Source organism: Bubalus kerabau, chromosome 18 (assembly GCF_029407905.1).
Source record: "Bubalus kerabau isolate K-KA32 ecotype Philippines breed swamp buffalo chromosome 18, PCC_UOA_SB_1v2, whole genome shotgun sequence".
NCBI classification, from domain to species: Eukaryota; Metazoa; Chordata; class Mammalia; order Artiodactyla; family Bovidae; genus Bubalus; species Bubalus kerabau.
In genome coordinates this window covers 69,666,088-69,809,501 of record NC_073641.1, presented here as the reverse complement: position 1 = coordinate 69,809,501, position 143,414 = coordinate 69,666,088, and the positions used below count along the sequence as shown (strand labels likewise).

The following is a 143,414-nucleotide window of genomic DNA, read 5'->3' as shown; positions in this document are numbered from 1 at the left end:
CTATTTAAAATGGATAACCAACAAGGGCCTATTGTACAACACAGGGAACTCTGCTCAGTACTCTGTAATAACCTAAATGGGAAAAAAATTTTAAAAAGAATTGTTGTTGTTGCTCAGTCGCTCAGTCGTGTCTGACTCCTTCCAACCCCATGGACTGCAGCATGCCAGACTTCCCTGTCCTTGACCATATTCCGAAGCTTGCTCAAACTCATGTCCATCAAGTCGGTGATGCCATCCATCCATCTAGTCCTCTGTCATCCCCTTCTCCTCCTGCCTTCAATCTTTCCCAGCATCAGGGTCTTTTCTAATGAGTCAGCTCTTCGCATCAGGTGGCCAAAGTAGTGGAGCCTCAGCTTCAGCATCAGTCCTTCCAGTGAATATTCAGGACTGATTTCCTTTAGGATGGACTGGTTGGATCTCCTTGCAGTCCAAGGGACTCTCAAGAGCCTTCTCCAACACCACAGTTCAAAGCTTCAGTTCTTCAGCCCTCAGCTTTCCTTATGGTCCACCTCTCACATCCATACATGACTACTGGAAAAAGCCATAGTTTTGACTAGATGGACCTTTGTTGGCAAAGTAATATCAGATACATGTATATGTATAAGTGAATCACTTTGCTGTACACCAGAAACTAACATAACATTGTTAATCAACTATATTCCAATAAAAAATTAAAATTTAAAAAATGAAGTTATTAGAAAATAATGGCTATATTTCCCTCTGCTGTACAACATATCTTTATTGGTTCTTTTTTTAATTTGTTATTGCAAGATATTGCCTTACCGGATCGTGTTAGTTTCTGCCATACACCAACATGAGTCGGCACAGGTACACACACGTCCCCTCCCTCTACGCATAGTGGTTTGTACATCTTAACCCCCCACCCATTAGCTCCTTCCCCCACCCCCCACTGGTAAACGCTGGCTTGTTCTCTCACAGCTTCTAATTTCTGACCTCAACTTTAGTCTTTGCTCCTCAGGCCTTGCAAAGCCTTTTCTGACATCTGCATCCAAGTTCCAAGGTTGAGCAAACCCCTTCAAATTAGATAAGTCCAGTTTCATGTAACTTTGAATAAACAAACAACAAGAAAAAGAAGACAGAAAATGAGAAGGTCCCTAAATTTACCAAAAGGCACAGAAGTTTACAGGGAGAGATAGAAGTGAATTAAAACCTGGCTGCTTGAGCAACTGACATTCTGCTGGAAATGAAAGCTTGGAAAGGAGCTGGAGCCCAGCGGCTGTCACTCTGCAGTGAACACAGAACCACCCAAGGGCTTGTTAACACACCCAGAGCTCGGACTTGGCAGGTCTGCGTGGGGCCTGACGGCGTTTCTCTTATTCCCAGCTGACGCCGATGCTGCTGGCCAGGGGCCCCCCTGCGGGAACGGCTGTTGTGATGCCTTTAACCTCGCCACAGGGCAATGGCACCGCTCCCCTCAACTCCCTCCCGCGCTGCCATGGGGGAGCAGAAGCAGGCACGTAGGAGTGGCTGAAGTAGTCATGATGTAACAGGGAAGAGCCAGTTTTGACTCTTCCCTGCTAGATCTGTGCCTTTGGCTGCTTTTGTTATTATAATCACACAGAATGGTTTGCTTCAGAGCACCCTGCCCCTCTGCCTGACTGTTGTGTCCTTGTTCAGAAGTCTGTCCTCCTGTGGATGGCAGGAAGGAAGAAATTAATGCATTCCCCTGCCTGAGGCTCGCCATCCTAGGAGGTACTTGCAGGACTGAATGGCCTTTTCACTGTGTCTCCTCACCTCCCGGATCTCTGATCCATAAGAGAGCCTGGCATCCAGATCCCAGACAGTCATTTTGAGAGGTTAGTCTGCCATCTTCTTGGTCAGCCAGCTCTCAGAACGAAGTTGAAATCCTTGCCTCAACACCTCGTTCGTCTCTGATTCACTGGCCTTGCCTGTGGCGAGCAGAGCAAGCTTGGACTCGGTAACAGGGAGGAGCTCAGGGCTTCTCAGATGTTCGCTGATCCCATTTTCGTCCACTTAAAACTGAAGATCCCTGAAATCTTGGGGTCTAAGACACTGGATAGCTTAATTCTCTCTCTTACATTCAGGGCTTAAGTTCTTAGCTGTGGTTTCCTTCCAAATGATTTCAGCTAGTATTGGGCAGAATTACATCCTCTAAGTCACTCTTGAAGGCCTTGTGGTATTTAAAGTATCTTTTGTTTCCAACATCCTGGAATACTTAAGTAACCCTTTTCCAGATCGAATAATGTCCCCTGTGTTTTGGTTTATTTACAGTTTTTCTGAGGCTGCAGGAGAGCCAAGCCTTATTCTTGGCACGCGGCTGGGCTGTTTTCACCCTCTGCTACCTGGAGGTTAATCGAAAGAAACACCCTGGAAAAGATAAAATCGCTGAGCAGGAGGCAGAAAAGCGATGCCCTCAGGCCCAGCCTGTCGCCACCCTGCTGAACTCACACAGCAAATCCCGAGGCTGCGGCAGGCCCGGGGTGTCTGGGTGGCTCACTGCCGCGGCAGAGCCGGGCTTTCTTCCTGGGGGTAGATTGCACCACTTTTTCTGTTGTTATTGGGAAATCATTTTGAAATTAGAGAAAACGTTTTAAAAATTGAACCAGAAGACTTGTGTGCCCTTTCCTCAGAATCAAATTTTATTTCCATTTTCCCCCATCTGCTTTTGCATGTGTTCTCTCTCTGTCTACATATGCGTATACATATTAATATAGTATTCTCTGAACCATCTGAGACTAGCTTCTTACGCCTAATAATGGGTGTGCTTTTGCGTAACTGTAGTACAATTATCAACTGCGGTGAATTTAACATTGATGCAATTGTTTCATCTAGCCCACTATCTATATTTTAATTTTGACAATTAATCCAATACAGTAAGTCCCCTACATACTAATGAGTTCCATTCTGATAGTACTTTTGTTTGTAAGTCCAATAAACTTGGCCTAGGTACAAAATAACACAAGGCCATATAGTATTGTACTGTAATAGGTCTATAATATTTTTCACATAAATAGTACATTAAAACAAACACAAAAATAAAGCCAGCATTTTACTCTTCCACACGGTGCCTTGAAAAGTGCAGCAGTGGGTACAGCAGCTGGCACACGGGGGCGCGCTCGCGTCTTTGAAAGTTTGCAACTTGAAGATCGTATGCTGGGGCCTTACTGTAATGTCCTTTATGGCATTTCCCCCCTCCAGTAAAGGAGTCAGTTCTAGGACCATTTCCTGCGTCCGGGTATCCCATCTTGCAATCCCCTTTCACCTGAGACAGTTCAGAATCCTACCCGTCTTGCTTGAATGGGCTGTTCGCCAATGATTGCTCACGTAGAGCTGGGCCATTCCTCTTGAGAGGGACACTGAATATCATGCATCACACCCAGAGCACGGGGTGTGGTCTGCCCTCGACGCCGAGGCAGAGTTTGCTCAGCCAGTGATCGTGTGGTCCAATTTCTCACTCCGTAGTTACTAGCTTTTCCCTGATTTTGAACAAGGTAACTGAGAAGGCACATTAAGACATGCCAACATCCCGCTCCTCATCCAAATCCATCCCCGCCCCTGAGATCTGAGCATCACTGATGCCCTTGCCTGAGCTGCTCTGTGCAGTGATGGCCACGGAGTGAAGACCTTTCAATCCAGCTCTCCCTCTACTTTATCAGCTGAATGCTCATGCCACAGTAGTTGAGAGCTCATCCTTCCCCTCTACTTATTTTGTGTATCGATTTATTGTTGGGTGTTTCCCTGGTAGCTCAGTGGTAAAGAATCTACCTGCCAAGAAGGAAACATAGGTTTGATTCCTGGATCGGGAAGATGCCCCTGGAGAAGGACATAGCCCTGTAGTATTCTTGTCTGGAGAATTCCATGGAGAGAGGAGCCTGGCATGCTACAGTCCATGGGGTTTCAAAGAGTCAGACAAGGCTTAGAAACTAAACAACAACTATTATTATTGACATGGACACAGGGATTTTTGCAAAAACTCATTTCCATCCTCAATGATGTTAGAGTGAAAACTGACCCAGACGTTTCTGCTGAGACCACCTTCCTGTGGCATCTGCTCTGTGTCCTTGTACCAAGGATCCATCTCATTTTATCACCATTTTTTCTTGTTTTCTGACATAATAATATGTCCCAAGTTCATCTTATATTTTCTCTGCCCCAAGCCTGGGATCTGCCACTTTTATACCTAAAACAAGGAAGTTGACTTCTGTTGGGTTTATTTCCATGCTATGAAGAGAGTTCTCTTTAATGAGTACTTAGAGTCTAGAATTGAAATCTCTTAGTTAAATAGAACTCCTTTGGTGGCAAGAAACACCACCAAATTTGAATGATTGTAAGCATCAATTAATTGATCAATGGAATCCAAGCAAGAGTCTAACAGTCAACCTCTGAAAGTGGTGTGGTGATTCTGAACCCCAGAGGGCATTAATCCCCAGATATAAATGCTGCCCCGCTTCCTCAGTTTCAGGACCTCATCCTTGCTCTCTCACTGGGCCACTGCGAGCCCAGCCTGCTCCTCCGAAGGGCAGGAAACCTGGCACCCAGAGTGCCCTTGGCTCCTGTGGTTCAGCCTCCAACCTGGGGAATTCCTGCTCAGAAACCCTCAGGAAAGACTCAGCATTTCCTAGATGACCAGGTTTCCACCTCTGGGCTAACCTAGAGAGCCATGCAGATGCACTCGGAAAAGAACAGGGCAGCTTCTGAGCTGACAGACTGGGGAGACAATGGAGGGGGCCCCGGGAGCATTGAGCAGATCCTCCCGCACACATCTGCTCAGACACAAGAGTGTTTGGCTAATCGCCTGTTCACTGTGCTCAGGTGCTGCAAATGAGTTGTTCTTTTCTTCTAAGGGACCCTGGAATGTAAAGTTTCCAACAACCACAAAACCGTGCCCCAGCCCCAGCCGAGACTGATGCAGGGCAGCTGTGAAGTGTGCAGAGGAGCAGCCAGCAGGGCCCTTGCATCAGGCTCACCTGCCTGCACTGTGGCAACAAAAGAAACAACAGGGGCAGTTCCCTGGTTGTCCAGTGGCTGAGACTCTGCCCTCCCAGTGCAGGGGGCCCGGGGTCAGTCCCTGGTTGGGGAACTAGATTCCACGTGCCACAGCTAAATATCCCGCATGCCAAAATTAAAAAAATAAGATAAAAAAAAGAACCAGAGTGCCACAAGTAAAACCAGGTGGGGCCAAATAAATAAATATTTTTTAAAAGTAGGAAAAAGGCTGCTTGAAAGGAAGGGATCTTGGAGACAGATCCCATTCTCTGTGACCTTGGGCAACTGGTTGACCACGTGAATCCTAGTCTAGCTTGAAAGTCAGTTTCTGCTCTGACACCCCACGTCTATGTGGTCTGTGTTCAAGTAGAGATGTTATTTGACAGCTCTGGCCTTGCCTCCACACCGACCTCTGCCAACCATGACTGTTGGTGACCACAGATGGACAGAGAGTCCAGTCCTGGACTAGCCCCTTCCCCTCCCTATTACCTAATCCCCAACTCCCTTCTGGCACACCCTGGACATTCTTCGGGTTTGGACCCAGTCTCCAGGTCCTGTTTCACCCATCAAATTCCATATCAGGTGTGTCTAGTGCCATCACAAGCTGTGGCCAGACAGAGGCCAGCATGCCAGGCTCCTCTGCCCCAAAGTGGCAGGCACTACCCATCATCCCAAGAATAGCTCCCTGCACTCAGCCAAGCTTGAGTCCCCAGACCTCATCATCACTGGTTACCATGGTTACAAGGCAGCCACTCCCGCCACCTATAAGGGTCTTTTCAATGAGTCCAGGGCCCCCACCAGGGTTACAGAACCTTCAGGAAGACATTTGGAAGTGGGTGCTGGGTTACAGGGCTAGTTGACTAGTGTTTGGGCTTGATTGTGAATGCGTCATGTTTCTAGGATGGTGAGCATGCCTGGAAAATGGATATGAGCCTAAACTATGGGCTCCACCATAAGGGGTGGGATTAGTGGTTCCGGGGCCCTGCCAGAAGCCCAGCTGTATAGACAAGCCACGGTGACCTACTCTCCCAAACTATGAGCCGGCTCTCTCCAGCTGCAACGGGGGAGTGCTAGCCTGAGAGTGTGGAGCTGGCCTAAGTGCAGGGGAGAGGGATGTGAGTGTTTGTGGGTGTGGGAGGGGAGAGGGAGAGGACTGGGTGGAAGAGAAAGAGGAAAATCACAGGGAGAGGCCGAGTGAGCAGATGCAAGTGGTCCTGTACTTGGGGAGGAAAGCAGACACGAGATGAAAAGAAGCCAGTGCCCTTGGGGGGTGGGGGACAAAAATCAGCAGAGGAAGGGATGGATCGCTTCTGTCCAGAAGAATGAGTCATGTTTCTGTCTCAGAAGAAGAGCCTAATAAAAGGAAATGGTTGGGAAAATCAGTGCGTTTTAAAATACTTGGTTATTTTCAAGAAGGGATTAATGAGATGCCGAGTTCCTCATCTTGACAAGGTTTTCTCTGGGATAAGTGTGCTCACATCTCTCCACCATGTGATGGCTTGAGACTCAACGATGTGGCATCCCGTGGGGATTCCTTCCATCCCCTTAGCTGAGGTCTGCCAAGCACCTACTATGTGCTACTCTCTGTAGCAGATGCAAGGGCACCCAGAGACGGAAGCTTCACAGCTCAGCCCAGAGGAGAAGCAGAGATGCGAGCAGTGAGCACAGAGAATGGGCCACATGCTGCATTGCAGCACGCGGGTGAGAGCGGACTGGGTCTGGGCCCTCGGGCATCACCAGGGTGAGGACGTCCAGGAGCTGTTTGCTGTTTGCTGTGTGCTCCGTCGTCAGTCATGTCTGACTCTTTGTGACTCATGGACTGCAGCCCTCCAGGCTCCTCCGTCCATGGGATTCTCCGGGAAAGAATATTAGAGTGGGTTGTCATTTCATTCTCCAGGGGATCTTCCCGACCGAGGCATGGAACCTGCATTCTCTTGCATCTCCTGCATCGGAAGGCAGGTTCTTTAACCCGTTGCCACCTGGGCAGCCTGAGGATGCCTAGGACAGAAGCAGCTAAATATCCCTGGGACCCTGGAGACCATGTGGGACCACAGTATCACTGAAGCAGGTACACGATGGTGGCATGTGGGACTGGAGGACTGGCCAGGATCCCTCAGGCTGACTCCTGAGCGGATGCTGACAGACATCAGGGTGTGTGCACAGTGGACACAGACACAATGAGCGCTCTTCGCCCGCCTCGGATACCCACCTCACCCCCTCCGCCTCTTCATTCCTTCATTTCTCAGCCATCAGCTCAAACACACCCCTCCTAGGCAGGCACCTGACCTCAACCAGCTCACCCAAGGCTTCTCCAAAGTCCCAAGGTTTTAAATATAATCTCCCAAAGTAACTGAATTCTTTTTTGACACTCAAGTGAATAAACTCTTATTTTATGTTTCTGTCATAGCAAACTGAGTCCTAATGAAAATTTCCTCACCTTTAAAAATGGCAGGGCCATCTCAGTTCATTCAAAAGCGAGTAATTTACATTCCTGCCACAAATTGAAATGAACCCACATGTTCGGCAAGAAAGAATACTGTGTTTTCACCGAGGAAACCAGAATTGAAAGAGACACGTGTACTCCAATGTTCATCGCAGCACTGTTTACAATAGCCAGGACATGGAAGCAACCTAGATGTCCGTCGGCAGACAAATGGATAAGAAAGCTGTGGTACATATACACAATGGAATATTACTCAGCTATTAAAAAGAATGCATTTGAATCAGTTCTAATGAGGTGGATGAAACTGGAGCCCATTATACAGAGTGAAGTAAGTCAGAAAAAAAAACACTAATATAGTATATTAACACATATACATGGAATTTAGAAAGATGGTAACGATGACCCTATATGTGAGACAGCAAAAGAGACACAGATGTAAAGTTTGTTCTTTAACAGACTTTTGGACTGTATGGGAGAAGGCGAGGGTAAGGATGATTTGAGAGAATAGCACTGAAACATGTATATTACCATAAGTGAAACAGATCATCAGTCCAGGTTCAATGCATGAGACAGGGTGCTTGGGGCTGGTGCACTGGGATGACCCTGAGGGATGGGATGGGGAGGGAGGCGGGAGGGGGGTTCAGGATGGGGACACGTGTACACCCGTGGCTGATTCATGCCAGTGTATGGCAAAACCCACCACAGTGTTGTAAAGCAATTAGCCTCCAATTAAATCAATAAATTAATTTTTTAAAAATACTGTGTTTTCTTATGCCCACCAGTTTGCTAGCAATAAATAGCATTTTCCAAAGAAAGAATTTCAAAGCAATAACAAGTCTGTATTCCAAAAGAATGCTAGATGCAGGCGTCTGCGGTTCACCTTGTGAGAACGCAGGTAAAGCGGAGGTGGGTGGTACGAGGCAGTGAGGGGGGCACTTTGACGCAGGGCATAGGTGCCCCGTCCTTCCCACAGAGACATGGGGAAGGGCTGCTGCCCAGTGACCGTCCAGTGAAGTCACTAATACATCTGGGGACAGGAGTCCCACCAGTGGGGCTGGTGCGACGGGTGATAACATCATTGAGAAAGACGCCAAGCGCGTCCATCCCAGGGAGTCTGTCCCAGAGAAACCTGTTCGAGCACCTGAGCGTCCTGTCCCACCGTGCTCCTGTCCCCTTGTCACTTTGGTGCCGACTCACACATCTGCTTCCGTGAGACGCAGAGCCGAGTTTCTGCTTCGCACTTGTTCCGAGGCAGGGATGCAGGCACTTAGGCCCCTCGTGCTGCAGTGGACAGTCGTCCACGCAAGAGGCCGGGGGTTACTCAGACGTGTTTCCTGGCTTCCAGATTCATCAAATTTGAAATAAAATAGAAACCAGTCACCTCTGCTGTCAGTTTTCAGTTTCTCAGTAAAGGGAATGGTTTTCCTGGTTAAATATGAGAAATCAGAAAAACCTAAGCATTTTTAACGAACCCAAGGGGGGAAAACCCAGAGAGCTGGGCTAAGAGCTCTCTGACCCTGAGATGGCAGGAGCTGATGGCAACCCCAGTTGGAAATAAGATGATTTCAGTCTAAGTGAATTCTCCCAAGCAGGAAGAACCGGTTTGGGAAGAGACTTGCAAGCCTTCCACAGACTGCCGAGATGTATTCCAGTGGCTTCCACTGGTTTTGCTGCATGATAATGGGCCTCGTGGGGTTTCCCAGGTGGCTCAGTGGTAAAGAATCTGCCTGCAATGCAGGAGACCCAGGTTCAATCCCTGGGTTGGAAAGATCCCCCGGAGAAAGAAATGGCAACCTACTCCAGCATTCTTGCCTGGAGAATCCCGTAGACAGAAGAGCCTGGCAGGCTATGCTCTATGGGGTCAAAAAGAGTCAGAGACGACTGAGAGACTAACACACACGCACACACACACACACACACACACACAAAGTGCCTCATAGGTGAACTTTTACGAAACAAAAAGGCAGACTTGAAGAAATAAGACTGCTTGTCCAGAGTGAGGTCAAATCTGAAACTGGATTCCGTCCAATTGGTACTGTTAATTTAAAAGACCCACTGGACTTGGGGGCTGGAATGGCAAGGGCTCCTCTCTCTCCATCCCCTTCTCTCCCACACCACAGTTCAGGGTCTTAAGAGGAAGCCAAATTCAATAGGGACAGACATTTAAGAGGAAAAACCAATTTTATTTAAAACTTCATTTTATTAAACTCCAGGAATTTGTCTCTAGGTTTAAAGAGAGTTGATCCGATGACTCAAAGTTTTCGCGTTGACCTCCTCGGAGGGTTGGGGAGGCCTCCCAGGCCTGCAGAGGGTGCAGCTGACAAAACAGACAGCTGCTAAGTCCACATCAATGGGCACTTTCAGTCGATGCAGATGGCTTAGAAATCGCCCCCCCTTGGCATGGAATTCTCTGGTGCAGAAAACAGGAGAGACATCAGGCTCACCCACAAAGCCAGGCAGCACGTCCTGCCTTTCCATCACCTCTGCCTGTGACTGCTTCTAAATTTGAGAAAGTTGTCCAGCTGCCCAGGTGGACAGATCTCTCGCCACACCTTCCTGCAGTGTCAAGTCTGCATGGATGACAGTAACGGATGTCACAGTGGACAGAACAGATCACACACATGGACAGGATGTCGCACATGGATACATAGATCACCGGCAGAGTACAGCCTCCGCAAGAGGTGAAGCCATACACAAAAAGGCAGCCCCCAGACTCTTGAGAGTCCCTCGGATTGCAAGATCAAACCAGTCAATCCTAAAGGAAATCAACCCTGAATATCCATTGGAAGGACTGAGGCTGAAGCTGAAGCTCCAATACTTTGGCCACCTGATGTGAAGAACTAACTCACTGGGAAAGACCCTGATGATGGGAAAGACTGAGGGCAGAAAGATGAGATGGCTGGATAACATCACCAGCTCAAGGGACATGAGTCTGAGCAAACTCCAGAAGATAGTGCGGGACAGGTAAGCCTGGCGTGCTGCAGTCCATGGGATCGCAGAGTCGGACACAACTTTAGCGACTGAGCAACCATCTGCCCCAGCTATGGTTCACACAGTGCCCCCCACCCTCACAGTCCCAGGCTTAAGCTTCGGTGGGAAGCTTTGTCTGGCAGCTGTGTTTGTGATCACCAGGAGAAACACACTCCTCGCAGCAAACGCTGAGAGCTGCTGCATATCTGTGGAGAGATGAAGTGCAGATGTCGACTGCTGTACAATGAATTCAATTGTTGGAATTTTTGTCATCCTTGATCCCACAAACCATCCTCAAAGAGCACTCTTTTCAACCCAGAAAACGCTGAGTGATGCCTGGGTTAGAGGTGTAGTTGAGACCATTTGCCTCTGTGCAGTGGGGAAAAGAAAATGTCTTTCTCCCTAAAATGACCCCGTAAGAGTGACTAGAGGTCATTTTCTTAGAAAGTTTAGTGTGAAACAAAACAAAATCTATTTGCTCAACACACAGACACACACACACACACACGTATATGCATCCCATGCAAATATCTGTCTTTTAATTACCATAAGTAATTAGGAGAATAGATTTTACTCCCAAGAGGTTAGTTGAGACACTTATTTGTGAGGAGCATTTTCCCCTCTATGGAGCTAGAAATATCACAGTAAATGTGGTGATTAACAATGTCTCTATCTCCAGCTCAGGAAGTGTTGACACAGATGTTTGGCTAATCATTGATAGCAAATAGCTATTCCCATAAAGGCGAAGATTAGTCGGAATTGGCATGCATTTTGTTCTTCTGTGAGCCTCATTTGATTATAGATGATGTTTTGTTAGAGTGTATCCATGCAACCTCATAATGATGTAAAACCAAGAAAACAGGGACTCTGTGCCAAAACCAAATTAAATACGCTTCGAAAAATGCAAGCTTGATTCGAGTTCAGGTACCACGAAGCTTGCCTTCTTGTCTATTGTTGCTAAATCCTTCAGGGAAACTATAAAAAGCAACCCTGACATTAATATCAATTTAAAGTTGGTGTCACTGCCAACATTTCCTCCCCACGAAGCCCAGCTGCCGTATCGTCTCCAGCCCAACACGGAGTGGCAGCAGAGCCGCTCCCACAGGGCTGGGAAAGCTGCCCACAGACTGGGCAAGGAGAAGCCCTCTGCTCTGCACAAGCCTGCTCACTGCCCTGGTTTCCCTGTGGGCAGCACAGACCCCTCTGGGAGCTGGGTACAGAGCCTGTTCTCCGGGAGACCAGCTTCAGTGTCTCTGAGCTGTCATGCCCCTTCCTCCTTCTTCAGCAGCTTCCAAGAAGCACCTACATTCAGATGGCTCCCACCCGCTTGCCACCCCACTCACATGTGTGCTGGGCTGTTTCCGTCTTGTCCGACTCTTTGCCACTCCATGGACTACAGCGCACCAGGCTTCCCTGTCCTTCACTATCTCCCAGAGCTTGCTCAGACTCGTGTCCATACAATCGGTGATGCCATCCAATCATCTCATCCTCTGTCCCCCACTTCTCCTCTCTACCAAACACAGCTTAGCCTAGCCTACCTTAAATGTGAGCAGATCATGTATGTTAAAAGATGGTTGTGAAAAATCATCTAATGCAAAGGCTAGTTTGTAATAAAGTGTGGACTGTCTCAGGTAATTATTGAGTGCTGGAAGTTATCTGGGCACAGGATGGCTGTCAGTGTATCAATTGTTGAGCGTCATGATTTTGAGGCCAACTGGCAGCTATGATTCACAGCCACTGACCAGCATCACAAGAGAGTGCTGCGATACAGATCACCAGCAGGGAAGACATCCAAGTGCAAAGTATGGTTCCTATTGAACATAGAGACATTTTGTGCCATCACACAGTCAAAAAAATCATAGATCAAACCATCCATCGTAAGTCAGGAACCATCTGAATGCGTTGATCTCGCCAAAGAACGAAAGCATCCTGCTCTTTGCCTTTAAGGAAGTGGGGAGAGGACGAGAGGCAGCAGACATAGAAGTCAGGGCTTTGCACGCCCTCCTGAGGTCCTCACTGTTTCCATTTGCTTCCAGGACACTCGGTAGTGTCAGCCCCTTGTTTCCACACTCAGTCTTACCCGACAGCTCCTGCTCATTCTTGAAAACTTGGCTCAGAGTCAGCAAGGGCGGGATCTCTGTGACCCTTGTGTCCTCAGGATTTGGGCACAGCTCAAGTCCTCAGCACCTGTGCCAACATCTCTCAGGGATAATTAGATGGCATCCACCCATCTGTCCTTCCCTGGTAGACTCTGAACTTCTTGAAGAGGAATTCTCTTCTTCCTCTTACAAGGACACTAATCCCATCACAGGGGCCCCACCCTCATGACCTCGTCTCTACATAATCATCTCAAAATACCATCCCAGTGGGTTAGGACTTCAACATGTGAATGGTGGGAGCGGGTGGTGCAGGGAGGAACAAAACCGTTTAGTCCAGAATAGGCAACCACTAGCCACATGTGACTACAGAGTGTCTGAAATGTGCAAAGTGTGGTGGAGGAACTGAATATTTACCTGTGTGTGTGTATGTGTGTGTGTGTGTGTGTGTGTGTGTGTGTTTGTCGCTCAGTCCTGTCTGACTCCTTGTGACCCCCATGGACTGTCGCCCGCCAGGCTCTTCTGTCCATGGGATTCTCCAGACAAGAATACTGGAGTGTGTTGCCTTTTACTTCTCCAGGGAATCTTCCCAACCCAGAGATCAAACCCAGGTCTCCTCCTGCATTGCAGGCAGATTCTTTACCATCTGAGCCACCAGAGAAGCCCAAGAAGATGAGTGGAAATTGTATTTTATGTTAATTGATTTAAGTTTATGTTTCAATAGCCAAACGTGGCCAGTGGCAACCACACTTGACAACACAGCTCCAGGATCTCTTGCGTGCATGGGTACTGGGGAATGAAAACTTACCTGAGTTCAGGCTTGAGTGGTTAAACTTCCTGACTGTATCAGGGAAGTGAAAAGCCTTCCCAGGTGGTGCTAGTGCTAAAGACTCTGCCTGCCAATGAAGAACACACGTGTTTGGTCCTTGGGTCGGGAAGATCCCCTGGAGGAGGGCATGGCAACCCACTCCAGTGTTGTTGCCTGGAGAATCCCATGGGCAGAGGAGCCTGGGGGGATACGGTCCATGGGGTCTCAAAGAGTTGGACATGACTGAGCAAGCACAGACACACACATCAGGGAACTTACTTACCATTTTCTCACCAAACCTCTGCAGGACCACCTGTACCAGACTAGATGCCGCCTTCCCTGGGGGCCCCTGTAGGCTCCCCCCCACACACACAGTCAGTGGTGGGAAGGAGCCTCCCTGGAGAGGAAACACTTGAACAGACACCTGCGTCCTCGGGGTGATCTGGAGGAAGTAGCTTCAGGTGGGGGGATGGGACCTGGAAACGTCCGCAGGTGGGATGGGACCCACACCAGCCTGTGAACAGAAAGGGAACCTGTGCTCTCAGCAGGCAGGAGTAGGAAGATATAAGCGCCCAAGCACGCAGGCCCACCCTCCATCGGAATATTTAAGTTTCCTTTCAAGCATCATGGGGAGCCATTGCAGGCCTATGAGCAGGGGCGTAACATGATATTATTTAAGTTTCAAGCTTCCTCCGTGGACACCTGTGAGGACACCAGGTCTCAGAGGGCAAGAAGGACAGCAGAGATTCTGGGGTTTCGGGGGCGGGGAGGAGAAGCAGCCTGGTCAGAAGAAGAGACAAAAGAGGGGGAGCCGAGAGGCCGTCCTGTCATTGGCCCTGAGGACACAAGTGACCCACGGACACCTCCTGGGGTGAGGTCTGCGGCGAGGGGAGCTGCCGGCCGAGAGGGCAAGGTTCCAGCTGTGCTCGGGCTGCCTGGATGAGATGCCCCCGGGATACCCACATGGGCAGCTGAAGAGTAAACAAGCAGGGAAGAGCCAGCGGTGACTGACTGCTGAGCCAGTACCCTCTCCTCTGGAATAAGAAGTCTGTGGACGGAACAAGACACCGCATCACAGGTGGTCCAGGAACACTTCTGCTTTCTCGGTCAGCGAAGACTGGGCAAGTCCTACAGGCCACTCAGCACAGACTCCAACAGCCTGTCCCGCGGCTGGAACATTTCTTTAGCAGCAAGGGGATGGCTGAAGCCCCTTAAACCACCCCCACACTCTGCTTCCCATGTTTCAAACTGCTAGATGAAGTTGTTGAGAAATCCTGGAATGCCCCCCAGGTTTCCCTAAACTGTATTTCTCACGGTGGACTCTCAGCAACGAGATAAATTTAGATTCCCCCATTAAGCAAGCCCAGCACCAGGGCGATTGTATAGGCTGATGTTTTCAATTCCACTTTTATTATCTTTCATTTCTCTTCCAGGCTTAGAATCCCTCTTTCTCATCACCCTGCAGTTCTTCCCTGTCTGTATTCCTTTCTCCTCCTCATAAGATGATTGTGAAACAGCTTCGGTCACCAGTAAATGGCGTAAAGAATGAATGAGCTTGGCTTTCAACACTCCTAAACAGACAGTTGGGAGGTGGTGGAAAATTAAAACCAGGCAGCTCCATGACATTAGTGAGTCCTGCTTGAGCGGAAGAGCCCGACCCCAGTCTCCAGTCTCGTCGTACCAATGACATCAGAGCGGAGGGGCTGGCCAGGATGGGGAGCCCTGGAGCAGAGGACACCATGAAGCTGGGCTTGTCTCATCTGCCCCACAGGAGCCCAGCTTGTCTCATGCTGAGGTGGGAAACGGCAGCTTCCTCCAGCTGACGAGGAAGCTGACGGTTCCTGAAGAGAGGAGCTTGGTGTGAAGGCGAAGGGAGCAGGGACAGTGCTGTAGCATCCTCGGGGGTCAGCACTCTCCCCACTACCCTGGCTGAAAGTGGGGAGCTCCTTCCAGCCGATCACCAACCCCATGGAGCCTGGTTTGACTAAAAGCTTTCACTCGCTAGATTTTGTGAAAACTTTACCAAGTGACTTTCACAAACTTGAGGTCCAGAACTCAAAAGAGGAGATCAGGTTATAGCCTGGGGAGAAAAGCAGGTTGGAGCATGGGATGCTTCTCAGGTTAGCAAGTCTCTGGTTGGGGGATTGGGGTGGGTGCTTTCTTTCCAAGCGTCACTGAGGGCAGACAAAACGTGAATTGCATCAGCACCGCGTAAAGGACATCAGTGCCATGGCTGGTAATTATTTCATCAGCCTCAATATATTAAGCATGTTCATCAGCCACAAATAACAGTGAAGCTTAAAATAGACTGTGATTAAAGCGTTCAGAGAAAAGGCAACCTCGGGGCCCCCACACAGATTCTTTCCATCCCCAGAACAACAGGGCCAAACAGCTGTGGGGAACGCGACCTTGCCAGACACGGGCAGAACCCTGCCAGGTTGTCAGCATCAGCCTCTTGGGCGGCTCTCTGGGTTTCCTGTGCATTCTACTACCCCTAGCCAAGAGCAAAGGCTTTCCATGTGGCTCAGTGGTAAAGAATCTTTCTGCCAGTGCTGGGGCCGTGGACTCGATCCCTGGGTTGGGAAGATCCCCTAGAGGAGGGCATGACAACTACCTCTAGTATTCTTGCCTGGAGAATCCCATGGACAGAGGAGCCTGGTGGGATACAATCCTTGGGGTCACATAGAGTAGGGCACAGCTCAGCACACACACAGGCACCCAAGTCTCTCCTGACTCATTTTTATCTTCCCGGTCACACACGGGACATCTCAGCAGCACAGAAAGTGTCTAAAGCCAGTGCAATCCAGGTGTGTGCATGCTCAGTTGTGTCTGGCTCTTTGTGACCCCAGAGACTGTAGCCGAGGGCTTCTCTGTCCATGGGATTTCCCAGGCAAGAACACTAGAGTAGGTTGCCATTTCTTTCTCCAGGGATCTTCCTGACCCAGGGAGCAAGCCCATGTCTTCGCCGTCTCCTGCACCAGCAGGTAGATTCTTTACCACTGAGCCACCTGGGAAGCCCAAAGTCTTGGTACCCCCAATAAAAGCCAATGAGCATGGAGGTAGCTCTGAAACAGCCCCAGGTTCCCACCACAGCTCCCCAACCCTGTGGTGGACACATATAGGCTCCCAGTTACTCGAACAGTAACCTAGGTACTGCTGTGATTGGATCTTGTTGATGAGATTCAGGTCAAAATAAATTGACTTCAAGATCTGGAGATTATCCAGGGTGAGAATGACCTAATCAGGTGAGCCCATACAAGGGATAAGGTTCTTCCTGAAGAAAGAGATTGGAAGCATCAGGGGGACTCACACGAGGGGGTCCCTCTGCTGCTGGCTTTGAAGATGGAAGGGCATTTCAGATGGCAGGGAATATGGATGGCTTCTGGGACCCAGAGTCCTCAGTCCTACAGCCGTAAGGAAACGAATTCCACCAACAGCCTGCATAACTTGGAATCATAATCTTCCCTGAGTCTCTGGAGAGGAAGGAAGCCTAGCCAACAGCCCAGTTTCCCCAGGTGGGACCCTGAGCAGAGAATGGCCCTCTGACCTGCAAAATTATGAGCTAAGACAGTAAAGAATCTGCCTGCAATGCAGGAGATCCAGGTTCAATCCCTGGGTCGGGAAGATCCCCTGGAATAGGAAATGGCAACCCACTCTGGTATTCTCACCTGGAGAATCCCATGGACAGAGGAGCCTGGTGGGCTACAGTCCATGAGGTTGCAGAGTTGGACACGACTGAGTGACTACATTTTCACTTTCTTTCCAGCAGCTTTTGGTGACTTTACACAGCAAAGGAAAACTGACGGACTCTGCTGGGTAATGTTCAGATGCCGACTCCTGAGCAGGCCCCCACCGCACAGCTGCAGGATGTCAACGACCTCAGCAGAGAAGGACGACAGCTCCTGCCCTCCGGCCCCCTTGGGGGAGAGTGGGGGCCGCCCAGAGAATGCACAGAGCTTGCTCAGAGACTGGAAGCTGCCTCCAAGATAAAGCGGATCCTGTTGCCTTCTTGTCAATGAGCATCGTTAATTACACTTGTTTTCATTTTCACTCTTGGAGATATCATTTCATTTTTTTTTTTACAGTTTTGTTTGAAAAATTATGGTATCGGGAGACTAGCTTTGCCTGGGCTGCTGAGCTTAGATAGCTGGTGTTCACAGGCGTGCTGATGGTTGTTGCTTGGAGAAGGTGCCAACGCTGCTGACCATCATGCTCTCGGAGAGTCACAGGATGTTCGCAGATTAAAAGCCCTGAGAAGTCTGGCTATGAAGGAATTCGCTCGACGTGATTTATTTAACCAGGCATCTTCCAACCCTTCTGCTCCAGAAAGCCCTTTCCTCCAGCCACTCTGATAAATTAGGGGGAGGAGCCCAGTGTGAAAAAAAACTGGTTCAGAGATTAGTAAAGGCAAATAAGTAATAGACAAAGATGCACAGACTCTGTGTTGTGTGCAATCTGATCGTGCTGTGTGTGATTATGGATGTGTGAGGGTCTACACCTTCCTTTGCCCAGGGGCCTTCATTTGGCCAGATTTTGGACATCCCCCATGATCTTAAAACTTGGTGGCTCAGGCAATAAAGAACCTGCCTGCAATTCAGGAGATCTGTGTTCGATCCCTGGGTTGAGAAGATCCTCTGGAGGAGGGCATAGCAACCCACTCCAGTATCCTTGCCTGGAAAATTTCATGGATGGAGGAGTCTGGCCAGGCTACATTTCATAAGGTTGCAAAGAGCCAGACATGACTGAGTGATTGATCACACCATGACCTTGAACCTAAACATTCTTAGACAATAAGGCATAGGGAAGGGAGCTTTGGTAACAATATTTAAGACAGGGTTCATTGCCTTATATTGCACAGGAAGAAATTTCACTAAGTGAAAATATCTTTTTAATAGGAAAATAGCTTGATAAGAAAATGAAAAATCACTGTCCTTAGAAAAAAACTAAAGAATGCTCTTTTACTTACCTAAATCCTATACAAGTAGACACTCTATCATTTGCAAATAAATGTTTTGATATTTAAAATGAGAGCTACTCTGCCAGATAAAGAAGTCTATTATATATTAACAGTGATTTACGTTTTATGGTCTGGGGCCAAGACACAGGCAGATCTAGAGACCAGAACAGACAGTCCAGAAACAGGCCCTCCTGTACCGGGCCTTCACATATGAGCAATAGGACTTAAAAAATAAACTGTTACAGTTTCCAGAGTCAAGAATGGGACAGCAGAGGATGAGATGGTTAGATGGCATTATGGACTCGATGGACATGAGTTTGAGTGAACTCCAGGAGTTGGTGATGGACAGGGAGGCCTGGTGTGCTGCAGTCCATGAGGTCGCAAAGAGTCAGACACAACTGAGTGACTGAACTGAACTGAAGTCAAGAAATCTGGCTAACTCCTTGGGGAAGAAATCTTATATCTCCAACTCTCATCCTATTTTAAAATGAACTGTAAGTAGAATACAAATTTAAATATAAAACAGTAACTGCTAGATGTTTTGAAAGAAAGCACAGATAAATACAGCTGTCCAGCTACGCCCTTTGGTTACTGGTTCCAGGACACCCCCCATCCCACGCAAATCCTTCCGAGGGTAATTGTGAGAATACCTATGATGATACTTACGACAGGCCTTATGAAACGGAGTCAGATGAGCCATGATCTTATTCTTGGGCTATTTTTTCTTGCTAGTAAACTTCACTGATGTTCAAGTCTTTATATGAAATCAGCACAGTATTTGTATTTAAATTGGCACAGTATTTGTATATAACCTAGGCACACCCCCCGGTGGCTCAGAAGGTAAAGAATGTGCCTACAATGCAGGAGACCCTGGGTGGGGAAGATCCCCTGGAGAAGGGAAATGCAACCCACTCCAGTATTCTTGCCTGGAGAATTCCATGGACAGGGGAGTCTGGCAGGGTACAGTTCATGGGGTTGCAAAGAGTCAAACACGACTGAGAGACTAACACGTTCTCTCTCAGGCGTATACACCCCTGTACTTTAAATCATTTCTAGGTTACTTGTGTTACTTAATGCAATGTAAAGTCTATGAAAATCGTTGCAAATACAACCAAATGCTATGTGAAGTGTTGCAGTGCATGTGTGGCAAATTCAAGTTTTGCTTTCAGGAGCTTTCTGGACTATTTGTCCCAAATATTTTTGATCCACTGTTGGTTGAATCCAGACACAGAGCCAGTGGGTACTAAGGATAACTGTATTTTATCCACGTTTAAGAAAGGCTGTTTCAACATAATCCCAGAGTTCAATCATAAGAAAGATACTAATCAATCCACTTATACACACATCTCTTTATAATTTTTTTTTCTTTATTTTTGTCTGTGCAGGTCTTGGCTTCTGCCAGGGCTTTTCTCTAGTTGCATGGAGCAGGGGCTACTCTCTCGTTGCAGGGTGTGGGCTTCCACTGCAGGGGAGCACAGACTCCAGGGCGCACGGGCTTCAGCAGCCACAGCTCCCTGCTCTGGAGACAGGCTCAGAGTCGCATCACACAGGATTAGTTGCTCTGAGGCCTGTGGGATCTTCCTGGATCAGAGATCGAACTTGCGTCTCCTTCACTGGCAGGCGGATTCTTTACCACTGAACCACCAGGGAAGCCCCTACAGACATTTCCGCAATAAAGAAAAACTAAACAAAAAGGCAAAGGAACATTTAGAAACATATCTCTAACATTTAAAAGAGACACATAACTGATGGATTGCTAATGAATGAGAAAAAGTTGACTCCTCTAAAAGGAGAATGGACAAAGGACCACCTGAACAGACAAATAAATTAGATCATGAACGTCCAGTACGTGAAACTATTTGGCCTCAAAGGCAGTGAAATAATGGGGGGAAAAGTAACGAGATATTCATGATCGAATATAGTAAAAAAAAAAGATTGAGAACCTACCCGTTCATGCTGGGTATGGTTATGGGAGCTGGGTCAACTGAGATGAGAGCACGCTGTACAAAACTGCAGGAAGGCAATGTCAGGGGAAGAACAGTCAGAATCAGAAATGGCCAGTAGCCAGGTAGGACCCACCTGATTCACTAGGAGTAAGTACCTTTGGTTTGCCTACTATTACCTGTAGACTGGGGCGTCCCCTGTGGCTCAGTGGTGAAGAATCCACCTGCAATGCCGCAGAAGACACAGGTTCTATCCCCAGGTGGGGAAGATGCCCTGGAGGAGGAAATGGCAATGCACTCCAGTATTCTTTTTTTTTTTTTTTTTTTTTGGTGAAAGTTTTCTTTTTCTTTTTTTATTTTTATTTTTTAATATTGTATTGGTTTTGCCATACATTAACATGCATCCGCCTCAGGTGTACATGTGTTCCCCATCCTGAACCCCCCTCCCACCTCCATCCCCATACCATCCCTCTGGGTCATCCCAGTGCACCAGCCCCAAGCTTCCTGTATCCTGCATCGAACCTGGACTGGCGATTCATTTCTTATATGATACTATACATGTTTTAATGCCATTCTCCCAAATCATCCCCCCCTCCTTCTCCCACAGCAAAAGAGACACAGATGTATAGAACAGTCTTTTGCACTCCAGTATTCTTGCCTGGAGAATCCCATGGACAGAGGAGCCTGGAGGGCTGCAGTCCCGAGGGTCGCAAAGAGTAGGACTCGACTAAACTGACCTAGCACGCAAGAATCTGATGCTTATAGTATTTCACAGCCTTGGAAGAGTCCGCATCCACACAAAGCAATGAATGATGCTGGTAGCCTTGGAAAGGATTACAGCCCAAGGTTAGAGCTCACTTGTGTGCGTGATTGAATAATGTCCCTCTCCATCGTTTTTGCAATGCTTTGGGGCACCGTTTCTTCACTTCCTTCTGAACCAGCCTCCCCAGCCTGCTGGTTGTCTCACTAAATGAGACAAAGAAATCTCTGACACAGGTTCACTGTGCGTTTGTCTGAGAGTTGTGTTTTTAACTTTAAAAAAAAAAATGATACTTTGACAGAAATTTGGCAAAAAGATATTAAAGTTCTCAGATGGATGTTTCTGCTCTGAGACAGTAATTTAGCATTGAGGAATTTACCCTCTGGATAGAATTGGATAGAGATGGAAAGACAGCTACAAGGAAGTTCAGGCAACTTTGTGTAATGAGAGCTGGGGGAAAAAAAAATACATACATCACTGGTTCTCTGTCCAGGGTGATTCTGCCTCTAACAGATTTTGGGCCATGTCTGGAGACAGTTTTAATTGCCACAACTCAAAGGGCTGCTACTGGCATCTAGTGGCCTGAGACCAGAGATCTGCTCAGTGTCCCACCACACCCAAGACAGTCCCACCGCAGAGAACGACCCAGCCCCAAATGCCAGCAGTGGCAAGCCTGAGAAACCCTAACCAAACTGTGCAACTGCAGGGACGAGGCTGAATCAAGGTGCAGAACTTTGCAAGCATCGGGAAAAACTATGATATTGCAGGTCTAGATTCATATTTATATTTAGAACTCGTTGCTAAGTGAAAAAAATATTTATAAAAATATACTTGAATCATCATATGGTTAGGAAATATAAATGTATTAATAAGATATTTATGTATTTATAGACTACTGTCTCTCATGTTTCCCACGGACAGAATAGATTCACTATATGGGTCTATAGAAAGTAGCATATAGTGAATATGTGAGTGCAGGTGTGTGTGCATAGTTGTGTCTGACTCTTTGTAACCCCGTGGACTGTAGCCCGTCAGGCGCCTCTGTCCATGCAATTCTCCAGGCAAGGATACTGGAGTGGGTAGCCACTCCCTTCTCCAGGGGATCTTCCTGACTCAGGGATTGAACCCGGGTCTCCTGTGGCTCCTGCCCTGGCAAACGGATTCTTTGCCACTAAGCCACCTGGGAAGCCATGTGTACATATTATAGTATTTTTTATTCTGTATCTTTTGTCAGTTGACTTCTATATCGATTGGCTTCCTCTGTGGTGTGATGATGCCTGAGAGTCCTTCACTAAGGAGTCCCGTCTCTAAGACAGTTCAAGCTGTTATTATGCATGTGTCTGGACAGATAGCACATTGACACTTATAAGCCATGAACCCTGCCTAGGAAGCTCTTGATTAAATCGGGTGGCCTGCCTGTCACTCAGCTGAGGAGCAGACAGCTAGGGTGCTGAGCTGCAAGACTGCTCCTTAGAAAGGTGGACCTCTGAGCAGCCCAGGGAAAGGAAGCAGATGGAGCGGACAAGGGTCCTGTCACTTTCCCTTAGGCCAGCCTCGTCCATCCACTCACTGAACCAGCCTGAGAGCCTCAGGCCCAGCGAGATGGGGGCATGCAGGACTGTCCGTCCCAAACCTGGCCGCCAGCCCTGGCTCTGTCGCTGACTCCGGGTTCCTCGTCTGTGAAATTAGTGTGCTAACCAGCAGCCTCCCGCAGTTTTCCAGGGCTCTGGTCCTCTGGATTCCCCATCACACATCTGTCCCTGCGATTTCGCAACGAATGGTGTCCACCCTGAACACTGACGTGCCTGTTGAAATTGTTCCCTTGTCTTGACAACTTTCTTCTGTTACTTTTGGAATGATCACAGACCTCAGGGAGGAGAGTTTAGGTAAACCTCTTTCCAAGTTCTGGGCCCCAAAAATGCCCCCAGAATTTCCTCCTTCTGAAGCCTTCTCAAGGTCCTGTGACCGTGGAGATCTGGAGGGTCGGCCAGCCCTGCTGCTCCCTGGGGAGGAGGCTGGCCGTGTCCTGCGTTCTCCAATTTTTTGTGGGTTGCGAACCTTCACTTGATAACGTAATTTTCCCTTTTTTTCTTGAAGCCCAATAAATCTTCTTCCACCCTCCAGCACTTTATTCTGGGAGTATACAATTTCTGCCTGATCTGTGAGTGCATTCGACTATCTCCCTGAGATTGTCATGTGACTTAAAGAATGCTGAATTCTGCAAATGCACTGAAACCAGGTGGCTTTCACTCCTTACTTCTACTGGGCAGAGCTGTGCAGTATGGTTGAGAGAGAAAGGGACACCTTTGAAAAGAAACAAAACCCTGATTCAGGTGAGTCGTTAACCAGCAAGTGATGACTGGTACAGGCAGCTTCCTCTCCTTTGTGAATATATGAACCAAATAACCTTTGTAAGAGGTTTATAAAGAAAGCTGAGTGCAAAGAATTGATGCTTTTGAACTGTGGTGTTGAGACTCTTGAGAGTTCCTTGGACTGCAAGGAGATCCAACCAATCCATCCTAAAAGAAATCAGTCCTGAATATTCATTGGAAGGACTGATGCTTAAGCTGAAACTCCAATTCTTTGGCCACCTGATAAGAAGAGCTGACTCATTTGAAAAGACCATGATGAAAAGAAAGATTGAAAAGAAAAATAAAAAGAAAGACTGAAGGCAGGAGGAGAAGGGGACGACAGAGGATGAAATGGCTGGATGGCATCACCGACTCGATGGACATGAGTTTGAGCAAACTCCGGCAGTTGGTGATGGACAGGAAAGCCTGGCGTGCTGCAGTCCATGGGATCGCAAAGAGTCGGACACGACTGAGTGACTGAACTGAACTGAAGAGGCTTATTATCTCCATCAGAGTTTTCCTAAAATAAAAGTAATATGCAGGGCAACTTGTAGCTGGTGAAGTCAGCTACCTGTCAGTGCTTCCTATCATCACTGATGTTTGGAATGAAGTGATCAGCTAAAATGCGAAGCTAATGAACTTCAATGTCATCAAATATCAAAGAATCAGCCAATAAATTATATCCACATAGTATATATGTGCTGTGTGTGCTCTGCTCAGTAGCTCAGTCATGTCCGACTCTTTGTGACCACATGGACTGTAGCCCGCCTGGCTCCTCTGTCCATAGGGATTCTCTAGGCAAGAATACAGGAGTGGGTGGCCATATCCTCCTCCAGGGGATCTTCCCAACCCAGTCATCCGACTCTGTGAGGCCCCATGAACTGCAGCCCACCAGGCTCCTCTGTGCATGAGATTCTCATGCAAGAATACTAGAGTAGGTTGCCATGCCCTCCTTTAGGGAATCTTCCCTAACCAGGGATCAAACCTGCTTCTCTGACGTGTCCCTGCGTCTCCCACATTGCAGGCGGATTCTTCACCGTCTGAGCCATGGGGGAAGCCCTTAGTATATATACTGTACATTATACGTATATTATAATTACTCTGGCATCCGGTCCTATCACTTCGTGGGAAATAGATGGGGAAACAGTAGAAACAGTGTCAGACTTTATTTTTCTGGGCTCCAAAATCACTGCAGATGGTGACTGCAGCCATGAAATTAAAAGACGCTTACTCCTTGTAAGGAAAGTTATGTCCAACCTAGATAGCATATTCAAAAGCAGGGACATTACTTTGCCAACAAAGGTCCATCTAGTCAAGGCTATGGTTTTTCCTGTGGTCATGTATGGATGTGAGATGTGGATGTATTGGACTGTGAAGAAAGCTGAGCACCGAAGAATTGATGCTTTTGAACTGTGGTGTTGGAGAAGACTCTTGAGAGTCCGTTGGACTGCAAGGAGATCCAATCAGTCCATTCTGAAGGAGATCAGCCCTGGGATTTCTTTGGAAGGAATGATGCTAAAGCTGAAACTCCAGTACTTTGGCCACCTCATGCGAAGAGTTGACTCATTGGAGAAGACTCTGATGCTGGGAGGGGTTGGGGGCAGGAGGAAAAGGGGACGACAGAGGGTGAGATGGCTGGATGGCATCACTGACTCGATGGATGTGAGTCTGAGTGAACTCCGGGAGTTGGTGATGGACAGGGAGGCCTGGCCTGCTGCGATTCATGGGTTTGCAAAGAGTCGGACACGACTGAGTGACTGAACTGAACTGAACTGATTGCATAAAGTAGGACTTCCCAGGAGGCACTAGTGGTAAAGAACCCACCTGCCAACGCAGGGACACGTCAGAGAAGCAGGTTTGATCCCTGGTTAGGGAAGATTCCCTAAAGGAGGGCATGGCAACTTACTCTAGTATTCTTGCATGAGAATCTCATGCACAGAGGAGCCTGGTGGGCTGCAGTTCACAGGGCCTCACAGAGTCGGATGACTGAAGTGACTCAGCATGCATGCATGCACTATGTAAAACAGGAAATTGTACAGTGTATTTTGGAAAGATTTGGGCTGTAAAAGGAGGAAAGGTAGAGGATTGTTATCATGATCGCCACTTGCCCAAGCATTTTAGTATGTCAGGAACGTGGTGTCCTACACAGAAACTGTTCGTGGATTTTGGACCTCGGCTCCATCCATCATTTCCCACCTAAATACTCTGCAGTGGCGACAACCAGCTGTGCCTAAATCTTCAGGCAAGAGGACCTTCTGTGGTTGCTTTGGGATGTTCCCTGTTCACACATTCCAGGGATTCCCCGGGCCCCTGCCCCTGGGCCAGCACTCCTGGGCCACAAGGGACACCCTTGCTCCCCACTGCCAAGTCCGCGCTGCCCCTCCGCTGTCTCGGCATCAGTCATCCCCCCCGCCCCCCACCCCCCGCTCCAGCTCCTCACACTGTCCGCAAGCCCTCCCTCCCTGGCCTGGTCAGCCAGTGATGGGTGAGACTCCGGCTGTCTCCAGCTCTGGTCTCCTGCTGTCCCAGTCCAGCTCACTCAGTGTTCCGTGTCTCTGTTGTTGACCGCTGTGCTTGGGGGAGGCTCAGAACTACTCACCATCAGAAGAAAAGTGGTACCCAGGGAAGGAGCCTGTCTTGCCTGGGAAGATAAGGGCCGCACCCCTTCCCAGAGGCACGTCTTGGGGGGTGGGTGGCCACCCAGCCCAGGGCCGCCTGTAGTATTGACGAAAGACGTTCCCAGTGACTCCAAAGCATGCGTTCAGTAAAGATTTTAAAATGCTGGTTGTTCCTACAATGGTGGGAAGTTTCTCTCTTACTGAGTAGGAGAGGAGATGGGTCTTTTTACAGCACCATAGGGAAATAGAATTCTGGAAGCCTGCTTTGGAGAATGTCTTTTTTTAATTAAACAATTTCAGTAATTAGCACAATGTACTCAAGCCTAGAAAAATTTAGATCTTCAGAAAATTTATCAAATTTTTCTAAAACTAAAAAAAAAATTATAGGATCAAAATCAGATTGTATATAAATGACTCATTAGAGAGGATTTTGTGAAGAATTTTCTCAAGAAAGGAGAACTTTGTGATAGAAAAAATATAGCTATAAAATCCCATGATTCCATGCATCCTCAGAGATCATTTATAACTGCTGCTATGTTTGAGATACATTTGAGGAACCAGGTGATATGTGGAGGAGGGTGTCAAGCACGGAAAATGTGAGCTAAAGCTTCGGGATTGGCCCAGCAGAGTCTTGTGAATGGCCACTGTCGTCAGACTGATGGCCAGTCAAGGCTAAGGTCCTATTTGGGGAAAGGCCTGCGGCGCTCATGGCATGGGGACAGAAGAGGGAGACCGCCTTCATGGCTGACTCCAGGAAGTCACGCTGCCTTCATTCTGCCTGCGTTCCCCTCACCAGCAAACCTCCCTCTTATAAGAATACCTGAGGTTACTAGGGCCCTCCTGGGTAATCGAGGAAAATCTTCTCGCCCCAAATCCTTAACCTTATCACATCTGCAAAGTCTGTTTTGCCATGCGAAGTAACAAGGATGGGAGATGGATAACTCTAGGAGCCGTTATTCAGCACTCCACACCAACACAATAGCCAAGGACCGGGAGCTTCGTAAAGGATGACGATGCTGGTGAGCAGTGCAGTCAGGACAGGATGCAATAACCATGTTTACAGCCCCTAGTGGTCCTCGGAGACACACGTCTTCAACATAGAGCCCGGAGCAGCGAGGCTACCAGATGGAGCTGGGCACTGGAGCATCCGTGCAGTTGAACCCCCGCTCCTTGAAAGTCCCGCCAGTGCAGGCTCTTGGCAGAGCAAGGCTCAGTTTGTGGCTTACCAAAGAGCAGGAGGACTCTACTTATGTAACTGGAAATGGGGTCCAGCTGATCGCAGTTCACAAGCCAACAAGGCAGTAAGTTATTGGAAAGGAAAATTTGCTTTATTCTGGATGCTGGCAGGTGGGGGCGGGGGGCAGGGAAGAGCAGACGTAGTCCAAAGCCCGACAGAATGAAGGCAGCGTGGCTTCTGGAAGTCAGCCGTGAAGGCAGTCTCCCTCTTCTGTCCCCACACCAGTGAGGATCGCAGGACTTTCCTCAAATAGGACTTTAGCCTTGACTGGCCAGCAGTCTGAAGACAGTGGCCCTTTGCAAGATTCTACTGGGTCAACCCCAAAGCTTTAGCTCACATTTTCTGTGCCTGATATCCTCTTCCGCATATCACCTGGCTTCTCAAATCTGTCTCAGACATGATAATAGTTGTAAATGATATCTAAGAAGTAGGCTAGAGCTTTTGTAGATGCAGGGAGGGGGCTGCCTGCAGAAACAGCAGTCAGCTCTGACGGTCATCTTGAAGTTGGTCATCAGTGGTCTGACCAGCATCATCTTGATTGTTTTGGGTACAGTTTACCTTCAGTTCCAGAGTTGGTTTGCTTCAATTTCTCTGGGGCCGGTTCTCAGAACTGTGGCAACTCCTATCATGGCTGCAGCGTGGTCATCATGCAGTAATTTCTCCACTTGGTGGGGGTTTCAGTATCTGTAAGACAGCTCACAGGATGTGGCCCAGAATAATTTTCTGGAATTACAAGTCTTTGACTTTGCTTAATGAGTAAGCGATTGCTATTTGGTCTCCTTTGACTGTGTTCCTCTGTTTCTGCACTTTTGCCAGAAGCAGAATTTTAATAAAGCTTTCGGACAGTAATTCAAAGTAGAGGATTTATTTGGCAAAAACAGAACTATGTTCAGCAACATGGAACTGAACATTATTTTTCATACAAAGTTAAAAGCACATTGTGTCTCCTTCCTGACCACTTGCCCAGTCCCCATCTCTTCAAGAGAGATAAGGTTCATCTAAATTATTTCATCTGATTGACGATTGTCATTTATAACTTTATTGCCACTTCTGTCTCAGGTATTCCTTTGGAAAAGGTGTATGAATTCTTTATTCTAATGTATTGTCTATTCTAATGTATTGTCTATAGATTGTAAGATAAAATCAAGCATGTATCTGCTGATGCTTTTTAAGTTGATCTGTCTTTATACTTGGAAATGTCTCTTAATCGTAGGCTTCTCTGGTGGCTCAGATGGTAAAGAATCTGCCTGCAATGCAGGAGAGCCGTGCTGGATCCCTGGGTGGGGAGGAGTCCCTAGAGAAGGGAAGTTACCCACTCCAGTGTTCTTGCCTGGAGAATCCCATGGACAGAGGAGCCTGCTGGGCTACATGGGCTACACGGAGTCGAAAAGAGTCAGCTACGACTAACTGACTCACTCACATTACAGTTGCTCTTTGCCTGAAGTTTTCCCACGGACAAAGGGCAGGCAGGGGACATGGGGGTGGGAAGGACCATGGGGCGCTTCTCCGTTTCACTGTGAAGGCCTTGGACTTGTCTTGGAGGCAGGTGGGGCAAAGCTGGGACATTTATGAGATTTCTGGTGTCTGGGTTAAGGCTGGTCTTTCAAAGCAGAGTGGAGTGGGATTGGGATGGCTTAAAGTTCATGATAAAATATCTTGGGAGAAGCAGATTCAGCAAGTCTTGAGGACATATACACTACTAGCCATTCCAGATTGGATACATGAATGTTCATTTAAATTAATATTGCATAAATTCCTGAGATTGGTAGTCAAATTATTTGCAAGCTTACTCCTATCTGGAGAGAAGAAGTCAGGTTGATGGAGACCATGGGGTGGTAATCTGATACAATGTAAACAGTCAGTTCTGTGGGTATGCATTCCCACACTCAGTTCAGTTTCCCAACACTCGGCCCACCACAAATTCCTAAATGAACCAGAGTCAAGCAGAGCATGCTTTTGAGGAGCCCCCACAAGATAGAAAACCCAGAAGGCACCCCTCGACACAGTCAGACCAGTGGTGAGGACAGGAGGCAGTCCCCTGGGTCATTGGCAGCAAGGCCAGTGGTCAGAGAAGAACATTCTCTCTGCATAAGTTCCAAAACCCGCAGCCAGATGGCTTCCAAGGGTGCATGAAGATGACAGAAAGTGTGGATATGGGCATGACAAGGGGAAGAATTCCTTATGTGACAGCCGCACGCGTTGAAAGTGATGAGCACAGAGCTGAACGCCCTGCCGGGTGCCTTTCTGCTCTGAGGAGTGAACAGGTCAGCCCAACACCGGGGTGAATTCCAGATGAAGGCAAAGTGGGAGGCTTTTTTGCAAAATTCGAATAAAACAAGGAGTTTTATTTTTTTGTTGTTAACAAAACAAGCATTTTGTTAACCAGGTAGATCTGCTCCCAAGCAGAGCTCAGCTGTGTGGCAGAGGAGTAGAGAGAAATTACCAAGTTCTGGACCTGTGAACACGAGATCTCCATGTTATAGCATCTACCACATACTAAGCATCCACTTGTAGGTCAGGTCTTAGGCATGCTCCTACATCATGGACAAAAGGGAAGTCTCATTGCCCCAGCTTAGAGAAGCATGAAGAAAGGTCCTCTCTTAGAGCTCAAGCTGCCACCCAAGGCATCTCAGTGAGGGGCCACGTCCTAAGGCTGCGAGTCTGCATGACCCCATGCTGCCCCCGGCATTCCTCAGAAGCTGCTGTAGGGGTCGCTGTTGACTCTGCAGGGTTTTGCGCACGGCGTGCAGCTGATGTGTGCTGAGGCCCCTGTGCAGCTCGGCATCAAGCATCCGTGATGCTGTGCGTGCTTTTGTCTGTCCTGCAGAGGAGAGAAGAAATCCACCTGAGAAGTTCCTCCTTTCCCAGTCCAGCAAGTTAGACAAAACCCTTCTCCTCCCTGACTCTTGACAACACACAATATCCTTGGGGCCCAGACCGGTTTTTGGTAACTTAAGCATCCCACCACCCACCTCTTGTTCCGTCTTCCTTCACTTGGCCCTACCCGCCTTCCCTCCAGCCACGTGCTATTACTCATCTCTGCTCAGAAAGCCGATACTTTCATACCCAGTGACTTGGCCAAAGCTGTTTCCTCCCCTGGAGATGCGCTGGCCCTAATGGTTCTGTTCTTGGTAAAATCCTTTTTTAAAGTCCATCCCTGAATTCTAAGCTCATCTTCTCCATGCAGGTTCCTGAATATCTAGTAAAAATCCTTGCCCCACCCCCCAACACTGCTCCTCCCTGTTCTGCTCCTGAGGTGCGGGGGACAGAGCATCCCAGTGCACAGCGCGCTCACCTGGCCAGGTGTGCCCCCCAGCCACCCCCACACCCCAGAGCCGGGCCCAGCCTAGAGCAGACATGCTCAGTCCATGGTTGATCAGCAGACCAAAGTGGGGCAAACGTGCTGTTTCCAACATGGACCCTCACTTTCCTGGGGAGATGTTTAGACAAGGAAATCATGCAATCTGGTCCTGTAAAAAATGGGAGTTTCATCAAACCTAGTGTGAAAAAGGAATTCCCCTCAAAAAGAATGAGAGAGACTTTTGGATAAGGGAGTTGAAAACATATACGCTGGCAACAATAAGGATTCTTTTTTTTTTTTTCTTTGCCAAATTAGCACCACTTGGTTCAAAGACAATGGATCATATTTGTCAAGTTTAAAATTTGTTGGAGCACTTTTACTTTTCTCAAATTTCAGATCTGTGACTTAAACACACTTCATAAAGTAAATGACACCATTCTTTTCATGTTGCTACTTAGCAGTGAGAAACAAGGTACTTCACAAATAACACTGCATTTTGCAGGATTCCTGTTAAGTGAGTCCATATACATGCCTCCATTTGGGGGCAGAAAACCTAAAACACACACTGAAAAAAAAAGGTTTTAAGCACACACGCAATGCATACCTGGGTTGCTATTAGAACATAAAGCATTTAACACCACCCTCCAAGTTTGATGGCAGGAGTCACGGTTCCCCATCCATTATCTTCAAGTGTTGAGGTCAGTTAAGCCATTATGGATTCGAGCCCGTCTTATGAATGGATTGTGATGCGCTTTGTGGAAGGTGGTGATAGAATGGACTTCTAAGCAGGAGGAGCCTCCTGTTAGAGGGTAGAGAGACCCAGCATAAAACAACCGCAGCACAGCGCACTGCGGGTGGGCCATGGCCCAGCCGCACTCTAAGTCCTGAGGGAGTCACGGGACAGAGCCATTCCCCTGAGATAGATAAAATAGGAATTCCTCGTGGAAGAGGTGGGCTTGGCCGGGAGATCAAAGGCAGTGGCATTTGGGTGGATGAAGTTATGGGCGGGCGGCACTCCCGTGAAGGAATTGTGTGGCATGCGGGTACAAAGCGTGGCTGGGAGACCCGGCGGGGATTAAACGTACCAACTGGTAATAAAGCTTCAAGGAGGTGAGGGAAATGTGTGAGGAGGGGGAGGGAGCAGGCTTGAATCCCATTCTATGACACCTAGACTTTGTCTTGTAGGTGACCTTAGCGACAGAGTTCTTAGGGAAAGAGAATAATTTGATTTAAAAAAAAAAAAAAACGCTTTAAGAGAACAAAAGCGTCAGTGCTGTTAAAGACGAGTGGAAGGAGACGTCTGAGGCTGTGTCAGTCGGCAGTAATCTGGGTGTGGATGTGTGATGATGGAGCCTGCTGGAGCCAGGCGGTGAGAAGGCAGTGAGGAGGAGTGGAACAAGAGGGAGGGAACTGCAAGCCGGTGGAGGGGACAAGGGATCTTTGAGGAAAATAAGAAAGATGGCTGAGAACCCAGCTCAGGAATTAGGAGTCTAGGTGCCATTTGCATTTCTGCCTCCAAAGTCAACCCTCATGCTAACAAACCAGACACCAGAACCACTCGGTATTTCTTTTAAATATATTTATTTTTATTTATTTATATGGTTTCGACTTCCCAGGTGGCTCAGGGGTAAAGAATCCACCTGCCAATGCAGGAGACACAAGTTCCATCCCTGAGTCAAGAAGATCCCCTGGAGGAGGAAAAGGTACGCCGCTCCAGTATTCTTGCCTGGGAAATCCCATGGACAGAGGAGCCTGAAGGGCTATATAGTCCATGGGGTCACAGAGAATCAGACATGACTTAGCAACTGAGAACCACGTATATGGTTGCGCTGGATCTTAGCTGAAGCCCATGGGATGTCATTGCAGCATGCGGGATCTATTTCCTTGCATGCATGATAAACGCGTGCATGCTCAGTCACTCAGTTGTATCTGACTCTTTGTGATCCTGTGGACTGTAGCCTACCAGGCTCTTCTGTCCTGGGATTTCTCAGGCAGAAGTACTGGAGTAAATTGTTCTTTTCTCCTCCAGGGGATCTTCCCAACCCAAGGATCACACCTGCATCTCTTGCCTTGCAGGTGGATTTTTACCTGCTGAGCCACCAGGGAAGATCTATATCCCTGACCAAGGACTAAACCCCGGCCCCCTGCATTGGGAGTGTGGAGTCTTAGCCACTGGACCATCAGGAAGTCCCCAAGAATCACTAGGTATTTTAAATGAAAAGGGATTTAGTGCAACGGATCGTGTGCTTCCAGTAGGGTCAAAAGGAGAAGGAGTCTGTTCACCAACTGGGCTTGGGGAATAACTCGAAGTCCTTTCTGGCTTGCACTTCTGCTACAAAGAGGACTGGGGGCATCACGATGGAATCGGTGACTTCAGGAACCTGTGGCCTTCTCTGTGTTCCAGGCACCAGAAGACTCACCCTGCAGGTGCAGGAAGTGAGCGTCTAGACAGTGGACCAAGGCTACAGAAGCCAGCGTCTTGGTCCCGAGTGTCAGCTGACGTGGCCACGGCGATAGCAAGGCAAGCTCTCTGCCCTTCTGCCTGGCAGTGGTCCTGGGAAGACAGCTGCTTCTCAGAAGCCAGTTTCATGCAGACTGTAACTGGAGAGGACGCAGAGAAACGCTGTCCCAACCTCGGCCCTCTAGGAAGGCACAGCTGGGGTTCAGGATGGACGTTGAGAGCGGCACCCCGAAACATGCCATAGCAACCCGTTCCGGCAGCCCCGGACCTGTGCCCACCACCCACAAGAAATCTTCTCAGCCACTGGAAGGACAAGAAAGCTCCCTCCCAACATAATGGATTTATTCTTCATACAAATGAAAACTAACTCCATCTTCTCTGCACAAGAGGAGAGATCCATACTCTTGTCCATCAGCACGTCTGTCATCAGACCACGGCCTCAGCAGTCACAGTCTCCCCTTCTGCAACCGGAGACTGAGGCACTGACCATGGCCAACACAGCATGTGTAAAATAAAAACAGAAGGGCAAGCAACAGAAAAGGGACTTGGCTAAGCCACCTTCACAGAGCAGGAAAGAAACATCGTCATTACTATGGTGCTGACTCCTGCAAGTGCGTACCAAGCCATAGATATTATTTCTAGCTATGAAATTATTTACAAATGACTTCCTTTTCTCCACTCGGAAAATACTGCAGCTATTTACCTGGTCAATTGCACCTTTCCTCTTAGCAGACTTGAGCTCTTTGGGGTCCTGTTTCGGTCGGTCGATTGAATTTTCCGTTAGCCTTTGCCACTGGCTCAGCAGTTCTAAGAGTCGTCCCTGAGGATAACTGGGTGTCAGCATTTCCTACCCGGGAATGAAAACCTTTAAACAAGGAAACCTGAAAGTTGGGGGAGCAGGAAGCAGTTTTGTGCGATGGTCATTATGGGTAATAACAGAAGGACCCAGCCCTGCCTCCAAGGGCCTGGGGTACGTATATTTTTGCTTTTGGGGAAACAGCACCAAGTACCAGGCACCATTCAAAGCAAACAGTGCTTTCTACAGGGCATCACCCACTCTCACATTACTCCCACTTCAGTAATGCCCCCGATGGATGTCTTGTCTGGGTACTCGATAGAGTATTCCAGCATTTTGAACATCCAGCTGCATGTGGATGTTTGGGTAGGAAGGGAAGACCACATAACTCCACAGGGATGTTGAGGTCAAATCTCGCCTCTGCACCCCTACACGGAAATAAATCTTGGAGACAGAGATTTGGGTGAAATAGAAAATACAGCTTTATTGCTTTACCAGGGCAAAGGGGGTCACAGGGGACAAAGCCCTGAAAATGGCATGTCCCCACCAGAGGGGTGAGTGTGGGGTTTTATAGAAATGCTTCATAGAGGACATGATCAGCTTGTGAGCATTCTTCTGGTTGGCTGATGGTGAGGTGAGTATGAGTCAGCATCATCGACCTTCAGGTTCCAAGGGTCTGGGGTCTGTGTGCTTGTGGGCAGCGTACCACGGTTAATTGTTAACTTCTCCTGCCTGAAGGGGGTTTCCAGGTTATATAGAAGTTTTACAACAAGGGGCAGGCAGTCTGAACATCAAAAGCTTATTGTTAATTAAAGGAAGCCAGACATCTCAGGTTAAGGAATTCAGTGGTTTCCTACGTATGGCAAGATGCAAGAGTCTGGGCTCACTGAAGCCAGTCCTTTGATCTGCACCTCAGCTGTCTGGGGCCAAGATCCCGTGCTTTCTCATCCTGAGCCTCCACGGGCCGCCCGGTGGGTGGGGGTTGGTGGTTGATTCAGTGTGACATGACTGGCCGGCATTCCTCCTGAGTTTCCATCCTGAGTTCCCTCAAGGCTCCCCGGGGGGTGGCCTCAATCGCTGATGGCTCTCACATCCTTTGTTTTCTGATACGGCGGGCAACATTCCATTTCCCATTCCCCATGGAATGACACTGTCTCTGACACTCAGCCCTGTCAGCTCTTGGCCAGGGAAGCCCATGGCAGGCTGACAGATCAGCTTTGTGAAGGAAAGCCCGGGCTGTTATTCATCTTCATTCAAGATACCACGGCCAGCTTGCTGCTGGAAAACCAAGGTGGTGTGGGGAGAGGGTAACTGATCCACACAGATAGGTCATCTGGGCTACCTGGATACTGAAAACTTTTGGGAGCAAAACTTTTGTAAGAAGCAGATTCTGTAGCCGTGCCTGTGCTCCAGACCCCTTGTCACCAGGCCTCCAATCTTATTCCTTCCAAGTCCCTGAGCAGCCAAACTCCCTCGACTTTCCATGGATCAGTTAAGGTCTACACCTGCGGCCACAGCTCCTTCCAATAAAACTGAGACGTTACATGAACTGCTTGGTTTCCACCCCAGGGAGAAACTCCCTTGACTACACATCAACAGGAACAAACCTGAGAGGAGATGTCATTCTGCAAAGATCTACCCTAGGCTGTTCCTGGCATACTATGCCTGACCCTCTATTAATTGGCTTAATGTTTTTGCAATTTTAATTGACCCTCAAGGCCTGCTAATGCTCAAGCTCTCCAATGTCATCTCCCTTTGACCCAGTGCTGTTCTGGAATCCACACTTCATGACCGAATCTGTTAGCTCATAAGGACATACGATGTCCCACGATCTCTTCCGGGATCCTGTAGCAATGAAGAGATATTTTAGAAAAAATATTGTGCTGAAACTCCAATCTTTACCCTGATGCTGGGAAAGATTGAGGGCGGGAAGAGAAGGGGGTGACAGAGGATGAGATGGTTGGATGGCATCACCGACTCGATGGACATGTGTTTGAGCACGCTCCAGGAGACAGTGAGGGACAGGGAAGCTTGGCATGCTGCCGTCCTTGGGGTCACAAAGAGTCGGACACGACTTAGTGAGTGAACAACAATTTCCATAAAAGGCATTACCTTTTGTGCCAAAAGTCTAAGGGCCTCACCAGTTCCTCCAGGAAGGTCTGCAGGAGGTTTGACGGCACATCTGGTCAGCCCTTCTGCGTCTGCTAGGAAGCCAGGTACCAGAGCATCTTGCCTTCTGCTTTGTATTCCTCAAAAGTTGGCTGTCTTTCAGGTCACTCAAATAAACGGGTCAAGGCGCATTGAGGGGCCAAGGGGTCTGCAGCAGAGGCCCTGACACCGGATATAAGGGGATCTACTTCCTACAAGTGCTCCCCAAATACCCACACGTAGTGTACTCTTCCTCAAAACAAAAAAGAGTCTGACCAAGCCCTGAGCTTCTTCTCCGTGGTAAAGCCTCAAACACCCACACATCATGCTCTGCCCTCCCATGTAGGCTGTGTGAGGACCTGCAACGAGTCCACTGCTGGGGGCGACCCCTGGAACTTTTCATCAGTTCTCTCTTGCCTGCTCTTACATGTGATAGGCTATTTCTGGCTCCCCAAGTTCAATGAGCACAATGCCATCAACAAATGGAATAAATATGGTACCCTAAGGGATGAAGGCGGTGGTGGTGGTTTAATTGCTAAGTCATGTCCAACTCATTGCGACCCCATGGATTGTAGCCTGCCAGGCTCCTCTGTCCCCATAGGATGGTAAGATACTCAAATTTCCTATGACTAATTGTCAGAGAATGAAAATGTTGACACAGATCAAAAGTGAGAGACTAGAACATCTGATACACTTTGCCCAAACTAAAGATATATTCCTTTAACTCTAGTTTGTTTAGCGTGTTGCCAAACTATTCCAAAACATATTACCCAGGCTTCTCATGTAATTAAATACAATCCTTCCTAGATATCTAGCCCTTCCCTTCCCTTTACCTCTTAGCTCAGACCATTAAAGAGTCTGCCCGAAATGCAGGAGACCCTGGGTTTGATCCCTGGGTCAGGAAGATGCCCTGGAAAAGGGAATGGCAGCCCACTCCAGTATTCTCTCCTGGGGAATTCCATGGACAAAGGAGCCTGGAGAGCTACAGTCCATGGGGTCACAAAGAGTTGAACATGACTGAGTGACTAACACTTCCTAGATATCCAAGAGGGATTGGTTCCAAGACCCCTCCCAGGATACAGAAGCATCTATGGATATTCAAGTAAAATGGTAAATGTAAAATGGTCTAGGGTTTGCCATATAAGCTACAGACATCTTCCAGCATACTTTAAATCATCCCTAGACCTAATACCTAATGCAACGTAAATAACTGTAAGTATAATGTAAATTCTATGCAAAGAGCTCTAAATACAATGCAATACTATGTACACAGCTGCCAGTGAGTGACACAAGTTTTGCTTTTTGGTAATTTCTAGAATATTTTTCCAAATATTTTCATATCATGGTTGGTTGAATGCATGGAAATGAAGCCCACGGATACAGAAGGCTGACTGTATAAACAAATGATAATTCTTTTGATCAGTATGTCTTCTCTTCCTGAGTCAGATTCTATTCTTTGCCTCTGAAGCATGTGGGGATCTGATTCTAATTACAGGTCTGGGGTGATGAGAAAGTAGGAAGAGGCAAGGAGAGACCCAGCATTCCTTTCCAGGAAACTATGTCAGATGTTGATAAGATTGACCTCATCAGACAAAGAAGGAGAAAGTTCTCTTAGCAAGGAAATCTCTGAACCAAAGTTCTCCAGTTCTAACTCGTAACCAAACAATCTCCTGTGTTTCAAAGGAGTCCTGACAAGGCTTTGAATTCAGCTGACTCTGCAATTCAGCAACGAGAGTGATCATTTCAGCCATGTCCATGACTACCAGGAAGAAGCTCTATCTGCCAGACTGAGGAGCTCCTTGTCCGACTGTAACCACAGCACAGAATGTAAAAACCCGGGCTTACCACTTTCTTTCTCTGAAATCTTCAGTTTAGCCACACGCTGCCAGCCCACCCACCCACCTTATGCTCCTCATTCTGCCATGAGGTTGTAGCAGCCGCTTGGTCCACCAGTGCCTTGCTTTCAACAGGATCTTTACTCCTGGACACTTTGGGTGAGAATTTATGTAGCTTTTCCTACTGTCTGCCACACAGGTCCAATTTCTGTCACAGTGACTGAATCCTCACTGCCCTCAAATTCCACTGACAGATCACCTCACCATCTCAGTCCCCCAGGGTCTGTTGCCTATGACGACTTTGATTGCCAACTTCTGGATGACTGAGAATTAAATTGCAAGGAATAAAAGACACCGCAACTATTTTAAGCATGAAAGGATTTAAAACAAAGAATCCATAGAGCTGTTGCACACCAAATTGGAAAAGTGTCTCCAGGCTGGGTGGGCCTCCAGGAATAGCCCAGTGTACCACAGACCCAGACTCACCAGGAACGGCCACCTGTGCCCATTGGGGAAGGTGTGGGGTCAGAGGGACAGTGTGAACCTGGCGTATCCAGGGACCTAGCTGTCCAAAGACGTTCCCACCGTCACCGCTGCAGAGGGTTCTCAACAGCTAAGAAACTAGTCATAGCATCTTGGAATACTGCTGGAGAAAAATAAAAAAAAAAAAAAAACCTTACCCAGTCACAGCAACAGAAACATGACCTCCCCCTTGCTTCCTTCTTCTGTGACCACTTTTAATTGGCAGACGCTAATTCACATCCATCAGCCTAGCTGCAAGGACGTACACGTACAGTTGTGTTAGCTTTCTAGACCCTCTAATCTGCGAAAGACACGCCAGGGAGATCCGAGAGGGTGTGATCGCCAATCACCTTGTTCTACCACGTGAAGTCACCTTTAAACAAACAGCATCTACTCTCATTTTATGCAATCCATTTCCTTGCATGTGATCTAAATTTATTTACTATAATGTATCATTTTTCTCTCGACTCCATGTAAAGATCTGCAAATGCAGGACCACTGGGGAATTTTGCTGTTTTCTTCTCTACTACTGAGTCTACAATCTGATTAAATCGCCATGATGTAAGTTTTGGTGTCCTGGTTTATAGCTTCTTAAGCTGAACAACTAATCATTGTTGGGCAGTCAGCTAAACAAGTGCTGAGCAAGCATTTTTGCCTATCCTTTAAAAATAATTGCCTGTAAAGGGCCAAGCCCTTGGTTTTTATTTGATGTTCATATAAGCCTCTTGAAATAAATATCCAGGTATAACTCAATTTCCCAATGCTATTTGACCATTGGGCTTCTTCAAGACATCCTTTTTCTTGTATGGTTTCAATGACAGACACTCTTACCTCCTAACTCTCAATTACATAACCCAGAGGTGAGCTCCTAGGACAAGGTAAGATGAGCCTGCATCTCCTTATCCCAGCATAGCACACAGTGCCTGCCACAGAGGAGGGTGGTGCCCTCCAAGGTATACCCAATAAATGAACAGATAAAAAAATCTGCTTTCATAATTACCCTTTCAAATCTGGTTTCCTTTTACTAAAGCCCCTGCTACCGTTAGTCACCTGAGGAATAAAAGGAGTCACTGCCCACCCACGAGACTACATCTCAGTCCTGTCCACAAAGTGGGAACCCACGGAGGGCAGTGCAGTCAGACAGGGTCCCCTGGAATCACCACCTGTGCTGGAGGTGTGGACAGCCAGCATCCAGTATTCTTACATGTGTAGAAGCATCTGAGTCCATTTCAATATCTGGCCCCACACACCATGGCCACTCACTGGAAAAGACCCTGATGCTGGGAAAGACTGAGGGCAGGAGGAGAAGAAGCAATAGAAGATGAGCTGGTTGGATAGCATCACCGACTCAATTGATGTGAGTTTGAGCAAGCTCCTGGAGATGGTGAAGGACAGAGAAGTCTGGTGGGCTGCCGTCCAGGGGGTCACTAAGAGTCGGATATGACTGAGCGACTGAACAACAGCACACCCCAGGCAGGTGGGCCTGCCTGGCTGTCCAGCAAGGCGTGTGACCCAGACCTAAGCTTCTCCTAGCCGCAGAGGCTGGTTCAGGCGCGTGCACCTGGCCTTAGGTAGCCAAGGATTTGTTTGTAGGAGGAGCAACTTCGTTCCTAGTGCAGGAGAATCCTGAGGACACAGCCTATCATGTGCCTGGGTGGGGAGGGCCTGTCTGATCACTGACAGAGTTAAAAGCTCAGATCTGCTAACCCTAGATCAGACCAGTTGACAGGAGCCAAGACATTCCTTTCAAAGTCAAATGAGATTGCATTTCCTGTTCCTTACAACTGAATCATTCCCAAGTGACAGAGCTACCTGGCTTTAGCAGGGCCTTGAATCATTTGGCTCAGATGGTAACATACCTGCCTATGATGCAGGAGACCTGGGTTCGATCCCTGTGTTGGGAAGATCCTCTGGAAAAGGAAATGGCACCCCACTCCAGTATTGTTGCCTGGAGAATCCCATAGACAGAAGAGCCTGGCGGGCTATAGTCCATGCGGTTGGAAAAAGTCATACACGACTGAGTGACTAACACTTTCAACACTTTCACTGAATCACTTTGCCTACTTGAAAGGCCCCGTGGTTGTTTGTTTGCTGTTGTTCAGTCAATAACTTGTGTCTGACTCTTTGTGACCCCATGGACTGCAGCACGCCAGGCCTCCATCTTTCACTATCTCTCAGAGTCTACTCAAACTCATGCCTACTGAGTGGGTGATGTCACCCAACCATATCGTCCTGTGTTGCCCCCCAACTCCTCCTGCCCTCAATCTTACCCAGCAATGGGGTCTTTTCCATGAGTCAGTTCTTCGTATCACGTGGCCAAAGTATTGGAGCTTCAGCTTCAACATCAGTCCTTCCAATGAACATTCAGGGTTGATTTCCTTTAGGGTTGACTGGTGCAAGCTCTGGGAGCTGGTGATGCACAGAGAAGCCTGGTGTGCTGCAGTCCATGGGGTCACAAAGAGTCCACATAGCTGAGTGACTGAACTGAACTGAACTGACTGGTTTGATCTCCTTGTAGTCCAAGGAATTGCTTATATTTTCTGCAAAGAAAAAGGAAGCATCATCCCTCTCCTTGCCTCTTGCCTTCCACAAAAACTGGATGTCCTAGTTCTTGAGAACAAGGGTGGACTTGACAGCCTGCAACTTCTACTTCCAGAGTTAGATAGGATGTAATCTGTCTTCATAACAGCGCTTCTCAGGTTTTACTTCTGAATTTTCAAAGAAATTTCAACATGTGCTTAAACAGATATTAAATTTTTTTCCTCAGAAGCTATAAAGTTCCTTACTGGCTACAAAAGTTCTTTTTTAACTAGGAATTCAAAATGTAACAACAAATTCAATAGGATATGTCCTAGAGGCATTTGGAGTTCACACTTTCCTAGTTTTTAAGGAAGAACATGTAGCTATTTTTTCACTCTAGTATATGTTGAATGATTATCTTCAAGACTTGGAGCGTCTACCATGTATCTGGAATGTATTGTTAGAGTTTAGCACCATTTTTCCTTATGTCAGGGCTTGAGGATGAGGCCAAAGGAAAATTTCTGGCCAAAGATGTTTGGTATCATTTTATCTAAAATTCAAACAATTGCTCAACATTTATTCTAAATGAAAGATATATATTTTTCCCTCCTTGGCAATCCTTTCCTGCCTGGCTAAATTACAGAATGTGCTATATTCTCATGATCTTAGAATAAAACCATCCCAACTCACAATCTGGACCTTCAGGTTCAGAAATAAGAAAGTTTTGAGAATCATGGCTTCTTAGGGCCAGTTTGTTGTAGCTGTTTAGTCGCTAAGTCGTGTTTGACTCTTTTTATGGACTGTAGCCCACCAGGCTCCTCTGTCCATGGGATTTCCCAGACAAGAATACTGGAGTGGGTAGCCATTTCCTTCTCCAGATCTTCCTAACCCAGGGATTGAACCCATGTCTCCTGCACTGGCAGGTGGATTCTTTATTGCTCAGCCACCAGGGAAGCCACATAAAGGCCTCAAAAAGGCCACGTAAGGAACTCAAGATATTACTTTTCAAAATCTTTTTGTCATTCAGGGGCCCAGATAATTTTATTGTGTGATCTCTCTTGTGAAAGCCATAAACAACTTCTTAAGTTACACGCGTCTTTACAGGAACACATACTTGATTCTCTGCCCAAAGCTGATTACTCTTTCCCAACTCAGGAAAGGACACCCAGTCTCCTAGGCTATTTCTATTTGACAGCCAGAATGAAATGTTTTTAATGCAAATCTTATCAGGCCACTCCATTTCTTAAAACCTTTAATGGCTGCCTACTCAAAGCTATGGTTTTTCCAATAGTCATGTATGGATGTGAGAGTTGGACCATAAAGAAAGCTGAGTGCTGAAGAATTGATGCTTTTGAACTGTGGTGTTGGAGAAGGCTCTTGAGAGTCCCTTGGACTGAAAGGAGATCAAACCAGTCCATCCTAAAGGAAAATAGTCCTGAATATTCATTGGAAGAACTGATGCTGAAGCTGAAGCTCCAATACTTTGGCCTCCTGATGTGAAGAACTGACTCACTGGAAAAGACCCTGGTGCTGGGAAAGATTGAAGGCAGGAGGAGAAGGGGACAACAGAGGATGAGATGGTTGGATGGCATCACTGACTCGATGGACATGAGTTTGAGCAGGCTCCTGGAGTTGGTGATGGACAGGGCGGCCTGGCATGCAGCAGTCCATGGGGTTGCAAAGAGTCAGACACAACTGAACTGAATGACTTCCCATGGAATGGGCTGCCATTCCCCTCTCCAGGGGATTTTCCCCACCCAGAGATTGAATACGTCTCCTGAGTTCCAGGCAGACTGTTTACCATCTGTGTTTTCATAAGGCTTCTCAGGTGGGACTAGTGGTAAAGAGGCTGCCTGCCAATGCAGGGGACCTAAGAGATGCAGGTTTGATCCCTAGGTGGGGAAAATCTCCTGGAGGAGGGCATAGCAATCCACTCTAATATTCTTGCCTGGAGAATCCCATGGACAGAGGAGCCTGGCAAGCTATAGTCCATGGGGTCACAAAGGGTCAGACTCGACTGAAGCAACTTGACATCTTTACCATCTGAGCCATCAGGGAAGCCCAGTGGCTGATCATTACACTTCAAATCTAAAGCATTTCTACCCTGGCTTACCAGACTCTGTACGGTCTGTCTGTGCCCCTACCATCACTTCAATTAATCAGTATTGCTGGTCCCTGGCTCACTGCACTACAGAGGCCCTGACTCGGAGACTTATTGTGAGTCCTACTGAAACTTCTTGTGTATATATATATATATATATATATATATATATATATATATATGTATCCACACACACACATATATATATTAAATTTTAATTTTTAGACATTTTAGGTTCTCTGCAAAATAGAGTGGTAAGTACAGATGTATCCCCTGTCCCGCCCCGCCTCCACACAGCCTCCCCCGTTGCCAACACCTCCCTCCATGTGGAACATTTGTTATAACTGATGAAGCCACACTGATGAGTCATCATCACCGAAAGTCCATAGTTGACGTGAGTGTTCACTCTTGGTGATGAACGGCCTACGGATTTGGACAAACATAAGACATCTGACCGTTATTATCCTCTAACACAGAAAAATATTTTAACTGCTCTAAAAATCCTCTGTGCTCCACCTGTTCACCTCCCCTCTCCCCAAGCCCTGGAAACCACAATCTTTTCACTGTCTCCATGCATGCGTGCTAAGTCACTTCAGTAGTGTCTGACTCTTTGTGAGCCTATGGACCGTAACCAGCTGGGTTCCTCTGTCCTTGGAATTCTCCAGGCAAGAATACTGGAGTGGGTTGCCATTTCCTCCTCTAGTGGATCTTCCCAACCCAGGGATGGAAGCATGTCTTAAGCCTCCTGTATTGGCAGGCTGGTTCTTTGCCACTAGCACCACCCAGGAAGCCTTTATTGTCTGCATAGTTTGCCTTTTCCAGAATGTCTTAAGGGTCAGAATCATACAGGATGTAGCCCACTAACACTGGCTTATTTCACTTTGTAATGGGCACTTAAGTCTCCTCCATGTCTTTTCATAGACCCTGATGCTGGGAAGATTGAGGACAGGAGGAGAAGGGGACGGCAGAGGATGAGATGGTTGGATGGCATCACCGACTCAATGGACATGAGTTTGAGCAAGCTCCAGGAGTTGGTGATGGACAGGGAAGCCTGGAGTGCTGCAGTCCATGGGGTCACAAAGAGTCGGACAGGACTGAGTGACTGAACTGAACTTTTCACGGCTTAACACATATTTTTTAGTACTGAATAGTATTCCACTGACTGGATGGACTGCAGTTTATCTATTTATGTACCTACTGAAGGTCATCTGAGTTGCTTTCAAGTCTCAGCAATTACGAACAAAGCTGTTACGAATACCCACATGGTGACATGCATTTTTCAGCTCATTCAGCTGAGTGTCACGGGGCACAACTGTGGAGTTCCTGGTTTTTAATCTAACCTATATTTTTAAATCCAGATATTTGTTAATTAATCACTCATTTGTTAATTAGTGATTAGTTAATTGTTAATTGATCACTCATTAATTCTTTCCACAATGAGACCTGTTGAATAACAGGCATGTTAGGCATGTGAGGCAAGCTCTAGGTACTGGGGACCCGGAACGAATACAAAGTGCTTCTCCAGGAAGTGCCGGTTCCAGCCGAGTGAAGTCATCAGCACACAGGCAGGTCATGTCGGGTGGTGATGAGAGCTCAAAAGACTGACAGCCAAGCTGGTCTGGACAGACTCCCCTGGCAGACCCTCTGCTTGGGGGAGGGGGGGCTGCAGCAGAGAAGTGAATGAGGTGGGGGAGGGGGCCCACAGATGTTGAGGGGAAGGAAGAGCCTCTCGAAGGGGGTCAGAGGTGCCTGGAGCCTCTTAGGGCATGTCTGGGAGGGGCGGGGGACAGTGAGAACACAGAGGCAGCAAGGTCGGCCGTGACTTCACTCTTTACCCGGTCTGCTGGGGAATCTGAGACGACTCGTCTGTCAAAGCACTGCTGGGATGAGTAAAGGGGGACAGGCGCGGGGGAGGACGGTGGGCACAATGGGAGCCTGGGATGCACGCGCTTGGACTGCCCGGCTGCCCGCGAGCTGGAAGTGCGGGAGAGAGGAAGGAGGGAAGGGGCCTCCTCGGCTCTGGGCCTGCAAGTGGAGAACACGTGGCAGCTAACCTGCCCAGATGGTCAGGATGCCCCTTCCCCGCTGCGGGAGAGCACACAGAGGCGGGGGACCTGCTCCTGTAGAGTTCAGGCCAGCGGACCAGGCTGCGTGGTGTCAGCCGGGACTGGAAGCCGGGCAGATGGAGGAGTTCACCGCACAGGGAGTGAATGCGGAGGGAGGGGAGGAGGCGGACCACTCCAGGTCTGCCCACACTGACACCCTGCAAGGGGCAGTCCAGGGGGCCAGTAAGAGAGACTGACGAGGAGCGGCCTGTGGGATGGGGGGTGTTCAGGGGAGAGGGTGTCTGGACCCCAGTAAGACCCCAGGGAAGGGGGAAAGGGTGACCAGCAGCTACGACAAAGGAAAGCGGTGCAGGCTGAGATGCGTATCCTCCGTCTTTAAGAAATCGCTCCCTCATCTCCACTTCCCTTCCAGCCACCAAGAAAATTAAAGACGCAACTTCCGTGAGGTAGTGCAGTGGTTCTCAAGGAGGGGTGGTTCTGTACCCCCCACCTCCACCCCGGGGATGTGAGCAAGGTCTGGAGAGAGTTTTGGTTTTCTCAAGGGTGACAGAGGGTGAGGGGCTCCCGGCATCTGGTATACAGCCTGGGGGCTGCTGTTTAATAACCTGAGGCACAGGAAGGCCCCACCATCACAACTCTCCAGAATTACTCAGCCCCAGGGTTGCTGAAGCCGAAGCTCCAATACTTTGGCCACTTGATATGAAGAGCCGACTCACTGGAAAAGACCTTGATGCTGGGAAAGATTGAAGGCAGGAGGAGAAGGGGGCAACAGAGGATGAGATGGTTGGAAGGCATCACCATCTCAATGGACATGAGTTTGAGCAAGCTCTGGAACATGGTGAAGGACAGGGAAGCTTGGAGGGCTGCAGTCCATGGGGTCACAGAGAGTTGGACATGACTCAGCAACTAAAGAAGAGAGCAGCTGGTGAGGCTGGGAAACTCTGACGTAGAGTGAGAATTTGCAGTGTGTGAAGCTGACACCCAGTGCCCCTCAGAGCAGGGTCCAGCTGGGACCCAGGCCCAGAGGCAAGCTCACAGGTGCGTAAAGACACTTCCCAGGATGGGACTGAGGCCACCAAGGGGCAGTGTCATGTCAAACCTTGAGTGGGGCTCACCGGACCTCATAGTTAATAACCATGAAAAGATGATGGTGAAACATCGTTGAACACACATGCCAGTTTAGGAGAGGTTCGGGTTATATTAGCACGGATGGGCCCCTTTAAATAGTGACAAGGGTGGCTAAGTGCACAGGGGCCACGGGGATCACAGGCATAACACAGCATTCCCAGAGTCGTTCCCCGACTGCGCAAGGATACAGGCCAGGCCAGCAGGGACTGTGAGGACCAAACCTCAGCTCAGAGCAGACTCTGAAGAGGGCGGGAGGGAAGGTGAGGCCCTAGGGAAGGCACAGGTAGGGAGTGGATCCCTCACTGTCTCCATAAAACAGTGGGACACGGTATGACTTGCAGCAAAAACCGGGGCAGAGGGTTTCATGTGCCTGCTACGGAGGTGCCAGCAGGACTCCAGGGTGAGGACTGAGCCAGCAGTGGAGTGTGAAGGGCCAGAGGGAGAAGGGAGGCACCCGCAGCACGTCCAGCCGGGAGGACAGCCTCCCAGGGCCTGGGGATGCTGCATCCGCATCGGCTTTGATTCCCATGAAATGGAAAAAGGAAGCCTGTCTCAAAGGAGCACCGCTACCCTCAGACGGTGTCTGCCAGAGACCCTTCCTCCCTTCGGATCTGCCCGAAAGGATCAGGGGTCAGAAGGCACCACGGGTGGCCTGCGGTGCCCTCCGTCTCCCCTTTCTCACCGTGGCTCCAGCCTTGTTGTCACTGGTGCTGGGACCGCCGGCAGGCTTGAAGTGCAACAGGGAAGGCTATTCTTATTCAGAAATGCCCTGGTGGATTTGCCCTGGTAACTCAGGTAGTAAAGAATCTGCCTGCAATGCAGAAGACCCAGATTCGACCCCTGGGTCAGGAAGATCCCTAGGAGAAGGGAATGGCCACCCACTCCAGTATTCTTGCCTGAAGAATCCCATGGACAGAGGAGCCTGGTGGGCTACAGTCCATGGGGTCACAAAGAGTTAGACACGACTGAGCAACTAACACGACACGGAATGGCCTCAACAGAGCTCTCCTCGTTCTTGGGCTGAGTGGTGGCTCTGAGAGACAGGTCCCCAGGCTTCTTCCTGGAGAGAACGCTTCGCCTCAGGTGATACGTGGAGGGGCGGGCGGAGCAGACCCCAGGAGCATGGCTGCTGCTGCCCACCAGGTCTCCCCTGCACAGGCCTCCTCCGAGCTGTCCTCTCAGTGTGGCCCTGACCCCTGGGCTTCAGGGCTCATCTCTGCCTGGTTGGATCTGAGCCAGAGTCTTGTTCGGTCACTTGGACCAGGAGGTACGGGACCCAGAGACGCGTGATCACGTTCCCCATCTTCCACGTCCCGGACATGAGGTCTGACCACCCTGCCTGCCTGCAGCTAGAGTCCTGTCAGGATGCTTTAGCCAGGACCCCTGCCCCCACGCCCCCACCCCCAGGCTGGATGTTTCTCTTCTAAACGCTCTGCCCCCTGCCCCACCCCCACCCCGCCCACCGCTTTGCGCTGTGGCTGCAAATCCCCACCTTCCCTCTCGGTCGCTGGCTCAGAGCCCAAGCCCTCTCTCCTGCCTCAAAAGCCCAGCAGGGCTCCCTACGCTGTCACCAGGGCATAAATAAAGGCTTTGCTGTTCTTTGTCAAGTGTCGGAAATAACATGTTTTTTTTTCTTCGACAGTTAGAACAACATTTTGAGCCCTCCTTCAGATTTTTCCTGGGGTCGCCCTGCAGTTATCCCAGGGCTCCGTGGAGTCTTACAATCACAGCCATAGGAGACAGGAGTGACCCACAACACGGGTGGCTGAGACCATGTGCAACCAGGATCATGAAGGGCCTGGACGGACAGACAGGGAGGAGAGACGCAAGGCCTACGATGAGAGCCTTCGGTGAAGGGAGAAGTCCACACACGATGTCTCTGGACTGGTCGGACTCTGTTGTCTCTTAGGACAGGAAGGGAGGACCACCTGGTGGGCTGAGTGTGGGAGCAGGGAGGACACAGCTCTGTGCTCCAAGCGTGGGAGGGTGTACCACGGTGGGAGGCGAGGCGAGCTGAGGGCAGGTCTGGTTCCAGACAGGGAGGCAGTGGGGCCACTTTCTCAGTGCGCTCCCCATTGTCAAGATTGACCCTCGCTCACAAGAGGCCCGCCCCTGTTTGAGGCTTTGTTGTTGCATCTTAAAGTTCATCAGAAGTTCTGAACAAGGTGTCTGGCATTTTCATCTTATATCTGGCCCCTAAAACTGTGTAGATGATCCTGGTGCTGGAAGGGGCCAGAAGTTACTGGGTCTGTAGGGTGGGAACTTTCAGGAAGCAAATCCTGGAGACCACAGAAGAGTCCTAGGTGACCGGGAGTTACAGCTGCCAGATGTTCACAAAACCCCTCACACTCCCCTGCAGAGGGCTTTAGCAACCAGGAAAGTCCTTTAAATTGTGCTTCATCTGTATCAGCTGTATCAGTTCTGCCTTCTATTCCAAATCACGCTCGTTTTAAAGCAAAAACTGGTTCTTCAGGTTTCCAGGTTGTTGTTCAGTCGCTCAGTCATGTCCGCCTCTTTGTGACTCCATGGACTGCAGCACACCAGGGCTCCCAGTCCTTCACCAACTCCCAGAGACTGCTCAAACTCATGTCTAGCCCATCTTGTCCTCTGTCCCCTCCTCCTCCCGCCTTCAATCTTTCCCAGCCTCAGGGTGTCTTCCAAAAACTGGTTCTTCAGGTTTCTGAGTAAACTCAATCTTTCAGGTAAGACCCCTTGACTTAGGATGTAAAACTCATTCTTACCTGGCAGGCTGTGCAAAAACAAGTGTAGTTGTAATTCATAATGGAAACTGGTGTTGGCTGCTGGTTAGGGAATGTTGGAAATGACATTTTTCTCTCCTGTAAGAATGGCCACCCCTACTGTGTCATACTGTAGCTCCTGATGTGAAGAGCCCACTCATTGGAAAAGACCCCAGTGCTGGGAAAGAGACTTCCTGGTAGTCCAAAGGTTAAGAATCTGCCTCACAATGCAGGGGACACAGGTCTGATTCCTGGTCAGGGAACTATGACCCCCATGTGCTGCAAAGCAAACTAAATCTTCACACCAAAGCTGAAGAATGTCTGTCTGCAACAAAAGATCTTGCATGATGTGACGAAGATCTCGTGTGCTGCGATTAAGACCCACTGCTGCCAAATAGATAAATAGTTTTTGAAAAAGCAGCAAAGACATAGAGCCCACCACTGATCCCCGGAGAAAACTCAAACATCCCTCCCCACCCAGAAGGGACTGTTGCTTTGTTCAATCGCGGTCATGTTTGATTTGCTACAACCCCATGGACTGCAGAACTGCTGCCCTTCCTTCACCGTCTCCCCGAGTTGCTCAACTCATGTCCATTGAGTCGCTGATGCCATTAACCATCTCATCCTCTGTCATCCCCTTCTCATCCTGCCTTCAATCTTTCCCAGCATCAGGGTCTTTTCCAATGAGTTGCCTCTTTGCATCAAGTGGCCAAAGTACTGCTGCTGCTGCTAGTAAGTCATAAACATGGTTGGAAATTCCACAGACAGGGAAAGACAGCCATCTTGTGGGCTTATGGTAGCACTACATCGCAGATGCAGAAACGGGCACAACTTAGATAACGCCACTGAACTGCAGACTGCTGGAGTTGCCATTATTCCCTAACACACCTCTCAGGAATTTAGAAGAAGGAAGAAACACAGTTTATTTTGCTTATGGGCAAATGCAGCAGGTGAAAGAATAGCTCTCCATAAAGCAAAATATCAGAACATTCAAAGAACAAACAGCTTTGCACTTTGAGTTCTTGTGATATAAGCCTTGACTTCTGGACAAAACCTATTAGCCATTTCAGTGGAATCATGTTAATAAATTAAATAATCAATTCAATTAACCTTTAACTTTTGTTATTCTTCAAAGCATTAACTTTGAGAAGCTACCAAGGATATGGGGGGTGATGAGGAGGGTGTGGGCCAAGAACTGAGATTATTATACTTGGATTCTCTAAATAGCTTCCTGGACTCCAGGCACAGGGGTCCCCAAAATCAGAACCAGAATCTAGACATCCTCCAGGTCTTAGGATAGTCTGACAGAAAAACAGTTTTCCTTGGAAGCTTGATCAAAATAAAAAAAATTGCAAAAACAAAAAAACACACCCAAACCAAACCTCTTTTTCCCCTTTTTTCTATTTTTTTTTATGTGAGTTGGATGGAGATATTATCTATTTTCCAAACTAGATGCCACCATCAATAAACTGTGAACACCTCTTCACTGTATGGGAGAACCTGTGCGCTTGGCCCTGCCCTTTTCATTTTACCCTTAAATCACAGCTACTCCTCTGTAAGGAAATAGCAGCTCAAAGAGATCACTTGCTTCAGAGTTTAAAGCCAGGTGCGTGGTTCCAAAGCCTTTGCTTGCAGTTTTCTGCAATGTAGACATATGCTTGTTTGCTTCCATCACAATGACACAATGTTGCTGTCGCTCAGTTGCTCAGTTCTGTTGGACTCTTTGTGACCCCATGGACTGCATTATGCCAGGCTTCCCTGTCCTTCTGTATCTCCCGGAGTTTGTTCAAACTCGTGTCCATTGAGTCAGTGCTTCCATCCAACCATTTCATCCTCTGTGGTCCCCTTATCCTCCTGCCCTCAATCTTTCCCAGCATCCCGGGCTTTTCCAAGGAGTGGGCTCTTCACATCAGGGGCTACAGTATGACACAGTACGGGTGGCCATTCTTACAGGAGAGGAAAAATGTCGTTTCCAGCATTCCCTAACCAGTGGCCAACACCAGTTTCCATTATGAACTACAACTACACTTGTTTATGCACAGCCTGCCAGGTAAGAATGATTTTTACACCTGTAGACGGTTCCTCAAAAACAAAAAAAAAGTGACATATGCAGTAAAGACCTGTATGTTCCTCAAATCCTAAAATATTTACTGTGTGGCCATTTATGGAAAGTTTGCCCACACTACATTACACAAAACGGACTGCTGCTATTGGGTTTTTTCCCCCTTTGAATATCTTATGAGAAAGGTAGAAGATGGAGCAAATGCACTTTCACTTCCGAGCAGAAGTGCGTATTATTTTTCACTTTCAATTAGCTGCAGCAAATCTGACTCACTCTGACATGCATGGAGCACCTACTGTGTACAGCACTTTGCAGAGTTTAAAAGGAAAACTCACCTCTAAGACATAAAGACCACCATTATCCAAGTCAAAATGTGGTATTAATTTAAAAAAAAAAAATAGTGCTAAGGGACAAAAAACCGGCTTCCCTGACGGCTCAGCGATAAAACAATCTGCTTGCCAAGGCAGGAGACACAGTTTCAATCCCTGGGTCAGAAAGATCCCCTGGAGAAGGAAACGACAACCCACTCCAGTTTTCTTGCCTGGGAAACGCCGTGGACAGAGGAGCCTGGTGGGCTATAGTCCGTGGGGTCACAAAGGAGTTAGGATATGACATAGTAAGTAAACAACAACAAGCAGACAAAAAAGGACATACATATTGTGGTCGTGGAGGTAAAACGTGCGGCCTGGAAGAACAGGAGGGTTACAGAATGCCAAGCTGGCAGGAAGGGCGTTCCAGGCAGGTGCAAGGGACAGGAAGGCAGCAGTGAATTCCCAGTTCCTGCAAGGGTAGGGCTGTCGTGTAGGCGGGTGGACAGTGCAGAGGGAGCCAATGCTGGAGCATAAGCTGGTGCCCCCCTAACTAAGATACCCTGGCGGGGAGGGGGGGGGGGAACCACATTTGGGGAACCTTAGATAAAAAGGAAGTTACTGTTAAGACCTGTTTGTCCGAGGTTGGAAGGCAGACAAGGAAAGTCATCAGAACCACAGGGGTTCCTCTGCCCTTTCTCGCTTCTCCTTTCACTTTTAACCCTACTCCTGTTTTCTGCACATCCCACAGTAGCCCCTCGGACGAGTACAGACGTGTCTTCAGTGCCAAGGACAGGCGATCTAAGCGACTGCTGGACACCTGGTCCCTCTACTTCACAGCCAGCTCCAACCGCAGAGCGTGTACAAGCAAGGACAGGGATGCCGGCATTTGGAGAGGAGCACAGACTGCTTTCTTGGAAGGGAGGGGGGACGTGTTTTCAGTTGCAATTTTCATCCTGAAGATTTAGGAAGGAGCTGATAGGGTCTGGGATGCCTCCTTAATGCATGCAGTTCTTGTATGGGACGCTAAGAATTCGGAGTTCCTAACCAGACGTCGAAAAGCGACATCTGAGGCTTCCGTGCTCAAGGTAACCGATGGCAACAAGCTGGGATTATCAAAAAGATTCTGGTGGCAGCGGATATTGGGGAAAACTTCGATTCAAACAAGAGGATGAGGACTTCAGTGTATCCGGGAATTGCTGTAAAGTGAAGATTTTCTCTTTTTTCCCCTTTGCAAGAGATTTTAAAAAGATTTGGTAGCAGCCGGCCACTGACGGGAGGCGGGGTCGCTCAGGATTCGGCCAGGCGCTGTGCTTGGCAGGACTTCCGGGGGGTGGAGGGGAAAGAGGCCGAGGAGCGCGGGGTCGGACGGCAAGTGGACACGGAAGGAGGGGGAGCTGCGGAGAAGAAAGACGTCCGAAAAGAAGGACTGGTCAGCGGCGACGACGACAACGCCTAAGGAGGCGAACCGCCCCCTCAGGCGCGCCCGCGGCGGCCGGAAGAACTGCTCGGGGTCCGCCCGGCGCGCGGGGACCGCCGGGAGATGTAGTCCTCGGGTCTCCGCCTGGGCCCGGCCGCCCTCTGACGGAGCGCGCCGATCCAGTTAAAACTCGCGCAGCGGCCCGTCAGCGTGCGGGGTCCTTCAGGGCCAGGAGGCGCCTGCAGTGACGTCACCTCAGGTCACCTCCCCCTCGGCGAAGGTTTTTGGTGTCTATCGAAAGCCGTCTACAAAGCAAGCCGGCAAAGGAAGACTAAACCCTACATGGCGAAAGAGGGGACCCGTCCAACGCCTCTCCGCCCTGTGCCGTTTCCTCGGGCGGTGTGCCCCCGCCGCCGAGGCGCAGCCCCGCGCCCCGTTTTCCCTCAGGCGGCGCGGCGGGCAGCCCCGATCCGCGGCATGGGGGCGGGGCGAGCCGGGGCGGGGCGGGGTCCTGGCTGAGCGGTGTCGCACGCTCCGGGGGCCGCGCCGGGTGTACCGCTTCTGTCTGCAGCGCCTGAGGTGGCTCTGGCTCGGAGAGCCGTTCGCCCGGCTCCACGGGGACCTCGGTGCACGGATGGACCCGCCCGGACCCGGCGGGAAGCGGCCCGGTAGGGCCGGGCGGCCCCGACGGCGTCAGCAGAGGCAGGACGGGGCCGAGGCCGCCGGCCCCTGAGGCGCGCGGGCTCCGCGGGCCCGGCGGCGGCACCATGATGCCGGGCGAGACCCACTCGGCGGCGCCGGGGACGGCGGCGGACCTCTCGCGTTGTCAGGGCTGCGCCTCTCTGCAGCAGGTGAGGCGTCTGCCCCTCAGGCCGAGGGCGCGGAGGGGCTGGGCCGGGCCGTGCGGGGCGCGGGGCGGGGGTGGGGATCGGGCGGAAGCCCCCCTCCCCCTCCCCGTATTGGGAATGGCTACGGCTTCCTTGGTGGCTCAGCTGGTGAAGAATCCGCCTGCAATGCAGGGGAGAGATTCTGGTTCGATTCCTGGGTCGGGAAGATCCGCTGGAGGAGGGAAAGGCTACCCACTCCAGTATTCTTGGACTGCCCTGGTGGCTCAGCTGGTAAAGAATCCGCCCGCAATGCGGGAGACCTGGGTTCGATCCCTGGGTCGGGAAGATTCCCTGGAGAAGGGAAAGGCCAGGAGCCTGGCAGGCTACAGTCCATGGGCTTGCAAGAATTGGGCATGTCTTAGCGACTTTCCGCTGTGTTCTTCAGGCTTAGAATCTGGGATTCATTTCCTAGGCGCTGCGCTGGTGGAGGGGTGCCCCCCCCCCCGAGGTTCCCTTCTCCAATCCCGGTGTTTTCCCCAAGGCTGACTCCGAGGGAGATGAGTGATGGTCAGAATGCCAAGGGAAGCTAATCTCTCCCAGGAGAAGGTGGTGGTTTTGTTTTTTACTGTGCCGGCCAGTCCTTTCGTAGTTCTTGCTTGTGGGGGTGGTGGGGGCGGGTGCTCATGTGGCCTGCGGGTTGGCCAGGAGGATCATTCGTCCCCCGAAGGCAGGCGGACAATGCAGGTCTCTGAAGTGTAGCGTGGAGTGTGCGTGCCCCTGGCAGAGGAGGAGCCGCTGCCGCAGGTCCTGCGGAGTGCTGCTGCCCAGCTGGACTTCCCGCAGCCGTCTGGTGTCAGGGGTCGCTCTTTTTGCTGCTGTCATCAGTGTTCTTCAGCGGTGAAGTAGAGCTGTGCACCGCCTGTGCCTGTGTACTCGGTCGCGTCCACCTCTTTGTGACCCCCATGGTCTGTGTCTGTAGCCCTCCAGGCTCCTCTCTCTGTCCCTGGGGTTTTTTTTCCAGACAGGAATATACTGGAGGGGGTTGCCATTTCCTTCTCCAGGGGATCTTCCCAACCAGGGATCGAATTTGTGTCTCCTGCATTTGGCAGGTGGATTCTTTACCATCTGAAGGTCGTAGTCTAGCACGGTACTGACATGTAATTAAATTACTCCTATTCTCCCTGGTGTTCTAGGCACTAGGGACACAGTGGTGAATAAAGTAGTGGTGAACAGTAATCTTGTAGATAAGGTGTATGTGTGGACGTGAGACTTTAGAAGGTTTGAAGCGTTAGGGAAATAAAGGAGGAGTTGGAGTGGTCGTTTTTCCTCCGATGGGGGCTGCCGGGAGGGCGGGTTTCTCTCGAGCTGGTGACAGTCGGACACGCGAATGATGAGAGCAGGCTGGAAAGGTGTGGGAGGAGCCCCCTAGGTGGAAGGTTTGACAGGTGATCGGGTTTTGGGGTGAAAAGGAGCGAGGTGTCAGGAACTGGAGGAGCTCCAGCTGGGGCAGAGGCAGAGCTCTGTGAAGGCAGGAAGGAGTGTAGGCCCCGAGGCCATCAGAGAAGCTGAGGGTTTGGGGTTTTGTTTTTCTAACAGCATCATCTATGAGCTAATCCCAGACATTTTAAGGGCTGGGAGCAGGGAGGGAGAGAAGAAAGTCCTGCCCTGGCACTCTGAAATAGAGGGGGAACTAATGGGAAAGTCACTGTCTGAGCTAAGATGTCTCATGGAGGCATTCATAATGTGCTTTTGTTTTTCCCTCAAAACCCAGGTCCATGAGGGAAGTTCTCTGAATCTTTTGTAAGTTGTATTTGTTCTTTGGGCTGTTTACTCATTCAGCAAATGTTTTTTGATTGCCTGCTGTGTTTTAGGAAGTGCAGGTACAGCAGTGGGTGAAAAGGCAAGTATTCTTCATCTCTTAGAGCCTCTATGTTAGGAGGTAGGGGGAGGAGATAGTCAACAAGTTATGTGAGAAGGTAATAAATGTGTTGGAAATAAATTGAGCAGAGAAAGAAGGCAGAGGAATAAAAGGCTGAGGAAAGGGCAAGTGTCTGGTAGAATTTAAGTAGGGAGTCCTGGAGGCCTCAGGGAGGTTGTCTTTGGGCAGAGAGGGTGAGGATAAGCTCTGGAGACGTCTTTGGAGAGGAGCACCCCAGACGGCAGAGGGCTCGCTGTGGTGGCCATTCACTCGTGTGCTTGGGAAGACGTGGAGGCACAGCAGCTGGGGTGGAGCATGTGCTGGGGTCTTGGTCGGTTTGGGGCCACTCTGGCCAGGTGACTTACAAGCGACAGGGATTCACTCCTCACAGTCACGGTGGCCGCCAAGTCCAGGATCCAGGGACTGGCAGATCTGCTCTCTGATTCCTTCCTGCTGTGCCCTCACTTGGCAGTGCTCTGGGGTCTCCTTCGTAAGAGCACAGATTCCATCCCCGAAGGCTGTGCCGTTCTGACCTGTTTACCCAGCAGAGGACCACCCTGCTGTGCTCATCCTATTGCTGATTATTCGTCAGTATATGAATTTGGTGGGGGCACGATGACCTACAGAATTTGATGAAGTTAGAACAGAGGCTGACCGGGGACGCCCTTCAAGATTGTCGTAAGGATGTTGGCTCTTCTTCTGAGAGGACAGTGAGTCACAGGCTTTTCTGTAGGAGGACGACGAGTGTAAATAACGAGTGTAAATAACGAGTGTAAACCCACTGTCCAGTCGTGGGTTTGAATCTCCTTCAAAGACCTGGTCTTCATTCAGAGTAGCAACTGCATCCTCCTGGTGGCTTGGCCAGAAACTAGATGTCCCCCTTGGTTCCTCACTTTTCTCTCACACCTTGCGTCCAGCCCGTCAGCTTACTGTCAGTTCTTCTCCTGGTCCACCCATTTCTCCCTTTCCCCACTACTTCCCCCCTCATGTGAACCCCTGTGATCTCTGGCCCAGAAGCTGTTGCAGTCGCCTCCTGGGCACCTCCCTCCTTCCTGCTGCGCCACATTCTTCTTTTGGTTCTCCAGCCAGCCAGCAGCCGTAGGGGTCGTCCTCTGAGGTCTCTAAGTACAGGAGTCTGCAGGCCTTTTCCGAAAGGGGCAGGATTGTAAATAGTTAGGTGTTGTGGTCTCCTTCACCGACACTCAGCTCAGCCTGTGTAGTGTAGAGACACCCACGGGTAGCACTGGAGGGATGGGTGTGGTTATGCTTGGGGGAACCCTTGTTTGTGGGATGGGACAGGCACTGAAAGTGTGGACTGAAGCCCTGAGGGGTTTCAGCTGTGTTCATGTCTGGGTGTGGAGCCTCCAGGTACCACGATCCCCTCCGGGGAAAAAGCAAAGCGGCTAGGTCAGATGGGTTCTGAGCTCACTGTGAGAATCGTAGTTGGGGAGAAGTGGGGACAGGAGAGTGGAGGAGCGTGTTCTGGCCATGCCTGCTGGTCTCTCAAGTGGGTATGGGGTCATGAGGCCAGGAGCAGCAAACAGAGAGAGGTAAAGAGGACGCGTGTGGGAGATCAGGATGGGGGAGCCCGGAGGGTGAGGGCCCGCGGTCGGCCCTGCAGCAAAGATGCTTCTGCAGGATTGCGGAGCACCACAGCGCGCTGTGTGTCTCAGAGAGAGAGGGTCTGTAGAGAGCACACTTTGCTGTGAGCTCTGGTGCACTGAGACTCCTGGGTCTTGCAGAAGTTTACCGCGCACGTCAGGGGTGTCTGCCTGCAGGAGCCCCCGAGCCAGTTCTGTGGCTCCCTCTTGAGCCCCGTGGAGGCCGGCTGTCCCCGTGCAGCAGTGCTCTGCGTGGGCTGCGCGGCTTCCTCCCCGTCTCACTCCTCCTGGCCCTCTTCTCTCTCTCTCTCTCTCTCTTACTTTGGTCATGCCTCTGGGTTGCAGGATCTTAGTTCCCTGACCAGGGATTGACCCCGAGCCCTCAGAAGTGAAACCCTGGAGTCTTAACCACTAGACTGCCAGGGAATTCCCTGCCTTCTTTTTCTTTAGCAGGTGCAGAGATACATTGCTTTTGTGGCTTGATTTAGAAGTTTATAGATTGACCACATTTTTCCCTAGTCTCTGACATCACATCATCTGTTTTCTCATCCGTACTGGTTACGATGGTTGATCACTGATCTGTAGCCCAGTGTCCGTATGGGTTGCCAAACTTTGGAAATCCTAAACCTGTGTGGATCCTCACACTGGTGATATTATATACCGTTAAACAAATCTTAAGCTGAGAGGTTTTAACTCAAGCTGGCGGAAGCCCCTTTATTCTGGTGAAGGAGGGGGCCTCTCCACACACCTCCCTGCCTTTTTTTTTTTTAACCAGTTTTGGTTATTGCAGAGCAAAACATTTTAATTCTCTGGAGAATCCAGATGAGAGTTTGAAGCACATAGTTATACTGTTTAACTTATGTAACTAGAATAGATTCAGAATAAATGGTGTTTGGCTGTCCTTGGAGCAGGTTTGAGCCAATTGTTTATATAAATTTGTGTTGGACTTCCATTGATAATCACCAGTGCTTTCAACTTCCATTATTTGCAACTTGAAACATACTTGCCCCATACATACCGATATGTAAGTGGTTATAGTGAATTCTCACAGAGTTGAGATTCAATCAGTGAATGTTTTTCGAGCGTCACCATGTTTGTGAGTCTGTGGTGTGTGTTGGAATTGAGTGTGAACAGAGGAGGCGTAGAGTGTGTGTTGTGGTTGAGGTTACAGATGAATGAAACAGCATCCACAGCGTACGTGTCTTGTAATGAGTACTTAGAAAATCTGAGTAAAAGGTGGGACCCACGCAGTTCAGACTGTGTTGGTCAGAGGTCAACTGTTCTCTTCCAGGGGACGTTCAGGGTAGGTGCCCTGGGAGCATCCAGGAGGGGCAGCTGAAGGCTTCGCGGAGGAAGTGAGTCTAGGCCTGAAGAACCATTTGTGGTAAACGAGAGGGAAGAGATGGAAGGGGAGTGGTGTGGGCAGAGGAGGCGTCCTGGGCAGAGACTAGGAGGGGAACGGAGTCTCTGAGTGATCAAGCCCCAAGCAGAGGGATGGGCAAGAAGAGGCCCGCGAGGCTGAAGCCTGCCCTCCCCAGAGCCAGAGCCGCTCAGCGGCCCCGGCGGGTGGGTGCAGGTGGAGGGGCAGGCGCTCCCACTGTGCCGGGGGCATCACCCGGGGCCCTGGCTGACCAGACTCCATTCGGCCGCAGTTGGTAAAAAGGTAGCAAACAGGAGGAGGAAACACAGCTCATTGGAGAGGATTCGAGCTGGTCATTTAGCCAAGTCACCCACAGCATAGCAATCAGAGAGATTTGTGGTTTTTAAAAAGAGTTTATTTTGAAATAGTTTAGAACTTCCAGGAAAGTTGCCAGAAGAGTACAGAGAAGGCTGATATTCTGTTCGTCCTATTCACAGATGGTCAGGATGTTTGTGTTCAGGTCCTCGTTGGTCTACACACACACACACACACACACACACACACTTTGTCCCCGCTCCACATTCTCGTTGGTTTGTACACACAAACACGCACACACACACACTTTGTCCCCGCTCCACATTCTTATTGGTCTACATGCACACACACACTTTCTCCCCGCTCCACATTCTCGTTGGTCTACACACACACACACACTTTCTCCCCACTCCTCATTCTCGTTGGTCTACACACACACACTCCCTCACACACACACACATGTGCACACACACATACACTTTCTCCCCGCTCCACATTCTCGTTGGTCTACACACACACACACACTCACTCACTCTCTCCCTCACACACACACACTTTCCCCCACTCCTCATTCTCGTTGGTCTACACACACACACTCCCTCACACAAACACACATACACTTTCTCCCCGCTCCACATTCTCGTTGGTCTACACACACACACACACACACACACACTCCCTCGCACACACACTTTGTCCCCACTCCACATTCTCGTTGGTCTACACACACACACACACACACACACACACTTTCTCCCCGCTCCACATTCTCATTGGTCTACACACACACACACACACACACACACTCCCTCGCACACACACTTTGTCCCCGCTCCACATTCTCTTTTGTCTACACACACACACACACACACACACACTTTGTCCCCGCTCCACATTCTTGTTGGTCTACACACACACACTCGCACATACACACTTTGTCCCCGCTCCACATTCTTGTTGGTCTACACACATACACACACACACACACACACACACACATACTCCCTCACACACACGCACACATACACACACTTTCTCCCTGCTCCACACTCAGTGTGCTTCCTCGAGATCTGAGTGCTTTCCAGCAGAGCCTCAGCTCTCCCATCGGGCCGGAAGCCTTCGTGCCCACTTCCCTCTGGCTTCTCTGTGTAGCTGCGATTTCCCTCAGGTCACTATCTGTAGACCCCTCCGAGGGGCCTGCATTACGGCCAGGTGTGGCTTCCCCTCCTGGTGCTAGAGCCCATCAGGGAGGTGTATCGTTATGTTGTCGTGTCTTCTGCCTTTTTCCGTTAGTCTCTCTCTCATGTGCGGGGAAGTTCCAGTACAGCCTTGTCTTCTCTGTGAAACACTTGGCCGGGTCTGGAGACGTTTGGGTGGTTACCCTGTAGTAGCGAGCCCCACAACTGCCCCGAGTTTGGTGATGCCCAGGAGGGGCTGATCCAGGGTTAGATTAGTGGTTTATTGCGGTGAAAGCAGACCCAGGAAAGGCGAGCGAGATGCCAGTGGAGGAAGCCAGCTGAGCGCTTGACTCAAGGGTTGTGCAGCTGTGTGTTGTGACGCGTGTCAAGTATTGCCCAGCAGGGCTGCTCATTAGAGACTCCGAGCCCAGAGGCTGCTGTGTTCACGTGGCCACGTGGTCGTGCCTGCCTATGTGCCCAGGTGCCGGTCTCCCGGGAGGAAAACAGGTTTCAGCAGCAGCCACGTCGCATCGTTGGGCCACTAGGTACCACTCTTAACGGTTCGGGGAATGGTGGAAACCCTACAGAAAGCTAGGTTCCCAGATGCCAGCCAAGGCCCCCCTCCTCGCAAGCAGGCCTTTCTGAGGACCTGCCCTGTGGGCTCTGGTCTGCACCAGCCCCGGGGGGTGGACAGCCTCTGGCCACGGGGTGAGGAGTGACCGCGAAGGTGGCAGGCCTCCCACGGCAGGAAGGGCACTCCCGAGTCAGCTGAGAACCTTCCCACCCCGAACGTCAGTGTTCACAGGCTGACTCAGGCAGTTTACTTAGCCCACTGTCAACCGTGTGTTTCCTTATTTGCTCGATGTCTGCGTGTTGTAACACCGCTTCCCTAACTCGAGGGCCATCCCCCACCTGCCTCTCAGCCCCGGGCCCTCGGTGTGCCCCCCGCCCCGCGTGCTCAGCTGCTGTGTTGAGGGAAGACGGGAATTGGAGAGGATTGCTTCTCTCTCCTTTCCCTTGGCGCTCTGTATCCTCACTGACTCTCGGGGCTGGGGCCTGGCTGAGGGGAACCGCGCGCTGTGGAGCAGGCGGCAGGACTCGGGGGGCTGCCCTGGGGGCTGGGTCAGTGAGCACGGGAGTGAGCACGATGGAGCCCGAGGAGCGCGGCCTGGAGGCCGAGGAAAGCCGAGGGAGGGAGTTAGGACAGCAGAGGGGACTGCGGGGACATGAGGTTTCCAGGGGATGCTGGGGCAGCAGTCCCCGAAGGAGAGGAAGCTGTGTTAGCGCAGAGACAGCGGGAATGGGGTTCCAGAAGGAGAGCACAGGCCGTGGAAGGAGAGTGGTCTCAGGACACCCCCGCCTTCACCTTGGACCGTGTCCCGCCCTGGAGGCTGGGCACCGGGAGGGCGCGGCGCGTGCACGCAGGCAATCGATCAGCAGGGCCTGTGGCCTTCTGCTTCACGCGCGGTCATGCTTCCCAGACGCATCACTAGCGGCCTTGACCGCGGGCAGGGTCAGAGAAGCACCGGAGACTGTTCCATGAGGTCAGGGCAGCGGCAGACCCGCCGGCTGGGCAGAGGAGGAGGTAGGGGCTGGGGCGCGGCTGCCACCACGGCGCACTCCTCACCCGCTGTGTGCTGCTTCCCTGGGTAGTGCTGCGCTTTGTGGTTTTAAGTTTTTAAAATCTGTGTGAGCATAGTTTAGAAAGACAGGTAGATGCACCATATTTGTTAAGCCCCCAGCCAGCCTGTCCGTGTTGTCAAGAGACACCGGTTTTGTTTGCACTCTTGCGTATTGTTGAATAAAAGAGGTAAGTGGCTACTTCTTGTTTTTCAGTTTCAGACATATTTTTCCATTTCTGCCTTTGGAGGGTGAGGCTGGAGCTGCACCCACCACCCCCCGCGCCCCCAGCGGAAAAAACGATCCTCTCAGTGTAGTTGCGATGCCCCTTAGGTCACTGTTCAGAATTGACATCATTATGACTGTTTGTTAGACCCAAATATGGGGTAAATTGCAGTTATTTTTCCTTATCTCTGTGTTTTCTAGTGTTTCCCCTGATTAATAGCTATATCCTTAATTCAGTGGATTAATCTTGAAAATGTTAATATGGCAGAGATGAAGTTAAATGCTTTATATGACTCCTTCTGTTTAATCCTGATAGCAAGCCAGGTACATCACCTGCCCCACCCCCAAACACACACACAAACCAGGGTTTCGGTCTTCTTGTCTGTAAAATTGGAGATAGTACTGAGGCAGGGAAAGTTAAGTTGGTTTGCTCAATGCACCCTTCTAGAAAGTGGCGGAAGAGGAATTTAAGCCCAGCTGTGTGTAACCACAGAGCCTGAGGTTTCTGGAATGTGTCTGGCACAGTTCTGGACATTACAGAATGGCCCCTGGAAGAAAGGCTGGGAAGATGAGATTGACTTGCAAAGAACTTGAAAGAGAATTGGGGGTGGGTGGGAAGAGGTTATTTAAAAAGTAATCCATCTCAGTGCGCGATGACGCCGTGTTCCCTTGCAGCTCTCTGTCAGTCTGAACAGCTTAATGCCTTCATTCCACCGGGTCTTCTGTCGTTTTATTCTTAAGGAGAAACATCCCCTCTGAGCCCTTGGGCCTGCCCCAGACTGGTGCACAGCTGCCCTGAGGGGTTCTCCGGACCTCTGTTTTGTGCCTGCCTCGTCCTCTCTCCTTTTATCTCATGATTAGGGTGCGCTCTGTTCACGTCCTTGGGTACCTCCTGTGCAGGGGCGCCTGGGGAGTGAGTTTGTGGAGACTGCAAGTGTTAGAATGTCTGTTTTCCATCGTGATTGATTGATAGGTTGTGTGGAATTTTACCTTGAAATTCGTTTTCCCCCAACATGCTAAAGGCTTGCTTTCTTAGGTCTCTAGTTGATTGTTGGAGTCGGAAGATACTCTGATTCCAGGTTCTTTGTATGTTACTTGTGTGACTGTATTGTTTGCAGCCAAAGATGGAGAAGCTCTATACAGTCAGCATAAATAAGACCAGGAGCTGACTGTGGCTCAGATCATGAACCCTTTATTGCCAAATTCAGACTTAAACTGAAGAAAGTAGGGAAAACCACTAGACCATTCAGGTATGACCTAAATCAAATCCCTTATGATTATACAGTGGAAGTGAGAAATAGTTTAAGGGACTAGATCTGATAAGAGTGCCTGATGAACTATGGACGGAGGTTCGTGACATTGTACAGGAGACAGGGATCAAGACCATCCCCGTGGAAAAGAAATGCAAAAAAGCAAAATGGCTGTCTGGGGAGGCCTTACAAATAGCTGTGAAAAGAAGAGAAGTGAAAAGCAAAGGAGAAAAGGAAAGATATAAGCATCTGAATGCAGAGTTCCAAAGAATAGCAAGGAGAGATAGGAAAGCCTTCCTCAGCGATCAATGCAAAGAAATAGAGGAAAACAACAGAATGGGAAAGACTAGAGATCTCTTCAAGAAAATTAGAGATACCAAGGGAACATTTCATGCAAAGATGGGCACAATAAAGGACAGAAATGGTATGGACCTAACAGAAGCAGAAGATATTAAGAAGAGGTGGTAAGAATACACAGAAGAACTGTACAAAAAAGATCTTCACGACCCAGATAATCACGATGGTGTGATCACTCACCTAGAGCCAGACATCTGGAATGTGAAGTCAAGTGGGCCTTAGAAAGCATCACTACGAACAAAGCTAGTGGAGGTGATGGAATTCCAGTTGAGCTATTTCAAATCCCGAAAGATGATGCTGTGAAAGTGCTGCACTCAGTATGCCAGCAAATTTGAAAAACTCAGCAGCAGCCACAGGACCGGAAAAGGTCAGTTTTCATTCCAATCCCAAAGAATGCTCAAACTACCGCACAATTGCACTCATCTCAGACACTAGTAAGGTAATGCTCAAAATTCTCCAAGCCAGGCTTCAGCAATATGTGAACCGTGAACTTCCAGATGTTCAAGCTGGTTTTAGAAAAGGCAGAGGAGCCAGAGATCAAATTGCCAACATCTGCTGGATCATGGAAAAAGCAAGAGAGTTCCAGAAAAACATCTATTTCTGCTTTACTGACTATGCCAAAGCCTTTGACTGTGTGGATCACAATAAACTGTGGAAAATTCTGAAAGAGATGGGAATACCAGACCACCTGACCTGCCTCTTGAGAAATCTGTATGCAGGTCAGGAAGCAACAGTTAGAACTGGACATGGAACAACAGACTGGTTCCAAATAGGAAAAGGAGTACGTCAAGGCTGTGGATTGTCACCCTGCTTATTTGACTTCTATGCAGAGTACATGAGAAACGCTGGGCTGGAAGAAGCACAAGCTGGAATCAAGATTGCCTGGAGAAATATCAATAACCTCAGATATGCAGATGACACCACCCTTATGGCAGAAAGTGAAGAGGAACTAAAGAGCCTCTTGATGTAAGTGAAAGAGGAGAGTGAAAAAGTTGGCTTAAAGCTCAACATTCAGAAAAGATCATGGCATCCGGTCCCATCACTTCATGGCAAATAGATGGGGAAACAGTGGAAGCAGTGTCAGACTTTATTTTTGGGGGCTCCAAAATCACTGCAGATGGTGATTGTAGCCATGAAATTAAGAGTCGCTTACTCCTTGGAAGGAAAGTTATGACCAACCTAGATAGCATATTAAAAAGCAGAGATATTACTTTGCCAACAAAGGTCTGTCTAGTCAAGGCTATGGTTTTTCCAGTGGTCATGTATGGATGTGAGAGTTGGACTGGTGAAGAAAGCTGAGGGCCGAAGAATTGATGCTTTTGAACTGTGGTGTTGGAGAAGACTCTTGAGAGTCCCTTGGACTGCAAGGAGATCCAGCCAGTCTGTTCTAAAGGAGATCAGTCCTGGGTGTTCATTGGAAGGACTGATGCTAAAGCTGAAACTCCAATACTTTGGCCACCTCATGCGAAGAGTTGACTCATTGGAAAAGACTCTGCTGTTGGGAGGGATTGGAGGCAGGAGGAGAAGGGGACAACAGAGGATGAGATGGCCGGATGGCATCACCAACTCGATGGACACGAGTTTGAGTGAACTCCGCCAGTTGGTGATGGACAGGGAGGCCTGGCGTGCTGCGATTCATGGGTTCGCAAAGAGTCGGACACGACTGAGCGACTGAACTGAACTGAACTGTGTCACTTTGATTTTCTCTTTCTCATGACTCTTACAGGATCCTTATTTTGCCTCATGCTCTGAAAGTGTGTGCTTCTGTTTCCTGGTTTGGATCCAGTTGGAATCCGTGTGCTGGACCCTTTCAGTCTGGCAACTCTGGCTGCAGTTCTGGGTTTTTCTTGAATTTCATTGTTTAATGATCTCCCTATCTTTTCCATTCTTCCCTGAGACTCTTATCAGGCAGGTGAGACTTCTTGCACTGACACACCGATTGCTTTTATTTTTCTGAATTCTTTCCCATGTCTCTGCTTTTTTGGGGGGAGGGGTTTGGAGGGCATTTTTTTTTTTTTTTAGTTTTACCACCAAATCTTTTGAGTCTTTTATTTTGCTTTCCTGTTTTTAATTTAGCTGTAACAGTTTTGTTGAAGTATAATTCACATATCATAAAGTTCATCCTTTTAATACGTACAGTTAGGTGGTTTTTAGTATATTCACAGTTACGGAAACTGGTTACCACTTGTTAAACATGTCTTTCCTGCCCCTGTGCCCTCTCCAAGAACCTGTTAAGCACTAGCAGTCATCCCGCTTCCCCAGCCCAAGCCCCTGGTGGTCTTTAGTCTGCTGTTTGTCTCTCTGGCTTTGCCTGTTACGGGCAGTTCACATGAATGAAGCATACCGCGTTAGCCTTTTGTAACTGGCTTCTTCCACTTAGCAGGTTTTCAGTGTTCACCCATGATGTAGCATGGGCCATGTGTTTCTGCTCATTGTCAGATATTCACATTGTGTGGCTGTACCACATTTTATTTTTTCCTTCATGAGATGATGATTCATCCATTTATCAATTGATGTTTAGTTTATTTCTACTTTTTGGCTAATGAATAAATGCTGCTTTAAACACCAACTTGTTTCAGTGGTGTCTGACTCTTTTGTGACTCCATGGCCTGTAACCTGCCAGGGTCCTCTCTCCGTGGGATTCTCCAGGCAAGGATACTGGAGTGGGTTGCCATGCCCTCCTCCAGGATATGTTGTCTATCCAGGGATTAAACCATCAAACCCATGTCTCCTGCATTAGTAGGCAAGTTCTTTACCCCTAACACCACCTGGGAGGCGCTTTAAATAAGAGTGTGCAAACTGGCCTGGACATATGTTTTCACTTCTGGGTGTATACCTTGGAGTGGAATTGCTAAATCATATAGTCAGCTGTTCAACATTTTGAGGAGCTGTGAAGTTATTTTCCAGAGCAGCTGTACATTTCCTGTTCCACCAGCAGTGTTAGGAGAATCCCAGCTTATCTGTGTACTTGTCAGCACTTGTTATTTTCTGTCATTTTGATTTTAGCTGTCCTAGTGGCTATCTGTTTTTGATTTTTAAGAGCTTTTAAAATTTTTTCTAAGAATGGCCACAAGAGACAAGGGTGATTTCTCAGTTTCACTCGTGAGGAAATATAAATGAAAAACACGGCTCTGAGATGATCGCACTTCCAGCTATCACTAATGCAGGGAGCCTGTTTGGATTTGAAAATAGATGTGTCTACCACAAGACTGGGCAAGAAAATATATTGCCCAGTGTGTTATTAACAATACGGTAAAGACTGAAAAGGACCCAGCCTGGTCTTCAGTGGGAAAATGGTGAATTGAATACATCCAAACATATTTTAAATATACAGTGACAGTTCTGAAAAGATACATGCAAAAAGTAAGAGTGACTTTCAACAGGTGTTGAGATTATCAGAAGGTACGTACTTTTTAATGTGTCGATTTCTTATTTCAGTAAATGTTACATGTATGATTGCCAAGAAAATGCACATGTTAGTGTGAAGGGAAATTGTCCTGTAATTAATGAAAATTAATAATTTTCATTAATTGTCCTGATAATTAATGAAAAATAAGTTCTTATTTCTGAAATGTTTATCAGTGAGAAAAGGAGACATTAAAGGAAAAAGTCACTTAAAAAATATCTGTTCAATTTTAAGTATTAGAAACATTTTGAACAGTCAATTAATTTTTTCCATCAAATTGGTAGCAATAATTTAGAGCCAAATTTGTAGTTGTCCCTAAAGTATAAAGTAGATCCTTGTAAAAAGAAACTTCACTGACTCTTGACCCTATTTTAATATTCCTATTCATCTTTCCCATGTTATTTTTCATTGTTTGCTGTTTTTAAGAATTTATGTGTATTTTTGGATTAAGTCCTTTTGGAAATAATGCAGACTGAAGTGTAGACTGGTGGTTAGTAGTAGTGAGTGAACTAAAACTGACTACTTACTGAGCTCTCGCAGTGAAAAAGCACGCACAGTCAGAGCATCTTGCTGTTGGTGTGTGGTCGTTCAGGTAAAGAAGGAGTTTCTGAGCGATGCAGCAAGAGCCCGGGGTCACACAGAATATCCCTGGCGGGTTATGTGCAATGTGGATAATAGACTCACGTATTTCTACATTTGTAGAATATAGTGAGCTGTATGTGTATATTTTATCATAAATGTTACAGAAAAGTTTATATTATAAAAATAAATGGCTAACTGCAGCTTTTTTCTTGCAGAATTTGAATGAATATGTTGACGCATTAATTACCTTGAAGCAAAAAATTATTAACACAGAGTGAGTATGTTTTTGTGTGTTTGGCCGAGCTCCATGAACCTGCCATACAAGCTGGAGTGGGTGGTGGTGGTAGCGCCCTGGGCTGCGGGTAGACCTGGGGTTGCTCGCCCGGGGCCTGCGTGGTGCTGTGGGGCAGTGCAGCTCCTCGGGGCCTGGCCTGGCCTCGGGGAGGCCTCTGGTCTTACGGGTGTGCACACTTCTCTGGTGTGTGGTCACACCGTGTGATTTGCAGGGTCTTAGCTCCCTGGACCACCAGGGAACTCCCAGTGCTCTCAGACCTTTACAGCAAAGCTCAGGGGCTAGGACATAATTTCTGCTCAGCTGGAAATGTTAAAAATTCTAAGAACTTTAAAAATTCTTTAAAGCCTTCTTAGCTTTAGGACTGGATAGATTTCCTTGTGGTAGTTCATGGTCATGGTGTGAGATTGTTTTTTTAATCCTTTAAAAATCACAGGAATTTATGGGCAAAGATAGTATTTAGATCAAAGGAATTTTAGATTAAAAACTCATATATGTGCAGAGCTTCTAAGGAATTTAAGGTGGTGTATATGCATGTGCACATATATTTAATGAATTAAATATGTTGCAGGAAACCTAGGAAGAAGAATGCCTTGTATATTTTGAAATATGCTTGAAACGTATGTCTAGATTGAAAAATAACATAACTCTTTTCTTTGTTGCAGTAATTTGTTAACAGAATATCAGAAGAAATGTGATGATATCCTTTTACTGGCTTTTTCCTTTGAATTTTTAAGAATAAACAAATGTGATAATTTTCATGGTTATCCTTTGGGAAGCGGTTGTTTACAGATTCAAAGTAGAAAGTGCCTCTAATAAGCTCAGTGAGCAGCTGTCTTCTACTCTAGACACATGCTAAATCAAGGCTGCTCATCTCCTTACAGAATGTTTTGTTTTTGTCATTAATGCTGATTTTCTCAGATTTTGTAAGTTTTTTAAAGAGTCGGTCTTTTTCATTTGCACTGAGGGCATCACATATATTCTTGAGGAGTAACGTGAAGCTGAGATGATGCTGTGAGAAGATTTGGGAGTTTCTGTAAGAAGTACACTGTAGGAGTATCAGAATATTGGGAGGTTAACTTTTGTTCATTAGCTTTGTGATTTGTAGAGAGTAATAAATACTGCCAAGTCATAGTACTCTTGCCTGGAAAATCCCATGGACGGAGGAGCCTGGAAGGCTGCAGTCCATGGGATCGCTGAGGGTCAGACACGACTGAGCGACTTCACTTTCACTTTTCACTTTCATGCACTGGAGAAGGAAATGGCAACCCACTCCAGTGGTCTTACCTGGAGAATCCCAGGGACGGCGGAGCCTGGTGGGCTGCCGTCTGTGGGGTCGCACAGAGTCGTGCACGACTGAAGCGACTTAGCAGCTGCAGTAGTGGACTTTTGTATCCGCTGGATAGTTTTTGGGCTCTAAGTCTCCACTTGTTCGGGAGCCATCTGGAGCAAATCGACCTCTGTATTTTCTTGAAAGGGGGGAAATTGTGTGCCCAGTTGTTCTGCCACATCCTGTGCTAATACTTACCTAAATTAAGTCTCTCCTATGACAGTAAACACGTATTTTTAGGGATTCACTGACCTGCAGCTCGAGCTTCAGTGTTGGGAGCAAATGCTGCTATTTAGATTTCGCACTAACCTGAGACTGGTTTCAGTACTGTTTCTGGCATTCCTAAACTCACACATAATCATCAGTTATTGGTTTGTGTTGGTACCGTCATATCTGATTTGTATCATTGGAGTAATAAAATCAAGGCATAGCATTCCAGTCTCTTGAGTATCTGAAATTTTACATTTAAAACAACAGGCCTCTGAAAATCTCTTGTGTTTTATTTATTGAAACTGTCCGTCTGTTTAACTGTAAATCTATGTTACTACAAGAGTAATATCTTTGGTTTTGAAAGCTGTGCGAAAAGTGTAAATACTGTTAATTAGCAAAATAGGGAAATAGGCACTTAATTCCAGTATGAGGCAAATATGTGCTCATTGTATCCTTTCTGGAAGAAATGGTGTGAACTTTCTGAGGTAATGACAGATGTCTTCTAGCAGGGAAATTATTGAGCTACTTTCCTAAACTTTATGAAATTTTAAAGATCAAAATTATTAGAATTGTTTATTAAAAATTGACAAAACGTATTGTTGAATTCCCCCTATAATGGGGTGATCTGCTCCATCCTCAACTACCGATAAATACAGTTTGGTTTTTTTAAATAAACACAGCTGCCATCTGCTCGCGGTGTGTATCCACTGTGCCTCCGTGTGCAGCTGTTTACCCTGCAGCCCGAGCTGCCGCTGCTGTAGGTGTAATACAGCGTCTTATGTGGCTTGACTCTGTACTCCTTTCTTAAAAAAATTTCTTTCTTTTATATTAAAGGATAATTGCTTTACAGAATTTTGCTGTTTTCTCTCATGCCTCAACATGAATAAGCCATAGGTATACATATATCCCCTCCCTTTTGGAACTCCCTCCCCACCCCACCCCACCCCACCCCACCCCTTTAGATTGATTCAGAGCCCTTGTTTGAGTTTCCTGAGGCATACAGCAAATTCCCATTGGCTATCTATTTTACATATGGTAATGTAAGTTTCCATGTTCCTCTTTCCATGCATCTTTTCACTTTCATGCATTGGAGAAGGAAATGGCAACCCCTTCCAGTGTTCTTGCCTGGAGAATCCCAGGGACGGCGGAGCCTGGTGGGGTGCGGTCTGTGGGGTCGCACAGAGTCGGACACAACTGAAACGACTTAGCAGCAGCAGCAGCAGCAGTAGTGGACTTCCACTACTTGTCTCCTCCCCTCTCCTCATGTCCATAAGTCTGTTCTCTGTCTGATTCTTCTTTGTTGCCCTGTAAATAAATTCTTCAGTACCGTTTTTCTAGATTCCATATATATGTGTTAGAATACAGTATTTATCTTTGTTTTTCTGACTCACTTCACTCTGTGTAATAGGCTCTAGGTCCATCCACCTCATTACAACTGACGCGGATGTGCTCCTGTTTGTGGCTGAGCACTGTCGCATCGTGTGCGTGCACCGCAGCTGCTTCACCCGGCCGCTGTCGGCGGGCGTCTGGGCTGCGTCCGTGCGCTGGCTGCTGTCAGTAGTGCTGCAGTGGACAGTGGGATGCGTGTGTTTCTTGCGATGTTGGTTTCTTCAGGGTATATGCCTAGGAGTGGGATCGCTGGGTCATATCACCGTATGACCTAGTTTTTATTCCTAGTTTTTTAAGGAATCTCCATACCGTCTTCCACAGTGGCTGTATCAGTTCAGGTTCCCACCCACAGTGCAGGAGTGTTCCCTCTTCTCCACAGCCCTTAAGCGTTTATTGTTTGTAGACTTCGATGATGGCCCCTCTGACCGTGCGAGGTGATGGCTCACAGAAGTCCTGATCTGCGTTCTCTGACAAGGAGCGATGTTGAGCTGCTTTCCATGTGTATGTTGGCCATCTGTATGTCTTTGGAGACATGTCTGTTTAGGTCTTTCCCACTTTTTGATTGGCTTATTGAGTTCTATGAGCTGCTTGTATATTTTGGAAATTAATCCTCTGTCCGTTGTGTCATTCGCTGTTATTTCCTCCCATGCTGAGGGTTGTCTTTTCACCTCACTTAGTTTCCTTTCTCTACTCTTTTGTGTCATTCTGGCCGTCTTCTTGTTTATCAGTTTCTCTTTCTATAGGACAGAGGGTATATTTTATTTCATCAGAAATTTTTGTGAATTTTTCTTTCTTGCAAAGACCGCAGTAATTTAGGATGAAAAACATACACTCCATTAGAAGTTTATGTTCTAGTAGAGGAGGATACAGACATGTTATGACCCATAGGCATTTCTATATTGTGATATGAGAGTAGGGTTCTACAGAAATGAAACTTAAAGATGAAACTGCTGTCTTCGGTAATATTTTACTGGCAGCATGATGGGAAATGACGTTATCAAATTGTGCAGATTGTAAAAGTGAAAGGTTTTTCAGATTTTATGTTCTGCCTGTATTTCTTTTCTCAGATCTCCCGCATTGCAGGCTAATTCTTTACCGTCTGAGCCACCTGTATTCATTAAACATATAGATACATATATGTATACGATTTTAGTAAGTACGGAATTCTTGTTTGCTGGAACTGTGCTCTGGACTCTGAGAAAGGAAAGGCAGGACGGGTGGGGATTCAGGGTCGTTTTTGTTAGTTGTTTATTCCTTTGTCTTTGCTTTTGACTGGAGTTTCATATTAATCATACAATGAATCAACAATCTTTTAATTTAGAGAAATATGTATTTCGACTTATGGTAATGCTGTAAATTAGGAGTAGCTCAGTGAAAAGCTTTTTATCTTATGTTATAGGTGGAACTTTGAATGTTGTTTTCTAGAAATTATGATTACCTGTATGTATATTGAACACAGATTATTACAGTTTTAAAGGGAGTTTTATCTTCAGGCCTGCTACCTGGTGCCTGTAGATCAAGTGGTCACAGTTTTCTTTAACCAGTTTCACAGCTGCAGTTTGCAAGAAGGTAAGCTACCTGTTTTCACAGTCATTGCAGGGTAGACATTTACTGGACTGGATTTCTACACAAATTCAGCAAAGTGCCACATAGCATTGACCCATTATGTAGGCTTTTTTGAGTGCTCATAATAAAAGATGTACATTTTCCTTCCTGTTAAATTGTCGAAATGAATTCTTACTGAGGTCTCAAATTACGGCCTAGGGTTTGGTTTTTCAGTTACTTTTACTGACCATGTGGCTTGAGTTGAAGCTTATTGCTATCAGATTATTGTCTCTGTGAATTGACAATTTAATGTGGTTCACTGTGTATATTTTAAACAATTTAAAATAATCTTACTTAGAATTTAGTAGTGTTGTATACAATGCTACTGAGTACACTTACCAATTAGAAGAAGGCAAAGTGTAGTTATAAAATGAATCAAAAAGTTGCCTGTCATTTAATTTAAATCAGTGGTGATGAGTTTATTATTGGAAAAGCCACATCACTTGATAGACAGTCCCAGTATTCTTATGTTCTCCAGTGGATTGAGAGCCTGTGGTGTTTGCTTCTCATATGGCTTCTGATAAGAAATAGAGTCATGGCAAAAAGATAAAAGGTGATATGTAAATAATTTTTGTATTTAAAAATACCAAAATAAATAGAATGCGTTTTAAAAAGAGAGATTATTTTTTTTTTGTTTTTAGAAAAAAAAAAATCGAAACTCACCAGTAGATATATTTAATAATTCATCATAGATACTTCTCATAATAACGTTAATGCTTTGTCCATTTTTAGAGAGAATAGTACTTTGCATCACCAAGTGGAGCAGATGCTTCAAAAAATTTCTCCCCTGCAGAAATGTCAGGAAGAACTGGGATTTTTAAAAGCCGAATTAGAAGAGAAAAAGGTACCTAAAGTAATTTTCCTATAAAGGTTTATCTTTGGTAAAGTAAGATCTGCTTATTTCCTGTCACTGGGATAAGGGGATGTTGTGTATCTTAGTTAACAAGGAGAGAGAGGTGATAGGACTCTTAAGTGTGCTGTTATCCTTAGAGAACACTGAACTAGTTGACTGATGCCTCAGTCCTTAACAGAAGTTACTAGTGATTAATGTAATGCTGTATTAGTTGCTTTTGGAGAAGGCAATGGCACCTCACTCCGGTACTCTTGCCTGGAAAATCCCATGGACGGAGGAGCCTGGTAGGCTGCTGTCTATGGGGTCGCACAGAGTCGGACACGACTGAGCGGCTTCACTTTCACTTTTCACTTTGATGCATTGGAGAAGGAAATGGCAGCCCACTCCAGTGTGCTTGCCTGGAGAATCCCAGGGACGGGGGAGCCTGCTGGGCTGCAGTTCATGGGGTTGCGCATAGTCAGACACGACTGAGCGACTTCACTTTCACTTTTCACTTTCACGCATTGGAGAAGGAAATGGCACCCCACTCCAGTGTTCTTGCCTGGAGAGTCCCAGGGACGGGGGAGCCTGCTGGGCTGCAGTCCATGGGGTTGCGCATAGTCAGGCATGACTGAAGTGACTTAGCAGCAGCAGTATTAGTTGCTTATGCTTTTTGAGAGATTTAGTAGAACCACCTTTTAGCTGTGAATTTGTATGACTTTGTATCCTGCATTGCTTGCTTTCTCTGTTTTTCTTTCTGCCATTGGGGTGGCTCAGACGGTAAACAATCTGCCTGCAATGTGGGAGACCTGGGTTCTATCCCTGGTTTGGTAAGATTCCCTGGAGGAGGGCATGGCAGCCCCTCCAGTATTCTTGCCTGGAGAATCCCATGGACAGAGGAGCCTGGCAGGCTACAGTCCATGGAGTCACAAAGAATAGGACACGACTGAGCAACTAAGCACAGCACATAAGTGTAAAATAACATGCAAAAGTTCAAACTTTATTAAACTTTGGAAAAAAATTAGGTTCTCTGTTTCAAAACCCAGTTTCAATAAAACAGTTTTAAGTGCTGTAAACTCATTTTTAAATATAAAATTCATGTTACTCTTATTGGAGCTCTAGAAGAGAATTCATGGCTTTTACACATTACAAACTCTGAAGCCGATAGTTAGGTGTTTAGCATGAGACGGGTGGTAGCCACGCTGGTGCCTGTCGCCTTGACCTGGTAGCACTTGTGCCTCTCAGTCTGCAGGTCGTGCCGTAAGGTCATGCCCTGTGCCTCCTTGAGGTTTTCCTACTTTAACAGTGCTTGATTTTCCTGTTCGTTTAGAAAGTATTATATGTTTATCTACATGGTGAAAGATAAACAATCGTGCTGAATTTTGTCTGCCCCTGATGACAAAGTAATGTCATCAACTATACCTGAGAGGAAACATTAATACTGGAGTCAGAGTTGAATAATAAACCCTCAACAGTCAATCCTTTAGTTTGGCTTTCAAAGAATTCCTCAGCTTCTGAATCCTCAGGCCCCTCATCTGTAAAAAGGGGTCATGAAGACCCTCTCTCCGAGCTCTGGCCGTTGAAGAACCATGTGCACAGGAGGACTGTGTGACCAGGCTCAGTATGTTCCTTTCGCATCCCGTAATGCTTGCAGCTGTGCCTGTGGTGGGTGTGAACATACCCCGCTGGTTACCAGGAAGGGTGATGATTGATATTTCTGCACAGTGCTAATAATTGTTGTGTAGTTGCTCAGTTGTATCTGACTCTTTGCAAACCCATAGACTGTTGCCAGGTTCCTCTGTCCCTGGGATTTTACAGGCAAAAATACTAGAGTGTATTGTCATTTCCTACTCCAGGGGATCATCCTGACCTAGGGATTGAACCTGCATCTCCTTCATTGGCAGGTGGATTTTTTTACCACTGAGCCACCTGGGGAGGCCCAGTGGCAATAGTAACGTACATTTATTAAGCTCGAAAATTGCTCTAGGGTTGTTGAATTCTAATTGGTTGAGACAAAAATACTAGCTATTCAAATTTATGAAGATTTGGATTTACCTTAAAATTAGCATATTTTAAATTTTATAGCTCTGTTTAACTAGACTGTTAATCATGTTACCTCTGTTGAGAGTTTGGCTATATCTGTTAAAGTGTTCAATGAATTGTACTTTGGTTTCCTGCCTAAACATTTATTCATTTGTTTAATTTCATACTATTAAATGATAATGCTTTAGCTTATCAAGGTTAAAAATCAGTTATCACTGATGGTCAGTGACTTTCACATTGGTGAATATCAATCAATATGTACATTTCAATATATAAAATTTCTTTTCCAGAGTTCTCTAAAGTTGTATCAGGACACTCATCAGGAATATGCTCGTGTGAAAGAAGAATGCTTAAAAACTGATGCTCAGTACGTATTTAAAAATTACTGTGCAAATAAGGTGTCCAAATTTGAAACTGTGTAGTGCTTATATGAGTAGTGTTGTCTTCTCTCTGTCTTTGGGTTTATTTGCCATAATTAATGGGGTGATCTTGAACTAGTCTCTCAAACTTGGTTTCCGCATGTCTGGAAATTCTGTGTTGAACGATTAATAGGATAAAATACCCTGTCGTATGTTGAGGGCTTACACAAAGAAGGAACTCCATAAAAGTTTTTATGTCTATATGTGTGTGTGTGTCTGTGTTACGTTTTCACAGAGAAAACAATTGTCATCTCCTTTTTTCTACCAGTCCTTTAACACGTATTATGTGGAATGGGTTTCTTTGTTCCATTAAGGCAAAGGGCTCTTCCAAAATGTCAGTTAACTGTTTTGAAGTCTTAATACTACGTTCACATCATTTACAAAGCTTGTGAACTACGCATACAGTTATTTCACAGTAACTCAGGAGACTTTCTCAGAGGGTTTCCTACCTTCTCTGACTCAGGAATCTTTCTTAAAACTGAAAAAGTGTTGTTTTCTAGCCACTGTCTCCTATAAAATGGTGGTGTGACTGTTTCCATCAGACATGCTTCTTAAAGTAACCTCACCTGATCAGGACATCACCTGGACACACGAGCTTGGCTTAGATGAACCACGCTCATCTAAGTCCCAGGCGTGGCATGCCTGATAAACAGAGAATTTTAAATCCGTTTTTCAAATACTGCATGAAAACAGCATACTGTTGTTTCTGTGGTTTGCTCTGCCTTCTGAACAGTTGGTGGTGTTAGTGGTGGGTGTGTGATGCTTGTCGTGGCTAACGTTTTGTTACATAAATCTCAGTACTTTAAAAAAACATGTACCACAGATTGTGAGGTTGTAATACGTTTTTTCCGTTTATACTTCCCTAACCATGTTAATATGTACAATTGTGTTATCAGGAAGAAGAAGCTAGAAGCCAAAGTGAAGAAGCTGGAAGGTAATTGGCACCCTGTTACCCCGCTGGTGGGAGCCATCACCCTTGTGCGAGCGATTGGTGTCTGTGCAGGGCTGCAGTTCTCGGTCAGGCGGTCCACTCCTGGTTGTGACGGCGTATCCCTGGGAGAGCACGTTAAGGGTACCCTTAGGCAGAGTGTGAGCACCACGCTCCTCTCAGTTCCTGAACAGACGTGCAGGTCCTTGTCGTGTTCACTCAGAGCACAGCTCACAAGTTCCGTGTAAGAAGCAGTCATTCAAAGGGGTTAATTTTGAAAGCTGAATCTCATGGGGCCTTCTCATTTTTTCATGATGAAATCAGTGGTTAGTAGGAAAAGATACTCCTTTTAGTACTCAGAAACTCAAGAGTATTTGGATGTTCATGACTCCCATGATGGAGAGATCTCTGTGAGGTTCCCTGCATGGGGGCTTTCCGCTTTGTCCCTGACAGTCCACCCACCCACCCACCCCCGCCGCCCCACCACCACCGCGTTTGGTCACGGCTGTGTGTCTGCACTGAGCAGGTCAGGTGCGGACGCCACACAGGGGGGTCTGCTCTGTCCTGTGGCAGCCAAGAGCCCTTTCAGGAGTCAAGTTTGAGATCTTCCCCTCTGTTTTTCCCCATTCACTCAGTGGCTGTGATGTGGAGATAGCACCAAGTAGAGACGAGGGGGCCCTGCAGACCCTCCCTGGTCCCGGTCCCCTGCGCGATCAGCCCGGTGTGGGCCTGGGCTGCCCTCTTCCTGTTGGCCTTCCTGAGCCTGCACACCACTAGTGCTCTGCTTCAGAGAATGGTTTACTTTTTTTAGTTAATTTTTTATTGAAGTATAGTTGATTTATAGCGTTGTGTTAATCTCTGCCATACAGCATAGTGACTCACATAATATAAACATTCTTTTTAAAAAAAGCATCCTTTTTTATCTTCTTTTCCATTACGGCTCACACAGCAGATTGAGTTTAGTCCCCTGTGCTGTGTGGTAGGACCTTGCTGGTGTCCATTCTATGTATACCGGTTGGCATCTGCTAATCCCACACTCACACCGCCTCTCTCTCCATCCCCCTTGGCAACCAGGAGTCTGTCAAAGAACAGCTTAGTTTCGAGTGTGAACTGAGAATTTGAATTAGACGTTGCTGCATATGTTTCCAGTTATTAACTTGCCTAAATTGAGCCCAGTTTTTCAGATTTAAGCTCTAAATATTTTGGTAACAACTTTTCCCCTGATTTGGTTGTTGCAAAAGCATTGTGGCAGTAAGTACAACATCACTGTGTTCCTTCCCAGATGACCTCTCGCTAGTGTGTGGGGATAACTGTCTATTTAAGGACATGTTTTAAAGGGATCCAAAGTGCCTGTGAGAGTGTATGAAGCTATTACAACAAACTTCCTTTGAATCAAAAATATATTTGTCATGTGACAAAAACATGTTTCTAGTAAGTGATGAAAGGTTGTTGTTGAATCGCGAAGACACCGGGATTCTTGGCCCCTGGAGGAGAAGAATTCAATCCAGAGCCAGTGACGAGGCTTGATCGCTCAGAGCTTTTGTGTAATAAAGTTTTGTTAAAGTATAAAGGAGATAGAAAAGGCTTCTGACATAGGCATCAGAAGGGGGCAGAAAGAGTACCCACTTGCTAGTGTTAGCAATGAAGTTATATACTCTCCAGTGAATCCAAAGAATGTCTGGAGGTTATAAAGACCTCACCAGACCTACTCCCATAATTTACATTTTAAGATAACAGAATTAGCCAAAAGGTTTAATCCAGAGACTGTCCTCAGGCAGGATACATTATTGTTATATAATCCTAAGGAATGTAGAGAAGGAAAAAAAGGTTTGTCCTTTCTTCCCTCTTGAGAATTCCAGACCCCTCGCTCCTTGGGGACCCCTAGACTCCTTATCAACCTGCCTAGGAAATGACTCTCTCAGTGATAGGACATAGAAATCAGGTGAAGAAATAGACAAATTAGAGGAATCAGGAGGGGACTGTCTCTATGGTGTTCATAGGATTTTACTTCTCATAGCAATTGTCTGTGAACATACTCGGATGCAGTCAGTACTGGTCAGGTTCTTCATAGTGTAGTTGAACCCTTTGGTGCTTCAGAGCCAAAAACTTGAGTGAAGAGTTTGCTCTTGGTCCACAGGGGAGCCACACAAACGTGTTAGAAGTGCCTCTGTGATAAAGTTACGGGACTTGGGGTGAGTTGACTTGAGGCAGGGTAACTCCGAGCAGGCAGGCACAGCAGTGTAGTAAACACCAGGAAGGCCGTCCCTCCCCTTGGATGAAGAGCAGGGTCTGAACCTCTGCTGAGCAAATCACACTCCCGAGTCTGTGGCTCTGGAGTGCTGCTGGTTGTTGAAGAGTGTGCACATCAAGCCTCTCCTCTGCAGGTCTTGTGCGTGGTCCTTTTGCCTGACTGAAGGGACTGGGTTGGCTTGTTTGGGGATTGGAAAGGTTTCTTAAGGCCTATGACAGTTCTTCATTTTTTTAGATAATAGTTTAATCAAAAGTGTTTCTGCCTTTATTCCTGATTCTGACAGAATACTGAAAGAACGGCAACTTTACAAAATCTGTTTCAAAGTTGAAAAAAAATGAGAAAAGCTCTCAGTAGGTTTTTTGAGTATTTTATCAATGGTACTTATAAATTTGGTAAATTATTTTTCTCTTTTACTTCACTATATTCTTTAAATAAAGAGGCTGCTGTCAAGCAAACTCAGGACTTCAAGCAACTAAGGAATGAAAAGAAAATACTTGAAAAGGAATTTAAGAAGACACAGGTAATAGATCACAGCAGTGCTGCCTGTGTTCGGGTCTTCTCTCCAGGCCTGCTCGTGTCCTCTCTCAGCGCAGGGGGTCCCCATCATGCAGAGTCAGAGGCCCCACAAATGCGAGGGCAGTGAGGGGCGCCCCGGGCCACCCCTGTGCATCCCGTCCAAAACAGCTGCCCTCCCATCCACTGCATACACTGCTTCTGTTTTGTTTTCACAGGAAAGACTTGATGAATTTTCTAAACAGAAAAATGAAAGGGGTGAGTATTCAGTTAATGCTTACTTTAAAATGCTGTTTTAACACGCATTATTCTAACTCTTTTCCCCCACATTTTAGAACTGAGACATATTGGAACACAAATTTCAAGTGATTCTTATGGAAGCATCGATAAAAGTGAGTATATTACAAATTTGGTTTTAATCTCTGTGCATTTCTTTCAGTGGTTTGGGAGGTTGCTTGTTACTCTCACCTATAATGATGGGGATTCTAGGGCTCGTAAATGATTTTTGTTAGAAGAGACCCCTCCTGTTTCCTGTCGTGATTAGATCTGTAACCTTGCTGTCGGATAAAACAGTCCAGTGAATGAAGGAGCCAAAAAGCTGGGAGAGGTATAACTTCCACACTTGGCAATAAATAAGTCAAGTTTCCTCGTTGGGTTAGTTTATCCAGTTAATGCTCGATTTTTTAGGTGCCAGATATATGGAAGTGGCTAAAGGCAGGCAGGGAGACCATCGAGTCCGAGCCCTCCGGGGTGTTTTGGCAGACAGAAGACCTGGGGAAGGCCGGGCGTCCCACGGAGGGTGCGGCTGTCCTTTGGGAGTAGGGTTGCCCTGCGCCCTACTCGTCGCCTGCTACACCCGCTGCCACGTGGGTGGAGGCGCGATGCAAAAAGTGGGGACCTGGGGCTCACATCACCACTTCCACCTTGCGTGGGACCTTTGGCCGTGTACTTCCCGTCTGTGTGTTTTCATTCTCAGTTTTGAAAAAGGTATGAATTTCTGCTGTGCTAGCTCGTACTTTTTTGATAGAGATAAGTTCAAAATGATTAATAAGTAAGTAATGGTATTTTCATGTCGTCCATCCATGTTTTTTTCCAAATGGAAATTATTAAAAACACGTTTTGTGCAGGTATGTAGTGTCTCTTCAGAAGTCTCCTCTACCTTTTTTCCTTCCTTTATTTTTTTTAGTCCGCAGTTCAAGGCTTCGGCTTAGACTAACCGTTGGTGCGTTTCAGCGCCTGGGCCCCGGTTCCCCATTTGTCATCATCACTGATACATGGTTCCATGTGTCTGTGGCTCTTCCTGCTCCGAGGTGTGGAGACTGTTGCGTACTGGTGCTGCTGAGAGAAAGCGAGGGCTGGGCAGCGCTTGGCTTTGCCAGCAGACAGCCAGCTCTTGGGTTTGGTCGTCTCAGTTTTAGGAGCCAGCCGTTATCAGGCCTTCCTGTTTAAAACAGAACCCTCACCCCCTTCAATAGGTGCTCACTAGGCTCACGTTCTGATTTTTCGTCAAAGAACTACTTAATAGTTTTACTAGAACTAGTAAAATCTTTTTTTTAACATACCCTCTCTGTGAGGGAGAGGATCTTGTTTATTTTACTTTTTCCAAATAAATGAAGTCTTTAGGAATCTGCTGATTATTTAGCTGTGGAGCTTGATGGGTTTAATTCCTAATGCCTAAGTATATCTTTTAACAGTTTCCTCTGTTAATACTGGACTTCTGAAGGACATTATGAATTAGAAAGAGCATTGGGCCTGCTTCACTTTTGATAAGACTGCCTGAGTCCTGTGTTGGCCTGTCTTTCTTTCACATTCCTTTTCTAAAGATGGCAGAAGATTAAAAAAAAAAAAGTTAAAAAGTGCTAACAATTATTGAGGAAGGTATAAAGCAGATGGTGGCAATTGGTGATGAAATCTCCAGTCACAGAGAAAATCGCAGCCCTCCAAAAGCAGGCTTTGACTGCGGGAGCCTGGCATCCCCAGACTGGGGGTGGTGTGGGGGCGAGGAGGAGCAGTGTGACTGATGGGGTGGGAGGGCTGCTGCTGTCCGGCTGCACGCTGTCACGGGCTGTGACCCAGACTGGCCGCAGGCCACAGCCCAAGTTTAGTCTTCTGATGAGTTAGGACACGGGAGAACCCAGGGCGGCTCTGGGTGTCAGAAAATTGGGTTAATGGTGCCGCTTTGAAGGATAGCTCCCCCTGTTTCCAGAGAGAGAGGTACGTGTGCGCCTTGTGGCTCCTCACCATTCTCGCTCTGCTTGCCCTCCTGATGAAGGCATGTCCTGCAGGTTCATGGCACGAGGACCTGCATTTATTGCCAGAGGAATAGCGCTGTGGATGGAGTCTGAGGAGACGTGCTCTGGCTGTGCGCGGTGCTCCTGTCCTGGGGAAGGGCAGGGACGGGAGAGAAAGACACCAGGAGCGAGCAGGCCCCGAGGGAACAGTGGTCAGTTGTGAGCAGGGAGAAACGTCTCCAGCCCAAGTTGTGTCCTTAGAGAGCATCTGAGGGCATAGCCATGGGCCGCTGCTGTGACGTCTGAGTCAGTTCTCTGATACTAAAAACATGATTATAGAGGTAAACCCCCTGGAAAGGCTGGGTTGCTGAGTGGGCAAGTAGAAGATTGCTTTGATGAGCCAAGGGATTTAATTGTGGATATCTCTGAATATGTGGTATAAAAAGATAAGGAAATAAAAGGTGTTAGGGAAAACCTGAGATGTTGGAGTGTAGAGCCAGATGCTATGATGGTCGCCTAGGACTTGCCAGAGCAGAGAACAGAGCTACTGTTTGCACAGCGAGTGTGATCAAGAAATGATAGGAAATTTCCCAAATCAAGACCCTGATGTGATAGTTACATTAGAAAAGCCTGTCAGCTGTAGAGCATGATTTTTATGTACAGTCTCCATCCCTGACTTCAAAGGAAATACATTTAAAAACAAATGAGACAGAAAGATTGAATAGAGGGGGATGGATATAGAAATTGCAGTTCAAGCAAATTCTAACTTGAAAGCAGTCATATAACACAAAGGGCTTCCCTCGTATTTCAGTTGGTAAAGAATCTGCCTGCAATGCAGGGGTCCTGGGTTCAATCCCTGGGTTGGGAAGATCCCCTGGAGAAGGAAATGGCAACCCACTCCAGTATTCTTGCCTGGAGAATCCCATGGACACAGGAGCCTGGCATCATGGGGTCGCAAGAGTTGGACACGACTTAGCAACTAAACCAACCATATAATGCAAAAGAATAATTCACGCCTAGGAATGAATTTGCCTGGATTAAAAGGAACTGTCTAGAATGGTCAGCAGTACAGTTCATCAAGAAGATCCTGCTCTTATGACCTTCAGGCATAAAAGTGCACTAGATGAAGCGCTTGAGCATTCTAGGGGAGAGAGCCACATCTGACTTCACGAAAGACTTCAGTGTGTTTGTTAGAAACAGATAGTAAAAGCAAACAAATGGGAGATGGAATGGGAATCATGACTGCAGGATGGGTGATTTACATTCACTCTCAAAGCCCGGGGATTCTGTAAACTACTTGTCAAACATGCCTAAAAGCTGATTACTAAATAAAAAGCTGCAATCTGAGATTAGGTTATAGATATTTCAAAAGATATTAATAAAAACCTCTCCTACCTCCTTCCTGAAAAACTGATAACCGAATACACATAATAAACCACTGTTGGATAACAGAAAAGATAAAAGCTGAAATACTAAGCGGTTTTGGAAATAAAAATAAGGCAGCATTTCGGAGAAGGCAATGGCACTCCACTCCAGTACTCTTGCCTGGAAAATCCCATGGACTGAGGAGCCTGGTGGGCTGCAGTCTGTGGGGTCTCGAAGAGTCGGACACGACTGAACGACTTCACTTTCACGTCTCATTTTCATGCACTGGAGAAGGAAATGGCAACCCACTCCAGTATTCTTGCCTGGAGAATCCCAGGGATGGGAGAGCCTGGTGGGCTGCCGTTTATGGGGTCGCACAGAGTCGGACACGACTGAAGTGACTTAGCAGCAGTGGCAAGGCAGCATTTATTAAAATCTTTGAGATATTGCCAGTATTCAGTGAGTGATCCATGGTCGTAAGTGATGTTGTGAGGATATGTGAGGATAGACACAGGGCAGCCTCGGAGGAAGGGTCCCGGAGACGCACCCTGTGTGCCAAGTGGCTTCAGTCACATCCGACTCCTTGTGACCCCATGGACTGTACCTCGCCAGGCTCCTCTGTCTGTGGAATTCTCCAGGCAGGAATACTGGAGTGGGTTGGCGTGCCCTTTTTCAGGGGATCTTCCCAAGACAGGGATTGAACCCCCAGAGTCTCTTTAGGTCTTCTGCATTCACAGGTGAATTCTTTACTGTTAGCACTACCTGGTAAGCCATGCTAGGACGCAGGAATTACAATAAATGAAGCAAGAATTCCAGAAAATGAATGACTTAAGAAGGTAGGAAAATACAACAGAAACCCAAGGAAAATAGGAGGAAGGAATTGATGAAGATGGAAACATAAATGAATGAAATAGGAAACAGAGCAGTTAACTTGGGGCCATTGAAATGAACAGCTGGATCTCTGCAGTGCTGGTGAAGCTGACCAAGAAAGGAAGGCAGAAAAGCCTCATAGCACCAGCACTGAGGAAGCTGTCAAACTACATCTGGAGAATTTCTGAATTCACACATTTCAGATTTTATCATGTTTGTAAAATGGACTGTTTTGTAGGAAAACACACTCAGATTGACATAGAGCAGTTGTTGGAATATCCTGAACAGAGAAATAACCCGTAAGAAAGTTAAAAATTAAAGATAATACTATGGAAGCTCTGGATGGCTCACAGGTGAGCAGGTCTTCAGTGAAAAGCTGATGTCTTTATTATTGTTTTTGCTTTAGGACTGCTCCTGTCTTGTTCTTCTGACTAGCAGAACCTTGTGCCAAAACTAACTGTGTGCGTGAAAATACGCACACGTGTCTTCAGCACTCAGAACTGTCACTTAGCAGTAAAGCTGTGAAAATACTAAAATTGCAAGAACTCACATCTGTTAGTAATTTAGAATATGGACAAATTATGACTGAGGATTTATCTCAGGACTACCACAACAACTGGTTAAGAGGGACATGATAGGGTCATCTCAATTCAGCGTCCATTCCTCATTAAAAAAAAAGACGAGATAATAATAGAAAAAAGCACTTCGCACTTGAGAAAAGTGAAGCACTGGGAGCCTAGTCGTTGCATCAGAAACGAGGTGAGCCTGCTCCTCCACCCTTTCTGTGTACGCTGGGGACCTGAGCCATGCGCCCGAGCGGACTCACAGCACAGGAGCTGTCAGATTGCTGTCAGTGGACATGAGGGCACTGACGAGGTAGAGAAAGGACGATAGCAGTGTTGGAGCTCGGGCGAGCGCTGGTGCTTACAGTGAGGACGCACGGTGGGTCTTCTCTAGTCTGTCAGAACAGATGGCATAAGAACAGTCCCTTCTCAGGTGGCCGCAGATCGGTTAGACGCCCAGGGAAGTACCTGAAGGCAGCGTGCCTGCCTCTGTGAAGACAGCTCTAAAACCGCTGAACGTGCACACAAATGCTGTGTTCCTGGATCCAAACAGTGAAGGCATAGAGATGGGAATTTTACCCCCATGTATGTATAAATATATACTCTTAAGTCAGGATGGGGAAGGCTTATCAGAAGCAATAGACTCCGTAATAACAATTTAACCCTGAGCCAGAGTCATGCCAGCACAGATACTAAAATATAGTCACGAGGTGGTTGTGATTAAGGGTGCGAGCCATTCGTGTGGCCCTGAATGTCAGTGGAGTAGGCAAGTCTAGAAGCGCTGTCCTCAGAGGTGCCTGGCGTTGGATAAAGGAGGAGTCTCTCAAAGGGTCAGGGGAAGGCCTGTGGTTCAGCCGAAAGCTTTTCACAACCAAGTCCCAAAAGTGCCAGGGTGTAGGCTGTTTTCTGCTTGCTGGTATCGGATAGCTCTCGTGTCAGACTGGAAGTAATGAAGGCGCTCGGTTGGAATAGGCATAGCTCTGGTTAACAGCCTCTGTAAGAACAGAGAAGGAACTTTCGTGTGTGTTTTTTTCCGGTTCCTTGTTTGCTGCTTTGGGTATTTGTAATAAGCAGGGATCCTGGTCAAGTCATTTAAGCAAAGGGTGTCATGGTATTTGGAAGCAGGCTTTGGGTGGCTTAACTACAGTGTAGATAAACTACTTGATCATAGAACTTTGCAACTTGAATATGGATACACCCCACCAGCGACTGGCTAATGTGGGTCAGGAGAGGCTGGAAATGCCCACATTTCCCAAGTTCTGTACGTTTGCCCCGTTTGTCCTGGTCCTTTTTCTGTGGAATTAATTTATTTATTATGGAATTCTACTATAGATGTAGTTTGCCATTAAATAGGGCTGTCCTGTTCCAAAATTTGTGATTCCTTGGAGATATTTTGGTTTAGAAGATTGATCTTTTTAACTTCTCTGGAACCGGATTAAAGATTTCAGTGTTTTCAAGAAATGATTCTGAACAGAATTTTGAGGTGACTTGAAATGACCAGGTACTTAATAATTATTTTCAGTTAAACATTAAGTAATGTGGCTTGTCTTTTTATGTGTATTTGGCACAAACTATTCATATTTATATTTTGATGAATGTTTTTTGCTTGGAACATTTTGAGGAATTTGTATTTTTAATGTTAAATTTACTTTAAAACCACTGTGTGATATTCTTAATGTTATATGACTTTTGTTTAGTTACAATTGTCCTTTGCCTTTCAACTTGAACCAGTGATTCTTAACCACTTTAGAAATTCAGACCCATTTGAGAAAAATTTTCAAAAATTCCAAAGCTCTCACTTTGCTTATATAGACGTAGATGCTTCTTCTGTGTGTCTGCTCACATGGGTGACTCTCTCTCCCTCTCCATATGTCTATACCCGCACGTTGGTCTCCTCTCATTTCCCCTTAAGGCCATTAAAGAATTTCCCAAGACCCACGAAGCCCCTAAGTTAACTACCGCCTGGTCGCCTCTGGTGGCATTTCTGATGACCTCATGGAACTGAGTGGATACTGTTTCTTCTGTGTAGAATCTGTGGAGCGGTGATCTATACCGGTCACTTCTAGCTGGGCTTTCTCCCTGCACTCCCCAGTCACATGTCACTGTCTGTGGAAAATGCAGAGACCAGAGATTTATTTGTCATGTGCATGCATAATGGAGGTGAAGACCTTTCCCAACAAGCACACTGGGTTTTCTGAGTCCTGCCCTGTGTGCTCCGCACCCTCCAAGCAAAACCCAGGCTTGTGTTCAGCCTTCAGTCAACATGCTTTCAAATTAGTAGCCAGCTGAATTGTGTTCAGTGATTGAAGGAGGGGAAGGGGGTTTAAGTTACCTAGTTTTCTAATTCCCTGATAAATCCCGATTTCCCAGGAGTGTGTTTTGGCCTTGGGCTGAATGAGCCGAATGACACGACTCTAATAACACTTGCCTCTCTTCCACAGGGAAGGTAAAGCTGCTTCTGAAGGAGCTCTGGCTGTGCATCAACACCACACACAGACTCCCCGGTGAGGGCGGCAGATGCATCCCAGGTGAGGGGGAGGCTTCCAGAGCTTCATTTCATACAGCAGCAGCGGTGTTTACTGTGGACGTTGTATGTCTTTAGTTTTTAATTTCTCGAATCTCTCATTGAAAGAGTGAAACAAACTGAGATGGGTGCTTGCCATCATCCAAAACCCTGTTCCTTCCAGCATGATTTCTAGTCTCGTTGAATGCATCTGGCTTTGAATTTTGTAATAGCTGCTTCATCAGGGAACATCCATGGAAACTGGAAGGACTCGTAGAGGGAGTGTGTGTGGCTGGTGCAGGTGGAGACCGAGTTTCACCATTTCCCCGCCCATGTTGCCTTCCCTGGATTCCTTTAATTGGGCTTCCCTGGTGGCTCAGATGGTAAGGAATCTTGTCTGCAATGTGGGAGACCTGGGTTCGATCCCTGGGTCAGGAAGATCCCCAGGAGAAGGGATTGGCTATGCACTCCAGAATTCTTGCCTGGAGAATTCCATGGACAGAGGAGCCTGGCGGGCCCCAGTCCATGGGGTTGCAAAGAGCTGGACCGTGACTGAGCGGCTCATGCGTCCACTCTCGTTTTTTTCTGCCTTTAGTTGCTCCTGCTCTGACAGTTACGGATCTTTCCTTGTCTCCTGACCCTTTTGGAGAGCACAGATCGTTGGGTAGAAAGCCTGTGGGTTGTGGCATGTTTTCTTGTATTAGAGTGAGGCTGTGTATTTTCCACAAGAGCTCCTAGTGTGTGCTAGGGAGAGAGCGTGTGGCTGGCCTTGTCCTGGGGGCTGTTAACCTTGATCTCTGTGGAAGGTGGTGTCGGCCTGGTTCCTCCTGTGAAACTGCTGTTGCTTCTTGACTCAGTGGCCACCCCGAGGGAGGCACTGTGACATGGCACATATCTGTTTCTCTCTAGCCCCGGCCCACTGATTTTAGCTCTGCTGGTGCATCTTGTAGGCTGCGATTACTACTTTGTCAAATAGTGGCTTTTGCAATTCCCTTGTTTTCCTGAAGGTATTAACTGCAATTCTTCTGTAAGGAAGAACTGTCATTTTCTTCCACTCACTCATTCATTCACTTTTCATTCACTTCTGTCAGTGTGGTCTCATAGACACTTGTTTTACTCTGTGCATTATAATCCGGTCCTTTCACTACTCATCTCATCGCACAGGTCACCCCAGGTGCAGTCACTGGGACCATCTGGGCCTCTCAGGCACGTCCGTCTTTACATCTGGTTCTGCAGGCTGTCTCGGGCTCAGCTTGTATTTTCCCCTCCCCAGCCCTGTAATCAGCCACTGCTCCAGGGAGCCCTGAGGCCTTCTATGAAAGGTGTTTTTGTAGCTTTCATATATTTTTACAGCTTTCAAATATGACAAGTGGTTGTTTCCAGTTAATTGCCAGGACACAGTATTTTTACTAACAATTAACATTGCTGTTGCTCACCAAAATCAAAACCCAAAGAGAACGGGCATTTCATAGTAGCTTTCTGTTGTGTTACAGTGCAAAGTATTTCTGTGACGTAGTCAGGTTCCTTAGAGTATTGTACAAATACTTTCATGCGGTGAAGGTGAGAGTCACTCAGTTGTGTCCAACTCTTTGTGACCCCATCGACTATACAGTCCATGGCATTCTCCAGGCCAGAATACTGGAGTGGGTAGCCTTTCCCTTCTCCAGGGGATCTTCCCAACCCAGGGATTGAACCCAGGTCTCCTGCATTGTAGGCAGATCTTTACCAACTGAGCCACAAGGGAAGCCCTACATGGAGTAGGCCTGGTATAAGTTGATTTTAGAAGGAGAAATTTGTTTCTTGTCACCTTGTTGCAGAAGGCTGTTTCTCCCCAATACTGCTGACTTCCCAAGAGAACGAGTGTGTCATCGAGGCCTGTCACCATGGCCACGGATGGAAGCCTTGGCAGGCACACCCTGCTGCCCGTGGACAAAGGCATCTCACCCTTTCCCCCGGCCGTCTTCTCGTTTACTTGTTGAGGGAAGCGTACTTTGTGAAACGTGTTTAAGTTTTATAGGATATTCTTTAGGAAGGGATTGTTGGCTTTTAAAAATGTTTCTACTTGGATTTAATACAAGCATTTTGAAGTGTTAAAATAGGTGGTTTTTTTTTTAATTGATAACTGTAAATAATTTGATATTCACTTTTTTCCCCCTGCAGAAAAACCTGCCCAAGAATACCGCAGATCCATAGAGTTCGGGGAAGATGGGGTGCCCCCTGCAGCAGGTGGCAGTCCCATCCGCACCTCAGCAGTGCAGACGTGCCTGGCAGAACTGTCCATGGAGATCGAGGGTGACTTCTCTGCCTGTGAGGATGTGGGTGGAGCAGCAGGTCGCAACAATGGCCTCTCTCAAGAGGACACGAGTCCTGAGGCTTTGGCGTGGAGGAGCGAGGCTCAGGGCCCTGATTTCGACGAGGACCTCCAGGCTGCGGTCGACTTCTTCAGGCTGCCCCCGCCTCTGCTGTCCCCAGTGCCCTCCCCGCCGCTGGCATCGCCGCCTCACCTGGGTGTCTCACCCTCTCTGTTTGCACCTGTGAGTGGGCACTTTGCACTGGCCTCCCCAGGTGGCCACCTTGTCCACCCTGACGTGTGAGCGCGTTCCACATAGTGTCAGGGAGGAAGCCGGGAGTTGGCGAGGCACACCACTGCCCCTGGGGTCCGTATCTTGTACTCACACAAGCGCGCGCACACGCACACACGTGCGCACACGTTGTGGTTTTCGTTGTGTGCTGGGGGTGTATCGTTACTGTCTTCATCTGCAGTGTGTTTTAAGTCTCCTGTGGAGGACTGTGTCTTAGTTGTTTACTCTTATCTTTAGACACGTAACAGGGATGGAATGAGTGAGTTACACACGTGTTTGTTGGCCTGGAGTGTTTCAGAGACAGAAGGTCCATGTATGGCATGCACACCTGTTAACTTAGGTTGCTGCATTCTCCACCTTCATGCAATGAATTCATCATCTCTGTGTATTTGCAGAATGGTTTATGTAATTTCTTAGGAAGTTAGTCTTTTTTTTCTCTTTCCTTTTTATTGTTTAAATTGTGAAAATGATAGGGGTCACAAAGAGTTGGACACAAATTAGCAACTTTCACTTCACAACATACTTACTAGGAGACTTGGAAAATACAGAACCAAATTACATATAGGGGAAGTTAGTCTTGACAGAGCAGATTTGTATGCTTTTTGGCTTAAGGAAGAAAGGAATTAATGGCTCCTTTGAATCACTTCATTTAGGAACCGTAATACATATCTGTTATGTTCTGGACATGATACTGGACACTGCGGGCACAGAGGTGATAGGACCTGGTCACTCTTGCTTGGGTGTTGGGTGCTTGCCCATGAGGGTGCCGTGGTGGCATCTGCGTTGCTGGGGGCTGGGCTGGGGCTCACCCTGGCGGGAGGCCGGCTCACACCTAGTGGAAGAGGCCCCCGTTGCCGGCGTCCGGCCAGCCGTGGAGGAGGTGCCGGGTGTCTGGTGCTGTTCACAGAGGTGTGGCACTCGGGACACGGGGAGCGTGCACCCAGACCAGACCCAAGCCCACTTGAGTCTTTAGGGCTTGGCGTTTTCTCCTGATGGCATGGGGAGCTGTTGGTGGGTCCAGAGAAGTGGACCTAAAGGTCGGGTTCCATGTGAGAGTTTCCGTTGAGTTGCGGTGGGGATGGGAAGAAAGTGGGAGACTCCGGGGAGAGGCACGACTGTTGACTGGAGTCTTGGGATCAGCAGTGTCCTGCGTTCCTGACCCCTGGACCCAGTAGCCACACTGGAGTTAACTGGTAGACACTGGTTTGGAAAAGGTCTCCAGGCTGAGAGAGCAGCAAGCCTGGTGAGATTTGCAGTGTGGCTGTGAGAGGAGGGGTTGGCCAGGGACGCTGGAGACAACGCAGAGAAGAGCCTCTCTGGGCGGGAAACGGTCCACGTTAGGGGTGGGCAGGCCTTCCCTGGGGGTGCTGGGGGGCAGCGGGGGCCTGGGGCCGGCGGTGTCACTCCCTCAGAGTGGGCAGGAGGTGAGGGCCGCGTCCTGACCCAGTGCCAGTGAGGCCGACGGGAGAGGGAAGAGGCTGGACGCGCCGCTGGCAGTAGAGGAAACCAGGACAGGAGGGTGCCCTGGAACCCACGGGAGGAAGGGCTTTTCTGGCGGGAGCCCATTTGGGTCCGGGGTGGTCACTCCTCATCCGTGTGCCGTGAGGGACTGAGGGCAGGGCGGCGGTGCACTGGTTCTCGGGCTGGGCGGCAGGCAGCTCTCCAGACGAGAGGGGCTGGTTGGGAGTCGCGGAGGGCTTCTGGAGCAGACGTGAAGGTCACGGGCCACGGGGAAGGGGAGTAGTCCGTATACGGAGGGGAACTTGAAGGGTCCGGGGATAACTGTAGCTGGGGTGCAGCCTCGATGAGAGGTATGGGCAGAGGGGCTCACAGGGCAGCCCCCAGAGCGCGGGTCAGGCTGGGGGGGACGGGAGGGGCGAGTGGAGGTAGAGAGGACAGCCGGGCAGCTGCCAGCAGTGGGTCTTCTGAGTTGAGGAGGACGGTTCAGAGTTAGGACAGAGCGCGCCCTCGGCTGCGGGTGCAGCAGCACCTGGACGCCTCTTGGGGAGCAGCAGTGAGCGTGTGCGGAGCCCTGGGGGTTTCTCTGAGGAGAGAGGTGGAGGGCGCTGGCTCCTGACCCCTGCCCACCCACCCATGGGGCGCCTGGGGTGGCCTGCCTTCCTCAGACGCTTCCAGAGCGTGTCCGTGTCCAGTGCATTGAATCAGTAACTGCGTAGTTGGTTTAAGTGGTATTTAACTGATGGATACAATTCCTTTGTTTTTAAGGAACCCTTTGGAGAGGGTGCGGACTCCAGCGATTATGACTCGACCCCACGTAGGAACTCGGAGCCTGTGTCCAAAGAAGATCCGCCTGAGGCCCAGGACCGCTGTGGCTTATCTGGAGAGAAGAAAGGAGCTGGAGCCTGGGAGGAGCGGCCCCACACCCCCGAGGCTGCCCCGGCTCTTAGTGCAGGGACCACGCTTGGCTTTGGCACCTTCGCAGCAAACCTGCGGGAGCCCGCAGCCTCATTCGCCTTTGCTCAGGAGCAGCTCTGGACCGTGTCCTCTGAGCTCGGGAGTGGGAGAGAGAAGGGCGTTGTGGACGAGCAGGGCAGACACAGAGAGGTCGGGCAGAAGGACAGGTTGGTGCCCACAGTGTGGACACGTCCCAGAGCCCTGGGCGGCGAGCCTGCTGAGACGCTGTTGGGTGGCCTGGCTCGAGAGGAGGGCACAGCTCACGGTCGGTCAGACCCGCGTCCCCCTCCCCTGGGCCTGCAGCCGCTCAGGGAGCCCAGGGCACTTGATGGGAGGACCCTGCTGTCCCCATGGATCGAATCACCCAAGTCAGAGCTGGCCAGGTGGACTCTCATTGATGGAACCGCTTCTGAATCGGGGCGGCAGTCAGCCTCTGGTCATTTCCAGGGACAGCCTAGAGCCTTGGAGAAGGAAAGAGGAGCCGCGCAGGGGTGTGTTTCGGGAGGGCCCCCCGCCCCGGGAACCACGGGGCTCGGCCTGGGAGATGCCTGGTCTTGCTCCTCGGCCTCGGGCGCCTCCCCTTGCTGTGGCCACCCCCCGTCTCCCTCGGGGCTGGAGGATGGCGGTGGTCCTGCCGTTCCCCCTGCAGTCAGCCCTCCCCGCCCTTGTGTCTCAGAGCAGACCACGCCCACTGCCGGGGTGACTGCGGTGGAGGTGCCCCCCGAGCCCCCGGGGTGCTCCTCAGGAGGGGCCCGTCTCGAGAGCAGCTTCCCCACTCTGAGCCCCATGTCAGGCGTGTCCGATCCTTTTGGTCAGAGGAGCGGCCTGCTGGGTTGCTCAGCCTTTGTGAAGGACTTGAGCGATGCCCACTTGCTCCCGCAGCCTCCATTCCCCCCGCGCTCATCGTTCCCCCCGCGCTCATCGTTCCCCCCGCGCTCGGCGTTCCCAGGAGCCGCCAGCATTGGGCTGGCTGCGGGGCAGGCACTGAGAGTGGAGCTCGCGCCGGCTCGGACAGGTTTCAGAGCGTCGCCGGGGCCTGCGTCCAGCTTGGTCAGGAGTGGCTTCGGCTTTGGCAGGAGCGCTTCCTGGCATCACAGTGACCTCTTGCGGCGGGGCAGTGAGGCGAGGCCCCGGGCCGTGTGGTCCTCAGAGGGCAGCGGGTCGGTGTCCGTGTTCACCAGTGAGGACCGCGGTCCCGCTGCTCCCCAGGCCCCCGCGTCTGTGCTGCCCAATCAAGTATCAGTGATCACCAGGCAGGCGCGGCCTGGCCCCGCGCAGCCTGCCCGCCTGGAGCCCCCAGCGCCCCATGGCGACGCCCAGGCCAGCTGGCCGGCGTGTGGAGTGCAGCGTGGCGGGGAGAGGGGGGACACGAAGAGCAGCGCCCGGAGCCCTGCCTCGGGAGCCCCCGCCTCTTGGGGAAGGTTAGATTTTGATGCTCCAAGTGGTTCTTTCCCAGTAGAAAATTCCCATCATCCTACAGACTGTAAATCCTCATTCTTTTCTGAGAACATCCCTGTCCCAAACCGGGATGCTGTGACGGGCGCCGCGGTGCAGGAAGAGGAGCAGAAGCGGAGCCCTGGTCTTCTGGCCACAGGTGTGGACACAGCCAGCTTGGATGTGGATAAACGTCCAGACATGGACCTGACTCTCTCCAGAGGTTTTCCTGGTGGAGATGCAGTCAGGTGCCCTGGGGCGGCTCTGGCGGTTTCACAGGCCCTGCCTGCCCTACAGCGTGGCCTGAAGGAACACCTGCCCCTGGAGTCTGAGAGTCCTGGCTGCGTGCCTCCTGAAGGCCTGGGCGTCGCCGAGACCGCGTCACCACGCCCTGCCCCGTGCTGTTACAGTGGCATCCGGGAGGCGGGTGGAGGCGACACCGAGGTGGAGGAGAGCGAGGCGCCCAGCGGCAGCGAGGGGGAGCCCGAGCCCGACCCCGCTCCAGAGCCGGACCTGCACAGCGCCCCCAGGGCCCGCGGGTGGGGCGCAGGGCCTGCAGAGGCTGGGCCTTCTGTCGAGGTGGGCTCCCTGACCTCAGCTCTGCAGGACTTCAACATCAGCACGCTCTCTGAGATGGACAGACTGTCCACGTCCGAGGTCGTCATGTTTCTTGAAAGCTGTCAGCTGAGAGACTATAGTTCAGCAGACTCCGTTTCAGAGTGTTCTAGCAAAGGAACACTGAATAGAGGAATGAAGGAGGAATTGAAGCCCAGTGGACCATCAGGAGAAGGGTATGGAAGTCAGCTCTGTGAAGAGGAAGCGCTGGAGACCTCTGAAGAGTGGGTGGAGTCGGAGGAAGACGACTGTCCTTTGCGGGGTCAGCTCCCTCGCTGCTCCCTGGAGACGCTGTCCGAGGTGCTCACCAAGCTCGGGCAGGAGCTGCAGGCCAGTCAGGAGGACAGCGAGGCAGAGGAGGCCGCGGGGCTGCTCCTCTTCAGAGGGCCTGAGAGCGCGACGGCAGAGCACCTCCAGCAGCAACTTCCACCTCTGGACACAGCCATCACCGCCTCACCCACGCCAAGGGCCAGCACGCACACTCAGGGCGGGTCTCCCACCTGTGCTAAACCTGGCCGCGAAAACACGCAAAGCACGCCTGAGGGCCGCGTGGACGCGGTCAGGCCGGCGGGCAATCGGGAAGAGGTCCAGTCAGAACCCGCAGAGCCCTTGGTCCCCAACGCTGACCCGGGGGCAGGGCCAGGAGAGGTGAGGCTCCAATGTCAGATTTCCACGGTGACCTCTGAGGTCATCAATGTGCTCATCAACAAGGATCAGAACCTAGTCATTGAGAAAGGGGACAACTGGACCATCATCAACGGGGTGGCGCTCATGCCGGAGCTGGGCCAGGTGATCCTGTGTGACGCCCCGGAGGCCGCCCCCCTTTCCACCCACCCAGAAGAGCTGGCAGCTGGTGTCCTTTTGGTTCCTCCCATGGAGAGGTCCCCAGAGGCTGGTCGCCCTGGCTCACCTCTTCAGGAGCCCCCACGTGGCCGCAGTGCAGCTGGAACCCAGGAGGATATCTCAAGCAGCGGGCAGAGTGGTAATTTTGATAAAAGTCGTTTGCGAAACAGACCCGTTAAACCCAGCGTGAGGATCAGCTCCGAGATATATGATCAGAACTTCGAGTCGCAGGCTGCTCCGTTCGATCACACTTACTGTAACTCAAAACTGGAGCCACTGGGCAAAAATAAGAATCGATCAAAGGTTTCAAACAGAGACCAGTCCAACAAGCCAGTCAGGACTCTGGCGTCAGGCCGCGTTGAGACCACTGAGCGTGAAGTCTCTCCGTCATTCTCAGGGGACAGAGGTCATGGAAGACCCCAGAGAAGTCACACGCAGACCATCCTGGCCACCGCCGACACGTCCACACCCGCAGACTGCTGCGTGGACACACTCAGCAAGATCCGGCAGGAGGTGGGGCCCCCGCTGCCCCCGCTGCTAGCCCCCCTGATCGCCACGCCGCCAAGGACGTCCCGCCTGGCATCTCCCCTCATCTCTAGCTCCAGCCCCTCCTCGCCACCGACCCCGCTCTGCCCAACATCCCCGTTGTCCGAGCCCCCGGCGCCTCCTGTGAAGTCCCCGCTGCCGGAGGAGCCGGGGCCCTGCTCTCCTCTGTGTGCCTCCCCGTCGCCATCGTCCGCGCCAGCCGGGGACAGGGTCTTGTCGTCCCCGCTGCAGTTCTGCGCAGCGACCCCAAAGCACGCCCTCCCAGTGCCTGGCCGCCTGCCCCCACTTGCACCTGCCCATCCTGCGGTGGCAGCGCCCCCGGAGAACTCTGTGAAGATCCTGGACACCATGTACCCGGAGCTGTCCGCCCGGGCCCGCACCCTCAACATCCTCAAAGGGAACATCCAGCTCACGCGTGGCCCTCCGGCCGACCGTAAGGGCCTGCCGGGGCCTGTGGGTGCCCTCGCAGGCTTCCAAGCCATCGCTTCTAGCTCCACCGCCTTCGTGAAGGCAGGGGGCAGCTCCGGCGGTGACGGCAAGCAGGACAAGGTGGGCGGCCTGGGGCCTCCGCAGGACCCGGCTGGGAAAAGGACACTGTCTGCCAGCGCACCGAGGAGCGCCAAGAGGCTGCGCCTGGACAGCGGGTCCCCAGAGCCGGAGCCCACCCCGGAGGGCGTGGGCCACAGCCCCCGGACGGATCCCCCCCAGGCTGCAGCCCCAAGCACAGAGGACAACAGGCATCCTCTCCCGGCCTTGCAGTCCCCCTCCAGCCCTGAAGAAACCGCAGAGTCCCCCAACAGAGCCATCACAGAGGCCCTGAGAAAGATCGGGGAGGCGACCTTTGACCTGTTACCTGTCATCCGGAGTCACGTGTACGTGGGAAATGTTTCCACAAAGCCAGTGATGCGAGACCAGGAGAAGGACGTTGTCTACGAGTTCAGCACCACAAAAAAGGTACGCGGCTCCGCTCAGAGAGTGCTGGGATTGCTCGTCCCCCGACCCAGGCTGCCTCCCGCCAGCGAGGGGGGGCCCTGAACAGAAGGTCCCGTGCCCAGACACAAGCTGCCTCCTGCCAGCTAGGGGGACCCTGAATAGAAGGTTATTGTCCAGGATGGACAGTCACCCCTGTAAGCGTCAGAACCTGTGCTCTATTTCTAGCCAGCAGTTTGTGCATCTGAGAAGCGGTCAGACATTAGAGACTTGGTAGTCTGTATTCACTAGATGAGTTAAAATTTTAAAGGGAAAAAATGGTGCCCGTCAGGACTTAAATTGCACAGTTCCTGTTGGTTCTGGCATGTTTAATGGCTCAAAATGGTTTGCCTCAGAGCATCAGTTGCTCTGTGATAGAGCCTTTTTGTCAGTAGTGTTACATACACATTTGAGAATTTTGAGAGAGAGTTAGTGTGTGGGTCTCCCCCTCGCCCCCCACACTTAATGCAGGTCACCAGTCAAATAGGAACACACGCTTAGTTTCAAGAGGAGGTGGGGAGAGAAGTGTGTAGGTTTGCATACAGGGTTTCTTAGGACTTTGCTAGGTTATTATCTTTTCCATGTTCATGTTGGTAGTGGGTGGGTGACTTCCAGTGTCCCTGGATTAACATTATTGGTTATCTGTATATGCCTGGAATCACAGTGGTATACATGTTTATTGTTCATTTCAGAAAACATAAAGAGCAATACAGGTAACTTTGGGAGGATGTTTATTTTCACGTGATTGAATGTATCAGGTTATTTAGTACTCCTTTACCTGAGTAAGGAAACTGTTACCCAATATTCTAAGATCTAAACAGGATAAATGTGTAGAGTATATTGCAGTTCAGAAAACAAGAATGGCAATAGAATTAGGGTGGATTTCATACACAGATTATTTTAGTAAAAGCCAAAAAATAGCAGCTTGTTGGAGTGGTGGTAGTGACGGGCCTCAAGAGTTGGGCCAGCCATAGGCCCCGTGCCCTGCTGACCTCTGCTGAACTGCCCGTCTGCCCACTGGGGGCCCCCTTCTCCACAGAGCCTCCCGGCTTCCCTGCTGAGGGATTACCGCAGTGGCAGCTGGCCTCTGTCCGAGACAGTGCCCCTTTTATTTTTCCAGCTTTCCCAAGGACTTGATTTTGTAACTTGTAGCTGTTCCATAGTAGGCTAATGATAAATATCTATGTACATCGCCTTTTTGTTTTTTTTCCCCCAATTCAGCATTTAGCAGAGAGCTTGCTTCACTCTATCCTCTCAGAGCTGAAAAGTCAGAAGATGTCCGTGGAGCACAATTACATCCACGCGCTCTGCAGGGTGTACGTGGGGGTCTGCCGGCAGCTGGGTGATCTGGAGAGGGCGCGCCTCTTCTGCTACGGCCTACTCAAGGAAGGTACTTGTGGGTGGTGGCGGTCTAGCCTCAGAAGCAGGGGCTTGCTCTTTTACCTGCTTACACGTGCGTCTGGATTTCCAGCTGAGTTGTTGCTATGTGTCTTTTGTGCATCTCCCTGGTTTGCAGTGAGAGGATTTGCAGCGGGAGGATTTATGTGACTGAAGCTTACCTAGGTCAGCACGTACATCCCTACTGTGTGTGGGAGGGCCTCTCCCCACTGCCTATTGGTGTTATTCCTTGTGCAGCTGCTTTGGAGTCAGACGTGGTTGACACAGGAGGAGGGAGTCATTGTGACGCAGCAAACTGCTCTGCTGTGTCCCTGGCTGGAAATGGCAGAAACTGGTGGAGTCACAGGCTCACGAGCAGTTTCAGGGAGATGTGGGGAGGAGTGCTGCCCTTCGAGCCTTTCCCTTCAGTGCTGTGTCTTCAGTCTGCTGATGGGGAGCAGACGGGCCTCGTTCTTTACATTGGGTCGTCAGGGAAACATTTAAATAGCAACGTGGTACGCAAATGCAACTGAATATCGTATCAGTCTTATCTAGATTGCAGAGGTTGATAACCTTGTGTCACCATAATGTTTATGGGATTTTTGAATCAGGATGAACCTGCCACGTGTAGACTTGTGCGTGAGGCTGCTGTGTTGGTTGCCCACTTTGTTTTTCTTTATTTTTTCAGTCACTGACTTATTAGCAAATAGCTACAGGGTGTACATAAGTGTGAAGGCTTTGATGGTGACCCAGCCCAGGTATCGGTACGGCCTTGCAGTGGTGCATGCGTGACCATGACCTCATGGGAGCACCCAGCAAGTTTACCGGCGGAGGGCGGCAGGGAGGAGAGCCCTGCAGGGCGGCCAGGACCACCTGGGTCTCTTGTTTCTTCCTCAGATGCACCCGGCACACTCTCCCTTCCGGATCTTTGTAACTGTTTCTCTCTCAGGAAGCGTTTCTCTCTCTCCACTAGGTGCTGGTCAGACTGTTCCCTTTCCCTTTGTTGTCTCTTCTCCGCTAGATCCCGTCAGAGTACCCGTTTTGTTTCTCTTGTTCCTGTTACAGCCTCTCCCTGGAAAAACGCGTTGTGTGCTCCCACTCAGTGTCTACTGAATGAATGAGAGGTACAGTGGAAGGTGGCTTTGAGCGAGTCTCAGGCCTGGGACGCTTTCTTTATCAAAGTGACTTGTGAGCTTTGATGTGAAGACAAGCGAGGGAGAGAATTCCAGGCGGAGGGAACAACCTGTGATGTCCTGGGACAGGAGGAAGTGTGACCGGATAAGCAGTTTTCCGAATAACAGATCAAAGTAGCCTAGAGAGTGTATGCTTTGGGTTACTCTCCTTCTAAACACTTCGCAGCATTAGATAAAATAGAACAGAGAAAATGAAAAGGATATGGCTTCATGCCAAACAGGATACAGATATTTGTGTTGACTGGTATAACCACTTGAAAACACTTAGTTTCTTATAAAATTAAACATTAATTTATCATCGTCATCGTTCAGTTGCTAGGTCATGTCTGACACTCTGGGACCCCATGGGCTTCAGCACACCAGGCTTCCCTGTCCTTGGCTATTGCCCGGAGTTGGCTCAAATTCATGTTCATTGAGTTGGTGATGCTATCTAATCATCTTGTTCTCTGTCATCCCCTTCTCCTTGTGCCTTCAGTCTTTCCCAGCATCAGGGTCTTTTCCAGTGAGTCACTTTTTCCCATCAGGTGGCCAAAGAATTGGAACTGGAGCTTCAGCATCAGTCCTTCCGTTGAATATTCAGGACTGATTTCCTTTAGGATGGACTGGTTGGATCTCCTTGCAGTCCAGAGGACTCTAAAGAATCTTCTCCAGCACCACAGTTTGAAAGCATCAGTTCTTTGGTGCTCAGCCTTCTTTATGGTCCAGCTCTCACATCCATACATGACTATTGGAAAAAACATAGCTTTGACGATACTGACCTTTGTTGTGTCTGAGTGATGTCTCTGCTTTTTAATACAGTCTAGGTTTGTTAGGAGCAGGGGTCTTTTAATTTCATGGCTACAGTCACCATCTGCACTGATTTTGAAGCCCAAGAAGATAAAGTCTGTCACTGTTTCCACTTTTTCCCCATCTATTTGCCGTCAGTGATGGGACCAGATGCCACAATGTTAGTTTTTTGAATGTTGAGTTTTAAGCAAACTTTTTCACTCTCCTCTTTCACCCTCATCAAGAGGCTCTTTAGTTTCTCTTTACTTGCATGCCACTAAAGTGGTATCATATGCATATCTGAGGTTGTTGATATTTCTCCTGGCAGTGTTGATTCCATACTGTGATGAATCCAGATGGGCATTCTGCATGATGTACTCTGCATAGAGTTTAAATAATCATGGTGACACTATACAGATTTTTCCTACCCCTTTCCCAGTTGTGAACCAGTCCATTGTTCCATGTAAGATTCTAATTGGTGCTTCTTGACCCACATAACATATTTCTCAGGAGGCAGATAAGGTGGTCTGATATTCCCATCTCTTTAAGAATTTTCCAGTTTGTTGCAATCCTCATAGTCAAAGGCTTTAGTGTATAGTAAGTGAAGCAGAAGTAGATGTTTTTCTGGAATTCTGTTTCTCTAGAATCCAGTGAATGTAGACAATTCGATTTGTGTTTCCTCTGCCTTTTCTCAACCCAGCTTGTACCTCTGGAAGTTCACCATTCAGTTCACTTCAGTTCAGTCACTCAGTCATGTCTGACTCTCCCACCCCATGGACTGCAGCACACCAGTCCTCCCTGTCCATCAAGAACTCTCGAGCTTGCTCAAACTCATGTCCATCGAGTCCATCCAACTGTCTCATCCTCTGTCGTCCCCTTTTCCTCCTGCCTTATATCTTTCCCAGCATCAGGATCTTTTCCAGTGGGTCAGTTCTTTGCATCAGGTGGCCAAATTATTGGAGTTTCAGCTTCAGCATCCAATCCTTCCAATGAATATTCAGGACTGATTTCCTTTTGGATTTACTTGTTTAGACTGGTTGTAAAGCTTAGCTTGAAGGATTTTGAGGGTAATCTTGCTAGCCTGCTAAATGAGCACAGTTGTGTGGTAGTTTGACCGTTGTTTGGCATTGCCCTTCTTTGGGATTGGAATGAAAGCTGATCTTTTCTAGTCCTGTGGCCACTGCTGAGTTTTCCAAATTGGCTGACAATATATTGAGTACAGCACATCACTTTTTAGGATTTGCAATACTTCAGCTGGAATTCCATCACCTCCACTAGCTTTGTTAGTAGTAATGCTTCCTAAGGCCCGCTTGACTTCATGCTCCAGGATGTCTGGTTCTAGGTCAGTGACCACACCATCGTGGTTATCCAGGTCATAAAGATCTTTTTGTAGAGTTCCTCTGGGTATTCTGTCCACCTTGTCTTAATCTCTTTTGCTTCTGTGAGGTCCTTACCGTTTCTGTTCTTTATCGTGCCCATCCTTGCATGAAACGTTGGTATCTCTAATTTTTTTGAAGAGATCTCTAGTCTTTCTCATTCTGTTGTTTTCCTTTTCTTTGCATTGTTCGTTAAAGATGACCTCTTTATCTCTCCTTGCTATTCTCTGGAAGTCTGTATTCAGTTGAGTATATTTTTCCCTTTTCTCCTCTGCCTTTCTCTTCTCCTCTTTACTTAGCTGTTTGTAAAGCTTCCTCAGGCAACCCCTTTGCCTTCTTGCATTTCTTTCTTTCCCTTTAGGATGGTTTTGGTCACTGCCTCCTGTACAGTGTTCCAAACCACCTTCTGTAGTTCTTCAGGCACTCCTGTCTACTAGATCTAATTTCTTGCTTCTATTCGTCACTGCTACTATATAATCATAAGGGATTTGATTTAGATCATACCTGAATAGCCTGCTGGTTTTCCCTGCTGTCTTCAATTTGATCCTGAATTTTGCAATATAAAGCTGATGATCTGAGCCACAGTCATTTTCAGGTCTTGTTTTTGCTGACCGTATAGAGTTTCTCCATCTTTGGGTGCAGTATAATCAATCTGATTTCGGTGTTGACCATCTGGTGATGTCCATGTGTAGAGTCACCTCTTACGTTGTTGGAAGAGGGTGTTTGCTCTGACCAGTGCTTTCTCTTGGCAAAACTCTGTTGGCCTTTGTGCTCCTTCATTTTGTACTCCAAGGCCAAACTTTCCTGTTACTCCAGGTATCTCTTGATTTCCTACTTTTTCATTCCAATCCCCTGTGATGGAAAGGACATCTTCTTTGGTGTTAGTTCTAGAAGGTCTTGTAGGTCATCGTAGAACCGTTCAACTTTAGTTTCTTTGGCATTAGTGGTTGGGGTATAGACTTGGATTACTACCATGTTGAGTGGTTTGCCTTAGAAATGAACTGAGATCGTTCTGTAGTTTTTGAGATTGCACCTAAGTACTGCATTTCGGATTCTTGTTGACTCTGAGAGCTGCTCCATTTCTTCTAAGGGATTCTTGCCCACAGTAGTAGATATAATGGTCATCTGAGTTGAATTTGCCCATTCTGGTACATCTTCGTTCACTGATTCCTAAGATGTCAATGTTCAGTCTTGCCATCTCCTGTTAAACATGTCCAATTTACTTTGATTCATGGACCTAACACTCCAGGTTCCTATGCAATATCGTTCTTCACAGCATCGGACTTTCCTTTCACCACCAGACACTTCCACAGCTGAGCGCCATTTCTGCTGGCCCAGCCCCTTCATCCTTTCTGGAGCTATCAGTAATTGCCCTTCACTTTTCCCCAGTAGCATATTGGACACCTTCCGACCTGGGAGACTCATCTTCTGGTGTCATATCTTTGTGCTTTTTCATACTGGTTACGGGACTCTGGTGGTAAGAATACTGGGATGGATTGCCCTTCCTTTGTCCAGTGGACCATGGTTTGTCCGTAGTCTACATTATGACCCATCCATCTTGGTGGCCCTGCACCCTCGCCACAATGAGGCTGTGACCCATCAAGGGGATGGCCTGAAAGGACACTCATCTAGTAGCAGGGTTCTGGGTGTGGACTCTTGAGACAGGGTGTCTGCCTTCTCTGCTTGTTTTAGAGTTTATTGCTCTTCTCTACAGTGGTGTATACTCATGCTGGGTTTCAAATTTGATTAAAGAAACTATGCCGAAGGGTAAAGTTGGCTGGAGGCTGGGGGAGAGGACGGGAGGGGCAGGTGGGAGGGACAGAGTGGATTTGAGGCAGCTGGGGCTGCGGCCTCACGGGGGCTGCCTCTTCTTCAGGTGTAGGCGGCCTTGCTACGCACAGCGGGGCATTGTTTAAATATGTTCTTGCTTTGTAATTTACTCACTTAATCAAACATGAAGGTTTATTATCTTGTTTTCTTTCTCATAGATTTTCCAGAGTCCGAGAAATTGACTTTGTTCATTGCAAACATGTGGCATGATGTATTTATCTCTCAGTCGGTGATTAATAAGGCAATGCAGTTGGTAGCCAGGCAGCGCGCCAAGGGAGAAGTTCTGAACTGTTTGCGCGCCTTCCTCAATTGGGAGAAGGTGAGGTTTCTTTTTATTCTGTGCAATAATGTACACATAGACCTTATATAAATGTTTTATTTGGTTTTGTGTTCGTGAGCATTTTAGAGCTATTATTCTTCATATTAGATCCTTCAGAATACCATTTTAGTCCAAGCTTGTGCATTTTGTTCATTAAGTATGTCCACTGAGCAGAGTTTATCTTGGGTACTAATTTGCCCCTGGTGAAATCCATACGCATGCTTAACATATGTAAGGGCCCCGAGAAGATGCAGACTGCTGCTCCTACACGTGGTACTTAGGTGAGAAAATTGAGATCCCAACTCCTTCCTTTGATGATTTTTCTGAGTGTAATCTGTGTTCTTCTTCCCAATTGATGAAATTTGTAGTTTTTGGAGTATTATGTGCTTTCTTTTATTTTCTTTAGTGACTGATGTGCTAATACAGTATGTAGATTGGTGTTCTTTTCATAGATTTTCTCTAATGAGAATCTCTGGGTGCTGAATTGATAGTGATACATTATAAGAAGAGGTATTGAAGAGGCACTGAAGTCAGTGACAGGTTGATTTTCACTCTGTTCTGCCTTTTTTAGGACTGTATTACTGTCCTTTTTAGAAAGAGGCTGGCTCGCACCTGTGGACGGTGCTTGTGTGCCATCGTGCTTTCCTTTTCAGCGCTTTCTGGTGTTACTGTCAACTAGACTTTAATTTCCTTAGAAAAGGGAAGGGCTTGGTGGATAAAAAGTTAGGGAAGTATTAAACAGCGGGTCTGCAGTCAGCCCTCCATCAGCCCACTTCCACAGTCTAGAATGTGTTGTGTGAGGTCCCATCTGATTGTGCTCCCTTGGCGGCTAGCAGAGCCCTCCCAAGTCCGGTGTTCGTCCCGCCCTCTGTGGTTACCTGTGCGCCCTCCCCTGCTGAATCCTCCCGCTTGTGCCTTGGGGGTCTCCTCCTCCAGCCTTCAGGGTGAAGCTAGATAGGATAGGGTGGTAAAAGCCATGATTAAGAAGAAGGGAGAATTTTAATAAGTGTATTTTATCTGTATCATATCAAATAAAAATATAAACTCAAAGCTATTTAAAAAAGAGAGAGAAATACCTGGGGGGGAAAATACCATTATAGTCTAAGACGTCCATATTCTGTCTTACAGAACTCAACAGATGTGATACTCAAAAATAAGTAAAGAGATAGCACAAATCAACAACAAAAAAGTAAACTTGAATGAAGGTTATTTTTTCATGTCTATGACATTTGCAAAAGCAGTCATAAATTTGGCCACACAAGAACTTTAATTTTTAAAAAGTAAATATTCTACACTCAAAATTGTCTGGTAATGATTTGGTAAAATTAGACATAAATAATTTAAAAATTGTATAAAAATTTCCCAGAGATTGAGATGCACAGTCTCTGGACCGTCTGTGAACAAACAGAAACTCAAAGTAAAATCGCAGTATCTGGAACCCTGCATTACCAGAGACCTCTCGTTTTTGGAAGACTCACACTCACTGCGGTAGTTTAAATGTCTTCAGTATTAAACACAGAAACAAAGTTCTTTGATAACCATCTTGAAAATTAAAAATTTGAGAAGGAATCTAGGGAAGAAAGAATGTGATTAAAAAGGAACAGTAATAAAGTTGAGAATGAAAAAAAACCACTGCCTTTAAAAAAATGCTAATAAAACAGATAACTCAGTTCAGATGACTATAGAAAGAGCAAAGCAAAAAATATTCAAGATTTCAGGATGAGAGGAGATGTGAGTAGAGACAGAGGGTGAAAATGAGAAGATTGCTGCCTGCAGCGTCACAGAGGCAGCCCTAGACCCGGGCGGCCACTTAGCGGTATACACACGTTACAGTTGGCTTCAGGGTGGAACACTGCGGTAAGCCAGCTTTCAGTTACAAAAAGCTGAAAAGATAATTGGAAACTTAGTATACAAGAAGGGTGTATAGATGTCACCTGAACATTACATCTTATCTTTAAAGAACCAGTTAATTCCAGTCTTTTTCAGGCATCAGAGATTGAAAGCTCCTTGTTCAGTTTAAATCACAAAACCCAATAAAAAAAAAAAACTGAAGAAAGAGAAGAACATTATAAATCCACTGCTGGGCGTGAACCCAAGGGAATTCAAGTTTATGTCCACAAAAAGGCTTCTACAGAAATGTCCAAAGCAGCGTTATTAACTGTAGCCTAAAGCTGTAAGTGACCCACACGTCTTCAGGAGGTGAAAGGACAAACCGTGGTGTATCCAGACCGTGGTGTGACCCTGCTCAGCAGTGAGAGGCGAGCTGAAACTCTCTCTGCACTCAGAACGTGGAAAGACACCCGGACAGCGCACAGCTGTAAAAGGAGGCAGACGAAAGACTCTAGTGCAGTCTTGTTCAGTTTTTTTAATTTCTGGAAAAAGCAGGTTGATACATACGGTCAGAAAGATGGCCGAATGAGTTTATTAAAGAACTTTTTAAATATTAAAAACTTTTTTATTTGTAACTTTAATTCTCTGATTTGAGTTAATGAAACTTTGCATTCCTGTGTGGATTGCGGAGTCTTTTCTAGCCTGGCTGGCTTCTGCATTGTGCCTGGAGCTTTTTATCTGGCCTCTCTGCCGCTGTTGTATAATCATTTAGGACAGGTGCTATGCCTAGGTAAACACAGTTCCCTCTTCAAAATCCAGCTTTCAAAGGGTGTCTTTTAAAGTTACATGATGATTCATCTGATGCTCGTTATGTGCTTTAAGATCACCCATAGAAGATGCATTGCATTTGAAATTCTAAATTCCCTTTTTTTTTTCCCTTTATTTGCCAGAATGCACCTGTAGATGTTGGCTTCATGGTTTCTAAGCTGCTTTTGACCATACAGTTATGTCCAAAAACAGAATTTCAGCCCAGCACGAGGTTTGGGGAAGACCTGAGTGACAGCACCTGGGAGTACGTATGTGCCATCGACCTGCTCTGCTGCCATCAGAGGTGGGTCTGGACGCACGACAACATCATCAGGTACGGCTGCTTTCCTGACTCAGGCTGGGCTATTTGTATTGTCAAGCAGTCCGTTCAGCGATTGCTGAGTTGTGGTTTGAATCATTTTTGCTTTTAAGGCAGCTGAACTGTTCAGAACGCACATTTTGATTTGGATAGGAGTTAATAAAACTGCTCGTAAAATGCCAGTGTAGCTGTGACATCCCCTCACTTTATTTTTTTACGGTACCTTTCACTACTTTTCATTGTATTCTCTCATTACTGTCTCTCTCCCAATGGGAAATGAGTCTCATGAGTGGGGGGCCTTTGGTTCCCTGGCCTCCCCAGCATGTGGAGACCTGTGCCTACGCAAGCGAGGCGCTCGGCGAGTACGTGTAGGTGGAATGCCGTGATCACTGTCTTAACGTTCAGGTGCTATGGAAAGGCCATAGGAACAAGGCTGTTCAGGATTCTACATTGGCGGCTCTTCTCACTGGGGTTGCAGGAGAGACAGAGTCTGATACGCTCAGGCATCTGTTTTGCGTAATGAGCTAACTTTTCTCTCTGCATCAACTATGCAGCATCTTTGGAGAATGGAAAAATAGTCAAGTATTTATAATTGTTCCATGGTTAAATATAACCTTAATTTTCTTACAACCCTGACTGAGAAAGGCTGGTTTAAAGGGGCTTATGACATTGAAAAGGAGTCCCCAGAGGATTAATAGTATGTATCTTGATATCCTGTGGAAACTTGTTCTTGTTTTCTCCTAATACTGGAAAAAGATGATACATCTAAATGTCAAGCAACAGATCATTAATTCTGGGATGTCTGTATAATGAGGTACAGCCATTGTAGAATTAAGAGCCGTACTACATAGATCTGTATATGTTGAGATGAAAGTTGTTTTGTAGTCTGTTACTAAGAAAGTGCCAGGGCCATCTGTTCCGTGCTGTGTGATGAAAAGCGAGAGGCCACCCCGGGTCCCCTCTTCCTAGGAGCTGGGGGCAGGGCCCTTCTCTCAGGGAAAGGTGAGACCACTGCGGGCGGTGCCAGGGAGAGGCACTTCATCCAGGGTCCCCCACTAGTGGAGTGGACAGAGGGGCGAATAGCAGGATCTCTGCCTAAGCTACTTGTGACCCTGATTCCTGAGCTCTGTGGTCACTCTGTCCGTGTTTTTTATATAAATGCAGGCATAGACGTGTGCGGAAGGAAAAGCCCCACAATAAAAGAATGATAGTTACCTGACTGTGTTATTTGGGGTGCTTTTAATTTACATTTTCCTTTCATTTGTCTGTATTAAACTTTGCTAATGTTATAAATACTATGTAAGAAGTTAATACATTTTTGAAACGAGAAAGCAAAGAGGAATTGCCACTGATCAGTAGAAAGTTTCTTTAATCCCTGTTAACTGTGGTTCATTTCCTCTGGTTTAGTTCTTTTTATGAAATACAGCCTGTCCTTGCTCCTCCCTGGGAAACGAGGCTTCTAGAACACAGGTCCTCCTGATGTCTAGATGGTCCACATAAAAATCCAGACTCCGCTGCTTCCAGTTCTGCAGCTTGGGGACGATACTGGGTACTTTACCTTGTGAAAAGGGTTTACACAGAATAAAGATGCCAGCACGGGTGTTTGCAGCTTTTTTAAAGCCACTTTGCGCACTGAGATCCTGAATAGTTGGCAAGTCTCAGTTCTCAGAGTCTGTTCTATTGTTAGCCAAAAATGCTACATCTTTAGAAGTTCCTCTTCTTCACGGATTGTCACTTATGCACCATTTTTAGATAGGTTCTTAATATTTGAGCCGTGGTGGGCATGCATACTTACATACATACATGTCTATATTTGTTTTTATTTTGCAGCAAGGAGCTGTGGCCTGTAATGGATAGGTGGATAAAGTATAGGAAGGGACATCGGAACATCGCCTCCACTCCTGATACCATCGTGGCATCAGTGCTGAGGCTCATTGGTGAGCTGTCTCCTGTACTGAATTTGTTCTTGTTACTGATGCCTTCTTGGTGGGAGAGTAAGTGTGGAGTAATGATAAATGTTGACGGAAACTTCACTATGACTGACCTTACAGCCATTAGAGTAGGTACTTTTGCCCTAAATTAATTTTCATTACTCATTCTCTTTATAAGTTAACATTTTATTCAACTTTGTCAGAGTCAAGATTTTTCTTGTTAGTACATTTTATTTATAATTGAACTCTTGATTCTCAGATACTAATTTTAATATACAGACAGATATACACATATACACAGCAGGAGACATAAATTGCTATAAGTTGTAGTCTAATTTGATTTATAAAGTAAGTGTATCTTCCCTACTTTCACCCTTTTTTTTGGAACTTGCTCAGTAAGGATGACGATGTGCTTCCATGATTGGAACTAGTTTTATTTTGTTTCTACAATTCTAAGCTGAATATACAGAAATTAAATCATTGCTTAAAAATAGTTTAAATGAAACAGATTGTTTTTAATCTCAGGTCTAAAGAGGACCTCAGTGACCCTTTAGTTCTGCTGCTTCCTTTGCACCTTACAAGTCTTTATTTTTTACTCTGACTTATTTTCTTCCTTTTTATGCCACATCTCTGACAAACTGCTCTCCATTCCTTATGTTATTTCATTATCGTTGATACGATCTATTCATTATTAAAAGGCTGTCTTTACTATGAACTGACTCTCTGCCATGTATTCATCTCCCGGGAGCAAACAAAACTGGGTTCACCCAATTGCTGAGTCAGGGCCCTTCAGGTCGTTGAAGGTAGTTATCATGACGATACAGACATCTTGGAGTGTGAAGTCACATGGGCCTTACGAAACATCACTGTGAACAAAGCTAGTTGAGGTCATGGAATTCCAGTTGAACTATTTCAAATCCTAAAAGATGATGCTGTTAAAGTGCTGCACTAAATATGCAAGCAAATTTGGAGAACTCAACAGTGGCTACAGGACTGGAAAAAGTCAGTTTTCATTCCAATCCCAAAGAAAGGCAATGCCAAAGAATATACAGACTACCACACAATTGCACTCATTTCACACGCTAGCAAAATAATGCTCAAAATTCTCCAAGCTAGGCTTCAATAGTATGTGAACCAAGAATTTCCAGATGGTCAGGCTGGACTTAGAAAAGACAGAAGAACCAGGGATCAAATTGCCAACGTTCTTTGGATCGTAGAAAAAGCAAGAGAAAAAACATCTACTTCTGCTTCTTTGACTACACTAAATCCTTTGACTGTATGGATCACAACAAACTGAAAAATTCTTAAAGAGATAGGAATACCAGATCACCTTAACCTGCCTCCTGAGAAATCTGTATGCAGGTCAAGAAGCACCAGTTAGAACTGGACATGGAACAACAGACTGGTTCCAAATAGGAAAAGGAGTAAATCAAGGCTGTATATTGTCACCCTGCTTATTTAACTTATATGCAGAGTACACAATGCAAAATACTGGGCTAGATGAAGCACAAGCTGGAATCAAGATTGCAGGGAGAAATATCAATAAATAACCTCAGATATGCAGCAAAGAAGGCAGTGGCACCCCACTCCAGTGCTCTTGCCTGGAAAATCCCATGGGCAGAGGAGCCTGGTAGGCTGCAGTCCATGGGATCGCTGAGAGTCGGACACAACTGAGTGACTTCACTTTCACTTTTCACTTTCATGCACTGGAGAAGGAAATGGCAACCCACTCCAGTATTCTTGCCTGGAGAGTCCCAGGGACGGAGGAGCCTGGTGGGCTGCCGTCTATGGGGTTGCACAGAGTCGAACACGACTAAAGCGACTTAGCAGCAGCAGCAGATACACAGATGACACCACCCTATGGCAGAAAGTGAAGAGAAACTAAAGAGCCTCTTGATGAAGGTGAAAGAGGAGAGTAAAAAAGTTGGCTTAAAACATTCAAAAAACTAAGATGATGGCATCGAGTCTCATCATTTCATGGCAAATAGATGGAGAAACAGTGGAAACAGTGACAGATCTTTTTTCCTGGTCTCCAAAGTCCCTGCAGATGGTGACTACAGCCATGAAATTAAAAGACTCTTGCTCCTTGGAAGAAAAGCTATAACCAACCTAGACAGCATATTAAAAAGCAGAGACATTACATTGCCGACAAAGGTCCGTCTGGTCAAGGATATGGTTTTTCCAGTGGTCATGTATGGATGTGAGAGTTGGTCTGTGAAGAAAGCTGAGTCCTGAAGAATTGATGCTTTTGAACTGTGGTGTTGGAGAAGACTCTTGAGAGTTCCTTGGACTGCACTGAGATCCAACCAGTAAATCCTAAAGGGAGTCAGTCCTGAATATTCTTTGGAAGGATTGATGCTGAAGCTGAAGCTCCAATACTTGGGTCACCTGATGTGAAGAACTGACTCATTGGAAAAGACCTTGATGCTGGGAAAGATTGAAGGCAGGAGGAGAAGGGGACGACAGAGGAGGAAACGGCTGGATTGGCATCACTGGTTCAATGGACATGAGTTTGAAGAAGCTCACTTAGATGGTGAAGGACAGGGAAGCCTGGCGTGCTGCAGTCCATGGGGTCAAAAAGAGTTGAAAAAGTCTCATTCTCTGTATCTTTGGCATTTAATTAAAACTCAAAGATAATACCATTTGAAATGAGGTTTAAGAATTTTTAAGTCATGTAAATCAGTCTTGTAAGTGAATCACAGTAAGAAATATAATAGCTCCGACTGATTTTGTTGCTGTGTCGGCTAGCATGCACTGTGCACATTCACCTGCAAGCATAGGAACGTTGTAAATGAATATATAAGCTGAGTCCTGACAACAGCCTGGTTTCAACGTGGACATCTACTAAGTTTCACTGGAGATAACCCAACATATAATTGGAGTTTAGATTCCAAACAGGAAAGCATGGAGGTGTGGGAGTGGAGATGGCTTCTTAGGGCACGGCTCTCCTGAGCTTGTGAGATCAGTGTCCAGGCGGGGCCGCCAGAACACGGACGGGCCAGTAGCTGCGTTTCTAGCCGTCACATGATGGCACCAGTGTGTCTGGAAACCCTGGTTTCGGTAGCAGCTTCTCTTACGGATTCAAGAAGAATTGTTCATACCTCTTGAGAATTCTCCTCTGTGCCTAGAGAATCCCATGCACAGAGGAGGCTGGCGGACTATAGTCCTTGGGGTTAAAGAGTTGGACATGACTGAGAACTAACACTTGAGAAGATAGTTCGTAAGATTTGATGATATATTAGAGTAATATATGTACATTTACATAATTAAAAGTGACGTATAATGCAATTGTGTATCTTATAGGAATAATTCATGTCCGTCTCTTTGTGACCCCATGGACTGTAGCCAACCCGGCTCCTCTGTCCATGCAAGAATACTCTCTCCAGGCAAGAATACCGGGGTGGGTTGACATGCCCCGCTCCAGGGGATCTTCCCAACCCAGGGATCGAACCCTGGTCTCCCACACTGCTGGTGGATTCTTTACTGTCTGAGCACCAGGGAAGCCCATAGGAGTAATTAATAATGTATAATTAATATATAGTTAACAGTACTGTATAATAAAACGATAACGTAGAAGTAAATGTAGTTCAAAGGGAGGGTAATGAGGAAGCAAGTGTCAAGTGGAAAATAAGAGAGTCCGGCCTACCTGCGAACGCTGTGAACGCTGCCTGTCTCAGGAGGACCAGCACAGGTGGAGCTCACGTGCCTGAAAGGCTGGTGTGCAGAGGGCAGGGGGCCGCCGGGAGGACCTCAGTGAGCTTCGCTCGGTGTCTGCTGGCACTGAAGGCTCTCCTGACCGCCATGCACAGCAGGCGCTGGGGGCTTCCTTAGCTTGGGGGCTGGGGCTGGGCACCGGTGAGGCCCAGTCTGGGGACGGGGCGGAATCCTGCGAGAGCTTGAGGGTGGGACAGGTGCTGTCCTTCCTGTGCACTCATCTCAGGTGGAGTTTGAGCCATTTCTGAGAAGAAAGCATTGGAGAAGCATCTTAACAGTTTCTGAAGCTGACATTTACTAAAGAATTTACCGAATAAGTTGGTTAGTATGACTTCATAATAATAAATGAAGTCACACAGCAGGCATTCATGAAACAGGAATCGTCTGTATTCTTAACTCTAAATGTGTAAATCCCAGTGGGTTTTCTGCTCCTTGGGAAATAATGCAGGACGACCCAGAGCCATCTGGTGCAGGGTTGGGGTGTAAACACCACTGTGAGCACGCGCCGTGGGCATGCCTGATTGTTAACCTGCCTGAATGCCAGTGGAGCCCAGGGCTCTGGAGGAGTGGAGAGCCTGGCGGAGCTGGGGTGTGGGGAGAGGTGAGCGCGTCTGAGGGCCTGAGTCGAAAGGGAGTGGATCGAGGCCGGAAGTCGGCCTCCACTGGACACAGAGGCATATAGAGCCACGTGATACCACTTGCTGCCCCCAGAGTGTTCTAACTCTTAAACGGCCTGGCTGGGGTCAGCGGAGCCCCGAGCTCAGAAGGCCCTGTCCCCCCCCCGCCAGGGTTGCACGTTTCCTGCAGTAGGCAGTCCTGCTTGATTTCTGTCCAGGGTCTCGCCACGTCGTTCAGCTTTTCTGTGGAACTGTCTTAACGAATGCATCCTTTCCTTAACATACCTGCGTATAAAACCGTGACAGAGAGCCCTGGGTGACTGTCCAGCTCTGAGCCCTGCCCTTTAGACTAGGCCACATTCCCTGTGACCCTCAGCTCTCCTCAGGCCTCCCTAAGTGTGGAAAGTGTTGTCTTTGATCTGAGATCACCTCCATGTTTCTTACTTGAATTTCATTGTGGCCCAGTTGCCTTGGACTCACCCACATTCCTTCCGTGGGGGTACTTTTCTTCCCATCTCTTTAGTAGATTTGTCCATCGTCTTTGTCAGGTCATCATATGTATAAGTGTTAAGTCCTAAACCATATACTTCAGACTCATGAGTTCCTCTTATTGTATCTCTGATTTACTCTGATAGATAGCTTCTAAAACCCAATTCATTAAGCATCTTTAATTAAAAGAAAAGGATCCAATATAATGCAGTCAGGTGTTATCTGGTGGTGATGGTGTAGTTGCTCAGTCGTGTCCAACTCTTTGCGACCCCATAGACGGTAGCCCACAAGGCTCCTCTGTCCATGGGATTCTCCAGGCAAGAACACTGGAGTGGGTTGCCATTCTTTTCTCCAGGGAATTTTCCCAACCCAGGGATTGAACCCACATTTCCTGCATTGGCAGGCAGATTCTTTACCACTGAGCCACCAGGGAAGCCAATGTGTTTCCTGGGGACACAGCCACATGGTCCCACAGCTGTGGAGGCATGCACCCTACCCCTTTCTCTGCTGTGAGTCATGCACCAAACACTCCTCATAGATGGCCTCAGAGGACAGGGCTTGGGGACGGGCGCTTAGCACTTTGACATCATGCAAGGAGGTATTTAAGAGTGACGGTGCCTTGACCTTTCTCCTCTCTGAAGTCCGTTACTTTTCAGCCTCAGTGAAAGACTGCCTGAGACATGATCCAGATGTTTACAGTTTCACCCTGGGTTAGGCCTTATCCGGGGAGTCCCTGGTAGAAGGAATTTCCTGGAGGGCTGTGTCTGTCGCAGTGCTCAGGGTGCATGTGGCCAGCCCTGCGAGCCCCTACAGGGGATATAGAGTGACAGAGCTCCTGTGGAGCCCCGTGCCTCAGTTTCTCCATGTCCAACACAGAGGGGCAGGTAGACTGGTTCACGTACAAGCCTGCGGGCTGTCTGTAGTACTGAGAAAGCAGGTGGGCACAGCGGTGCCCGCGCAGGGTAACATAGCCACAAGAGCGTGGGAAGGGGCCCTGGGCCCAGCGACATCCAGGGCTCGCCCCAGAACCCCCTCCCGTGCGAGGGGTCAGGCCACGCAGCCTGGCCCTGGGGGAGGGAGGTGTCCCGCTCTGGAGCAGGCTGGTGCCCCCAGGTGAGTTGTGGCCCGGCGACGAGCATTGTCCTGGTGAGACCCCCAAAGAGCTCTTGTCAGCCCAGGTTTTGTGTGTCAGTGACTGTAGTTGAAATTAGAACTCATGCTCAGACTTTAAAAAAATTCTGGCTATTCATTTGAAATTAATAAAATGATACTAGTAGTTGTAAATGGCATTTTTAATGAAAAACAGCTGTTTCCAAACAAAAAGAGAATGGAACCTTATCTTGTCGTAAGCCTCTTCACTGTCTGGTTTCCCATAGCTGCTTTGCGTTCTCTTGTGGCTGTGCGTTATTCTGGTTGAGGTATTTGGAAAAAATCCGGTCTCGTACAGATCTGTAGTTGATGAGAGGAGTACTTTAATAGCCTGTTGGAGTAACTGTGGGTGTACTTCTTTGACACTGGGCTTTCTGGTGGCTTGGCGGTAAAGACCCCACCTGCAATGCAGGAGACCCGGGTTCCATCCCTGGGTCAGGAAGACCCCCTGGAGAAGGGAATGGCAACCCACTCCAGTGTTCTTGCCTCAAGAAGCCCATGGACAGAGGAGCCTGGCGGGCTGCAGTCCATGGGGTCTCAAAAGAGTCAGACACGACTAAGCGACTAAACCAACAGCAGCAGCAACCACCCGGTTTCAGATCCTGAAGCTCAGTGCACATAATGTTGAACAAAAGAAAACATAAGTTTTAAATTCTTATGAAAAGTTAGCATTTAACCGAAGGTTGTTTACTTTTTTCTTTTTCCCCCTCTAGGTCGTTTAGGTCAGTTGGGTTTGAAGGAAGGGTTCCCTTCTGCGGTGAAGAACATTAGTACGGTGATTGGTATGTTTATCCAGCATGCCCAGGATGAAGGTACAGCTTCTGTCTATCACACTTACTTTCAGATCATTTGCATTCCTCTCATCCAGTCTCTCTCGTGTTCTTAACCGTGTGCTGTGCTCTGCGTGTCTCCCACTGCTCGGGCATGAGTTTGACGAGCCACACTCTGCCTGTGCTCTCAGCACTGAGATTAGAACCTGTGTGGGTTTCCTGCAGTTTGCGTGGTCGCTGCTCATGCACTTGGGCAGCGAACCCCTAAGGAGGAAGGGACTCTTCCTGACCTGGTGCTGGCATTCTGTCTCAGCAGCCGTCGGCTCTGGCTTCATGCCACCCCGTGACCCCCGCTGCCCCCACGTGCCCAGCTGAAGGTGTGTCCTGATGATAAGTGGGGTCACACGTGTGAAGCAGCGGCTACACTGCGGCCTGGGCGTCCATTCATAGCACCCGGGATAGCTCAGAGACCGGAAACCTCTGAGCCAGTCTTCACGCTACCTGTTGCCTTTAATGTGCATACCACAGAGCATGTAATTTTATAGTCTTATTTGGGAAGAGCTTAAAACTCAGAAAGTGGCCCTTTGAAGCAGTGAGTCCCTCTCGTTTTTATTTGAATGCTATGCCATCAAGGGGTAATGCCACTTCCATCAGGAGCGCACGGTGACATCTGAAATCTACGTGTCAGATGAGCTTAACCTCTAGATTGTCCTCTTTCAGGGTGAGAGGCTCGGCAGGTTGAGCTGCTGAGAACTTCTCTTTGATCTGCTGAGATAATGCCTGTGAGAGTGTTCCCTTCCCGCTAGATGGTGCTCCCCTCCCGTCTGGACCGTGTTCCCCTCCCGCCTGGACCGTGTTCCCTTCCTGTCTAGACGGCTGTTGTCATCTTAGAGTTGCTGGAGAGTGGCTGAGGGACTGTCCCCAGAGCCGCCAGCTCAGACATTTCCTAGCAGGAAGAGGCTCGAGGGGACTCACTCGGGCCTGCCGCCAGTGCAGCACGGGGTCCCTGGACGGCCCTCCCAGGCGGCGCTGACTGCGTTATGCTCAGGAAGCTGACGCCCCAGGAGAAACCTCGAGCTGGATAGTGCCGCCAGCTCACAGCCAGGCCTGAGGCCAGAGCCACAGCCGCGCACGCACTCCTGCTCACCACAGTGGCTTTCACACCCTGTGTGACTCCTCTGTTAGGCCTTTTGTTTTAGTCTTGTGCCCCCTTCTCAACGGGAAAGTAACTCTAAAGCTGGTGCGGCACTGCCTGCATCTGCAGCATCACCATCTGAACCTGTGGGTTTTGTGATGTTTATTTGTAAACACTTGTTGTTTGCCTTGTTGAACACACTGCATCACTAACAGTGTATAGTTAATAAGTTTAAAGAAATGACTCCTAAATTGCTTAAACTAAATAATTTAAGTGAATTTAACTAAAATTGGAAAAGGAAATGGCAACCCACTCCAGTATCCTTGCCTGGAGAATCGCATGGACAGAGGAGCCCGGCAGACTACAGTCCCTGGGGTCGCAGGAATCGGGGACAACTTAGCGACTAAAATTGAACTAAATTAAACTTTAATTAAATAACTCCTAAATAAAGTCAGGCTAAATGAGAACTCTTACAGACCATAATCTCTGAGCTAGCTGTATCTACGGTTAAATGCCATGTCTGTGACCTTGCACTGTGCTCCAGTGTGTAAGAGCATTTGCTGTACTATACTGGGCTTTGGCTGGTGGCTCAGACAGTAAAGAGCATGCAGACAAAGCAGGAGATCCAGGTTTGATCCCTGGGTCGGGAAGATCCCCTGAAGAAGAGCATACTAAAGATCAAACTAAAAACTAAAACTATGACCTAAAAAGAAGGTCATACTAAAAACCAGTTTCTTATTTGCTCTCATTTCATTATGTTTTTCCTCTCCAAAGTCCATGTGTCAATACTCGCAGTGGGTATAATGGAGTCGTTTATTTGACGGATGCTTTGGGATCCACATTCTGTTGAACCTTAAGTGCCAGTGTGGTCCTTCCGGAGCTGCCACTGGAGAGCTCGCTGCAGTCCGGAGGAGGGACACTCCTTGTGTGCCCTCTGCTCCGCACGCCCTCCTGGGGTGCCAGCATCACCGGGGGCCTGTCGAGACTGGGCTCCGTTTTGCTTCTTCCATTCCTAGGAGGACTTAAATGAGCTTTTTTTTCATTGTTGGTTTTGTTTTTGTTATTACTAGTTTTCATTGCTGGCAGAAAGTAAATGAATAGTGATTCACTAGATTAACAACATTAAGATTGTGAATAGCAGAGCTTTTCTCATGTGATGACTGATATGGAAATGCTTTTCAGATATCCCATGGGGGGTCCAGCTGGCTGCCGTGTATGCCCTGTGCGACCTGAGCCCCAGCAACCCGGCGGAGATCTCCAAGATCCTGGAGGCCTGGCGCAGGGAGACGGTGCGCAGCGTCCCCGCTGCGGTGCTTGGCGCCCTGGACGAGGTGGGCGCGCTGTGCGCGGAGGGGCGAGGCTGAGCGCCAGCGCCGCGCCCAAGTGCCTTCACGTGTTTCGGGGCCGCGGGGCAGCTGGCCTCCAGGATGCGGCCCCGGGCTCCGGGGAGAGGCTGGGCTGCGCCCCCTGGGCCGAGGCCGAGACACCGGGGCTGGCCCCGAGCCGCGCACGTCTCCCTTCCGGCTGTGGTGAGCACGGACGTTTGGACTGGAGTTTGTGTCTTGGTCAAACAACAGAAACTTGAACTTAGCCCTTTTTTGCTGCAGAAAGTGTCGTGGTTTTTTTGGTTTTTTTTGTTTTGGTCGCTTTTTGAAACTGAGTGGCTTTTTGTAATGAGTTTAATATAAAAACATTAATTTGGTTCCTGAGCCAGTTTTGGACCTTGTGCCCAAACGACTGACTGGGAGGAAGCACGGCTGAGGCGGACGCTGAAGACGCTGCCAGCGTCCTCGCCGGTAGGGGCCGCTGCTGCTCAGGGTGGAGACCCGGGCGCCTCTCCCGCCGCTCAGCCCCGGGAGAACGAGTCCAGGCTCCCAGGGTCCGCACCCAGCCCAGCGCAGGCAGGCCCCCGCGTGTGCCCTGTATATACGGACAGCCGACAATGTGTCTCACATTTGATGATATTCCACTTTTCGGAATTTTAGTATTTGTACAGAGAAAAATGGGTTTAATAACTCACCCTGGTCCTGATTTGTCCGCTAGTCATCATTTCTTAAAATTCTTGTATGTGTTTTTTTATAATAAAAAGTGAAAGTAAGCCATGCACGTGAGTCCTGGTGAGTACAGAGTGACCCTTGCCCACCTTCTACTCCAGCCAAAGATGAAGTGAGTGCTCAGTGCTGACCAAAGACGGGAGCCGCCGCCTGGGAGCCTCCTCCACGGACACGGGCACGGACGCCGGGGGGTGCTCGCTGCCACATCCTCCAAGGCTTTCGGGGATGGCAGACCCTGCGCCGGCGCTACCTGGCCCTCAGTGTTGGATGTCTCCGTTTAGCTAGAGATGCTCCCCTTAAAAAATTACCTCTGACAACTATTTTGTTATTCCTTCCCCCTGTTTTTAAAGGAATTATAACAGACAGAGGTTTATAAAAAGAAGCCTCTGCCCTTTGGATGCGTTTTGTCTGTGTGTTCCTTCTTTCTCCCTCTGTCTCCAGAGCGCGTGGTCCGGGCCAGAGCCTGGCTGGGAGGAGCTGGTAAAGAAAGCGGCCAGGTTCTCAAAGACGTGTGTGATCTGTCACCCCAGACTTCGGTTACGTGCAGTGAGGGGGACACGGGGACTTGGAGCAAGGTAGCAGGCCCAGGAGGGTCCTCCCGAGGAGGTCACTCGTGAGTTAGGCCCTGAGAGGAGGGACCCTGGAATGGTCCTGGTGGACAGGTGTGCTGGCTCTGAGAGGGGAAGGGCCTGCCCTATGTCAGCAGGATGCCCCGCCCCTCCCTGGGACCTGGGCAGCCCTGGGCTCAGTCACATTCAGCCGGTGTGACGGGGCAGGGGGCTGATGCTGGTGGGCACAAACCATCAGCAGGGGCAGGGGGCGGATGTCACACGGATCTTGGGGGTGAAAACAGTGCTGAGTTGGATGAAGGACAGAAAGGAGTCAGGGGTCCCACAGTTTTGAGTTGGGGACGGGGGTTCCGGGTTGGTGATAGGAGCCACAAACCCTGGGCGCTTGCTGGGACGCAGACATCCAGGTGGAGGCAGCCGGGAGCCTGTACCAGCAGGAGTCGAGCTGGGATGAGCTGGGGCGGAGGTCAGAAAGGTGACAGAGCTCAGAGGGTGTTTAAAGCGAGCGGTCACCTAGAACAAGTCACTCCCTCTCTCAACGCCACCTGTGATTTGAAGATGCCTGGGAGGGGGCGGAGGAGGAAGCACCAGGTGGGACAGGAGGGGCTGGCTGAGAAGCACTTGGCGCCTGCGCCCTGGCCCAAGTCGGGAGCAGGAGGGCAGGCAGCAGCCCCTGAGCTGCTGGATGCCGTGAGGTCCGCGGTCCCGGAGAAGCAGCCACGGTGGGTGGATTCTGCTGCTTGTAGGGGCGTGCTGAGCCTGGAGGGTTGCAGAGTAAAAGGGGGAAAGGAGGAGAGGGCAGGTCTGGGGACACAGTGGGGGTTGAACTTGTCTGGCATCACATGGTTTGTCATATGGCTCACAGCAAAGAGGGCTTCCCTGGTAGCTCAGCTGGTCAAGAAACCGCCTGCAATGCAGGAGACCCAGGTTCTGTCCCTGGGTTGGGAAGATCCCCTGGAGAAGGGAATTGCTACCCACTCCAGTATACTTGGGCTTCCCTGGTGGCTCAGCTGGTAAAGAATCCGCCTGCAGTGCAGGAAACCTGGGTTCAATTCCTGGGTTGGGAAGATCCCCTGGAGGAGGGCATGGCAACCCACCTCAATATTCTGAAGAATTCCATAGACTGTACAGTCCATGGGATTGCAAAAGAGTCAGACAGGACTGAGCGACTTTTACTTGCACAGTAAAGAACCCTCCCACCAGTGCAGGAGACTCAGGTTCCATGCCTGGGTTGAGAAGATCCCCTGGAGAAAGCAGTGGCAAGCCACTCCAGTATCCTTGCCTGGAGAGTCCCATGGATGGAGGAGCCTGGCGGGCTGTATAGTCCATGGGGCCGCAAAGAGTCAGACACGGCTGAGTGACTGGACTGCCACGGTTCAGGTCGTGTTCTGACCTCCGCAGTCCCATGTGCTCTCAGCTGGTGGAGAGCAGGTGGCGCTGACGGGGCTGCCCCTCTGCCCACAGGAGGCTGGCATCACTCCTGATGAGAACATACATGCCTGAGTGGGCCTGTCGTACCGTGACCCCCTCAGAGGGGGAAGCAGTTTTAAACTGTTGGTAAACTGATCGTTTCTGGTTCCCGGGCAGAACACGGTTGTAGAGTTTCATCACTAAAAAAAAAATGGATGCAGGCAAAAATGCAGGTAAACATTTGAACCTGGAGTGGGATGGGGCTCTGGGCCGGACTAGATCAGGGCGTCCGGGAGGCACAGGGGTGCTGGGCACCCCCTGGAAGCAGGCACCCAGCCCTCTGCCTGCAGCCACACACTTGACTCCAGAGCCCGAGGGGCAGGCGGTGGGGCGAGGAGGGTATGCAGCAGTGTGGCCAGCGGTCTTGTTTTTTACTTTTTAATTACAGTTACTCTACGATACTGTGATAGTCTGCCATACATCAGCATGAATCAGCCATAGGTACACATATGTCTCCTCCCTCTTGAACCCCCTCCCACCTCCCTCCCCATCCCACCCCGCCTACAGGTGGCCAGCACTCTTACTGTACTTGTCCCCAGGACTCCTAGGGAGGCCCCAGCTTTTCATTCGGAGCTCAGAATCAGCCTGGAGGTGACACTTGAGGCTGTAATCCCCCCGCCTAGGAATGCTTGGTCACGTTGCCTACTTGGTTTTTTTAAATAGGGTGAGACAGCATAACTCACAAATTTCCTGTAGAAACTTGAAAGGGGCTTTGTGCCTGGCCGGGAAGGAGCAGCGTGGTGCCACTAGAGGGTGCTGTGGCCCCACCGCGAACCGCAGGGCTCCAGACACAGAGGGCTCCTTGGGCTGCCCTGAGCTCTCCTGAAGATGGCTGCCCACATCTGCGGCCTTGAACGGAGGTGGTTTTACTGCCTGGGCCCTTTTCTCCAGAAGTTAAGTGGGGAAAACGTGTGGAAAGGATAACTTGTAAAATAGATGGTATTCAAGAGCATCAGACGGATGTTGAAGTGGAAGCTCCAATCCTTTGGCCACCTCACGCAAAGAGCTGGCTCATTGGAAAAGACCCTGATGCTGGGAAAGATTGAGTGCAGGAGGAGAAGGGGATGACAGAGGATGAGATGATTGGATGGCATCACCAACTCAATGGACGTGTGATGATGGACAGGGAGGCCTGGCATGCTGCAGTCCATGGGGTCGCAAAGAGAAGGACACGACTTGTCTACTGAATAACAACAAGATCATAGTAATTCCTTCCTCCTCCCACCACCACAACCAAAAAAGAAGCAAATATTTGCCAGTTTGGTCAGATTCTTGGATATTTTCTAATGATCCTAAACCAAAATACTTTGACAAAAATAAAATGTGCCAGATGGGCGGTGCTGATGATGGGTGTGGTGGAGGGTCGTGTGATGCGGCCTGAATCCGTGAATAAAGGTGGATAACTCCCCCTGCCCCCCCGGGATGCATTCCATTCTCCAGGAGCACGTCCTCTCGTGAAGAACCACGGTGCAGAGAGCCGTGACCCAGAATCTGGTCAACCTGCCTGATTAAGGCCAATGATGCTGCACAAGTCTCCCTGAGGAACACTCTAGGAATTGAGGGGACTTTGGAAAGGAAGAGTCGTCCAGCTAAACACCTCCCACTTGCATCTCCTTCACTCACCCGACGCTTTCTCAGAGAAATTCAGCATGCTTGTTTGATGGTGGAACAAGCAGGAAGTTCCTTTTCTTGCCTCTTTTAAGGAAGGGTTTTAAGGAAGCCCTATTTTCATAGCAGGGTGTTTCTGTCCTTATGTGCTCGGATTGTTTTCATGAATCAGCCATCACAGTGTTGCAGCCAGTGTGTTCAGCACAGGAAGGGTTCTAACTATGTCGACAGAGACAGAATTACCAGTGAAGAGTGGTGGTGAGGGATGCTTCAGTTTATGAAAATGGCAGCCTCTTGCTTTTATGAAGGACCCTGGGCTTTTGTGCCTGACTTGAGGACCAGGGCTCCCTGCCTGTGCTCGGATCCAGCCCTCGAGGGGGGCTCTGCTTCTCCAGCTGGGAAGGGTGATACTACCTCGCACCTGTGAGGGTCTGTGCCCAGGGGGATGGGAGAGGGGATGCCTGGCGGGCTGGTACCCAGACCAGCGGTTCTCAGATGGCACAGCCTTGCCTGGGACACACTGGGCACCAGACTGGGCTGTCCAGTGTGCACCAGCCTCGGGAGAGGCATGCGGTCCACAGCCCAGGAGCCCAACCTGCCCTGGACACCCACAGCTCAGACTCTGGGCGCAACCTCTGCTGCCCCGTCCACTCTGCCTTCAACTCAGAGCTCCACTATCCAGGCAGCCTCTGCCTTGGCCCCCTTGTGATCCATTCAGTGGGGACTTGGGAGGAAGAGGAGGTGAGCACATTGATCACTTTCTACCATCAGGAGATGAGTCTTTGTTGTTGTTGTTCGGTTGCTAAGTCATGTCTGACTCTGTGACCCCATGGACTGCAGCACACCAGGCTTCCTTGTCCTTCATTCACTATCTCCTGGAGCTTGCTCAAACCCATGCCCATTGAGTCGGTGATGCCATTCAATCATCTCACCCTCTGTCATCCCTTTCTCCTGCCCTCAGTCTTTCCCAGCATCAGTGTCTTTTCAAATGAATCAGCTCTTCACATCAGGTGGCCAAAGTATTGGAGTTTCAGCTTCAACATCAGTCCTTCCAATGAACACCCAGGACTGATCTACTTTGGGATGGACTGATTGGATCTCCTTGCAGTCTAAGGGACTCTCAAGAGTCTTCTCCAACACAACAAAAGCATAAATTCTTCAGTGCTCAGCTTTATGGTCCAACTCTCACATCTACACATGACCACTGGAAAAACCATAGCCTTGACTAGACAGACCTTTGTTAGCAAAGTGATGTCTGCTTTTTAATACACTGTCTAGGTTTGCCATAGCTTTTCTTCCAAGGAGCAAGCATCTTTTAATTTTGTGGCTGCAGTAACCATCAGCATTGATTTTGATGCCCAAGAAAATGAAATCTGACACTGTTTCCACATTTTCCCCATCTGTTTGCCATGAAGTAATGGGAATGGATGCCATAATCTTCGCTGTTTTGAATGTTGAGTTTTAAGCCAGCTTTTTCACTCTCCTTTCACCTTCATCAAGAGGCTCTTTAGTTCTCTTCACTTTCTGCCATTGAGTGGTATCATCTGCATGTCTAAGGTTTTTGATATTTCTCCCAGCAATCTTGAGTCCAGCTTGAGAGGAATCTGCTGAATCTCGTCCCTGCCCGTTTTTCTTTTTTTCAGACTCTGGCTTTGTTGTTTTCATTTTTTGGGGGGTGGAGCACAGGCTCTGGGCACATGGGCTTCAGTGCTGGTGGTCCCAGGCTCCGGGGCACAGGCTCAGTAGTTGTGACACATGGGTTAGCTACTCCCTGGCCTGTGGGTTCCTCCTGGACCGAGGCTCGAACCTGTGTCTCCTGCATTGGCAGGTGGATTCTTTGCCCCTGAGCCACCAGCAAAACCCTTGTTTTTCCTTCTTTATGTTCTTTTTAAGAACATTATTTTTTCTAACTAAAAATTTTTTCCTAATAAATCATCACTGATTGCTACTCAGAGACTATCTCACCCTTAACTGTGAGTGTTCAGATGACAAAAATGAAGAGGAAAAAAACCGTGGCTGAAGAAGTGAGCCCTGACCCCACCATACCCTCAGTGTTCACAGGAGGCCCCCTCTTGATTGCCATGGTTTTATAAGTAAATTAGCATTACTAAACACCCACCTTGATAGTTCGAATAGTAATGCAGTGTGTTTCGGTTGCGTCTCATCTTGCCACGCTAGTTTTGTAGCCTACAGTTACCGTTGTAACCTACAACTGCAGTTGAATTAACCATTGAAACAGCTGATACACTGTCTACCCCGTCACCCGGGGCCTGCAGTTCCAGGCAGCCCTGTGAGCAGGCTCTGGATTTCCTTCCGAGACCCCCGGCCTGGCTCCGGTGGAAGACTAGGGACGCCAGGGACCTTCCCTGCTCTGCTCTGCTCCATCTGATGGCCTCGGGATTAGCAGCTGACTAGGCACTGGCTGTCTCCAGAGTGCATTTCTGCCTGGGGAAGGGGTCCTGGAGGGCCCTAGGGCTGCTGCCCTCTGGCCCCCTGGGTGGTCTCCTCTGGGCCCTGCTCTCCACCGACTCCCCTGAGCCTGCAGCTCTCTGGGGGTGCGCCTGGGGCCAGCCCAGTGTTGTCAGGTCTCCACCTAGCTGTCACCCCAGGTGGCCTGCACACCTCAGCTCCCAACTCAGTAGGTGTTTGCTTTATGGTTCCCTACAGTCCAAGCCCACACCAGTCGTTAACAGATCCTTAAAACCATCGTTAGTAAAAAAATGCAGCAAAACTAGAAAGAAGGTGAAAAAGTGAAGTCACTCAGTCGTCTCCGACTCTGTGACCCCATGGACTGCAGCCCACCAGGCCCCTCCATCTGTAGAATTTTCCAGGCAAGAGTCCTGGAGTGGGTTGCCAGGACTTTTCCAGGAGATCTTCCCAACCCAGGGATCGAACCCGGTCTCCTACATTGCGGGCAGACTCTTTACCATCTGAGCCACCAGGGAAGAAAGGAGGTAACACTTGGGATCTTTGAGTAACAACCACATTTAAAGTTTGGGGACAGTTCTTTACGGAAAAGCTCCCTGTGAGGTTTCCGGGGTTAGGGCGTACAGGCAATCACTGCGTCCTTGGTGAGGTCACCTTGTTTGCGGGGATGCTGAGATGCTGTCTGTCCATTTACACCCATCTGCTCCCCCTGTACTGAAGTCACCTTGGTCACATGGACTCTGGAGGGACTTGGGGGTGGGGGGCAACTGACAAGACAAGGCCCATCACAGGAGTGCCAGGCAATCAGCCCCACCCCAGGCACCTCACCCAATTTGTCCCTCAGAGGTCAAGGACCTGCCCCACATGCAATGGGCAAAGCCCCGGCTCGGCCTGCCCACCAGCCACCTACCTGTGATCAGGACTTTTCAACAGAAAACAGCAGTCATTTTCAAGTGTTTGGACTTGGAACCCATGTCCAAAAGGATGCTCCAGAAGCATCCTTCATAGGGAACCATGGTAAGTGTCTGTGTCTTTCTGCAGGAGAAAGGTCTCCTGACCCGTCTGTAGCCCTGTATGTTTTTCAACCTTTGCTTCAACTTTGGAGGGTGGGGGCAGGGGGGAGGGGCGGGGAAGTTTTCACAAAGAGGCATTTTGTTTTGTTTTGTTAAATGAAGCAAGCTGCTGGCTCTCACTCCCGACCAGACAGAGGAAGGTCCAAGGGGCCTGGATCTCCAGCTCTGTCACTGAGATGCTTCCCCTCAGTCATCCCGAGGCCAGCAGGACTTCTGTTCTCCCGTCACCCTCAGATATTGGAGAGAACCTGCCCGTGTAGGGTGTCTGCTTCCTCCAGAGTCTTGTTACTGTGGAAGCATCTAGAAAAGCAGGGTTGGGTTCTGCAGTGGAATCAGCCTGCTCCAGGGTGATGGTATCTGCTCCAGAGCTGTGTCATCAGCCGAGGGAGAAAACCAAACTGGACCGTGTCCTGCCTTAAAACCCTGCAGGAGTGCTTGATGAAGTGTGGTCCACGCCTCCTGCAGGTCAGGTCATAGCTGTTCTTCCTGCCTGAGACTCAGGGAACCTGGGTTGAACCTAAGGGCTGCTTGCAGGGTCAAGCCTTCGCCCCGAATATCTGCACCTGGGAAGCAGCCTTGATGTGCACATTGAAAATCTGTCTATTAAATCAGCAGCGGAGCAGAAAATAGAATTTTTAAAGCACTCACTCTTGACCTTTCCTATTCTGTATTTTTAAAGAAACTGAAATTTAGCTCCTACGATCTTGCCAGATCATCCAGAATATTTTTAATGTGTCTTCTGCTCATAAACCTATTTCATTAGTGACAGGGGAATGAATTTTCTGGATTTGGATGCAATTTTGCAGTTCATGACTTTAATTTCTAAATAGGGATATTGGCATAGGAAAAACTAAGGTAAAATGAAAAATAATACAATTTCAGAAACTGTAGGTTTGCTTCCTTTTTTTCTGGCTTTCTTTAGCTAAATATCACATTCTTAAAAGCTTTTCTCTTTTATATTGGAGTATCATGGCATCTGGTCCCATCACTTCCTGGCAAATCAAAGGGGAAAAGGTAGAAACAGTGACAGTTTTTTCTTTTCTTGGGCTCCAAAATTACCACAGACAGTGACCACAGCCATGAAATTAAAAGACACTTGCTCCTTGGAAGTAAAGCTATGACAAACCTCGACAGTGTATTAAAAAGCAGAGACGTCACTTTGCCGACAAAGGTATAGTTAAAGCTATGATTTTTCCAGTAGTCATGTACAGATGTGAGACTTGGACCATAAAGAAGGCTGAGCACTGAAGAATTGATGCTTTTGAACTGTGGTGCTGGAGGACTCTTGAAAGTCCCTTGGACTGCAAGAAGAACAAACCAGTCAATCCTAAAGGAAATCAACCCTGAATATTCATTGGAAGGACTGATGCTGAAGCTGTAGCTCCAATACTTTGTCCACCTGTTTCAAAGAGCTGACTCATTGGAAAAGACCCAAATGCTGAGAAAGATTGAAAGCAAAAGGAGAAGGGGGTGGCAGAGGATGAAATGGTTAGAGGGCATCACTGACTCAATGGACATGAATCTGAGCAAACACTGGGAAATAATGAAGGACAAAGGAACCTGGCATGCAGCAGTCCATGGGGTCAAAAAGAGTTGGATACACTTTAGCGACTGAAAAACAACAATAGCTGGTTAATAGGGCTTCCCTGATGGCTCAGTGGAAAGAATCCACCTGCAATGCAAGAGACACAGGTTTGATCCCTGGGTCAGGAAGATCCCCTGGAGAAGGAAATGGCAACCGACTCCAGTATTCTTGCCTGGGAAATTCCATGGACAGAGGAGCCTGGTGGGCACCAGTCCATGGGGTTGCAGAGAGTCAGACATGACTGAGGGACTAAATAGCAACATCACTGATTAACGATGTTGTGATAGTTTCAGGTGGACAGCAGACACAGGTATCCTTGTATCCATTGTCCCCCAAACTCCCCTCCCATCCAGGCTGCCATGTAACATTGAGCAGAGTTCCCTGTGCTGTACAGTAGGTCCTTGTTGGTTATCCATGTTAAATATAGCACTGTGCATATCCCCCTTTCAATGAACTTAAGAAAAGGGACATGTTATCATGAATGATTTCTTTTTCACAGGTCGAGCATTGCATTTTGTCCTTACCTGGCGTTCCTAAATTCCGCAATCTGACCAAGGGGAGAGAAAGGAGAGAGAGAACTGAACCTAAAGATAATAAAACCCTTGTGCCCCGCTCGAGTTGATATATGCGTATTTTTCTTTTTCATTCCACGCCAGAGTTTTCAATGGAAAACACGTTGACCTCATCTGTTCCCTTGCTCTACTTCAAGCTGGGGTCTGCATCCGCCTAACCTTCCCAGCAGGTGGCGCTCTACACCTTGGTCTTGAGCCCAGAACCACCCACGCATCCACTCAGACACAGAAACACAGGTTTAGGAGAGGGAAAAACCCAGGAGGGCATCAAGGCATATTTCACATGCTCCCGGTGTCTTGCAAGGAAGCAGTTTCCACGAGGCAAAGGCTGCATCTGCTGGTGGTGGCCAGGCTTCCGAGGGGCCTGGGAAGGGGTCCCCAGCTCCCAGGTTTTAGGGGAGCACTGGGCAAGTCCACCCTCCCCTGTTACCCGATCGCAGGGCAGCTCACCCGGGATCGCTGACCCGGAGTCTCTCGGGTAGAGGCTGAGTGGGGAACATCTGCCTTCCTTTTGTGGCTTCGCGTGGCTCCTTGCACCCCTGGGCCTTGTCTCCTGTCTCAGGGTAGCAATGATGAAACAAGCCAGGTATCCCATAGATGGTATTTTAAAGTCAGCCAAGAAATGTCGGTGAGGTTTCAAAACTTTTTTTTTTTTTTTTCCACCTATAGAAAATACAGACAGATGCCCCTAGGAATGCTAGCGGAACCACTGATTGAAATTGCCCGCCCTGACCAAGCACCATAGTTAGCACTTGCGTGAGTTATCTTAAAGGCGAGGTCCTGGTAAGGAACACAGAACTAACGAGCTACCACCATCCGGAAGAAGCCAGGGAAGGTCAAAAGGAGAGAGTCGTTGCCGGTCCACACGTCCTACCGCCTCCCAGAATCCTCCTCGCTGGCAGCCACCTTGGCTGAGCGATGCCTGCGCCACCAGGAAGGACCCCAAGTCAGAATGATTGGCCAGAGACAGGCCAGAAACTAACCCTCTCGGCATAAAATCCGAGGCGGCGAGCTACGTGGCAGAGCCGTCCTCCTGGGTTCCCTTCCCCAGCTGCTCTCTGCCCCGGCGCTCCTTCCAGACAGAGCCTCTTGCTTTGTCAGCTCATGTGTCTCCTGTGTTAATTCATTCCTGAGTGTTAGACAAGAGCCCACTCTCAGGCCGGAAGGGATGGGTCCCCCTTCCTGCAACACAAATGCCCACGCAGGTGATGAGGATCTGAGCTCAGGAGACATAAGCCTGTGGAGACATCTCTTCCCTTAGCTGAGAGCGCATTCCACTCAGTAATTCAGTAGTGGCCCTGCTGCTCTGTTAGTTGACACCAAAGCTCACCTTTGAAGTGAAATCATTTTGATCCCTTTCTTTCACCCTTATTTTCTTGTTTCTGAAGGGTATTTTTTAGCTGGAGTGAGGGGAGAGAAGGAATTTGCTTTAAGTGTTCAAGTTCCTACACAAATATCACAATATGTTAACTATCGAAGCAATAATGTGCCATTAACTTCACCTGGCTAGCTTTTTAAAAGTTTTACTTGGTAGTTTGTCAAGAAAAACTTCTACTAGAGAGGCATGCTCTATCTCTGTCTTCTTGGGAGCCTGCTTGAAAATCAGGCGCTGCTGCATACCTAGGCACAGGAGGGCAAGGTGACCTCAGCACCGTGGAGTATGGGCTTGCAGGAAGCCCTGAGTGGGACCCTAGAAACCTGAGGCTGCTCTTCACATCCCAGGAGGTCTCTAATGTCCAGGGATGAAGTGTGTTTTCTGCATCCCAGATCGAGCATTTCACCTTGAGCGGAGAGCAGATGTGACAAAAGATGGCAGAAAGGTTAGAACTGGTGTAAAGGCACTTCACTGTCTCTTGGCTAGAGAAGAAGGAGGCTGGCATAGCCCCTGCCAGTAGAGCAGGACAGCCAGCTGACCACATGAGGCAGAGGAGCCAGGGCAGCAAGAGCCAGGCCAGGGCACTGTCCCCTCAGCGGCCCTCTGCAGTGGCTTCTCCATGACCCATCTCACCTGGTCCACAGCGTCAGGGACCCTGCAGGACAGAGCTGATGGCAGCAGCAGGAGGGTGCAAACCAGTCTCTGGCTTCAATCTAGAGCCTGCCTGGCTTCACTGCCCCGGAGTGAGTCTAATCAAAGCTAGGTTTTTCTAGTAGTCTTGTCCGGATGTAAGAGTTGGACCATAATGGAGGCCAAAAGCCAAAGAATTGATGCTTTTGAACTATGGTGCTGGAGAAGACTTTTGAGAGTCTCTTGGACTGCAAGGAGGTTAAAACAGTCAATCCTAAAAGAGATCAACCCTGAATATTCATTGGAAGGACTGATGCTGAAGCTGAAACTCCAATACTTTGGCCACCTGATGTGAAGAGCTGACTCATTGGAAAAGACCCTGGTGCTGGGAAGGATAGAAGGCAAAAGGAGAAGGGGGCAGCAGAGGATGAGATGATTGAGTGGCATCACTGACTTGATGGACATGAATTTGAGCAAACTGGGAGATCGTGGAGGACAGAGGAGCCAGGAGTGCTGCAGTCCCTGGGATCTCAAGGAGTCAGACACGACTGAGCGACTGAACAACATGTGAGATTACTTATCTGCAGAAATGGAAAACAGAACATTTTAAGAATGTCACAGTTACTTCCACTTTATCAGACACATTTTACCCCAGACTATCTCAAAACATTTCTGTGTAATTCCAGCTTGATTATGTGCTTCCCTTCTAAGTTAAGCTTGCACAGACTTATTCAACCTTTTACAAAAAATATGCAAGCACAGTTAACACCAGACAATGTCTAGTCATTATTTAAGTGTATATTTCTGCCCAACAAGTAATGTAAAATTTGAAATAGTTGTTAAGCATTGTTCTTTAAAACATACAGTCTTGTTTGAAATTTAAAACGGTAAGTTTGTAGTAATGGAATGTAGTTCAGTTCAGTTCAGTCGCTCAGTCGTGTCCGACTCTTTGCAACCCCATGAATCGCAGCACGCCAGGCCTCCCTGTCCATCACCAACTCCCGGAGTTCACTCAGACTCACGTCCATCAAGTCAGTGATGCCATCCAGCCATCTCATCCTCTGTCGTCCCCTTCTCCTCCTGTCCCCAATCCCTCCCAGCATCAGAGTCTTTTCCAATGAGTCAGCTCTTCACATGAGGTGGCCAAAGTACTGGAGTTTCAGCTTTAGCATCATTCCTCCCAAAGAAATCCCAGGGCTGATCTCCTTCAGAATGGACTGCTTGGATCTCCTTGCAGTCCAAGGGACTCTCAAGAGTCTTCTCCAACACCACAGTTCAAAAGCATCAATTCTTCAGTGCTCAGCTTTCTTCACAGTCCAACTCTCACATCCATACATGACCACTGGAAAAACCATAGCCTTGACTAGACAGACCTTTGTTAGCAAAGTAATGTCTCTGCTTTTCAATATGCTATCTAGATTGGTCATAACTTTTCTTCCAAGGAGTAAGTGTCTTTAAATGTAGTAAACTTTTAATATAGTAAAAGTTTACCTTTTAAATTAGTAATATCTATATTCATGCCAACATTTGCAATTACCAAGATAAAGACTAATATTAAAATCACTTTCACATGATAATTTTAAAGTTGGAATGGTCCAGCAGCTTGAGGCAAGAGCAGGCTGCCCCGTTTGGAAGATCTGCACAGTGGATATCCAGATGAGTGTGTAACTACCATATCAGATTTTTGAAATGTGTTGCACAGTTGAGCCCACAGAACATAAGGGAATCTCCTGAGAGTAAGAACGGACAAGGAAGCCAAAAGCCATGGTGGGAAGGATCACTGGGGTGTTGGCCTGGATGGGAATGGGGAATGGGTGGGAGGAAACTGATCTGAGAGGCAAATGAGATTAAAGTTTACAGGCCATGAGGAAGGTCAGTGGAGCTGAGTCCTGGGGCCAGAATAATGTGACATCCCTGACAGTCCCACCTCATAAACACAGGAGGTTTCAGGTCAAGACCATAAAACATCCACAGAAGGAGCAGGTAGGAATAGGAAAGCCCCACCATCCTAGCTCCGGGTGGAGCAGGACCCCAACCCCATCCCCGCTAACACTCACCAGCGTCTTACATGAGAGTCCCTGCCCACAGGCCTGTTCTCATGGGCGCTTGGGCCAGAATGCACACCCTCTGTGTGGCCCGAATGCCGCCACATCAATTGCCAGTGCTCCCAGTTCAATTCCACTGAAGCACCTGGAAAAGACCTTTTCAAAACCCCATATTTGAAGAATCCCCACAGATAAAATTTCCAAGGAGCATGAATTCATACTCATACCCACAAAAGTACTAAAACAGATGAGAAAAAAAAAAAACAAAAACCTACTCCATGAATGAGACTTTCCAGAAACAACCACCACGTTTTAGGTCAGATCTATGGAGTGTGTATGTTTTATTTACCAGGTTTAGAATACATGGAATAATTGTGTTCAACATGTTTAAAAAATAAGGGGAGTGTGAAAGTATGAAAGGGAAAAAGAAGATTATGAAAATTTATCAGACCATAGATTCAAAGAACTAACAAAGTTTGGAACTTCTAAAAACAAAAAAATACAAATACATACACACGTGTATATTTCCAAGTATGATATAAAACCAAAGAACAAGATAGAAGCTGACTGGTTACAAACGATGAAATATTGGTATAAGATTGCTCTGAATATAACAAGAACCAACTCAGAGACAGAATGAGAGAAAATAGAAGGTAAGAGACATGTAAGATGTCCGTTTGGTTAGAAAGTGGAAAATGACTAGAGACTGTTGTTTTCAACCCAAACAAGATGCATAAGCCATAAAATCATAGTCTCTCTGAACCAGTCAGAGCTGAGGATGTAGCTACAAAAAGAGGGGAGACCTGAGATAAGTCAGCCAAAGGTACTTTGGATTTCCAGCTGCCAGGGGCTGTGGATAAGCAGGAGACCAGGAATCTTCCACTCCCCAAACACATCAGATTTTCTATGAACAGCAGCTGCATGTGGGGCAGGAGACCTGAAGGAGTCCCTCTAAAGTATTCTAGGTGGAACAGGGTCTTCAGAGGTGTCCAAAAGCCCGGAAAGCAAAGGGAACTACCCAACAATGTACAAAGATGTCAATAGGGTTGCAAACCAGGGAGAGATCTACAGAGATAGAGCTAACATGGTGTGGAAAACTGGTGGAAAAGATGAATCAACTTGGTAGTGTTCACACCTAGAGCACTGCAGAATGCAAACTCCTGAGCCCAGCACCCACTCTCGTATCTGTAGCTTGGTATTGAACTGAAACAAATTACACTTGCCAAAAAGCTTAGACCAAACTGGACTATAGAACAGGTTTACTCAGTCACTCCAACCCAGTGACCTGACACAAGAACGAAAACTCTTTTACAAAGGGAACTATTATTCGCTTTAGACTCCACTGTTCCAACATCTCACGATGAAGAAAGAAAACAGGCAATAGAAGTAGAACTTTAGGTGACAAGATGTTGAAATCATTTGACAGGAGCTTTAAAATAACTAGAAACAAGCTTAACGATCTATCAGAAAAGCGTATAGAATAGATGGTGAATTTCAGCAAACACAAAGAAACTACAAAAATGAATCAAGTAGAAATGCTAGAAATGAGATATGCACTATAAGAAATAAAAAATTAAATTTGTTTTAATAGCATAATGATTCAGCAGAGGAAATAATGAGTGAACCTGAGGACAGGTGAATTCAGAAAAAAAATAGCAAATCAAAAATAAATGAACAAAAGAAAACATAACAAAACAAAAAACCAGAATAAATAAGAGTCTCTTAATTTATGGGACAATATCAATTACTCCAGTACTTTCACCACCTCATGTGAAGAGTTGACTCATTGGAAAAGACCCTGATGCTGGGAGGGATTGGGGGCAGGAGGAGAAGGGGATGACAGATGATGAGATGGCTGGATGGCATCACCGACTCGATGGACGTGAGTCTGAGTGAACTCCGGGAGTTGGTGATGGGCAGGGAGGCCCGGCATACTGCGATTCATGGGGTTGCAAAGAGTCGGACACGACTGAGCGACTGAACTGAACTGATCAATTGGTCCAACATATCCATAATTGGAGCCCAAGAAAGAGAAAAAAGAACAAGAAGAAATATTTAATATTTGCTGAGAATGGTATGAAATTGCTGATGATGTCAACCCCCATATCCAAAGAGCTCAGAAAACACCAATCAGGAAAAATAAAGCAGACACACACACATACCCCTCACTCATACACAAACAAATGTCAACCTAGAAATCCATATCTTACAAAAATAGCCTTAAAAATAAAGGTAAATCAATCTCAAACTGGGCTTCTCTGGTGGCTCAGCTGGTAAAGAATCTGCCTGTAAAGCAGGAGATCTGGGTTCGATTCCTGGATTGAGAACATCCCCTGGGGAAGGGAACAGCTACCCACTCCAGTATTCTGGCCATGGACTATATAGTCCACGGGGTTGCAAACAGTCGGACATGACTGAGTGACTTTCACTTATTAGGCTTCCCTGATAGCTCAGTTGGTAAAGAATCTGCCTGCAATACAGGAAACCCAAGTTTGATTCCTGGGTCAGGAAGATCTGCTGGAGAAGAGATAGACTACCCACTCCAGTGTTCTCGGGCTCCCCTGGTGGCTCAGCTGTCTTCTTGTTATTGATTTTCAGGAGTTCTTTGTAGGTGCTGGATAGAAATATTTTGTTTTATATATGAACACAAACAAAATATTTCTATCCAGCACCTACAAAGAACTCCTGAAAATCAATAACAAAAAGACAGCTCAATTTTAAGAGGCAAAGGCATGTAGACACCTCATGAAAGAAAATATGAAGTTGTCAATAAGCACATGAAAAACTCTTTAATTTCATTATTTACCAGGACAGTGCACACTAAGAACCCAGTGAGACATTATACATGCTCTGCTAGGAAGTCTAAGACACAGGAGGTTGGCCGCAGCAAATCCGAAAGAACTCTGAGGAAGCCGGAGCCTGCACACGCTGCTGGCAGGAGAGTGAGACAGTACAGCCACTTTGGCAAAGTGTCAGTGTCTTGAAGTGTTAAATCTACTGTGTGTGTGTGTGTGTGCGCGCGCACACGCTAAGTCTCCTCAGTCATGTGCAACTCTTTGTGACCCTATGAACTGTAGCCCACGAGGCTTCTCTGTCCATGAGATTCTTCGGGCAAGGATACCACTAGCAGCACCTGGGAAGCCTCCCCAGTAACTCCACTCCTCGGTGTGTGTGCAAAAGAAATGTGTGTGTGTGTCCATGCAAAGCACTTTATCAGACTTTTATAATAGTGAAATCTTGACTATTGGTCAACACAATGAATTGCTGTTGTTCAGTTGCTCAGTCGTGTCCGCCTCTTTGTGACCTCGTGGACTGCAGCACACCTGGCTCCTCTGTCCTCCACTATCTCCTCGAGTTAGCTCAAACTCATGTCCATTGAGTTGGTGATGCCATCCAATCATCGCACCCTCTGTCGTCCCCTTCTCCTCTTGCCTTCCATCTGATAGAAACGCATCAGTCTTTTCCAATGGACTGGCACTTTGCATCAGGTGGCCAGAGTATTAGAGTTTCAGCTTCAGCAATATTGCTTCCAATGAATATTCAGGATTAATTTCTTTGAGGATTAACTGGTTTGATATCCTTGCTATATCTGAGGGACACTCAAGAGTCTTATCCAGCACCATGATTCAAAAGCATCAATTCTTCAGCACTCAGCCTCCTTTATGGTCCAACTCTCACACCCCTACATGCCTACTGGAAAAACCATAGGTTTGAATATACAGTCCTTAGTCGGCAAAGTGATGTCTCTGCTTTTTAATATGTTGTCTAGGTTTGTCATAGCTTTTTGACTCAAGAGAAAGCATCTTTTAATGGATAAGATGTGCTTGTTCAAAATGAAGCAGGACAAAGGCTAGCAGAGTTTTGCTGAGAACTCATTGGTCATAGCAAACACCATGTTCCAACAACACAAGAGAAGACTCTACACGTGGACATCACCAGAGAGTCGACACTGAAATCAGATTGATTATATTCTTTGCCGCCAAAGATGAAGAAGTTCTATATAGACAGCAAAAACAAGACAAGGAGATGACTATGGCTCACATCATGAACTCCTATAAACCAAATAGACTTAAATTGAAGAAAGTAGGGAAAACCACTAGACCATTCAGGTATGACCTAAATCAAATCCCTTACAATTATTCAGTGGAAGCGAGAAATAGATTCAAGGGACTAGATCTGATAGAGTGCCTGAAGAACTATGGGTGGAGGTTCATGGCACTGTACGGGAGGCAGTAATCAAGACCATCCCCAAGAAAAAGAAATGAAAAAAGGCAAAATGGCTGTCTGAGGAGGGCTTACAAATAGCTGAGAAAAGAAGAGAAGCAAAAGGCAAAGGAGAAAAGGAAAGATATACCCATTTGAATGCAGAGTTCCAAAGAACAGCAAGGAGAGATAAGAAATCCTTTCTCAGTGATCAATGCAAAGAAATAGAGGAAAACAATAGAATTGGAAAGACTAGAGATCTCTTCAAGAAAATTAGAGATACCAAGGGAACATTTCATGCAAAGATGGGCACAATAAAGGACAGAAATGGTATAGACGTAACAGAAGCAGTGAATATTAAGAAGAGGTGGCAAGAATACACAGAGGAACTATACAAAAAAGATCTTCATAACCACGATGGTGTGATAACCACGATGGTGTGATCACTCACCTAGAGCCAGACATCCTGGAATGCAAAGGCAAGTGGGCCATAGGAAGGATCTCTATGAACAAAGCTGGACGAACAAAGCTGGTGAAGGTGATGGGATTCTAGTTGAGCCATTTCAAATCCTAAAAGATGATGCTGTGAAAGTGCTGCACTCAATATGCCAGCAAATATGGAAAACTCAGCAGTAGCCACAAGACTGGGAAAGGTCAGTTTTCATTCCAATCCCAAAGAAGGGCCATGCCAAAGGGTGTTCAAACGACTGTACAATTGCACTCATCTCACACACTAGCAAAGTAATGCTCAAAATTCTCCAAACCAGGCTTCAACAGTATATAAACCATGAACTTCCAGATGTTCAAGCTGGACTTAGAAAAGGCAGAGGAACCAGAAGTCAAATTACAACATCCATTGGATCATAGAAAAACCAAGAGAGCTCCAGAAAAAACATCTACTTCTGTTTTATTGATTACACCAAAGCCTTTGACTTTGTGGATCACAACAAACTGGAAAATCCTTAAAGAGATGGGAATAACAGACCACCTTACCTGCCTCCTGAGAAATCTGTATGCAGGTCAAGAAGCAACAGTTAGAACGGGACAGGGAACAATGGACTGGTTCCAAATTGGGAAATGAGTAAATCAAGGCTGTATACTGTCACCCTGCTTATTTAAAATATAAGCAGAGTACGTCATGCAAAATCCCAGGCTGAATGAAGGACAAGCTGGAATCAAGATTGCTGGGAGAAATATCAATAACCTCAGATACCCAGATGACACCACCCTTATGGCAGAAAGCAAAGAGGAACTGAAGAGCATCTTGATGAAAGTGAAAGAGAGAGTGAAAAAGCTGGCCTAAATCTCAACATTCAAAAAACTAAGATCATGGCATCTGGTCCCATTACTTCATGGCAAATAGATGAGGAAACAATGGAAATGGTGAGAGAATTTATTCCTTGGGCTCCAAAATCACTGGAGATGGTGACTTCAGCCATGAAATTAAAAGTTGCTTACTCCTTGGAAGAAAAACTATGACCAACCTAGACAGCATATTATAAAGCAGAGAGATTATTTTTCCAATGGAGGTCTGTCTAGTCAAAGCTATGGTTTTTCCAATAGTCATGTATGGATGTGAAAGTTGGACTATAAAGAAAGCTGAGTGCCAAAGAATTGATAGTTTTGAACTGTGGTGCTGGGGAAGACTCTTGAGAGTCCCTTGAACTTGAAGGAGATCCAATCAGTCCATCCTAAAGGCAATTAGTCCCGAATATTCATTGGATCTACTGATGCTGAAGCTGAAACTCCAATACTTTGGCCAACTGATGCGAAGAGCTGACTCATTTGAAAAGACCCTGATGCTGGGAAAGATTGAAGGTGGGAAGAGAAGGGGACAACAGACAGGATGAGATGGTTGGATAGCATCACAGACTCGAAGGACATGAGTTTGAGCAAGTTCTGGGAGTTGGTGATGGATAGGGAAGCCTGGCGTGCTGAAGTCCATTGGGTGACAAAGAGTTGGACACGACTGAGTGGCTGAACTGAATTGAACTGTGCTTGTTCATACAAAAAAAAAAAAAAAAGGAAGGAATCAATTACTGATAGACAAACAATAGATATAAGTCTCAGAATAATAGGCTGACTGGAATAAACCAAACACAGACATACATATTATATAATTCAATAGGTAAAAGGTCAAGAATAAGCAACAGAGACCCAGGGTTTCTGGGTGGGAGGGAGGCGCTGAGAAGGGGGTGTGGGTGCTGGTGAAAGTGTTATGTGCCTTCATAATATTCATAGAAATCTTGTCAAATAGTTCACCTGATGTCTGAGCACATCAAAGTGTGTAAATTATATTCAAAAACATTTTACTTGTGTGACTTTGGGGCATTTTGCCATGCCTAGAGAGCAGACCTGGTGCCTGAAGTTGCCTTCACAAGGAAATTGCTGCTGCTGCTGCTGCTGAGTCACTTCAGTCGTGTCCAACTCTGTGCGACCCCATAGACAGCAGCCCACTAGGTGCCTCTGTCCCTGGGATTCTCTCTAGAGGGGGACAAAAGCTGATCTTGAGAACATCACAGAGCACCCAACTCCTTCTACTCCTCCCTGTGTGATCTCCTGTCACCCCAGTTCTCTCTGGTCCCTGGATGGCCAGGTAGCTGATCCAAGAGCACAGCTGGCCTCTGGGAAAAAAATGACTGTTCATCCCAAGGGAGTTCCAGAAAGAAGGAAGCTGACACCGTCTGGGGTGGTTCGATTTAGGGGTCAGTGTGGCTCTGCTGTGCTGCCCTGTTCTTTGCTCAACCATCAGTCCACATGTTGCTGTGAAAGTCTTTTCTAGATGTGATTAACACCTGCAATTAATTGACTTTAAAGCTGGTTGCACTTAATAGTGTGAGTAGGCCTCATCCAATCAGTTGAAGTTCCCAAGGCCAAAGGCCGAAATTTCCCAAAGAAGAAGCAATTCTGCCTCAAGACAGACTTAGAAACTCTTCCTTACGTTCCAGCTGGTGGCCCTGCGGGACTCAGCCTGGAGGTTGCAGTGTTAGCTCTTCCCTGAACTCCCAGCCTGCTCCATGGGCTTCAGACTTCCTGGTCCCATAATCACGTGAGACAATTCCTTAAAATAAATCTCTGTTTCTATATAGCTATATCTATACCCAGAGATGAAGAGAATTGAATTCTTATCAAGCATCTTTGCTGACCACAGCACTAAGAGATTAGGTATCAATTAATCAATTAAGGAAAAATAAAACTAAAAAACACATAGACATGGAGGCTAAGCAATGAGTTATAAATAACCAAGAGATCACTGAAGAAATCAAAGAGGAAATTTAAAAAATGCCTAGAAACAAATGGCAATGAAAACATGGCGACCCAGAAACTGGGGGACATAGCAAAAGCAGCTCTAAGAAAGCAAAATTTGCAGCAATACAACCCTACCTCAAGAAACAAGAAAATCCTGAAATAAACAACCTAATTTACACATAGAGCAATTAGAAAAAGACAGCAGCAGCGACAAAAAACACCCAAAGTTAGTAGAAGGAAAGGAATCATAAAGATTAGAGCTGGAATAAATGAAAAAGAAGAAACCAATAGCAGAGATCACATACACACAGAGAGGCATAGATCACACATGGTGGTGATTTGGTCGCCTAGTCGTGTCTGACTCATGCAACCCCAAGGACTGTAGCCTGTCAGTCTCCTCTGTCCCCGATATTCTCTAGGCAAGATACTGGAGTGGGTTGCCATCTCCTTCTGCAGGGGATCTTCCTGACCCAGGGATCAAACCTGCAGCTCCTGCATTGCAGGTGGATTCTTTACCATTGAGCTGCCAGAGATTTCCATAGATTATATAGATATATGTGGATAGGGGCTTCCCAGGTGGTGCTAGTGGTTACAAAACAAACAAACAAACACCTGCCTGCCAATGCAGGAGACATAAGAGATACGGGTTTGATCCTTGGTTTGGGAAGAGCCCCTGGAGGAGGGCATGGGAACCCACTCCACTATTCTTGCCTGGTGAATCCCATGCACAGAGGAGCCTGGTGGGTTACGTCCAAAGGTTTGCAAGGAGTCAGACATGAGCGAAGCAACTTAGCACGCGTGCACGCATATACAGATATTTGATATAGAGATCTATACATATATCTATGTATCCAGAAATATATATATAACTATGAAGAGAGAGAGATCATATTTATAATCCTACTTATCTATCTGTCCATCCATCCATCATCTACCCATCATCCATCCATCATCCATCATCCATCCATCATCCATCCATCATCCATCATCCATCCATCATCCATCCATCATCCATCCATCATCCATCATCCATCTACCATCCATCCATCATCCATCATCCATCATCCATCCATCATCCACCCATCATCCATCATCCATCCACCATCCACCCATCATCCACCCATCATCCATCATCCATCCATCATCCACCCATCATCCATCCATCATCCATCATCCATCCATTCATCCATCATCCATCCATCATCCATCCATCATCCATCATCCATCCACCATCCATCCACCATCCATCCATCATCCATCCATCATCCATCATCCATCATCCATCCACCATCCATCCATCCATCCATCAGCATAGCATGGTCTTCCAGAGACTCAGAACCACATTCCATGACAAATGTGTTCTATACTGAGTGTCCCTGGAGAACCCAGACTAACTCCTGGCTGTATTTCCCTCCATACCAGCCCCACGACCTGAGTCAGAGAAAGCACGTGGCCCAGGGTGAAAGGTCGTTTATTTAGAAGGAAACATTCCTGGAGTGATGGATGAGGGTGTCTGCCAGCTGGCATGTTTGGGGACAAGGACATTCATATTTCTGAATCCAGATTCTCTAGAACGGGGTGCTGAGTGCTTATCACATAATTCTTCTTGATGTACCTGTTCATTATTTCCCTCATGAAAAATAGTGGTCAGGTGCAAAATTGTTACACCACAGTCTATTCTCCAGGGGTTTGTGGGCTTTTTAATCAAAACGTGCCTCTTTCTGCTGACTGTTATGCTGTTGAGGGCTCCAGCATGAACTCAGCAGTGGGTGAAGGTCAGCTTCTCAGAGTCACTGTGGGATTAACTGCTTGAATGTGACTGGGACCCCAGAGTGAAGGCGGTGAGGGGGCAGGGAGCTTTGTCCACCCCTCCTGGACCATACCCATAGGACCACACAATGCTGGAAGGAGGCATCCCCACCCCACCCACTGCTTGGGGTGTACTAAGTCCTTTGCTTCTCTGTCCCAGGATCAGCTTCCTTCTGTAGTTACCTAACCATGTAACTTTGAAACCATGGCACCCTCCGTCTCGTATGTGGTGTGCGGTGCAGACCCTAGGACCCCACCTTGGGTCTCAGTGGCAGTCTGTGATCCTCAGTGTATCAGAGGGGGCAGGATTGCCTCGCACCCACGGCTTCCAAGCTGGGATAGGATGCAGGCTGCAGAGCAGAAGCCTGAGGCAGGGGCTTGAGGAGGAGGCTGCCCTCATCAGGACACTCCTGCAGACCCTGAAGTTCACTCCCCGCTCCCACCTCCACCGCTGACCACCAGGCAGAGGCGCCAGTGCTCCTGCCCTGTGCCCCCCCGCCACCTCTTCTCTCTCCTCCCTCTTCACAGGCATGGACGGGACCCAGGTGGGGCTGACACCCTGGCCTCAGAGCTGCTGTTCAGGGAGCCCGCAGCCTCATTCTGGACCTGGATAATTGTGTTCAGTTGGCTGCCTCCACCATCACCTGCTCTGTTTTACCTGTCATTCTGGATGACTGGAAGGGCCAGGGGAAGGCTATGTCACTTGCCCATTACATCCCCAGCCTCGTCCTTCCAGCTCCCATCCCCACTCCCCTTCCTAAACACCCTGCTGGGTGTGCTCCAACCGGCTTCATCACCCAGCGAGTCCCTTCCCCCTCTGTCTCTCGGACAAGCACTAAGATTCCCCATCCACTGCCGAAATGTGCCCTCTTTGCCGCTTTCTTCTCTCCCTGCCCCGAGGAGGCTGTTTCCTGCCCTGCCCCAGACCCTGCACTTGGCCCCCAACTCTGGCCTGGAGGGCTCACCTGCTCCCCTCCCGGACATGCTGCTCTCCTGCAGCCTCAGCTGGACTGTGCACCAGGCATGCACCTGAGCAGGCCCAGGACCTGAGTAGAGCACTGCTCTCTCCAATAACGGTTCCACATTTTCTGCAAGACACGCACCATGGCTGGCTTCCTTTCAGTGAAGATGACATCCTCTAAAGCCAAAAAAGAAAGTGGTCGGTGGACTGCACACCTCGTGCGGCCCTTCTGCTGCACGTGAACCTTTTGGGGAGACAAGGTGAGGGGCTCCAAACTCAAGTGTGGTTTGTGCCAAACCCAGAGCCAGCTTTCATCTGGGTGTTTTTTGTTGTTGTTGGCTGGGGAGGAGGGCTGTGCAAGTTGCCTGCACAGTCACCATCACAAAGAACCTAATATAATACAGTTGAATAACTTTTCAGTATTGTAACACAAATCAAAACACTGCAAGTGTTTCAGAAACAGCCACCAGCTTCCAAGGATAACTGATTATCAGGATGGGTGCTCATGCATTTTTAAGGATCTTGCAGAACAACGTTATGGTGTATGCTCTACAGTCCATTCATTTTGTTGTTTCTGAACCTCAATTCCCAGTGCGGTCCAAGTGCTTGTAGGGGATGTCATAGGACTAATTCTCCCCACAGCTGGAAACATGCATTTTGGGGTTACCAGCAATGGCACCCCACTCCAGTACTCTTGCCTGGAAAATCCCATGGATGGAGGAGCCTGGTGGGCTGCAGTCCATGGGGTCACTAAGAGTTGGACACGACTGAGCGACTTCACTTTCACTTTTCACTTTCATGCATTGGAGAAGGAAATGGCAACCCACTCCAGTGTCCTTGCCTGGAGAACCCCAGGGAAGGGGGAGCCTAGTGGGGGTCACACAGAGTCGGACACGACTGAAGCGACTTAGCAGCAGCATGTTACAAAACTATGCTGAAATAACGACAGTTCATGTTCCACGCTGATTGTAAAGGCAGATGGAGGGAAAGAGAGGCTGTCGTCTGTAACCCCTTCCCTGTGCTGGTCTGTCTTCCTAGTGTCACTAACCACGCAGAGGGGGTAAGGAGGTGCCACCCCCAGGCCAGATCTCCAAGTCCGAAGTCCCTCACAGTTCCTGACCTCACTGCAATGTTGACCTTGGATAAACCTCTTCAAATCACTCTGTCTCCCTCCCCTCATCTGGGTAACAGGTGACCACAGGGCTTCTCTCATAGGTTGTTTGAAGACCAGAGGTTGTGACTGTGAAAGTTTTAGCACAATCTCTGTCAATGGTTAATGCCCAATAAATGATTATGCACGTGGGTGTAATTGCATTCTCCATATGTTTGATTTCATGCTCACAACAAGCATGTGAAATAGATCTTTTAATCTCCATCTTAAAAACTGAACACTTGAAACCAACGCTGTATCCTCCCGAAATCAGAGCCTGAGGAAAGGATCACATGCTGGTGCCACATGGGGCGCAAGGCCCCAGGGCTGCCTTTTGCTCCTTTACAGCCACAGCCTGGGCAGCTTAAGCACAGACCTTAATTTCTCACAGTTCTGGAGATCAAAGTGTCTGCAGACTGGGCAAGGGCAACTTCCTTCCTGGTTTGCAGATGGTGGTCTTCTCGCTGTGTCCTCACGTGGCAGAGAAAGTGAGAGAGACAGGAAGTGAGGTCTGGGGTCTCTTCTTTGAAGGACGCTAACCCCATCGCAAAGACCTGGATGCTGGGAAAGACTGAAGGCAAAAGGAGAAGGAGGAACAGAGGATGAGATGGCTGGATGGCATCACCGACTCAATGGACATGAATTTGAGCAAGCTCTGGGAGATAGTGGAGGACAGAGGAGCCTGGTGTGCTGCAGTCCATGGGGTCACAAGGAGTCGGACACGACTGAGAAACTGAACAACTACAATTGACGTGAAAACAGCTGTACATACTTAGTGTGCACAACTTGATGAGTTTGGGGTATACAAACACCCATGGAGCCATCATCGCCATCTGTGTGTAAAGACAGCCATCGCCTCCCAGAGTTTGTGCTTCTCCTCCCCTCTTCCCCTCCTCCTCCTCCTTCCTAACACAATTTGTATGTGTGTGATAAGAGCACTTAACATAAGATCTATCCTCTTGGCAAATTTCTAAGTACATAGTACAGTAGTGCTAACTCTAGCCAGCTATGCCGTACAGTGGATCACTGGGACTCATTCATCTTATAACTCAAACTTTGTACCTTTTGA

General features: G+C 48.2%; 1 protein-coding gene and 1 long non-coding RNA gene across 3 annotated transcripts; both read left to right on the top strand.

Moving 5' to 3' along the window:
- The first annotated feature begins 16,540 nt into the window (after positions 1–16,540).
- Positions 16,541–17,341, top strand: LOC129632868 (uncharacterized). The gene is made up of 2 exons (XR_008704712.1): positions 16,541–16,800; positions 17,055–17,341. It is a non-coding gene; the product is annotated as an uncharacterized LOC129632868 (long non-coding RNA).
- A 35,693-nt stretch (positions 17,342–53,034) lies between these two features.
- On the top strand, positions 53,035–118,013 carry ICE1 (interactor of little elongation complex ELL subunit 1). 2 transcript variants are annotated; one of them, XM_055555330.1, is made up of 19 exons: positions 53,035–53,408; positions 67,412–67,470; positions 68,154–68,188; positions 71,968–71,986; positions 72,755–72,866; positions 75,188–75,264; positions 76,213–76,250; positions 78,933–79,015; positions 79,227–79,266; positions 79,344–79,400; positions 86,479–86,565; positions 88,701–89,074; positions 91,349–95,929; positions 97,166–97,334; positions 102,644–102,804; positions 105,585–105,775; positions 107,591–107,697; positions 114,374–114,472; positions 116,748–118,013. In XM_055555330.1, the coding sequence occupies exons 1-19, from the start codon at positions 53,325–53,327 to the stop codon at positions 116,927–116,929; spliced, it is 6,555 nt and encodes a 2,184-aa protein (XP_055411305.1). In that variant the 5' UTR covers positions 53,035–53,324; the 3' UTR covers positions 116,930–118,013. The 2 variants fall into 2 exon arrangements, with proteins under 2 accessions (XP_055411305.1, XP_055411304.1); XM_055555329.1 differs by lacking the exons at positions 53,035–53,408; positions 67,412–67,470; positions 68,154–68,188 and having other exon boundaries at positions 70,027–71,986; positions 116,748–116,896; positions 117,721–118,013.
- The last annotated feature ends 25,401 nt before the right edge of the window (positions 118,014–143,414 follow it).

Excerpts from the sequence above, each read along its gene's own strand:
- ICE1 (XM_055555330.1), top strand. The coding sequence starts at position 53,325 with ATGATGCCGGGCGAGACCCACTCGGCGGCGCCGGGGACGGCGGCGGAC. Across the intron at positions 67,471-68,153 it reads CAAAAAATTATTAACACAGA|TAATTTGTTAACAGAATATC; the intron begins GTGAGTATGTTT and ends TCTTTGTTGCAG. Across the intron at positions 72,867-75,187 it reads CCGAATTAGAAGAGAAAAAG|AGTTCTCTAAAGTTGTATCA; the intron begins GTACCTAAAGTA and ends TTTCTTTTCCAG.